General features: G+C 38.3%; 3 protein-coding genes across 3 annotated transcripts; 1 reads left to right on the top strand and 2 right to left on the bottom strand.

The window, feature by feature from the left end:
* Positions 1-9,255: 9,255 nt before the first annotated feature.
* LOC123815091 (germ cell-less protein-like 1) lies at positions 9,256-10,752 on the bottom strand. The gene has a single exon (XM_045833281.1). It carries the CDS (start codon positions 10,750-10,752, stop codon positions 9,256-9,258), a length of 1,497 nt encoding a protein of 498 aa, XP_045689237.1.
* A 10,743-nt stretch (positions 10,753-21,495) lies between these two features.
* FAAH2 (fatty acid amide hydrolase 2) lies at positions 21,496-89,879 on the bottom strand. The gene is made up of 11 exons (XM_045832873.1): positions 89,571-89,879; positions 79,702-79,784; positions 72,290-72,426; positions 64,185-64,394; positions 60,056-60,175; positions 51,006-51,141; positions 48,165-48,282; positions 36,642-36,761; positions 34,449-34,560; positions 32,059-32,253; positions 21,496-22,750 (listed from the first exon to the last, which is right to left on the bottom strand). Exons 1-11 carry the CDS (start codon positions 89,760-89,762, stop codon positions 22,575-22,577), a joined length of 1,599 nt encoding a protein of 532 aa, XP_045688829.1. The 5' UTR covers positions 89,763-89,879; the 3' UTR covers positions 21,496-22,574.
* Positions 89,880-137,707: 47,828 nt separating this feature from the next.
* On the top strand, positions 137,708-139,397 carry LOC123814964 (spindlin-2). The gene is made up of 2 exons (XM_045833118.1): positions 137,708-137,910; positions 138,540-139,397. The coding sequence occupies exon 2, from the start codon at positions 138,542-138,544 to the stop codon at positions 139,316-139,318; it is 777 nt and encodes a 258-aa protein (XP_045689074.1). The 5' UTR covers positions 137,708-137,910; positions 138,540-138,541; the 3' UTR covers positions 139,319-139,397.
* Positions 139,398-144,179: the final 4,782 nt, after the last annotated feature.

Here is a 144,179-nt window from a genome sequence, read left to right on the forward strand (position 1 = left end):
ACTCTTACGTTTTGCATCGTGACAATCTTAGTTTCTATTTCAAAAGAATCATTGTTTTTTCTCCTGGTGAAAGTATTTCTCCATTGGAAACAAAGACTTCTAGGCCATCAGTAAGGTCATGAGGACAGGAAGCCAAAACTGTCTTGATTAGCCCCTAGGGCTAACAATGAGAGCTACTACTCCCATTTCCACTCCGTAATGCCTGGACTGTTGACTCCTGGCTTTGCTAGAAATAGCACCATATATTAAGCTCTCATTCAGAACTTCCTGGAGAACCCTGTAAGGTATCGGCACTAGTTCCTACTGGAAAAGACTCTTCAAAATGAAATTCAAACTCCTGGTTTCTGGTTCTGCTAGTAAAGATATTGGAAGAAGCCACTCCATCCTAATAAGTCACAAAACTGAACAGACTGAAATATTAACTACTCTTAATGGTTTTATAAGAGCAGGGAGAACACAGGGCAAACCACTGCCCCCAGGTGTGAAAAGAGAGGCAGATATTGGGAGTCACAGCTTACCAGAGCAGATACTCAATAGCAACCCCCAAGGGAAGCAGAATTGCTGGAGATTCAGGGTAGACAACTTTGAGAGTTAAAAACTTCAGGGGGGTCCCAGTCATAGGGGCCCCCGTACTTTTGTGAGTTTTATGCTCAGGAGCCCAACTAGATTTTTATAGCACACATCATTTAAAAAATCCCTCATACATCCAGCAGGAGGGAAGAGAATCTATTGTGAAATATGCCAGAGTATTTAAATCTTAATAAGACCTGTCTGAGGAGATGTTAGTTAATCAGGGCCTAACCTGCTGGGGTTTCATCATACCTTAACTAATCTGAGGGAAAGAAAATACGCAACTCCAGTCAGCTTTAACTTTCCACACGGGAGGAGGGAAACACCTACCTTAGCCCACTTCCAACCCACTCTAGCCATCCTGTTCCAGCTAAGGAGGTACCGGGGGTGGGGGTAGGGGAGAAAAATACTGAGAAACACCTGTGAGGTTCACTGTCCATAGGTATTAGATTGCTAAAAGACTTAGACCTAATCATGGGATATAGAATGCTTCCCCTACCCTCACGCCTCACCACTACATTAGTCAAGATCTATGTACCTGACTGGAGTGGCTCAGTGGATTGAGTGCCAGACTACAAAGCAGAGGATCACTGGTTCCATTCCCAGTCAGGGTACATGCTTCGGTTGCAGGCCAGGTTCCCCGGTGCAGGGACTGTAAGAGGCAGCCACACATTGATGTTTCTCTCTCTCTCTTTCTCCCTCCCTTCCCCTCTGTCTAAAAATAAGTAAATAAAATCTTTTAAAAATGTTAAAAAAAGAAGGTCTATGTATAGCAGTTCCTTTTACTTTGTATGGCATGCCTTGGCATCAAGAAAAACTGCTAGCCAAGCTAAAAGGCAAAAAACACAATTTAGATGGCACGAGCAAGCATCAGAACCAGACGTGGTAGGATGTTGGAATTATTAGACTGGGAATTTAAGACAACTATGGTTAGTAACTAAGGGCTGTATTTGATAAAGTTGACAGCATGCAAGAACAGATGGGCAATGCAAGCAGATATGGAAATTCTAGGAAAGAATGAAAAAAATGCTACAGATGAAAAACATTGTAACACAAATAAAGAATGCCTTTGACTTGCTTATTAGTAGACTGAACATGGTAGAGGAGAACGTATCTGAGCATGCGAGTATCTCCATAAACCTGAAAACCAAACAAATTGGAGAGAACAAACACTGAAAAAGAAGCACAAACTGTTCAAAGACTATGGGTCTACCTCAAAAGGTGCAACATAAGTGGACATGGGATACCAAAAGCAGAAGAAAGCAAGTAACAAGAGAAACATTTGAAAAAACTCGTGACTGAAAATTTCTCGAAATTAATGTCAAATCCCAAACCACAGATTCAGAATCTAGAGAATGTCAAGCAGGATAATTGGCCAACATTTCTCTGAAGGAAATAATTTTGAACTACAGAAATCAAAGATAAATGAAATATTCTGAAAGAAGCCAGAGGAAAATACAAATACCTTGCATATGGAGAAACAAAGATAAAAATGGCATCTGACTTCTTATCAGAAAAAAAGTGTCTTTTAAAAAAAAAGATTTTCTTTATTCATTTTTAGAGAGGGAAGGGAGGGAGATAGAGAGAGAGAGAGAGAGAAACATCAATGTGTGGTTGCTGGGGGTCATGGCCTGCAACCCAGGCATGTACTCTGACTGGGAATCGAACCTGCGACACTTTGGTTCGCAGCCCGCGCTCAATCCACTGAGCTATGCCAGCCAGGGCTTAAGAAAAAAAAAGTGTCTTAGTCTATTTGTTTTGCTATAACAACGTACCACAGACTGGGTGGTTCAAAAGCAACAACCATTTATTTATCACAGCTCTGAAAGCTGGAAGTCTGAGATCAGGGTTCCAGCATGGTGGGGTGAGATCCCTCTTCTGGGTGGCAGACTTCTCATTCTATCTGCAGTCACATACTAGAATGGGTTAAGAAACTCTCTGGAGAGCCTTTTCTTAAAAAACAAACAAACAAACAAACAAACAAACAAAAAAACCCTAATGCAATTCATGTGGGCTCCATCCTCATGACCTAATCATCTTCCAAGGACTCACCTCCTACTATGATTACCTTGGGGTTCAGAATTTTACCATAGAATTTTAGGGGTGGGGAGCCCAAACAATCAGATCATAGTACTACACAAGCAAGAAGAGAGTAGAATGAAATATTCAACATGTATAGAGAAGCAAAAGTACCAATCAAGAATTCTGTACTTCATGACATTGTGTTTCAAGAGTGAAAGGGAAATAAATACATTCTCAAACAAAGGAAACAATGAGGGAATTTGTCACCATTAGATCTTTCTTGCAAGTAATGTTATTTATTTCTTAATTTTATTTATTTTTAAATTAAATTTATTGGAGTGTCATTGGTTAATAAGATTATATAGGTTTCCACCCTGGCTGGTGTGGCTCAATGGATTGAGTGCCATCCTGTGAACTAAAGGGTCATGGGTTCCACTGCCAGTCAGGGCACATACCTGAGCTGGGGGCCAGGTCCCCAGTAGGGGGTGCACGAGCGGCAACTATACACTGATGTTCCTCTCCCTCTCTTTCTCCCTCCCTTCCCCTCTCTCGAGTAATAAATAAATAAATGAACTCATTAAAAAAAAAACACAAAGAAATTAAGGAAAACACAAATAAATGGAATCATATACCGTGTTCATGGACTGGAAGAATTAACATCATCAAAATGTCCATAGTACCCAAAGCAATTTATAGATTCAATGCAGTCCTTGTTGAAATACCAATATCATATTTCACAGACACAGAACAAACACTTCAAAAATTGATATGGAACCATAAACAACCCTGAATACCCAATGTGGCAGATCCTGGCCGGCTGGATCTGTGTATTGTGGCCGCTAGAGAACAAATACAGACGGACTACAGAAGTCCTGTGGAGAAAAAGGGACGGCATAGCCACTCTCTGAGAGAGAGAGGGCGAGAGGGCCAGAGCCCTCAGTCCCTGCCTGGGCAAGCTTTTATTGCTTCTCTGGGTACACTACATGGAGGGTAGTCCTCATTGACTATGCACAGGTTCACTGCAGGGGACTACCTTTTACAGATAACAAAGGGAAGAGTGTTGCTAATTACTTCAAAGAGAAGGATGTTGCAGATCAGGGGGAAAAGTGGTTGAACCGGACACACTCCATACTTGGGAGGTTTAGCTCAGACTTGAGGAAGTTGCAGTAAGCCCTTGCTGCCTCAATTCAGGGTGAGGGAGTGTTAGCAAAACCAAGTCTCATAGCAGTCTAGGTACAATTCAGGCCTGATTCCCCACAGGAAAACCTATCTGCGGGCGTGGTCCTGTGTGCCGACTTGCACCCCGTTGGTTTTCCACGTGAGGGCTGAGCTACATTCCCTCGACACACGAAACGGTTCCCTACAACCCACAGCGGTTTTGAGAAAGAAGAACAAAGTATGAGGGATCACAATATCTGATATCAAACTATATTACAAGGCCACTGTACTCAAAACACTTTGGTACTGTCATAAGAACAGACACACATATCCATGGAACAAAATAGAGAGTCCAGAAATATACCCATGTCTCTATGGTCAATTAATATTTGACAAAGGGGGCAGGAGCATAAAATAGAGTAAAAATAGCCTCTACAATGAATCATGTTGGGAGATCTGGACAGCTATAAGCAAAAAAAAAGAAAAAAGAAAAAAGAAAAAAAAAGGAAATTCAATCACCATAAAAGTCCTAGAGGAGAACATAGGCAGGAAAAATCTCAGATATTCCATGCAGCAATATTTTCACCAATATGTCCCCTAGAGCAAGGGACAAAAAGGAAAGAATAAACAAATGGGACTTCTTCAAAATAAAAAGTTTCTGCATGGCTAAAGAAAACATCAGCAAAATGAAAAGGAGCCCATTGTATGGGAAGATGTATTTGCAAATGATACCTCAGAGTTTGATCGCCAAAATATATAAAGAACTCACAGGCCTCCACTCCAGGAAGACCCCCAATCCAATTAAAAAATGGGCAAATGACCTGAACAGAACTTCTCCAAGGAGGACATACAGAAGACCCAGAGTCATATGAAAGGATGCTCAGCCTCACTAGCCATCAGAGAGATGTGAATTAAAACCACAATGAGATACCACTTCACACTGGTAAGAATGGCCATCATAAACCAATGAACAAACAACAAGTAGTGGGGAGGTTTGGAGCAAAAGGAGCCCTGGTACATTCTTGGTCAGAATGCAGACTGGTGCAGCCACTGTGGAAAACAGTGTGGAAATTCCTTAAAAAGTCAAAATGGGACTGCTTCTTGACCTGGCAATTGCACTGCTGGGAGTATACCCTAAGAATCCCAAAACAGCAGTTCAAAAGAACCTATGTGTCCCAATGTTCATAGCAGCACAATTGACAATAGCCAAGTGCTGGAAGCGACCTAAGTGCCCATCAGTGAATGAGTGGATCAAAATACTGTGGTACATTTACACGATGGAGTACTACGCAGCAGAAAGAAAGAAGGAGCTCCTACCCTTCAGGACAGCATGGATGGAACTGGAGAGCATTATGCTACGTGAAATAAGCCAGGTGGTGAAAGACAAATACCCTGTGATCTCACCTATAAGTGGAACCTAATCAACAAAACAAACAAGCGAGCAAAATACAACCAGAAACATTGAAATAAAGAACAAACTGACAGTAACCAGAACGGAAGGGCGAGGGAGATGACGGGGGAAAGAAGGGAAAGGTTCATCAAGGAACATGTATAAAGGACCCATGGACAACGCCAAAGGGGGGTGGGATTGAGTGTGGGAGGTGGGGGTGGGTGGGGCGTGGGAAAGTGGTGGGGCGAAAATGGAGACAACTGTACTTGAAGAACAGTAAAAAAAGAAAAAGAAAAAGAAAAAAATCGCAGCCCTGGCTGGTGTGGTTCAGTGGATTGAGCACCTGCTCGTAAACTGAAGGGTCACTAGTTTGATTCCCATTCAGGGCACATGCTTGGGTTGCGGACCAGGTCCCCAGTTGGGGGCACACAAGAGGCAACCACACATTGATGTTTCTTTCCCTGTCTTTCTCCCTTACCCTCTCTCTAAAAATAAATAAATAAAATCTGTGTTTATTTTTAGAGAAGGGAAGGGAGGGAGAAAGAGAAGGAGAGAAACACCAGTGTACGGTTGCTCTCACACGCCCCCTACTGGGGGCCGGGCCTGCAACCCAGGCATGTGTCCCTGATGGGGAATGGAACTGATGACTCTTCGGTCCACAGGTCTGGTGCTCAATCCACGGAGCCCCACCAGCCAGGGTGAAATCTGTGTAACTTTTAAATAAACAATGCATTTCCTTTTCACCTAACTCAGGCATTGGGAGTTACATTTTCAGCGATGCGCAAAAGAGCCCCAAATCTGTTTCAGAACAGCATAGCCTGACGTTTTGTTACACTTTGACATTCCAAAGCGTATGTTATCACAGATGCAAAAAGACAATAGACAGACTCAAAATTAAGGTAAAGATTGACTTTTGTCGAGGAAGGTTCTGGCCTAGGACATGACTACCCACCATGAACTGCTTTTAGTTAAAAACTTCCATTTCAGATGATGCTATGTGGTTACTTTGTTCTCTGAGCTTGTAAGGTGGCCATGCAGGCCTCCCTGAGCTTGTCAGGTTTAGTATGTGGCCCCTTTTTGTTCACAATTCTGAACCTGGCAACACTGAAGCTAGGTTTCTTCAGTGCCTCAGTGCCTGGAGGTGACTGTGGGAGGTGACTGTGGAGATTGCTCTCCATTGCCAAGGACTACTGTCACCCTAAATACTTCTTATACCTGCCTTAGGGTACTTATTTTAAGCATGTCCACTGATTTAATCTTTTGACACGTGGATCAGTGGTTTTCTTGGAAGAGAAAGAGAAGCATCCGTGTGTGAGAGAAACATTGATCAGCTGCACGCCCCCAACTGAGGACCGGGCCCACAACCCAGCCCTGTGCCCTGACTAGGAATGGAACTGATGGGACACACAAAAGTTGAAAAATACTAGTTTGAGGTAATAGTCCATACACTTAGTAGTTATTGTATATAAAACACTAGTGTTCCAGGAACTGAAGGGTATGACCCATCCTGACTCCAGGAGACCACAAGCAGTTCTACTTTGTGCCCCAGGAGGACTGCAAGCAGTCAAGATGGTATCTGAGTCATTGTATGAGACATCCACCACCTAGGACACATAGAAGACCACCTCCCAGGACACAGAGAAATACCACAGCCCAGTACACAGATAAGGAATCACATGTCAACAGATGAAAGAATTCTGCAGCTTTTTATGTGATTAACCTTCTCCCTGAATTCCAAACTCCTTACCTACACTTTTCTACTCCCTATAAGAAAGGTCCATTTGAAATGGAATGTAAGACAGTCTGTTAGGGAACATAACCCGACATCTTCTCAGATTGATGGCCATCTGAATAAAGTGCCCATAAGATTAAAAAAATAAATAAAAAAATAAAAAATAAATAAATAAAATCTTTAAAAAAAAAAGAAGTGGAATTGCCCATGGTTTCCCAATAATCTGTGGCACCCTCCCATCAACTGCCTGTTTGTTTAATAGATACTACTGCCACTCATTCCTAAAGTTTCTACTTACTTTTACACATGAACAAAGGAGTTAACAATAGCATTAGAAATACATCATTGGCATGCCTCTTATTTTTTCCAGAATAACTCAGGATCATTGCTTTATGAACTCTGCTGAAACCAAAACATCAGTAAGCCTGTAAATAATTTAGGTCATATCTCAGCCCTCTTGGTTTCCATCTGAGCCTTCAATGGACTCTTGTTCAGTTCCCTATAAGTGAACTCGTAATTAGTGTTCCACTTCTCATGATTGGTTTTCTGGACAGATTGAACTCTGTGCATGCCAAAAGTTAATCCTCAACCTCAGGAGATATCGACTGACAGATGCACTCATTTGCCTAGAGAGACTGTAAAATACGTATATCTCAAAATTTTGCAGATTCCACACCATCTCCTTAATCTCCGGAGTAGAGAAACAATTGAAAAAGAAATGGAAAAAGAAGACAAGTTAGGTAAAATTTACCTTTTCAATCCAAACACATTTCAAATATATGTCATTAATATTCCTGACGCAGCCCTGGCTGGTGTGGCTCAGTGGACTGAGTGCTGGCCTGCGAACCAAAGGGTCCCTGGTTCGATTCCCAGTCAGGGCACCCGCCTGGGTTGCTGACCAGGTCCTCAGTGTGGGACGCACGAGAGGCAACCGCACGTTGATGTTTCTTTCCCTCTGTTTCTCCCTCCTTTCCCTTCTCTCTAAAAATAAATAAATAAAATCTTTAAAAAATAATCATGATGTAAGTTATTGTGAAATCCTTACAGTTTTTGAGAACACGAGGGCCTTGAAAATAAAGATGGAAAAATGGCTGTGGTAAGCACATTGAAATAAATTGCTCTTGACTGCATGCTTGGTGCTCAGTTAGTACGCGTGATATAATTGAAATCCATGTCCCTAGAAAGAGACAGTCATCGAAACCAACATAAGCAGCATTGGAGATGCTCTAAAATCTTTGAAAGTTTTACCAGTTACTGGATAGATCGACCCTCTCTTCCTACATCGGGGACTGTTTGGAAGACATAATTTTAAAAGGGTAATGTTGTTTATCCTATTGGTTTCTATTTTGAAATAAATGCCACCTTAAATCCTCTGCGGTCAAGCACAACGAACTCTGGCAAAATGAAAAGTAAACCAAATATAAGCACAAATAAAACAGAAAGATACTTTGAAATTATTCATATCTGGGTATCCGTAGGAATAACTCATTTTTATGGAACTAGATTTTAGTTTGCAGTACCTATTCAGCCATTTAAAAATTTATTTTCCTTTGGTCTTTGCAAGTAATACAAACATTTATTTACATGTATTCATATATCATCTATAAAACTGCATCTAACCCTATGATGTATTTATATGTGTTGTGATATAATTATATATATTTTATAATACACATTTTCTGATATACATGTTGATATACCATATAATAATACATAATATCGATACTATATAATGATATAATGTGTATATATATATTCTTTAATCCATTTTTGCACTCTTTAAGTGTGGAAGATACACACAGTTTTTTTCCAGATCAATAGTCAACAATACAAGGTCTCCAAACCCTAGGGTAAATGGGCCATGTGGCAAATTAGTTGTAAAACAGCACTACATTATATAGCAAGTACGTAATGTTATAAAACCTGAGATGGTCTGGCTATTTAAAACTGTGCATGATTGACTCTTCTCGTGTAATATTGCCGCAGTCAAAGCCACATTTGCACAACAATTTTGGCAAGGAAGAGAATTCTTTATTTTGTCTCAGTGTTAGTGTAAAATTTATCTAACTAGTTAACTTATTTTGATTCCTTTGACATGTAGTCTCATTTCTGTTTGGAGCTGCCTGTTTATGACAAATGAAAACCAAGAAATGCCAACAGCAATCGCTATTTGGTTTTACAGGTATTTTCTTGAAGTGAAATGTTTTATTCTTAAGTCCATAGAAACAAAACGAAGATAGTCATTTATGATAGTTTTTCCATTTTGAAAGATTTCATTTCTGTTACTCGTCATCTTTATTGTGTTTAAGAGGAGGGCCACTAAATGACGTGAATCGTCAGAAGTTTTCAAAATGCTAATATATCCTAATTGGCAAGACCAGTTTCATGGGTTTTCTAAGGATATAAACAGGAAGTTACAGAATATGTATAAAGGGAATCTCAGAGCTCTGCTATCCAGCTTCATTACCACTTGTTCTTCGTCCTTTTGAAAGGTAAGGATTTTATATCCAGTTGTTTTGTGGAAACTTATCTTTCCACTAGAATTGAAATGTACCAAAGTTAGTCGGAATGCAACATTTCTTAGAGATCGTGAACAATCTGGGGCATCACATGGCTGAGGGAGAGTATTTTGCTTGAAAATGACGTAATGGCTGGTGAAGATGACATGTAAAGGAAAGCCAAAATTGAAGCCTGACCACTTCCAGGAGTACTTTCCATCCCTGACAATCATTTTACCGCATCGCATGCTATATTCTTCAAGTTCTTGTCCATTGATGTATCGGGGCCCAATTTCCCTGCACTGTTGTGCTCTAAGCAAGGCAAACCATTGCTGTTTATACACGTGTGATAACCATTCTGAAGGTATCACAGCATCTCGCTCAATAACTCTTGTGGAGGCCAGGTCACAGATGATATGCTGGAACCTCAAGTTTTTAAAAACCGACTGAAATGCTCTGCCTCGTTTGGTTTCAAGGAAGGCGATGCAGCCGGAACATTCTCTGTGCCTGGAAAACCAGTTGTTCGCATGAACTACGAGCTCTCTTATGGATCCTTTCCAAGCTGGGTTAAGACGAAGGAACATCCACTCTTTAAGTGTGGTGTACACATCTATTTCCTTTTGCATTACTAATAAATTAGAAGAAGCAATGAGCAGATTCATGAGATCTATTCTGAGTCCTTTGTAAAGCTCAACACTTGGATGTGTCATCAAATTGTGGAGAAGCCATTCAAAGCACCGTGTCTTCACAGAATCCGAACTATAGGTTTCTGCTGCTGCGTAATAGCCACAAACAGTTTTCGCGTCAATTGTGTCCTCCATGGTCTGCTCACATTGCCGAATTAAGTCCTCTACTTGAAGCAGGTGTGCTGTTGCCAAAACTCCTAGAACTTGCAGGGGCTCCCTTATGACATATTGGTCCCTGTACAACGAGCCTAGCACAAAGTGTAGGGATTCCGCATCTATATTCTGGTCATTAATCTGCAGCTCAATAATATCGTCGTGAGAGCCTTCCCAAGAACCTCCAAACCTCATAGCAAAGTAGCCCGACTGACATAAAAACTTTTTGTGTAAGCGCCATACTTTCCCCAGAGCACGGACTTTAATGTCACTGGTTTCCCCACTCAAAAATAAAGTTTGGTAAGCACACTCAGATGCGATCTTAACTTTCTTACCATGGTTTGGTGTGACGGCGTGCTGTAGCTCCTGGTCCAGATCTAGAGACCTGGGGCTGTCCTCAGACTCTGGGCCCATGGACGGCCTGCTCCGCTTGCGTTTACGGTGGCCCGTGACATAGCTGGGGCCTGCTTGGGCTTCTGACTGATGCGGATCAGCTAGGGCTGATTCTCTGCATGTCAGGATCCGACTGCCCACGGACCCCATAGATGAAGACTCTTAGAGCCCCCAAGGAGACTGTTGAAGAGACTTAGTTGCCATGGCGTTGCTGGGTCCTGACACCTCCGCCTAGGCCCTATTCTCACTGGGACCCTATGACACAGTCCCACACGTCACAGAGGAGGCCCGGCATTCTTCATCGTTCGCCCCGCCCCTCAATCCCTTTGGCCCCGCCCCCTGCCTTCAGTCCCCCTTGGAGCCTGGCCTCTTGCCTGAGCGCCAGCTGCAGGTTTTCCCTGAGAATGTTTCTCTACGAGGGAAATGACAGAACCAAAGTCTTTTGGATCCGAGGGTTAAGTACTGCAACACATTCACACACTCCCAGTACCAGCGTATGAGGGAATGCGGTGTCCGCAGTACTGGATACAATCATTTACCCACAACTCGTAGCAATTTAAAAGGTGCACAGTGGTATCTCATTTTATCTGTCTTTGATTACTACAAGTGCGGGGAGGGATTTAAAAAACATTCCAGTAAGCTACATCTTTATAGTCTTTGCAGACTTCTGAAAGGTTTACATATGTTTTCTCCTCGTGGATTGCTACAAGCATCTTTTAACAACTTTCAATTGCCATTTACTTTTTATGGAGCTCTTGTCTGTAAACATGTTCATTTTTTGAAAGATTTCATGTATTTAGTTTTAGAGAGAGGGGAAGGGAAGGAGAAAGAGAAGGAGAGAAACACATCAATGTGTGGTTGCCTCTTGAGCTCCCCCCCCTACTGGAGACCTGGCCTGCAACCAAGGCCTGTGCCCTGAATGGGAATGGAACCAGCGACCCCTTGGTTCACAGCCCATGCTCAATCCACTGAGCCACGCCGCCAGCCAGGGCCAATATGTTCATTTTTAAGAAGCCGGATCAGATTTTCCAAATATCGGTTTTTGCATCTGTGCTTAGAAAGCCTTTCCTTATCTGCAGTTAGATAAATATTGTTCTGTATTTCCTTGCTGAAATTCCAGGGTATTATTTAATCCTTTTTAACTTGTAAATATTAAAGTTTAAAGCATTTGGGAACTCTCATCATTTCAAGTGACAGAATCAATATACAAACGAGAATGTACTTTATAGGACAAATTTTGACAAGTAGAAAAGCACGCATACATGTGTAGGTATGCACAGGGAAGCTACTGAAAGTAGTAGACAAGATTCCACCATACATGACCTTTGGATATTGTTATTACGGGTAGTATCAGAATGAAGCCCACACACCAAGTACAGTGGGGCCTGTGTGCAGTGAGTGACAGGCTACGTGACATTCTCCATCCTTCTCAGCTGCAGATTGTGTGGGTCTTGCTTCCTCTTCATGCAGTGCCAGCTCCCTTACTTCAGCCCAAAGCAAGACAATTCCTTTCCCTTCCAAAGAGTAGGAGTGATAGGTTTGGACAAAGACAATGAATTGTCCCAGAGTATTTTTCCAGAATGACTTTTGTCTGTCTCAGTCACTATCAGAACCCCAGCTTTGGAGAAGACCTCAGAAGAGATGTGCTGAAACCATCGGGCCTGAGGTCTACTGTCAGGACTTATCCTCTGAATCAAGAAGTTGTCAGGATCAACTTTGGAGGCCCTTTCCAGAGAAGACAAATGCATAAATTAGTTTTCAACGCAAGGAAGGTGAAGTTCCCCTGTCTTTGATACAGGGGCAAACCCTTAGAGTGACCGCTTCCCCCAGACAGCTGATGCCTGGGAACTGGGGCGTGACAGTCTTGCTTCTGAGCCTCGCACCACTTACAGCCAGGAAAAGCTTTCATTTTTAGGGTCCAGCTGCTGGAAGGAACCAAGAAAATACAAAGAGGCTTCCAGCAATATCCCTTTGGAAATTGTCTCTTGGTCAAGTGTCTTAACTTCCTGAGCATAGCAGTGATCATTTAGTAGATCTGAAGAATCTAGAAGCCAGCAAGGAAAAGGCAAGTGTTTTTTCCAGTTATGTTAAGATGTAGTTGACATAAACACGGTATAAGTGTAGGGTGTACAGAATAATGACTTCACAGACACATATTGCAAAATGATTACTACGGGTAAGTTGAGTTAGCATCCATCACCTCTTACAGTCACTGCTTTTTTCCTTGTGATGAGAACTTTTAAGAGTTACATTCTTAGCCACTTTCAAATGTACCATGCAGCAGTGTTAACTACAGTCATCATGTTGTGCGTTACATTCCCAGCACTTATTTATCTTAGAACTGGAAGTCAAAAGGTACCAACTCCCATTACAAGGCAAGTAGTTTTGATGGGTTTCAATAAAACACATCATGGCATAAAGCCCAACAGACTCAGAACTGAAAACTAATTCCAAATGCCATATGATCCTGTTACAGGGTGCAGCCAAGAGGGGGGATCCCAAATAAGCATTTGAAATGGGGTCCAGAACTCAAGGTGTCCAGGAGATTTTAAGGTGTCTTCACCCCTTCCCCCACAGGTGTGAGTTGGGGGGAAGGGGCACCCAGAGCAAGAACATGCAGGGCAGCTTTGCAGCTAATCCATGGCGTGGTCATTTAACATACCTATAGCCTTTGGCTGGTTGCTTAAATATGCTAAATAGCTATGGCCAGGCTCAAGGCCAGGGGGATGGAAAGGGATCTCCCCCCAAGATGTGACTGGGGGGCAGCTTCCCTGAGTTACAGCGCCTGCGTGGGAGCTGGGAGAAGATTGGCTCCATGACATGGGGTGACACCTGCCCAGACCCATGATGGCGACCAGAAAAGCTGGAGAAGACAGCAGATGGAGGGCAAGTGTGCCCAAGTGTAGGAGGAGTCAGAAATGGGGCTGCAGAAGAAGATTGGCATGGGGATTTAAACCCAGACACGGCAGCCATTGAGGGAGAACCATGCGGCCTTGATAGAGTGGGGACTCTCCCTTCCCGCAGTCCTGAGAGAGAGAACCACGCGGCCTGGACAGAGTGGGGACTCTCCCTTCCCGCAGCCCTGAGAGAGGACCACGTGCCTTTGCCAGAGTGGGGACCCCCCCCACCCCCGCAGCTTTAGAAGGAGGAACCACCACCTGGTTTTAGCAGAGATCCCGGCGACTCAGCTGAGGGTGCCAGGAACCCAGGGAGGTCTCCCAGTCGAGATGGAGTATTAACTGGGAATAACCAGAGGACTGCCTGAGCCATGGACTTCTATTTCCTTTCCTGAGATACGGTACTCTGGACTGGGCAAAGGGGGAATGAAGGAAGGACTGTGTCTGTTTGTGGGTATTTTAAGGGACTTTGGGATTTTTGATGAAGACATTAGGTCACTACTTTAAGTTTGTATAGCATTAAATAAACATTTCCTTTCCTGTTCACAAATCTCTGGCATTGAGAGACGTCTTTCCTCTGGCGGCGGACATAACGGACCTGGGGGCTTCTTTCAATAATAGTATATCGTCCCAGGCCCCCCTTGTTTGTTCTGTAACAATCCCACTCATATGTGGAATCCACTGAAGAAAATTAGCTGACGGACAAAATAAGTAGAGGCACGGGTGCATGAAACAGACTGACAGATGTCAGAGGGAGGGCGGGTAGGGGGGACTGGAAGGGATTAGCTAAAGAACACATGTGCATATATGAGCATCCCAGGGATACAGACAACAATGTGGGGAAGGCCAAGGGGGCTGTGGGCTGTGTAGAGGGGCACAAAGGGGGGAAGATGTGGACATCTGTAATAGTGTTAACAATAAAAACAAGAAAGAAAATGAATTCCATCACTACCCAGCAGTGAAGTTTCAGCAAGTGTGTTAAGCCCTCGGTTTACTCGCCTTGTGAAGATCAGCTATCTTTAAACTACTAATTGGTAGGTGGAAAAATTTCCCTTTTTTTAACAATACCTTACAAGGTTACAATATTCCCACAATCTGTGCAATGTTACAATGTCATCCAGCCCCGATATTTCAGATCTAGAGTAGTGTGGTTAAGGGAAAAGATTCCTATTACTGGCATTTTATAAATGTGGAAGCCAGGGAGTAATGGCCAAGAGGCAGATGTGCTGTTGACAAAGGGGGACAAGGGGGGATGTCATAACCCAGAATTCAGAAACAAGGGGAGTTAGGTTGCTCTCTAAGGTTATGCTACAATATCAGAGCAGAGATATCTAAAGTTATTTTCAGGAATAAGACTGCTTCCCCCATCTGTAAAACATCTAGTTTTGACTAAAGGTATTATAAAAGCTACAGACAGCCCTGGCTGGTGTGGCTCAGTGGATTGAGCACCGGCCTGCGAACCAAAGGGTCTCAGGTTCAATTTCCAGTGAGAGCACATGCCTGGGTCGTGGGCCAGGTCCCCAGTAGGGTTGTGCGAGAGGCAACCACACAATGGTGTTTCTCTCCCTCTCTTTCTCCCTCCCTTCCCCTCTCTAAAAGCATAAATAAATAAAATCTTTAACAAAAAAGCTACAGATAGAATTAGTCTGATAGAGGACGGTTGGTCACTCCTGGAATACAACCTGGCTAATACTCGACCAAGCACTTTCAAGGGACGAGTAAACATAGGCCTAGGGGTGTTGAATTTTTGTACTTTCAGTGGTTAAGCTTTTTGGCCTGCTGCCATCAGACACGTTAAACGACATGTGAACCAGATGTTAGCTCTCCCCACCCTCATCCGTTTCTGTGTTACCACATGCGACCGAATGTTTTTACTGTTGTCAGCCTGACTGTAGAAATGAACTCTCCTTCATATATGCACACATAGCCACAACACATTTTCTCACATTAGCGCCCTGTTTTGTGCAGTGGACAATGGGGTTGATGCCCCCATGTCCATGTCACTGCAGAGTCATTCATTGAAGCAAGTCAAGGTAATGCCATTCTTATTGTCAGTGACTAGTGCATGTTCGAATAACATTTAAAACGTTTTGTGGACGTTACCATGTTTCCACATCTTAAAAAGCCATTTGGCTGCCTCTCACATGCAAACTGATCAATCCAGGGCCTATGCCTGACCCTCGTTCCCCAGGACAATATCCCTCTGCCTTAATCAATCCCAGAGCCAGGTGTCAGGCAAGTAAGGACCACCCCTATAACACAAAGCCCACTGAAACTATTCAAACTAGCCAGTCCCAAGCTGTGTACTTTCCTATAGGGAGCCGGTCCATGTGGCAGTGGCGAACGGAGCTCAGCCCTGGTTTGGAAAACCAACAGGCACACCGCAGCTCACGGGACCCACGCCCATGGATAGGTTCTCCCATGGGGAACCAGGCCTGCATTGTACCTAGGCTGCTTTGAGGCTTGCTTTGGCTAAAACTCTCTCACCCCGAAGGGAGGCGGCAAATGTTTACTGCATATCTTTAAAGTAACTTCCTAAAGTCTGTGCTAATCCTCCCAAGGATGGAGTGTAACCAGTTTGACCGCCCTTCCCCCTGCATTTGTAACATCCTTTTCTTTGTTATCTGTAAGAAGCAAACAGCAGCATCCTTTTCTGTGCATAATGAATGGGGACCTTCCTTGATGTGATGCTCTCAGAAAAACAAGAAAAGCCTGTCCATGCAGGGGTCGGGGCACTCCCTCACTCAGAGAGTGACCATGCCGTCCCCGTTCTCCACAGGACTTCTGCAGTCCCTGTGAATTTGTTGGTTGCATCCACAACACCGCGGACACCCCTGGTCGGAGTCCACATCACTTCACCCTGCCTTACCTTTTCCCCGAGAAACCCCCATAAAGGCTTTTGGCCTAGCCTCTCTCCTTGTTCCTTCTGCTTCCTGACCAAAACTTGGAGTTCCTTGCGTGGTCCTGCATGGTGAGCCGTGTCTCTTGTTTCTAGGGGAACTCTGAGTAACATTAAAGTTTTCTCCCAACGACATTGACCCTTCCATGTTGTCACTCAGTCACTTTAACTTAAGTGTAACTTAAGACCTGGCACAGAACAGTTCAGGAATGAGTGTGTGACCCATCACTGCCCAATGTGCTGATGGGTGGTATCTCCTTGAGGGGTTACTGCTGGAAAAGTTTCCTTCCCCACGAAAAAGAGAACCAGGAAGACATGGTTCTTTCTGTGCCTGAACATTACCTTACCTGGCTTGGATATGAAGGCTGGATCTGGGGCAGCCACTTGGGGACCAGCCTGAAGAGGAGGCTACCACTGTGGATGGCAGAGCATGGAGACAGAGGAGACATGGGCCCTTGATACCATTCCTGATGCACTTTATAACCAACTTGCCTGGACCTCACCCTACCACTGGAATGCCTGGTATACAAGATTATGTTAGTTTGAATCAAAGTGTTGTGTTGTGTAAGGCCAAAAGCATCTTAGCAAACGCAATAAATGACGTAGATTTTTCTGAGGGAGGTAGCTGGTCTCTGGATCATAGGACAGACACTTTGCCACTTATAAGCTGTGTCATCTTGGGGAAAGGATTAATTCTCTCTACGTCTCAGTTTCCTCATCTGTGAAGTGAGGTCAATACCTGTACTTCCCATCATTGCTCTTGAAAGCTTTAAAGAAGGTAATGCATGTCCAGCTCTTGATGACTATTATAAAGGTATCCTGGACACAAAAAAAACAGCATCAGGTCGGCTGTATATTTGTGTCCTCTGTTATTTCCAAGTTTTTACCCTTCTACAATGTCTCACACATGCAGCAGCCCCCTCACCTGGCTCCCAACCCCTCCCTTCATAAGAATAAGGGTACTCTTTTCCATAACTACAGTGTAATTATAAAATTCAGAAATTTCCACAATGACACACTACCAGATATAAATCCCATACTCATATTTTGCCAATTGTCTTCCTGTTGTCCTTTGTATCACCTTTATTGTCCCATCCAAGATCACATATGGCATTGCGATATCACGTGCTTTTAGTCACCTTTAATCTGGAACAGTTTCTCAGCCTTTCCTAGCCTCCGATTCATTGAATTGTTTTAAAGAATATGGGCCCTTTATTTTGTAATGTGTCCATAAATTGGGATTTGTCTGATTCTTTTCCTCCCTCCCTCCCCCCTCCCATTGTATTGACAAAATACAATGTTTTTGTCAATTATGTCTTAATAAAACTGAAAACTTTCTGTCTTTTGTTTGTTTCTTTCTTTCTTTACAAAACCACAGAATTGTAGGCAAAGTTGGACAACAGCACAACAGCCAGGGCAGTGGCTGTGATCTGGTGGCGGAAGTGAGTAGGCGGCCTCCTGGAGCTCTGCTGAGGACATGACTCAGCTTCTCTATTTTTCACCCTGTGACTTTCAGGAACCCAGTGGGCAATGGGGCTGGCTTCATGGGCATGCAACTATGCACTGAAGAGCCCCCGACTTGTTTTAATGCACTACTCTTGCCATCCCTAAATTATTTTTTAAGAGTTTCATTGTATTGTCTATTGGAAAGTTGCTAAGGGCATAGATCTTACAAGTTCTCATCACCAGAAAAACAATGGTAACTATAGAAGGTGATGGGTGTTAACTTGTAGTACTTATGCTCATATACCTATATCAATCATTATGTTGTATACCTTAAACTAATACAATGTTTTTGTCAATTATGTCTTAATAAAACTAAAAACTTTTTCTTAATTTTCAAATTAAAAAACTGACTGCCACAAATGTACATTAAAAGGTGCTTAGTAAATGTTATCACTCTTTCAAATTAAGAAAACTGAAGGTAAAGTTACTTAAAAAGTAAATCAAGATTTTCATTCATTTATTTTTAGACAGGGGGAAGGGAGGGACAAAGAGAGGGAGAGAAACATCACTGTGTGGTTGCCTCTCGCACGCCCCCTACTGTGCACCGGGGGCACAACCCAGGCATGTGCCCTGACTGGGAATCGAGCTGGTGGCCCTTTGGTTCACAGGCCAGCCCTCAATCCACTGAGCCACACCAGCCAGGGCTCAAAATTACTAATGATCTTCAACCTTGCATTTTCATTTTACTAAGACTTTAGTTTGTTTTAGAGCTGTTTTAGGTTCACTGCAAAATGGAGGACAAAGTGCAGAGATTTCCCATATACCCCCTGTCCCCACACATACATAGCCTACCTCTAAGTGGCACATTTTTGGAAGGGACACCAGGGAACTAATGATGTATCTCTCTTGGTGCATTTCACCAAAAGACATGTGATATTAATTTGTCTTGTTATTGTGCATGTGAATGTTGATCATTTGATTAAGCCCATATGTTTTCCCTTGAAAGTCAACCTTCCCACTCTTGTAATTAGTAAGATTCTACAAGCGATATTTTGAGACTGAAACGGTTTCTCTAGAACTGTTCCCCAAGTTTTATCCAATGGTTTTAGCATCCATTCATGAGTCATGTCTGAATTAAATATTTTTTGATAGTTGTACGATGATGACTTTCAAAATCTATTGTCACGTAGTTTTGCCTTTTTTCTTTTTTAAAAAGATATTCTATTGATTATGCTATTATAGTTAACCTAATTTCTACTCCTTTCCCCCCCTCCATCCAATACCCCCATTCCCTCCAGCAAACCCCCTCTTAGTTCATGTCCATGGGTCATGCATATAAGTTCTTTGACTACTCCATTTTTACACAGTTCTTAACACCCCCCCCCCTCATCTATTTTGTACCTATGAATTTGGGCTTCTGAATTCCTGCACTTTCCCCCCATTTTCCTCCTTCCCCCTCCCAAGTGATAGCCCTCCAAATGATCTCCATATCTATGATTCTGTCTCTGTTCTGCTTGTTTGCTTGTGTGTTATTTAGATTCAATTATTGATAGTTGTGAATTTATTGCCATTTTAATGTTTATCCTGTTGATCTTCTTTTTCTTACGTAAGTCTCTTTAACGCTTCATATAATAAGGGCTTCATGATGATGAACTCCTTGAACTTAACCTTGTCTGGGAAGCACTTTATTTGCCCTTCCATTCTAAATGATAGCGTTGCTAGCTAGAGTAATCTTGGGCGTAGGTCCTTGCCTTTCATCACTTTGAATACTTCTTGCCAGTCCCTTCTAGCCTGCAAGGTTTCTTTTGAGAAAGCACCTGAGTCTTATGGGAACTCCTTTGTAGGTCACTGTCTGCTTTTCTCTTGCTGCTTTTAAGATTCTTTCTTTTTAACCTTTGGCATTTTTAATTATGATGTGTCTTGGTGTGGTCCTCTTTGGGTCCATGTTGTTTGGGACGCTCTGTGCTTCCTGGACTTGCATGTCAATTTCACTCACCAAATTAGGGCAGTTTCTTTCATTATTTTCTCAAATAAGTTTTCTTTTTTTAAAAAAAATATTGTATTCATTTACTTTTAGGGAGAGGAAGGGAGGGAAACAGAGAGGGAGAGAAACATCAATGTGTGGTTGCTTCTTGTGCACCCCCCCCAACTGGGTTCCTAGTCTACAACCCAGGCATGTGCCATTACTGGGAATTGAACTGGTGACCCTCTGGTTCGCAGGCCGGCACTCAATCCACTGAGCCACACCAGCCAGGGCTCAAATAAGCTTTCAGTTTCTTGCTGTTCCTTTTCTCCTTCTGGCACCCCTATGATTTGGATGTTGGTTGTTTAAAGATATCCCAGAGGTTCCTGAGGCTCTCCTTGTTTTTTTGTGTGTGTGTTTTTTTTTTGTTTGTTTGTTTTAATTCTTTTTTCTCCTTGCTATTCTGATTGAATGCTTTTTCCCCCTTTGTGTTCCAAATCGTTGATTTGATTCTTGGCTTTATCCTGTCCACTATTGGTTCCCTGTAGATTTTTCTTTATTTCACTTAATGCAACCTTCATTTCTGCTTGGATCTTTTTATGGCACTGAAGTACCCAATGAGTTTCTGATGCCTGTTGTTTTGAACTGTACATATGACTGGTTGCTTATCTCCATTTCATTTAGTTCGTTTTCTGCAGTTTTCTTTCTGTTCTTTCATTTGGGCCATATTTCTTTGTCTGCACATTTTGGCAGGCTCCCTGTTTGTTTCTGTCAATGAGGTGGAGCTGCTTTGACTCCCTGTCCTAGTGCACCTGTCAAGTTGTATGGGGCAGAGCCTTAGGATATTGCCAGGATGGGACAATCCATGTCACCTCTCTGTGGCTCCGTGTGGAGGAGGGCTTACAGAGGGGACAATGCCACCGCCTGGCCTCTGGAGTTTTCCTCGGGAGGAAGCTGTCTCCCCACTTGCACTTCACTTTCTCCCCAGATGCCACTGGTGCCCTCCCCACTGTTGCCCTGGTGCTGCATCCCAGAGTGTGGGGCAGGGGGAATCTTAAGTGTGTCTATAGGAATCTTAAGTGTGTTGGAGGCCCTTTAAGAGGACACGGTTTCTTCCACTGCCCCAACCCTCACTGGTTTTTACAGCCAGAAGTTACAGGGACTTATCTTCCTGGTGCTGGGACCCCTCACTCCGGCGGTGTTCCTCCCATTTTTATCCACCCATGTGGATGTGGGACCCCCGTTCCCATCTCTGCACCTCCCTGCACCACTCCACGTCTCCACGCCTCTGCGCATCTCCGCCCCTCCTATGCTTCTGGATGAATGAGGCTTCTTTAACTCCTTGGCTGTTGGACTTCCATACTGCTTGATTTTCTGACAATTCTGGCTGATATTTGTTTTGTAGTGTAGCTTTATTTTTTGCTATAGTTGTGCACAGAGGCGAGGCGTGTTCACCTCCACCTGCATCTATTGTTATGTATTTCCTTTTTTAAGTATATCTTATTGATTTTTCTATTCCAATTTTCCCAACTTTCCCCCCTTTATCCCCTATTATCATGTATTTCTAACCCTCCGCTATTTTATTGTTATATTACACATAAACATACAATAATTTTATGTATTACATGCATTCATTTTATTTACATTCATTTATGTCTATACTGTTATATTTAGAACATATATAAACATATACAACTTTATGTATTTATAAAATATAAACATATATAACTTTATATATAACTCTATTGTGTGATATATTGTTTATTGTTATACATAACAAGCATTAGAAAGTCATTTTGCAACTATCAAACTATATATTACATATATCTACTTCTACCTCAATATCTAGATCCATATCTACTTTTCCGCACCTCCACTCCCATTTGAGTTACAGTCCATCACTGTTATTCATGTTGATTTTCAAATTGCCCCACGTTTGGCCAGTGAGAGCCTCTTTAAACTGTTCCTGTGCCATTTTGATATATTCTCCTTCAGCTTTCTGTACATCATAACTTTCTAGCACAGCAATCTCTTCCAGGCTCATCTTACAGTTTCCCTCTCTCAGTCCTGGAATCAGCTTTTCTCCAAGAAGTTCTGGTTCTTTTTATTGGGAAGACGTATTTGGAAATGACAATCTGGGTGCTCTATTTGATTATTTGTGCCAAGATGGCAGTGATTTCTAGACCCTCTTAGTGGACAGACCTACGACACAGACTTTTGCTGATAATACTGGAAGAGGGTTTCTTGTTGCGTCTCACCTGCTTCCATACTCCTCTCCAGCACCTCAATGTTCACACTAAGTTACACTGACATGAATTCACTGTGTAGCTGTCATGCCTTGTCTTTGTCACCAATGCTCCTACGTGGAATTCCCTTACTTCACGGCCTACCCGGCAAACACATAACTGGGTTTCAAATCTCAGTTTCAGCATCACCTGCTCTGTGAAGTTGGTTGCAATTCTCTAATTCAAATTGAGTATGTCCTTCTGCGATCTCCTTATTGTATCTAAAAAAGACACCATCACAGCATATAGAAAACTTTATTGCACTCATTCATTTACATGCCTATCTCCTCCAGTAAACTGAGGGCAGGAATCAAATATTACCATTTTATGAAAGCCAACAGTTAGTGAAGGAAAGAAGAGTGGAAAGAATAACTAAACAAGTGATAATTTTACAATTGTGTTTTCTTTACCTGCTTGCTGGTGCTTGATGTCACCCAGCTTATAGAAACACACACACACTCACAACCCACGAGAAGGCCATACTACAACTTTCCAGGACACACCCAGCCCCCAAAACTTTTCTCCAAGTACTGGGCCACAGCCAGGGTCAGGTGGTCATTAAAGGGTCCAGCCACGACCTGGATCCCTAGAGGAAGTCCTTTGGCATTCAGACCCAAGGGGCACTGGGTCACAGGCAAACCCAGGGCATTGAAGACACCTGAATGAAACAAACGAGAATAATGTGAGAAGCCAAGACATGTTCTTTAAAACTTATTTTCTCCCCTCAATTATACCATGGTGATGATAATACTTGCACACCTGTAGAGTTTCCTATCTGCTAAAGACTCCTCTAGGGACTTGATGTGTTTCATAAACATTTGAATTATCACAACAAAACCCATGAGACAGAAACTGCTAATTATTCCTACTGTACAGATCAAGTAACTGAAGAACAGAGGAGTTAGACAACATACCTACAGTTACTGGGCGAGTAAAGTTCAAATTAGGATCTAAATGCAGAAAATGTGAGCGAGAGCTAGCACTGTTTTCTGATATGGTACTCCTAATTTGCCCTGTGTAATACTTTCAGAAAAAAAAATAGAGTAAATGCTTAGTGGGGGCAATATCTTCTTGCATTATGAATTTTCTTTTCACGTATGAGCCTTTGTAATAGAACTGTGTGGTAGTCTAGATTTGTAAATTTTAATTCTTTGCCATATTCATAGAGTATGTTTATAGCTCATGTGTGAAAAGAGTGTGATTTAATTCTTTTGCATGCAGGCATCCAGTTATCACAGCCCTATCCATGGCAGAGCCTGTTATTTCCCCATCGAATTGTCTTTGAAGCTTGGTAAAAAGTCAATTGAACATAAGTATAAATATAGGGACTTGTATTTGCACTCTGAATTCTCTTCCACTGATTATATATATATATATATATATATATATATATATATATATATATACATATATACATACATATATCCTTATACCAGTACCACAGTTTATTGATTACTGTAGCTTTGTTAACTGAGAAGTGAGTGTACTCCAACTTTTTCCCTGTTTAAAAAGGCCTTGTACTCTCTGATCTTGTTGAATTATTTACTGGTTTCAGGTTTTTGAAAAATTTCTTAAGATTTTTAATACTAATTATGTATTTAGTGAATAAAGATAATTTTACTTGCTCTTTTAAAACCTGGATGCCTTTTATTTCTTTTTCCTTGGTTACATGCACTCACAGTGTTGAACACATGTGGTAAAAGTGAAAATCCTTGTCTTGTTCCAGATCTTAGGGAGGAAACCTGTCTTTCACTAATATGTATGAAGTTATCTGTGGGTTTTTTGCATATTGCATATCTTGAGGAAGTCCCATCTATTCTTAATTTGTTGAAAGCTTTTTAAAGATTTTATTTCTTTATCTTCAAAGAGAGGGGAAGGGAGGGAGAAAGATGGAGAGAAACATCAATGTGTGGTTGCCTCTCACGTGTCCCCCTACTGGGGACCTGGCCTGCAACCCAGACATATGCCCTGACTGGGAATCGAACCAGCGACCCTTTGGGTCTCAGGCCAGTGCTCAATCTGTTGAGCCACACCAGCCAGGGTTGTTGAAAGTTTTGGGTTCTGGTTTTGTTTACTGTGAATGGGTTTTCAATATTCTCCAAAGCTTTTTTTTTGCATCTGTTGTGATTTTAATGTATTTTTCCAATTCCCAGAATAAATCCCACTTGTTGGTGGTACATAATAGTTACTTTCATGCTGAATTTGATTCACTAATTTTTTTTAGGATTTTTACATCTATATCAATGATGGATATTGATTTATAGTTTTCTTTTCTTGTGATGTCTTCATGAGTTTTGGTATAACAGGTACTGGCCTCACAAAATGAATTAATGAATGAATAGACAAACAAAGGCCCTACCAATCAAAACAATGTGGTACTGACATAAAAGCAGACACATAGATCAATGGAACAGATAGACAACCCAGAAATAAGCTCATGGCTTTGTAGTAAATTAACATGTGACAAATGAGGCAAGAATATACAATGGGGTAAACATAGTTCATCCAGTAAATGGTGTCAGGAAAATAGAACAGATATTGTGCAAAAAGTGAAAGTAGACCACCTTCTTACATCATACACAAGAATAAACTCAAAAAAAGAGTAGAGACTTAAATGTTACACTTGATCCCACAAAATTACTAGAAGAAAATATAGGCGGTAAAACCTCGAACATTCCTGGTAGCAGTATTTTTGCCGATCCATCTATGGCAAGGGAAACAAAGGAAAAACAAATGGGACTGCCTCAAACTAAAAAGTTTTTTGCACAGCAAGGGAAACCATCAGCAAAATGAAAAGACAACCCACCGAATGCACTGAATGGGAGGACATATTGGCAAATGATATATCTGAGAAGCGGTTAATACCCAAAATATATAAAGAACGTATACAACTCAACACCAGAAAGAAAGAAAAAAAGAACCCCACCAACAGTGCAATTAAAAAATGGACAAAGAACCTGAACACACACTTCTCCAAGGAGGACATACAGATGCCAATAGGCATATGAAAAGATGCTCAAGAACACTAATCATCAAAGAATTGCGCATTAAACAACATGAAACCTCACGGCTGTGAGAATGACAATTAAACCTCATGTCTGTGAGCATAGGTATCATCGATATTCGACAAACAAGTGCTGGTGAGGATGTGGGGACAGGAGAACCATAGTGCACTGTTGGTGGGAATGCAGACTGGTACAGCCACTGTGGAAAGCAGTGTGGAAAGTCCTCAAAAAATTAAAAATGGAACTGCCTTCTCACCCAGTGATTGCACTTCTGGGAATTTATCAGAAGAAACCCAAAATACTAATTGAAAAGAATAGATGCACCCTTTTGTTCATAGCAGTATGATTTACAATACCTGAGATTTAGAAGCTGCCCAAGTGCCCATCAGTAGATGACTGGATAAAAATGCTGTGGTATATTTACACAACAGAATACCACTATGCCATATAAAGAAGGGGCGAATGGTACCCTTTGCAACGATGGCATGGTTGGATCTGGAGAGCACTGTGCTAAGTGAAATAAGCCAGCCAGAGAAAAACAAGCATCATATGGCTTCACTCATACGTGGAGTCTAATGAAGAAAATGGGCTAACAAGCAAAACAGAGACAGACTCATAGACAGAGAGCAGGTTGACAGCTCTTGGGGGGTGCTGGGTGGAGATATTGAACTGAAAATAAAAAAGAGAAAGAACTCATGGACATGGCCACCAGTGTGGTGCTTGCTGGAGAAAGGGGGTTGTGGGGGACATGGGGGGATAAATGGTGATGAACAGAGACTTGGCTTCAGGTGGTGAGCACACAACACAACCTACAGAAGTTTGTAGAATTGTGCACCTAGAGCCTGCACAATTTTGTTAGGCAGTGTCACCCCAATAAATTTAATAAAAAGGAAATAAAGATGCTGGATCTCATAGTCTTTCCTGTCTGCTCACAATAGAACTTTTGCAAGACGGGGCTGGGATGGATGGGAGCTGTCCATCTTTAGGTTCTGTCCTGCCTACGCAGAGTGGAATCTTGGTGACTCAGAGCTGGAGCTTAAGAGGAAAGGATGGGAACAGCCTCCAGCTTAAATGCCACAGACAGCAACCATTCCAATCAAGAATCAGGAGATTTTTTTCCATATATGCTTCTCAAATGGCACTATGCCCTTTGATCAAATTTCAAACTTGCAACAATTTTATTGGGTTATTTTGTCCAGTTTCATTGCTGCGTTTTTTGGAGAGAGGTTTTTGCCAAGCTTTTCACACCGTCCTTTTGGAAAGCCCATTGTTACTAATTTATATTTGTTTATATGTTCAGAACTGCAATGTGCTAGTCAGTAGGGATTGCATAGGTGGACAGGACGGTTGCACAAACTGCAGCCTTCATAGAGCTTGTAATACAGCAGGGTTATATAGAATCTATGTTCAGAGTGCACGAAAGTTTCATCTCTGTGCTTAGCTTACCGATGAGTAAAATGACCAAGCTCACTGTATAGAAACGTCCTGAGACCAAATTTGTTCTGAGGGGGAAGAATGTCATGATCGATTATTATGGCTGCTGTGAGTACATGAGGGACCCCTGATGATGGTGCACTACGCTTTTGCCAAAACTGATACATGAAATCTTGAGGTTTAGCCTGATGCCAGATGCTGTGGAAGTCAGAGAATCTCTGGGAAGAATCAAAAAGCAAAAGCAGTGGTTTTCCCACAGGAGGTCTGTAAAATGCTGACTGCCCAATGCTGCTCATCTGGAGATGTAAATGGCCCTAGAGGTACATGAGGACAGACACCTAAAGTCAACTGGGGTGCAGGGGGAAAGCCAGTAGAAGGCCACTTCTGTAAGCTGTTTCCTCCCCTCTCTCCTGGTCATCGCCTCTCCCGCTTAATATGGCATGTGGGTGTTGCGGTAAGTGTGGTGAAGCTTAAGTGGGAGATGTGTAAATGAATCTATTGAGATAAGACTTAAACTGTAACATCATCAATCCTTATTGTCACCAGAGAATACAATAAGGATAACAAAACATCCCAAGATTCTGCAGACTACATTATCTTTAAGACTGTTACTGCACTGGCACCATAGAAAGAATGAGGGATATGGGTATGGTTCCAGGACAGGTAGCATGATCTATGTTTGATGCAGTTTTTGGCATGACTCTCGAGGTTCTCCATGACAGGCTTACGTCTCCAAACTCTTGTCCACTCTCCACCCTCATTACCAATTCACGCGCTGCAGACAGTATACTGTTTCACTTTCCCATTCTCATGGTCCCCGATGTACCTTTTCTGTACCATTTCTCATGGGGTTTCTACTGCCTGGATTATTTTCTTCCTTTCCCTACCCCGCTACCTGGATAATTACTAATCCTCTCTCAGGACCCAGGTCCCATTTCAATTTCCCCTGAAATTCTTCCTTTGCCATTGTATTTGGTGCCTTCTTTTGAAACCCTCTGGTCTTATTCGTATCTCCTACTAGGCCAGGCATGGAATGTATCGGAATCATCTCTCTAACCCCGGTGCACGCAGTCTGGTCTCGGCAAATGGTTAATAAAGATCTGGTTATTCTGGAGTGTCAATGAAACATAGTAGTAAAGGTGCTACCATTTCCTGAACAGCAAGTGGGGCCGGAGAACAGGGAAGGAAGGCAGCTGCAGTCAAGCAGACCTGTGTTTGAACCATTACCCTCTTTCTTGCACAGCTGAGGAGCCCTGGCAAGCCTCTTTTTCCTCCTCTGTGTAGCGAACTAACGTACAAACTCTGAGATGTGGGGGCCTGGGTTCCATTTCCATTTCCAATACCACCTTAGCTATGTGCCTGTAGAAGTGTGTTTGAAGTTCTTTGTGCTTGAATTCTTTCATCTCTGAAATGAGGGTGATGATAGTTTCTTGTTTTCAGAACTGCTGTATGATATTGGACGAGGCCTATACAGCTATTGGTACAATGCATGGAACAGATAAATCAAGGGGAAAATATATAGCGATTGTTATGAAGTAAAACAGAAATATTAATATTGCCTAAAGTCAACATATGCGTATGCATGGGTTCAATAGATTGTAATATTACCATTATTTTAAAAACTTGTAAAGCACTTGATACACATGCTCACATTTAATCATTCTTCCAATGGTGCTGCAAAATACATGGGGCGTCTTCATCGTCACCATAAAAAAAATCACAGTGCAGAAATTAAATATCTGACTGAATTTACCCATCCTGGAAGTATCAGGCAAGTATAAAAATCCTCTACTTGCTTGTCTAGAAACTAACAAGAGTATTGCCTCATAGAAAAAAATAAAAACACAGCTAAACACTCAAGCTATTTGGCGTCGGACAATTCTATGTCATTGACAGAAGGCCTCCCAAACTGGTCAGTTTTCAGCTTCAGTGGTGGAAATAAAAGCAAAACAATACTAAGTATCATCGACCCATGTGTGGGGTGGAAATCACACTGGCTTTGAAGTCAGACAATTCACAGTTGGATTCCAGTCCTCACTCTGACCCTGAAGTCACTGTTTCTTCGTCTCTTTCACAGGCCTACCTGTACCTGCTGTGGAGGGTTTCTGGGAGCCTTAAATGACAAAATGGATAGCATTCCTAGCTCCTACTACCTGGCACATAATAGATACTTAATCAATACTGCTCTTATCTATCATGGATCTCGTATCCATATTACCTGGTTCACAAGACTTAATTAACTACAGGGAAAAGTTCCCAGCGGTGGCTAACTTCAATCAGAGGAAGATCCCTCCAAAAAGCTGTAAGTTTGTTGTTCCACATAAAAAATTAAATGCAGTGGCCTACGTGGTAGTTAATTTCACATTCTTGGGGTGTCCAAGCAGAGATGAATGAACACTCCATCAGCAACTTATAGAAAGCAATTTAAACAACATATGAATAGATGACTTCTAATGTATAAACTTGGCATTCAGTATACAATGGATAGGATATGAAAACGCAGAAGAAATCTTTAGACGGAATAGTTTGAGGCTAATTTTGTACAAAATCATCCTTCACGTGGTTTCAGCTTACTGAGTAACCCCTGAATGGTCCAATATTGGCTGCTCCATGAACTGAGACTGACAAAGCCATTAGGAGGTAGGGTAAGTTTTTTAGGTAACTCTAGTTAGGACACAGGAGGAGTTCTGGAATAAAAACTGGGAAGTGGGGCTGTGATTTTTGGTGTGAGAATTGACCTTACAGTGTCCTTAACTATGGAACAGGAGTCAACTTCTTGTATTCATTCTTGGAAGCTTTGTGTTACACATTGTGCTTCAAACAGCCCCCGGGCACAGATAAAGTAAATTATAGAAACACTTTGTGGAACTGTGATGTGTATTATCAAGGAGGAGTTCCTTCTGAGCTTGAGTTCCTTAGTTGAACAGATTTCTGGATGAATACAAATAATTGTTATTAGATAGGAGGCTGCCAGTCACCATGCCTCACCAAGAAAACACACTCCTCCCACATCCCCTTATTTTCTTCCTGGGAATTTTGCCAGAAGGGCCGGGAGCAAGTGTTCGGGTTAGCAAGTAGATAGCAAGTGTTATCTACTTCAGTAAGGCCCTGCAGCATGTTTCGGTTCTCTGACATCTGTAACATCAAACGAACGTGAGTCGAACAGACCGAACAGACCGAGATAAATAAACTATGCAGTGCCACGTCTGCTGAGCTGTCTCTGTGGTTGGGGAGGCCAATGAGATTAAATAGGCAAGAGCATTCGCACCGTCAAGAGTGGGAGGTTTCTGGGACTCCTGCCTGTGGAGGCTGTCAGGAGGGGCAAACAGCAGAGTGAGGAACACATGGGAGACCACAGTCTGTCCTTTTCTGTTCTTATGCTATTAGACACGTACCCAGGGATCTCTGCCACTGCCATGATTTCAGCCATCGCCTAGGAGCAAAGGACCTTCCCATCTACATTCCCTGACCCACGTTTCGGACCTACGTAACCAAATTCCTATTTGACATCTCCATATGGATATCACAGGGAAACCTCAAGGTACAAAAAAAAAAAAAAAAAAAAAGAAAGAAAGAAAGAAAGAAAGAAAGAAAGAAAGGGAAACCTCAAGGTACAAGAAAGAAGAAAAAAAAGTAAGAAATAAAATGGCCTGGCAAAATGACCTCTTTCCTCATGGAATGCGGTCTAGACAGAGTTAAGTAAGACACACACATGAAAAGATTGCTAATAAAACAAGAAGAAGTGTTCTCAGGAACAACAAAATAGTGATTTAGATAAAAAGTGGTAGAGAAGCTCAAAAGATGGATCTTTCACTGTGGGCTGAATAGGGGAGTGGTCAGAGTTGAGATATGAACCAGGTTTCCAAAGGTGAGCTGGTCTTGGTCTAAAAATTCAGGCTGAGTCACCCTTGTTAATCTCAGGGAACATCGGACTAGACTCATCTCTGCTGTTAATAATTAAAAATTAGTGAGCAAGCTAATAAATGAGATATAAATCTTTATAAAGGCATATTACATAAAAATGAAAAGAAAAGCAGAACAAAACAAAATCAAAAAGCTTTATCTAGTCACTTTCTCTTTCGGTTCTTTCCTGTAGACAACTACGTTTCCTTGCCTTCACAACTTGAGTAGCTAGGTGAGAGAAACTTAGGCAGGAACGTGTTTCAAAGATTCAAGGAATTGGGAGTAACTGACCAAAGCCAAGAATTAGAGTAAAGATGAGAAAATGATGGATAAAAACCATTATTTGTACCCTCTCCCCCTCATCCTCCACAACCCTAATGCCAAGGACTTTACATGCATTATTCAATTTAACCTTTTCTTGATTGTTGAAAACAATTATTATTTTTTGGTTAAAAACATTCAAAGGTAATATATGCTCCCAATATTCTGAAAAGAAAAAATAAATCAATATGAAATTACAGAAAATAAAAAAAACAAAATCCCTTACCCTCCCTCCCAATCCTATTCTCAGGCAGTAACCAGATTTAACAATTTGCTGTGTTGTGAACATGACTTTCTTTAAAAAGTTTTTTTAAAGATTTTATTTATTTATTTTTAGAGAAAGGGGAAAGGAGGGATAAAGAGAGGGAGAGAAACATCAATGTGTGGTTTCCCGCCACGTGCCTCCCACGATCCCCCCACGTGGACCTGGCCCACAACCCAGGCATGTGCCCTGACTAGAATCGATCCTTTGTTTCACAGGCCGGCACTCAATCCACTGAGCCACACCAGCCAGGGCTGAACATGCCTTTTGACAGCAAAAGACCAAGGTACAGGTTACCCTTTATTCCTAGAGGAGGAACAAGATTCAGAAACATTCAATATCTTGCTCCAGGAAACACAGGTAGAAAATAATAGAGCCAAGTATTTGAACTCAAATAAACCAAGCTCCAAATTCTAAGTTAAAGTGGACCACGGGATTATAGAGCAAGAAAATATGCAGTAACCCTGGAGAAACTATAGAAACTGACCTAGTTATTAATACATTTCCAGGGGCCTTTGACCTCACATGACCATGGCCCAGACACAGCTCCCAAACCCGCTGAAACTGAAACAAATTAATTGGGTGAATACTAGGCTGAATGGAACGCAGAAAAGATGACAGCTAAGGCAAAGAAATGGGTATCCTGGAGAATTATATTTTGTACTAGCATTTTGGGGGAAGCCATACACCCTGGGGAAAAAGCTGACTTGGCTTTAGCGTGATCAGAATAGCCAAGGCAGCCTTTGGATTCAGTTAGTTCACACTGTGTTACTGAAGACGTCACCGAACCTCCCTGAAGCTCAGTGCTCTAAAATGTGATAGTCATACTCACCTGCAGGGTTCTAGGGCAGGATGCAGATACTAGCAAATTATCATCCACATGTGACAATAGAAACTGCTTTCTGGAATTTTCTTAAATTTCACATCATTTTTGGACATGCATGTATCAAACTTGTCCAACAGCAAAAGGAAATTACACTTTTCTTGGAAAATACCTCTATTTCTTTAAGATTAAAGACTAAAAGAAGTACAGTTAGTTACCTGTGTAAGCAAAGTTGAAAGGCCTTGTCAGAGGAACATGATGCTTGGGAGCCACTGTGGGATGGGAGGGGTATAAGAAGACACCATCATCACCGAGCATCTCCACCAATTCTTTATGCAGGCTTTCTTTCACTGCTGTAAACTTTCTGTATTTCTCGCTGCTGTATTTGAGTTTTTCTTCCAATAAGGCCAGTCCTACAGAATGATAACAGGAAACAAGTTAAGGTATGACATTTCATTTCCAATTTTAGTGTTCTAAAAAAGTAAATAAATTCTAGTGTTCTTTAATTTATCTTTTCTTACTGTAGAACATCAAGGAAGTAAGAAAGTGGTGAGGAAGAAACCTTATGACCTTGCCACCCATACATGAATAGTGTTGACCATTCAGTGCCGAGTCTTAGTCTTTTTCGACAATGCTGTCCATGGAGTTCTTGCTTCTCCCACAGAGCGTTACCTCATAAGGGTTTACGACTGTGAAATGTATCATAGCTTTTTCTTGAACTAGCCCATGACTGTCGGGCATATGAACTTTTAAAAAAAAATTTTTTTTTAAGATTTTATTTATTTATTTTTAGAGAGGGAAGGGAGGGAGAAAGAGAGAGAGAGAGAGAAACATCAATGTGCGGTTGCTGGGGGTCATGGCCTGCAACCTAGGCATGTACCCTGACTGGGAATCGAACCTGCGACACTTTGGTTCGCAGCCCGCGTTCAATCCACTGAGCTACGCCAGCCAGGGCCCTTTTCCAAAATTTTAATGTCGTCATAAACACCTTCGTGCATGGAATTCTTAGAAAAACTTTGTAATAGAGTTATAGTTTTAGAGGATTCTATCCAATGTATCTTCCAGTTTTAAATTGTTTTAGGAAAAGATCATTAACACATGCACATGTACACATATTTTGCACATCAGTCAACTATGCATCATATGTGCTTACCAGATCATATTCAGTATTTAATACTAATATTTATTTTAGTAGAGTTTACTGACTTATTTAAAAATAAGTTTATTGCTCCTATTATGAAAGGAGCACATAAGTCTAATAGAAAATTTAAAAAATTCAAAAGATTACAGTGGAATAAACAACTCACCCCAAAATATCGTGCCCGGGGGAAATAGTTGCAAATGTGTTAGCACACTTAGTTCATGTACTTTTCTGTGCCAATATTATGTCTTTGCTCACCCTGTATGTAAAACTTTCCACATTTTCCACTCACCATTTTAACTACATTGATACACACGTTATAAATATATCTTTGTTAACTTGGCCTTAAGTGCCAGCATAAAATTTACCCTATATATGAATGATAATTCACTACCTTTCCCTCTGTTGTTAAACCTTTAGGATGCTGATAATTTTTTGTAAAACATACCGCAATGTACATCTCTATAATTTTTTGTACCATGGTTTCATATATTTTTTATCTGAAGAGTCTAGCTTCTGGCCAAAATCCACTTGAAGTTCCCAGTATGTGCATGGTTAGGTTCTATCTCACATGCTTTAGATGCATAATTCATTTGACTAGTCGAACAATGCAAGGCAGCACATAATCCACTCAATCACATAGTCAATACATACTTTCATTAATTCCTTTTTATAGAGGAGAAAAATGAATCACTGACAGGATAAACAACTGAATGAAGGTTAAGCAAGTAGTATCTATAAAAGTGAAGACTGGACTTCAGTTTGCAACAAATAACCAATCTCTATTTGCCTCAGTTTCTCACTATAAAGAGGTAACAGTACTTTATATAAGTACTTATATATACTATCAGACTGTCTTAAATGCTTAAAGGGACAACACATACAAAATACCAAAAACCTAATATTTGGCACATAGGTACTCAATGAGCATCTGTTTGTAGTAACGGCAATGTCCAACTCTGCAACAAGGGTGCACAGCTGCATTAACTTCTTTGGAGAGGTGCTTCAACTAAACTTACTCTACAGGACCAATAATTAACATTTTACCAGGTTAATTCACCAGAATAGTCCTGTACGGGCCAACACCTAAAGTCAAATATTTTGTCCAAATGTTCCATTTTGTATTTAAATACAATACATGGCACGAGAAAGCATCCTAGGTATTTGAGTTTGTGAGATAAACATTTCAAGAGCACCCTTTAACTTGGTACCCATCCAACCTTTATGAATTGAGGTTTCTAAGCCTATAAAATGGGCATTGTAATAGACACACTGCAAATCAATGAGATAAAATGCACAGGACTCACTAAGCGCTTGGCGCATAGTGAGGTGTCAGCAAATGATGAACGCTAATTCATTATTAATATTTCCGCTTTCCCAAAGTGCTGCGAGTGGTTCTTATATTCTTGGTAAGATGTTCTTCCCTCCCCTAAAGACATCAAAACAGAGAAAAGATGATTTCTATACCAATGGCAGGGATGGTGTGCACTGATAGGCCCAGGCACCATTTGACCAATTCCCACAGAGGGTTGATAGGCTTCCCACGGTCACTAAGCAGATCCACAAATTTCAGAGGTTCCTGAGATGAAACAAAACTTTATTAACCGATGTCACATCAATAAATCTGATTTTTAAAAAGAGCTGGGAAAGGAAGAGATTAAATGTAAATGTGAAAATAAACATCTCAAACTGCTAACACAAGAAATACAAGTATTCTCTCAAAAAGGTATGTTTAGGACAATATGAATGAGAATGTTCACAGCAGCACAGTAAATAATAGCCACATAACAATCAGCTGATGAACAGATAAACAAATTATATCAATTCAATAGAATATTGTTCAGCCATAAAAAGAAATAAGGTACTGACATAAGGTACAACATGGATGAAATGCAAGAAATATTAAGGTAAGGGAAGGAAGACCATAACAAAACACCACACAATGTACAATTTCACCTATTTGAAATGTCCAGAATCAGCAAATCAAGAGATACAGAAAGCAGGTTAGTTTTTGCTAAGGCTGTGGATCGGGGCAGTGAGGATATTGAACGTGACTGATCATGAGTATGGGTCTCTTTTTGTGGTGATCTCAGGAAAATGTTCCAAAATTGATTGCCATGAGGACTGCACAATTCTGTGTTTTAAAAACCATTTAATTGTGTGCTTTAGATGAGTGATCTGCATGATGTATAAATTATAATTCAACAAATCTCTTATAATAAAGCAACAAAATGGCCATAAACAAGTATGGCTGAGGAAATGGCCACATCCTTTTTCCATAGTAAAAGCCTCAAGTACCAACCATATAATGTACTTGTTCTGAAGAGATGAACCATTACTGAGCTACATGGTAGAGCCTATGAATACTGTATCTGAGTCAGGCTTCACAATTCAAGCTGAGAGGACACCAGTTCTTTTCACCCTCTTGTCTTCTTTCCGGTTTTTAAATTTAGGACCAACTTTCAAAATCAGCACTTATGTTAGGAGTTTCTCCAAGTTACTCAGTACAAGAGACTATCTCCTGCAAGTGCTAAGAATAAAAGGTTTGTTACTGATCTTTGATTTAGCATTGTTCTCACACTCTGATTAGAAACCTATATCTCAGAGTCTAAACATCTAAGCTTGTGGATTTACATGGACTTCGTATTCTGAGATATTTCCAAGGTGCTTATATAAAAGAAAAAGTGTATGTGTTTCTTAAACATGAGTATAGTGGCTGGTAATTTATTTTCCTGGAGGTAGAAAGGGATTGTGAAAGTGCTCCTTTATTGAAGGGCTACTAAATGTCACATACTTTACTACATATATTCTGAATCCAGAAAATAATCTTGTAACGCAGGTATCAATAGCTTCATTTCACAGATGAGTAGAGTGATGAATAAACAAGAACTCTCTCACCGAAAAGAAAAAAGAGCTGAAAGTGGCTTGCAATTTGTATTTGGGTCTGTCATACTCCAACATATACATTCTTAATGGCCACCATATCTACAAAAGTTAAAAGACTTGAAAAGGGCTCTCTATTTCTTCATAATGTCAAATGCAACTTATTATTCTTAAATAATTCATATTTAAAATTTTCAGTGAGCCTGAAGAAATCATAAGTAAAGCATCTTTCACAAGTACCCACATCAACTTCTAAACTTAGCCAATAACACCAGGGTGAAATACATTGCAGAAAAGTGGATAATTGTGTGTGTATCTGTAAACACCTCTGATGGGGGAGGCAAGCTGTGATCTTGACCACTGGAATTACCTGACCACTTCATGCTTTACTGAAGCCTAAATGCTCTGATACCCAGCACACGCTTTACCGGGATAAACCTCATGCCACTGTACCCGCGTTCTGCTTGGAACACCCTGTATAACTTCTTTACTTAGTGAAGGCCTCCAAATTATTCAAGCATTGGTAAATAGCAATCTTACACCAGGAAGCTTTTCCTGACTTCCACCTAGAGATGGGTCCTCCCTCTGTGATCACACAATCATATATGCTTATACCAGTAGAGCACTCACCAAACTGTATAATCCCAAAGTATTTAACTATGTCAACTATTTGCTTATGAACTTCATTCCTACATATCTAGAACATATGGCCCACAATAGAGGGCCAATAAATCTTTGCAAAAGGAAAGAAGAAAGGAGGAAAAGTACTGAACATACCTTCCCATCATATGCTCTTGCTGACATCATTGTGACCCATAACTGAAAAGAATACTTCATTTGCTTCAGTTTAACGTGTTGAACGGAGGCTCCTAGCGTATTTCCCAGGTGAGTCACAACCTTAGGTAATGAAGATAGAATGGCAGATAAACATGTGTAGGACAAAGAGAAATCATTGGAGAGTGCTGTCAGCAAGATGGCTTACAAGGAAGCTCCAGGCCCTCATTGCTTCATGGAAATACCAACATACAGACCAAATAGCTCAGTGGGACCTCTGAAAACCAGTCAAGAAACTGCAGCAATAAAACAAATGACCAGAAAAGAAAAGCTGCCCTCAAAATGCTAAGAAATCTCACGGGACCTTTGCTCATTCTTGTCCCACCCCCTTCCTGGCACAGCGCAGAAAGATTGGGAGGAAGCCGCCTACCTAACTACTAACTTCTACCTTAGGGTGGAAAGAAAGGAGTGGAATTTGCTTGCAGAGTTCTGGCTAATACGGGGCAGCCTGGAGCACTGGTTTATCTCTTGCTTGTCAGGGAACACTGATGGGCGGAATTGAGTTATAGTTTGTCTATCAGGTCGGAAACCATCAAAAGCAGTGGTTGGAGCTGTGGCATGAGAGAGTTGCATGGTTACTGCAGACCTACGAGTATTTGGGTATAAGATATTACAGACAGAGCTACCATATAAAACAACTAAGGGTTTGAGAAGGAACAGGATGAGACACTTAGGGAAATGAAGACATTAAGGAGTGGTTATATGTACAGAGGAAATGGAATTTTAAAAAGTGCAGGCTCAAAAAAGACCCAACTCCAAAGGTTTTGACAGAACACTAAATCTTTAGGCCAGGTTAATTAGTAAAGGACTTCCTCTGCACAAAGGCAGTCCACAAAGATGAGGAGAGGTTGATATGACTTTAAATACCTAATTTTTTAAAAGATAACAAGGCATACAAAGAAACAGGGAAACATAGCCATTCAAAGGAACAAAATAAGTCTCTAGATACCAATCCCCTTGGCTTACTTTACAAAGCTTTGAAAATAACAGTCTTAAAAATGTTAGTGGGTTAAAAGACATCCTGGACAAACAAAAATAAAAAATACCCGATATGAACGAAATTACAATATAAACACAAAGATGTAAATTGTAATAAAGACACGACCAGAAAATCCTGGAATGAAAAATATAATGAGTGAACTGAAATGTTCACTGAAAGGGTTCTGCAGAAGGCTGAGACCTGCAGAATAATAAATCAACGAAACAAGCCTAAAAACAGATCATTGGAAAATATTGGGTCTCGGGGCAAAAAGAAATAATGAAAACATGTGAAAAGAGAGCAAGGTATTCATAGGATGCCATCAAGTGGAATAATACATACATTATAAGAATCCCAGGAAAAGAGAAAAGGAGACATAGATGTTATTTGAAGAAATAGTGGCTGAAAAACCCCCCAACTTGAAAAAAGAAATGGATACACAAATGCAAAAGGGTGAACAAATTGCAAATAAGCTAAACCCAAAGAACCCCATAGTGAGAACTATTTTTACCACAATCTTGAAAATCAAACACAGCCCTGGCTGGTGTGCCTCAGTGGATTAAGCACCGTTCTGTGAACCAAAGGGTCACAGCTTCGATTCCCAGCCAGGGCACATGCCCGGGTTGTGGGCCAGATCCCCAGCAGGGGGCGGGTGAGAGGCAACCACACATTGATGTTCCTCTCCTCTTTCTCCCTCTCTTTCACTCTGTTAATAGATAAATAAATAATTTTTAAAAAATCAAACACAAAAGAAGAGTTTTCAAAGCAAGGGAAAAATGACATATCATATACACGAGAGCTTCTACAAGGATGAATGGTTTTCTTAGCTGAAATCTTACAGAACCAAAGGAAAAAAATAACTGTGAACCAAGAATAAATGTGTGGCAAAACTGTACTTCAAAAATGAAGGCCATGAGTGACATCAGCATTATGCAATATAAGTAATTGCTCTTTTTCTGAATTTATAAAACAAATTTGACATCCATAGCTGAACAAATGTGGCTCTGCCCATTACACCAAGGGATCCAAGAGGTTGCCAATATGTTGGTGCATTCAAAACCAACAAATGGAACTTAGGTAGGGCCTTCAGATCCAAGGGAGTCCACCAAGTTGCCACATATCCACTCTCAAGTATTGGGAAGAAGAAACCCGGAAAGTGCAAAACTGGGTAGATATATGTGAGTGAGATTATTCACTCACCTGGAGATTATTCACTCCAGCCTGCCTGAAGGGAGATTCAAGCATGGCATTGGAGAGACAGACAAATTAGAAAGCAGAGGAGAAGGAGGAATTTACCAAGGCAGTCCTGCTCCCCAGGGGCACACTGCAAGTGCTGAGGCTTTTGACAGCAGCAACAGCAACCTCCTGGTATGTTGGAATTGAGCCATAGTCTTTATCAAATGCACTTAACAGACACACATAGAACATTCCATCCATCAACAGCAGAGTACACATTTTTCTAGTGCACATGCAGCATTCTCTGGCAGAGATCGTATGATAAGATACAAAACAAGTCTGAGCAAACTTAAGAAGACTGAAATGTTAGCTGTCTTTTCTGAACACAGTGGTATGAAGCTAGAAAACAAGAACATAAAGAAAGCTGGGGAAATTTACAAATATGTATAAACAACACATATGTGAAGAACAAATGTATCAAAGAGAAATTAAAAGGAAAATAAAAATTGTCTCAAAACAAATAAAGAATCCCACAACATATAAAATTCCATGGGATGCTGCTAAAGCTTACTTAAACAACATTATAGACCACAAGAACCCGAGCCAAATTCAGAACATTCTAACAGCAGTATATGCATCTTCTCGGTGCACATGGAACATTTTCCAGTATAGATTATTTGTTAGACCACAGAATAAAGCTTGAGAACTTCAACGGGGTAAAAAGCATGCCAAATATCTTCTCTGACCACAATGCTATAAAACTGGAAATCAACAACAGAAGAAAAACTAAAATACAAATACATGGAATTAATAGCCAGTAGATTAAAGAAAAATTTAAAGAGCAAATAAAAAAACCATGTGATAAACAAAAGGGAAACATATTACACCGAAAGTAATGGGAAGCAGCAAAAAAGAGTTCTAAAAGGTAAGTTCATAGCATTGAAAACATATACTAATAAATAAAAAGATCTAAAATAAACAACCAAATTATAACCCTAAAATAACCAGAAAAAGAAAACAAACTGACCTCAAAGTTAGGAGAAAAAGGAAATACAGATTGGAAACATACAATTCACCAAGACTGAACCAGGAAAAAAGAAAATCTGAACAGATGAATGAATGCTCCTAAGAAGACTTAACCGGTAGTCAAAAATCTCCCAGCAACACCAAGAAATACAAAAGATTGTAAACAAATATAATTAGCAAGTTTATACCAACAAATTGGACAACCTGGGTGAAATGGATACATTTTTAGACACATACAATCTTCCAAAACAGAATCAGGAAAAATAAAATCTGAAAACACCAACTACGTGACAGAAAAGCAATAACTAAAGAAGTCCCAGAAAACAAAAGTCCTGGACTGGAAGGCTTCACAGGCAAATTTTACCAAACATTGAAAGTAGAACTAACACATATTCTTCTCAAACTATTCCCCAAAATGCAAGAGAATGGAATACTTCCAAGCTATTTTTATGAAGCCAGAATTATTCTAATTCCAAAACCAAGTAAAGACACTATAAAGAGAAAATTATAGGTCAATGTCCTTGATGAACATAGATGTTAAAAATCTCCACAAAATATCAGCAAAACAGATCCAGCAATACATTAAAAAGATCCTATGCCATGATCAAGTGGGATTTCTTCTGGGGATGCAGGGTTGGTACAATATATGCAAATCAATAAGCATGGTATATCACATAAGCATGGTATATCACATAACAAAATGAAGGATAAAAATCACATGATCATGTCAATACATGCAGAAAAAGCATTTGATAAAACTAGCATTTACGATAAAAAAACTTTAAACAAAGTAGGAATAGGGGGATTATACCTCAACATAATAAAGGCCATATATGACAAATCCACAGCCAGTATCATACTGAATGGGCAAAAACTGAAAGCGTTTCCCTTAAGACCAAGAACAAGACAGAGATGCCTGCATCCACCACTCTTATTCAATGTAGTCTTGGAAGTTCTAGCCACAGCGATCAGACAAAAAGAATATAAAGCATCCAAATTGGAAAGGAGGAAGTAAAGCTGTCATTGTTTGCAGACAACATGATACTGTCTATATAAACCCCCCCAAAGACTACTAGAACTGATAAACAAATTCAGTAATGTAGCAGGATACAAAATAAATATTCAGGAATTGGTGGCATTTTTATACACCAATAATGAACTATCAGAAAAAGAAAGTAAGAAAATTATCCCATTTACTATTGCAACAAAAAGTAAAATATCTAGAAATAAATTTAATCAAGGAGGTAAAAGACCTGTACTCAGAAAATTATAGGATACGCAAGAAAGAAACTGAGGGAGATTCAAATAAGTGGGGGCATATATCATGTTCATAAATAGCAAGAATTGGCATCATTAAAACATATATACTACCCAAAGCAACCTACAACTTCAACACAATTTCTATTAAAATATAAATGGCATATCTCACAGTTCTAGACAAAAATATTCCAACAATTTATATGAAACCACAAAAGACCCCCCAATAGCTAGAGCAATGTTGTGAAAGAAGAACAAAGTTGGGGGGTATCACCCTACCTGATAGCAAAGTAAACAACAAGTCTAGAGTAAACAAAACACAACCGTACTGACGTAAGAACCTGCATACCGATCAAAGGAATAGAATAGAGAGCCCCAAAATAGACCCATGCCTTTATATTAAATTAATACTTGACAAAGGAGGAAAGAACATATAAGAGGGTAAAGACAGTCTCTTCAAAAAATGGTGTTGGGAAAATTGGGACACATACATGCAAGAGAAAAAAAAAACTAGACCACCAACTTATACCATTCACAAGGATAAACTAAAAATTGATTAAAGACTTAAAAATATAAGTCATGAGCCCTGGATAGTGTGGCTCAGTCGATTGAGTGTCGGCCTGTGAACTGAAAGGTCATTGGTTCAATTCCCAGTCAGGGCACATGCCTGGGTTGTGGGCCAGGTTCCCCACTGGTGGCATGCAAGAGGCAACTGATCAATGTGCAAGATGTTTCTCTCCTTCTGTTTCTCCCTCATTCCCCGTCTCTCTCAAAAAATAAATAAAATATTTTTAAAAATATAAGTTGTGAAACCATAAAAGTCATAGAAGAAAACATAGGCAGTAAAATCCAAGACATTACCCATAGCAATATCTGCTGATATATGTCCTAAAACAAGGGAAACAAAGGAAAAAATAAACAAATGGGGCTACAAGAAACTAAAAAGCTTTTTGCACAGCAAAAGAAACCATCAACAGAATGAAAAGGAAACCCACTGAATGGGAGAACATGTTCATTAATGATATATTTGATAAAAGGTTAATATTCAAAATACATAAAGAACGTATAGAACTCAACACCAAGAAAACAATCCAATTAAAAAATGGGCAAAAGACTGGAATAGACATTTCTCCAAAGAGGACATATAGATGTCCAATAGACTTACAAGAAGATGCTTCATGTCATTAATGATTATTAATGATAACCATTCTCAGAGGCATGAGGAAATACCTAATTGTGTGTTTTTCTTTTTTTAAAAATTTAATCTTCATTGTATTTTTCTGGGAATATATCTGAAGGTACCCAAAACACTAATTTGAAAGGACATAAGCACCCCTATGTTCATTGCAGCATTATTTACAATTGCTAAGATATGGAAGCAGCCCAAGTGTCCATCAATAGATGAGTGTATAAAAAGACAATGGAATTTTTTTACACAATGGAATACTATTCAACCTCAAAAAATAAAAAAATTTACCCTTTGCAACAGAATGGATGAACCTGGACAACATTATGGTTAAGAGAAATAAGCCAGTCAGAGAAAGACAATTACCATATGACTTCACTTACATGTGGGATCTAATGAACAAACTGAAATATGAAGCAAAACAGAGACAGAGTAAATGAAAAAGGACTCATGAACATGAACAACAGTGTAGCGATTGCTGGGGGAAAGGGGTATAAGGGGGTTAAATGGTAATGGGAAAATACAATAAAGATTATATTTTTAAAAAGGGGGAAATCCACAAATAGATATCTCCTCACACCTGTGAGAATGTCTATCATCAATAAATCAACAAACACAAGTGCTGGTGAGGATGTGGAGAAAAGGGAAGCCTAGTGCATTGTTGGTGGGAATGCAGACTTGTGCAGCCACTGTGGAAAACAGTATGGAGTCACCTCAAAAAAACTAAAAATGGAACTGCCTTTTGACCCAGTAAGTCCAATTTTGGGAATTTATCCAAAGAAACCCAAAACACTAGTTCCAGAGAATATATGCACCTCCATTTCATAGCAGTGTTGTTTACAATGGTCAAGATCTGGAAATAGCCCATCAGTAGATGAGTGGATAAAAAAGCTGTGGTACAGTCACACAATGGAATAGTACTTGGCTATAAAAAAAGAAGGAAATCTTACCTTCTTCATCAGGACCTGGGGATTATTATGCTTAATGAAATAAGCCAGTCAGAGACAGATAAATACCATATTATCTCAGTTATATGTGGAATCCAATAAGTAAAATAATTTAATAAAAAATAAAAACAAGCATATATACATAGAACAGACTGACAGCTGTCATGGAAAGGAGGTTGGGGCACTGGGTGAATAAAAGGTGAAGGGATTAAGCAAAAATATATAAGTAATACACAGGCACAAACAACAGTATTGGTGATAGGCACAGAGAAAGGCAGTTGGAGGGAGGTGGAAGAGTGTGAAGTGGGGACAAATGGGGATGGAAAACACTTTTCTTTGGATGATGGGTACATGATGCAGTATATAGAGTATGTTTTTTTGAGTTGTACATGTGAAGCCTGCATGGTTTTGTCATCCAGTGTCACCCTAATACCTCAATAAAAGAACTACAGTGAAGAAAATCCTAGGACTGGATGACTTCACATGTGAGTTTTACCAAACAGTTAAAGAAGAATTGATGCTATCTTTCTTAATGTCTCCCCAAAAAAACATCAACAGAGGGAACACTCCTGAACTCATTTTAGTAGGCCAAAATTACCAATACCAAAGGTGGGAAAAGACCCTACCAGAAAAGAAAACTACATGCCAATATCCCTAATAAACCTAAGTGCAAATATCTTTCAGAAAATAATAGAAAACAATTCAACAGCACATTAAAAAAGATCATTCACCATAATTTATTGGGATTTATGCCTGGATGCAAGGATGATTCAACATACACAAATCAATCAATGTGATAGGTTTCATTAATAAAATGAAAGAAATAATGACGTTACCTTGAATGATGCAGAAAACCACTTGACAAAACAACATTTATCTGTGATAAAAATTCTTTTAAAAATTATGTATAGGCCTAGCTGGTGTAGCTCAGTGGATTGAACATGGGATGCTGGTTCAATTCCCAGTGAGGGCACATGCCTGGGTTGCAGGCCAGATCCCCAGTAGGGGGCGGGTGAGAGGCAACCACACATTGATATGTCTCTCCTTCTCTTTCTCCTTCCTTTCCCCTCTCTCTAAAAATAAATAAAAATAAGATAAATTTAAAAATTATTTAAAAAAATAAAAAATAAAAATTATGTATAGAAGGCAGACTGGATTAGCTCAGAAGTAATGTCACCAAGATGGCAAAATAGGACATTCCTGACTTCACTCTTCCTCACAAGAAAAACTAACATACTCAATGACAAGATTCCACTGAGACAACCCTAAAACATGGAAGTGAGGCTGAAGCAACCCTCTATACCACAGAAGTGAGACAGACTATGTAAGAAAGGTAAGAGAAGGGGCTACATGTTGACTGTATTGTTCCTTCCCCATATCTTAGCTGCACCATATACCAAGGCCACTCCTGAGCCTCAAGCTCCTCCTGTTTAAAAAGAGAACCTAGTGGAGACAATTAGCACCCTTCTAGTACTGAATTCACTTTGTCAAGCCACTACTCTGATCTTACATAACCTATGGGTATTGCAAGCTAATCTGGGAAGCTCAATCACTTCAAATATGTGATGGAGAAAGGGGAGGGGCTTGAAACAACTAGCACATGGATCTTGGCAGACCAAGATCATACCTTCAGTGCCAAGTAGTTATGACAACCAATAGCTTTGCTCCTCTGGAGAACAAAGTTATAGGCATATTCTGCCCAGGGAACTCAGCTGGGTAAAGGTATGCCTGATTTCAGTCCTCAAAGGAGGATAATTTTGCTAGCCCTAAAGCCCAATTTGCTAATGTCCAGACAAGGAGTAGATTCATAGCCCCAACCCCTCTGGAGAATAACTTAAGGCCCCATTGAACCAGAGTGCTAGGGACAACTCCTAGAAGCTGTGTGGTGTGGGGTGTTCTACACAGAGTGCAGCACTCCAGCCCAGAGTCAATAGGGCAGAACTGACCATCTCTGGAGGAAAGCTAGTACCAGTCATGGATGGCTCCCTCACTATGCATAGGTAGGTATATTAAATGATATCCAAGGCTGATGGTAACTTCTGGCCCCTCCCAAGAGAGCCCTCACAGAGAGCCTGTTTGGAAAATTGAGAGTAACCTGGAGTGGCCTGTCACTCTCCCATCTATGCAAGGAGCTAAGACTTAGTATCCCCTGTAGTTTAGAGTGTCTTCTGGTCTCATCTGACTAAAAGGGCTGTTGACAATTTCTGGAAGTTATGCAGGCTACTGGTGCTGCAGACAAGAGGAGGTAAGCAGAGCCAAAAGTTTGTAAACCAAATCCAGGGGCCCTATTTAGCCAAGGAACTTGCGATGCTGTTTGGCTTTATTAAGACAAGAAAGAACTATACCAGCTTTACAGATACTTCTCCCACTGTGCCAGGCAGGGAATCTTATGTGTAGCCTCACATATTGCTGAATACAGACTTCAGCCTGTCCAATCAATGAACCTAACCATAGCACACAGGAAGCTGTGTAGCCTATTCATCAGTCCTATGTACAGTGTCACTTGAAGAGACAATACAGCCTGTGGCTTCCCCCACCTGAAAACCAAAGCCTCACCTGACCAAGGAATTTGGCATACACTCTGGCCTGATTCAGTTACCCAAACAATGAGCTGTACAGGTCCTGAGTTCTATTCTGCTGCCCTGTCAGTGCAGAGAAGCTAATTCAGGGCCCCATCTACAACTGATTATGTCCTGACATCTACTAAGACTAACCACAGAATCCAGGCAACCACAGAGCCAATCCTACATCCTTACTTGTATGAGAAAACAAGTCAGCAGCCCAGCCAACTGTTCTCAGCCAGAGGCAGAACCCCTATGCCTATCCCCAGAGCTTGAACAGTATCCCCACCTAAAAAACAGACCATAATAGCAGCCACACCTGCTGAAGTATATACACAGAATGCCAAACTGAAGTGGCTGGGAAAGATTTGTCTCTCTAATTACTGAAATGCACAGATACCAATGTAAGAAAGCAAGGATCACAAAAAATCAGGTAAATATGATACCACCAATGGAAACAAAGAAAGCTCTAATAACTGTCCTAAAAAATAGAGATCAATAAACTGTTGGACAAAGAATTCGGAAAAATCCTCTTAAGAAAGTTTTGTGAACTACAAGAAAACACAGACAAGTAAACAAAATCAGGAAAACAATACATGAACAAAACAAATAGTATAACAAAGAAACAGCTACCATCAAAAACCCTAAAAATCCTAATAAATAAAATATAATAATCAAACTAAAGAATTCAATAGAGAGTTTCAAAAGTAGACTTGACCATGCAGAAGAATCAGTAACCTGAACATTAGAAATTATCCAGTCAGAGGGGCATTAAAAAAGCAATGAAAAAAGCCTATGAGAATAATGAAACACAATGAAAATAAACAAATTTCACATTATGGAATTTCTAGAAGGAAAGGAGAATCATAAGGGGACAAAAAGTATATTTAAAACAATAATTGCAGAAAAATTCCTGAACCAGGGGAAGAAATGAACATCCATAGTCATGAAGCCCAAAATATCACAAATAGGGCTATTCCAAGACGCATTATAATTAAATTGTCAAAAATCAAAGAGAAAGAAATAATTTTAAGATCAGCAAAAGCAAAGAGAGAAGTTACATAAAGGGAATTCTCATAAGGTAAGTGCAGGATTTCTCACCAGAAACTTTTCAGGCCAGAAAAGAATGGGTTTCCATGTCTGTCTTCATATATTGAAGTGATCTTTTATGGCACTCAAGTTTATAATTGTCTTCATTTAGGTTTCACACCTATGTTTCAACTAATTCATAGGTACTATAAAATCATCTTCTATTGTGTCTAGTATATGGGGATGATTCTGATATAGGGATGCTGTGGCTTTAATTAAGATACTTGTTAACCTTACTGGAAAAGTTTTTACATGAATTTTCTTGATGTTACAGGTATACAGGGTCTAGCACAAACAATGCCAGTTTTTTAAATGATTTTATTTATTTATTTATTTTTAGAGAGGGAAGGGAGGGAGAAAGAGAGGGAAAGAAACATCAATGTGTGGTTGCCTCTTGCACGTCCCCCACCTGGGACCTGGCCCACAACCCAGGCTTGTGTCCTAACTGGGAATTGAACTGGCAACCCTTTGGTTTGCAGGCTAGTGCTCAGTCCACTGAGCCACACCAGCCAGGGCCCTTTTTTCTTGCAAAATCATAAGTATGTACTTGTGTAACATATCACACCCAAGCACACCATGTGACATTTTAGGTGAAATAATCAAATTAAAACCATAAATTATTATACCCATATTATTACCCTACCAACCACATTCAAGCATGCATTATTTCTGCAGGACCCTGTAAAATTACTTGTTTTCCAAATAATGATCTGTATTATTTTTAATGGTGTCACATGTAGATTTACTACTGTTTTTAAGGAAGTATTTTAAAAAATTGACAGGGCTCTTTCTTCCTCTTATCACTCTTCTTCTTCAAATGAGCTTTTGCTTTTAAAAAGACAAATTTGTTTCATTATTTCATTTTATTATAAAAATATTAAAAAATAAGGAGCAGATTAGAATAATTACATATGTAATGTGATCTCAATTATATAAAATTTATATCTACATGTAAGTATAGAGGAATAACTGGACAGAAATAAAAAATAATAGCAGTTACCTCTGAGCAATTTATTTGCTTTATTATATTTCATTTTTAAAATCTTCCTTTTTCTTATAAAAAGACAAATAAAATGTCAAAAAACTATAAAAGTTGCAACAAAAATTACTTAGTACAACTATTGTGATCATTTTAATTCTGTATGTTGACACAGAAATATCTGGCAGACAGTAAAGGAAAAGGGTGAGAATGGCATCTATTGGCCTAAATATGAATTCCATTAAAGTGATTCTATTTATAATTACCTTTTTCTGAGCCAGAATGAGATCTTGGTCTACTTTGGACATTAAAAATGAGCCACCATCATGTTCCATCCAGTAAAATTTCAAGTCCTTTAAATGTACCTTTTCATCTAGTTTTAATCTGTGAAAGAATAAAAAAAGACTGGTATGAAAAAACTACTTATATATACTCACTAGTTCAATCCTAACAATTGAGTTTCTGCTTTAGATGAGTTTTTATTTCATAATTTTGTGCCAGAAATAGTGATAAGCCTTTAGAATTCAGATTTTCATTCAAGAACATTGCTCTGCCTACAAGAAAGAACAGTTTGGAATGGTCAAGACTGAAGATGGAGAAGGCTCTGGTAGTAATCCAAGTGAGAAATTATTGTAGCCTATACCAGAATTGTAACCATCGTGGTAGAAATGTAATGATGTAGGAAATAATTATGAGGTAATCTTCACTGGAGATTGCTTAGACATAAGCAGTGATAGAGATGGGGAATCAAGCTTTAGTTACTGGGTTGATCATTGTATACTCACTGAAGCTGGGAAAGAATAGAAATAGCAAATAAGTGTTGTGGGGCTTGAAAAAAGAATGAAATCAGTTTTAGATCAGGTCCTTAGGATGCCCAGTATGCCAGTTAATACACACTCTTGTAGCTAAGATAAAAAAGAAACTGGAGATGCATATTTGTGAATCTTTTATGTATGGGAGATAAATTGAAGTAGCAGGTGTAAATGGAGTCATCCTGGGAAGTTGGGGAAAGAGAGAAGAATGAATTGAGCCAAGACCCTCTAGAGTGCCAATATTTAAGGATGAACCACCAAGGTAGATAAAAAAGGGAAAGGCATAGATACATAGATATGGGAGCTACATCAGAAGAGTATGAATCACAAAATCCAAAGGTAGAGATTGTTTCAAGAAGGAAGGAAGGGGCAATATGGCCGTCATCTCCAAGATCAGAGAACTTGACAAAAACTCCAAGATCAGAGAACTTGACAAAAACTGTTTGGTTGTGGAAAGGTGTAAATCAGTATATACTTTAGGCATGTTTAATGATAACAAATAAGGGCTATATATATCTATATACCTATATACCTATATATCTATGTATCTATCTATCTATCTATCTATCTATATATATATATAGTCTATCCAGAAAACGTCCAGCCATTGTTAGTATAATGAGAATGATTTGCGTGACATCGATGTAACCTGGCAGCCAAGGAGAGTGGACTGGAATGCACATGCATGAACAATGATGACTTCACTGTACTAGTCAGTGGGGGTGGTAGATGCTTTTCAATAAGCATGTGTACTGTGTGGCTTTCACCTTCAAAATGACTGAGGAAGAAGAGCACAGGTGGCAAACAAGGCCTGCAGGCTGAATCCGGCCCTCCACCTTGTTTTATCTGGCCCACCACCTTTTTTCTACCCGGCGGCAGTGTGGAGCTCCTTGCCCCTAGATAAGCAGTTGTTATACTTATACAGTCCTAAAATTACATTCAGCCCTTTGAAGGCAACAGCGAGGCTGATGTAGCCCCCAGTGAAAAAGAGTTGGACACCCCTGGAGTAAAGCAACAAATCTGCATCAAATTTTGCATTAAGCTTGAACATTCCTCTGTGGAAGATATTTGGATGATTCAGAGGGCCACAGCTATGGGCAACTAGTGATTGGCAACTTCATCACAGCAATATGTCCATTCATGTATCACGTCTTGTGCAGAGACTTTTGGCAAAACATCAAATCACCCAGGTGACTCAGCCCCACTACAGCCCAGATTTGGCACCCTGTGACTTCTGGCATTTCCCAAAACTAAAGTCACCTTTGAAAGTCAAGAGATTGTTGATGAGATTCAGAAAAATATGACAGGGCAACTGATGGCAATTGGGAGAACTGTGTGATGTCCCAAGGTGCCTACTTTGAAGGGGACTGAGGCATCATTGTCCTATGTACGATGTTTCTTGTATCCTCTTCAATAAATATTTCTATTTTTCATATTATATGTCTGGATATGTTCTGGACAGACCATATATATGTATGTGTAGTATATATACACATATATTATGTGTATTATAGATATATAAAGTTGAAATCATAGAAGGTGAGACAAGTAATGGAATAGAGACTTGAGAGAGTACCAGAACAAGAGATCTGGAGCATAGGTTAAAGTATTTTTATATCAAAGCAAAAAGAAAGACATATTCTCCGATCTAAAAGGACAAATGAGAAATTAATGGCTGGGGAACTAGAAAAAGAAACTAGAAAGCTAGATGTAAGGGACTGAAGAAAGTTCCACAGATCGCATTTTCTTGGTGAGGTAGAACGTGGGATAATTATTGAATGCAAAAGCTAGATGAGGAACTCATAGTTTCTCTGAAAATAAAAACACTTTGAAGTTGCTGCTGTGGAAAATGTGATAAATAGCTATAAAGGGAAATGTGGAGATTTCTAGGCTTTATCAATGTTCCAGTAAGTTTGGAAAACATGTGTGGTGATAGATGACGGAAGTATCAGAAAAGGTTACTTAAAATGAAATAAGTCTATATATTCAAATTGCCAAATGAACAACAATAATCCACTGCTTTCATTGCCAAAATAGGCTTCTCTTTGTGTCATATTTTTCCACAGTAAGATATTTCTACAAACTATTTTCCAAGTTTGGGAAGCATGATATCCACATATACAGATCTCTCTCATAAAAACAAAACAAAACAAAACAAAACAAAAAACACCAAACAAAATGTCCCTCTAATTGTTTGAAGACTGGAAGTTTACCTCTGTGTCTCTAATAAAAAAAAAAGGAAGAATTAATGTCTGGACAGGAAGGAGAGGAAATAAAGAAAAGAAGCAAACATACTTTTTGATTCCAGGTCCTGCCATGACCCTCAGCATGGGGGCCAGGTCTTCAGCATAGCGGCACATCGGGCCAGTGCACTGAAATAGCTCCTGGGCTCCCCTGGCCATAGGAAACTGACCCTTGTTGGAGACCACACCTGAAAGGTTAGACACTTGGGTTAGGTGTCCAAAATAAGACATGATCCCTCATATGACTGAAATTATATGGTTCTTAGCGTTTTCTGTCTGACTTATTTTGCTTAGCATGATATTCTCAAGGTCTATCCATGTTGTCACAAAACTGAAACTCAGACACAGCAACAATATGATGGTTACCAGAGGAATGATGGGTGAAGGGGTAGGTAGTTAAAGATAAAGGGTAAAGGGTGCTAAATATATGGTGAAAGAAGATGATTTGACTTTAGGTGGTGGGCACACAATGTAATATAGAGATGATGTATTATAGAAATGTACACTTGAAACCTATATAAACTTAAAAATCAATGTCATCTCAATAAATTTAATTTAAAAAGACATGATCCTGAATGTTGTATTTCACCATCATGTTTAATCTATTATAAAACTGGAGGGTAGAACTTCCAGTACACTCATATCAATAGAAGCTGCAAGAGCAGACATATTTTTCTTTTGTTCCTGATCTTTGGAGGAAAGTTTTTAGCTTTCACAAATAAGTATGATGGGTGTTTTCATATATGCTCTCTTTTTTAATATAAAAAATTATACAGTTTACTATGTGGCAGATACTCTTCTAGGAGCTTTACAACATTGACTCATTTAACTCTCCTAACAACCTTATGAAATAGGTATTTTGGCTATACCCATTTTACAGATATGGCACCTAAGGCAGACATTAAGTATCTTGCCTAAGATTACATAGTTACTAAGTGACAGAATATCTGAAGTCTAGCTTCCCAGACTGTTATCAATCACTAAACCAGTGATTCTAAAACTTCTGGCTTCAGGATCCTTTTATACTCTTCAGAATTATAGAAGACCCCAAAGAATTTTTGTTTATACAAGTTAAACATATCAATATTTAACATATTAGAAATTAAAACTAAAAAGATACTAAAATATTTATGTGTTAATTTGTTTAAAAGTAATGGTAAACCCATTACACGTTAGCACAAAAACATTTTATAAAAACAACTATATTTTCTGACACAAAAATATACTTAGCAAAAAGGGCATTCTTTTACATTTTTGCAAATCTATTACATGCTTGGTTTAAAAGAAAATACCTGGACTCAGATATCTGCTTCTGTATTCTACATTTTTTAATATGTAATTTTGTTTGAAATATATATATAAACTCAATCTCATACAAACATTTATCTGAAAAGTCAGAAGTATTTAAAATCTTAACAGATAATTTTTCATTATCTCTGTTCATATTATATCAAATCAGGACAAGTCCTGTTTCTGATAGTATATTTATACTAAGAAATCTGGAATTTTATCAATGAATTTCATATTCTGTTACACTAAAATCTATCAGCATATCTCTTACTCTGAGTCAATCATGTTCCAATTCGTAATTTTGTAACACCAATCATTAGAACAACATTCTGATGTTCACAAATATATATATTACATATTATATTCATTTTACAGTATAAAAAATTCATTCACATCACCACTGATCTCTAACAAAAGTCCTTAGTTATTGCAAGGTTATTAAGCTCATGTTAGTGGACATAGGTTTTCAAAATTTCTAATTTTTGTTTTTATAAGGTTCTTAAAATACACATGTAAAAGCCCAATCCAAAGTAAGAGATAGAAAGATGAATCTGTTATATGTATGAATATTTTTTAATTAGTAACAAAAAATGACTGATGGTTACCAGAGGGGAACTGGATATAAATGGTGAATGGATTAAGAAGAACAAACTGGTAGCTACAGAATAGTAAAAAGTATGCAATTACAGCATAAGGAATATAGTCAATAATATTGCAATAACTATGTATCAGTCTAGGTGGATACTTGAAATATTGGGTGGATTACCTTAGAAAGTATATGATTGTCTTACCACTATGCTGTACACCTGAAACTAATACAGAATAATATTGAATGTAAACTCTAATTGAAAAATAAAAAATGAAAAATAATGAAAAGGGTCATGAATATATTAAATATATTAATGTAGATTGAACTGTTGAAGATGCAAATGCACTACTGCATGCACTTTTTTTCCTTGCTTTTTGTTACTTATCCCTGTGCTGACATGAATTTTTGGTGTTCAAAGGGTGGTTGTTAAAACCAGAAAAGATTAAGAAATATCAAATAGGACAAGAGCATCATGGTGGCATAAGCTGTTTTCATTTTCTCTCAATTTTTAATACAACTAATTAGATATTGTTTAACTGAACAAAATTGCCTCTGCACATTACACCAGGGTACATGAAAGGTTTCTAGCCTACCAATGCATCCAAAAATAGACAAAAAAAGAACTTGGCAAGGGCTGTAGATCCAAGAGAGTCAATGTAGATCCCCATTCCAACTCAATGTGATGGGGATAAAACCTGGAGAGTGAACCTGGGCATATGTCCATGGACATAGAAAGACAGAGAATTTGTAGAAGTCCAGCCTGGTTGAGGGGAGAATCCAGTATGCAATTGGTGCAGGGCAGAGACAAGGTTGTATGTATAGAAAAGGGAGAAACTCATTACACAATCCTGCTTCCCAGGGCACTACTGCAAGAGGTTGCACTTTTTATTGCAACAGAAGCAATCACTCCAGTAGAGGAAGTGGAATGCTGTGACCTCTCCCACAAAGAAGATGGGAAATGAAAGTGGTGAGTGAATGTCTTGTCACCCCAACTGTGAGGATGTGGCTGTCCAGCAGGACCCATATTTCTGAGGAGAGACCTCCATTACAGGGGAGATGGAAGAGAAAAGGAAGGAATCAGATAAGAATAGCAAAGAGAATTAAAGGAGTACAGTTCCTACTGTCTGCTTCAAGAATTCAGCAGGAAGTATAACCACAGGTGTCTGGGAGGACCCACAGGGAAAACTCCTAAACTCTTTTTATGAGGCCAGTATTATCCTAATTCCAAAACCAGGTAAAGACACAACAAAGAGAGAAAATTACAGGCCAATATCGCTGATGAATACAGATGCTAAGATCCCCAACAAAATATTGGCAAAACCGATCCAGCAATACATTAAAAAGAGTATACACCACAATCAAGTAGGTTTCATCCCAGGGATGCAAGGATAATAAAATATTTGCAAATCAGTAAACATAATACACCACATAAACAAACAAAAGACAAAAATTTCATGATCATATCAATAAATGCTGAAAAAGCATTTGATGAGCTACATCATCCATTTATGATAAAAAACACTCAGCAAAGTGGGAATAGAGGGATCATACCTCAACATAATAAAGGTCATATACAAGAAACCTACAGCCAACATTATACTCAACAGGCAAAAACTAAAAGCTTTACCCCTAAGATAAGGAACAAGACAAGGATGCCCTCTTTCACCACTCCTATTCAACACAGTACTGGAAGTCTGAGCCACAGCAATCAGACAAGAAAAAGAAATAAAAAGCATCCAAATTAGAAAGGAAGAAGTAAAACCACCACTGTTTGCAGATGACATGATAGTGTACCTAAAAAAACCCTATAGATTCCACCAAAAAACTACACAACCTAATAAATGAACTTGACAAAACAACAGTATACAAAGTCAGTATTCAGAAATCAAAGGCATTTTTATACAGTAATAATAAACTATCAAAAAGAGAAATTAAGAAAACAATATCATTTACTATAGCAATGAAAAAATAAGTATCTAGGAATAAATTTAACCAAGGCGGTAAAAGATCTGTACTCAGAAAACTATAGGACACTGAAGAAAGAAATTGAGAAAGATACAAATAAGTGGAGGCATACAGTGTGCTCATGGATTGGAAAAATCAACATTATGAAAATGTCCATACTCCTCAAATCAATCTATAGATTCCACATGATTCCTATTAAAATACCAAGGACCTATTACACAGATCTAGAACAAATATTCCACAAATTTATATGAAACCAAAAAAGACCCCAGATAGCCTCAGCACACTTGAGAAAGAAGAAAAAAATTGGAGGGATCACAATACCTGATATCACACTATACTTCAAGGCCACTGTATTTAAAAGAATCTGGTACTGGATAAAAACAACACATAGATTAATGGCACAAAACAGGGAGCCCAGAAATAAACCCACATCTTTATAGTCAATTAATATTTGACAAAGAAGGGAAGAGCAAACAACAGAGTAAAGACAGCCTACTCAATAAATGGTATTGGGAGAACTGGAGTGGTACATGAAAAAATATGAAACTAGATCATTATCTTATTCTACACCAGAATAAACCCAAATGTATAAAAGACTTAAATTTAAGTCACAATATCATAAAAATCCTAGAGAAAAACATAAGCAGTATAATTTCAGACATCTTGTGTAGCAATATTTTTGCCAGTATAACTCCTAGAGCAAGAGAAATAAAGGAAAGAATAAACATATGAGACTACATTAAATTAAAAAGTTCTGTACATCTAAGGAAACCATTATCAAAATGAAAAGGGAACTGACTGTATGGGAAAACATATTTGCCAATGATACATTGGACAAGGGTTTGTTCTCCAAAATATCTTATATTGAACTTATATGACTCCACACCAGGAAGACAAACAATCCAATCAAAAAATAGGCCAAGGACCTGAATAGATACTTCTCCAAAGAGGACATACAGAGGGCTCAGAGACATATGAAAATATCCTCAACATCATCAGCCATTAGATAGATGCTGATTAAAATAAGATACCTCACACCTCTCAGAATGACTATCATAAATAAGTCAACAAACAATATGTGCTGTTGTGGATGTGGAGAAAAGAGAACCCTAGTGCACTGTTGCTGGGAATGTAGACTGATGCAGCCACTGTGGAAAACAGTATGGAATTTGCTAAAAAACCTAAGTTGGATCTGCCTTTTGATCCAGATCCTGCTGCTGAGAATATACCCTAAGAATCCTGAATCACCAATTCAAAAGAGCCTAGGCACCTCAATGGTCATAGCAGCACAATTCACAATAGCCAAGTGCTAGAAGCAACCTAAGTGCCCAACAGTAAATGAGTGGATCGAAATACTGTGGTACATTTACACAATGGAATACTACACAGCAGAAAGAAAGAAGGAGCTCTTGCCTTTCGAGACAGCATGGATGGAACTGGAGAGCATTATGTTAAGTGAAATAAGCCAGGAGATGAGGGATAAATACCATATGATCTCACCTTTAACTGGAACATAATCAACAAAAGAAAAAAGCAAACAAAATATAGCCAGAGTCATTGAAATTAAGAACAATCTAACAATATCCAGAGGGGAGGGGGAGGGGACAATGGGGAGAAGGGTTTTCAGGAACTACTATAAAGGACACATGAACAAAACCAAGGGGGAGGGTGGAAGCAAGGGAGGGAGGTGGGTTTGGAGGGAGTGTGGGGGAGGGGTGGGGAGAAAATGCAGACAACTGTAATTGAACAACAATAAAGTAATTAAAATATTTGCTTCAAAACTTAAAAAAATAAAATAAAATAAAGTCTGAAAAGACAGAATGTCTCTTAATCTGTAGGTTTGGTTTAAATGCAATTATATCATGAATATTGTGGTAAAATGCATGCATGAGTCAAGTAAAGTTTATATTTTAAAATCAAAAAAGAAAAAATAATAAATAATAAAAGAAATGATAAAAATAAAAAGTAAAATGCAAATTCTGTAGGATAGCAAAGTGAAATTTGTCTCAGTGTCTTAGTTGTTGGCATTAGCCTTCTGAACTCTCTCTGGATCAGTCTTTGGTCCTTTCACAGCTCCAGGTCTTATTGTCTCACACTTGGTGGGCTGTGGGGGGAAGCCTCCTGCTCACTTTAAGCATGACAAGTGAATTCTGCTGGTCTTCCTGGATGCTACAGGCAGAGGGGGGCTGGGCTTTGCTTTTCTCCTTTCCTGTGGTTTTGCGAGGATGGGGGCTAGGGCTGGGCTGCAATATTCTGAGGTGCCCAGCCTCCAGCCCAAGCCCTCAGAGCACTGCGCTGCCCTCACTGTCCATCTGAGCCAGGCCGGAGCCTTTCATCTACCACACTGTGTCACCCATGAGGTGCACTGATTAGGAGCAAGTCACACCCCTCCTCCTCCCTCTTTGCTCTCCTGGGTGCTGTGCACTCTCAAAGTCCCTTCTGGGCAGTTTAGTTCCCCTATTAAATTAAGTCTCTCAGGGGACTGCTAAGTCTCTGAGCCCTTGCTGCCTTCTGATCAGTCCCTGCAGTGTCCTTCCTCCTCCCTCTTCAATGGCCTAGCTACTGCGTAAGAGAGGTCCTTATAGAATGGATGCACACCGGCTTTTTTTGAGTGAATTTCCCTCTGTTGCAGGCTGCCGTTCTTAACAACCACCTGGCTTTTCACAAAGCCCAGCTCTCTGACCAGTCCAGAGATTCTCTGGGTCACGGTCAGTAGGGGCCTAACTCTTCTCCCATCTCCAGGTATCTCCCTGCTCCCTGATTTCTCTGGTACTGTCCAGCCAGTGACCTCAGACTAAGCTGGGGGACGCCCCCTGCTGTGTGTCTCCCACTACATCTTTATCCCCCTCAGCAACTTCAAGCATCCAGGTCTCTCCTAGGCAGGGCAGGCTTCCCTGTTCTGGGAGGGAAGGGAGCTGCAAAGTTGGGATCCCTGACCAGGCTCTCCACCAAAGCTCCTATGGCAGCAGGGCCCCGAACCTCAGCCACTGCAGTCCCAGGGGCAGGGCCCAGTGACCACCTACAAAATTTCCTTACTGCCCGTTTTTTAATGTTCCTTGCAGTCTTTGACTTCCAAACTTCATATAAGTTGGGATTCCATTTGCTGTTCACTCTGTTCTTCAGAAAATTGGCTAGGTGTACCGGTTGGGTGCACGAACAAGTAAATTTAAGGTCCCATCTACCTCGCTACCATCTTCTAACTCAATCTGTACCACAGGTTTTTGATACACTCATTTACTGGTAAGTTTTATCAGATACTTAAAAAAAATCACTGGCAATATTTTTCAAACTCATCCAAAAAATTAAAGAGGAGGAAACACATTCAAACGCATTCTATGAAGTCAGCATTACCATAATTCCAAAACCAGATTAGGACAAAAGAAAACTAAAGAATAAAGTCCCTGGTGATTATAGATGTAAAAATTCTCAACAAAATATTAGAAACCAAATTCAACCATGCAGTAAGTGGATCATACACCGGAATCAAGTGGGATTTAATCCAGGGACGCAAGAATGGTTGAATATTCACAAATCATTCACCATGTTACACCACATCAACAAAACATAGACTTAAATGATATAATGATCTCAGTAGATGTGGGAAAGTAATTTAACATCCATTTATGATAAAAGCTCCCAACTCAGTGTGCATAAGAGGAACATACCTCTACACAATAAAGGCCATATATGGCAAAACACAGTTAACTTCATACTCAATGGTTAAACACTGATTTTGTTCTCAGATCAGGAATAAGATATGACCAAAAATATTAGAACTAATAAGTAAATTCAGTAACATTGCAGAATATAAAATTAATATACAAAAATTGGTTGTTTTTAAAACAATTTTATTTATTTATTTTTAGAGAGAGGAAAAGGGAGGGAGAAAGAGCGGGAGAGAAACATTAATGTGTGGACACACCCCCTACTAGGGACCTGGCCTGCAACCCAGGCATGTGCCCTGACTGGGAATTGAACCAGTGACCCTTTGGTTTGCAGACAAGCGTTCAACCCACTGAGCCACACCAGCCAGGGCTGGTTGTGTTTTTGTACAAGGGTAGGCAAGAGTAGGTTTATAGTTGTTTGTATGGAAAAAGACATGCAAGTTATGATTATTATAATAGCTTCTGTTTCCTCACTTAAAATTATACTATAAAACTATTGCAAACAAAACAATGTGGTACTGGCACAAAACAGACACATAGATCACTGGAATAAATCTATATATAGGTGACAGAAATAAATCCAGGCTTATATGGTCAATTAATGTATGACAAAAGAGGCAAAAATATACAGTAGGAAAATGCTCCTCAATATAGTGTTGAGAAAATGGGACAGCTACTTGCAAAAAAAACTGAAACTAGAACATTTTCTTACAGTATGTACAAAAATAAATTTAAAATGTATTAATATTAGTCCACAAACTATAAAATTTCAAGAAGAAAACAAAGGCAATAAACTCTTTGACACTGGCCTATGTAATATTTTCTTGGATATGTCTCCTCAGGCAAGAACAACAAAAGCAAAGATTATATAAGATTCCATAGAACTAAGAAGCTTTTGCACAGTGAAGGAAAACATCAACAGAACAAAAAGTTAACCCACTTGGCAGAAAATTTTTAAATAATTCATAAAATTCAACATCAAAACAACCACCAATTCAGTAAAAAAATGAACAGAGGATCTGAATAAACATTCTTACAAAGAAGATATAAAGATGGCCATCATATATGTACAAACATGCTCAACATCACTAATTATCAGGGAAATGCAAATCAAAACTACAGCGAAATATTACTTCACACTTGTGAGATCAGTTATTATAAAAAATAAAACAAATAACAAGAGTTAGCAAGAAGGAAAGGGAACCCCATACACTCCTGGCTGGATTGCAAACTGGTGCAACCACTGTGGAAAAGAGCACAATGGCTCCTCAAAATACAAAAATGGAACTTATACAGGACCCAGCAATTTCACTACTGGGTATCTATCAGAAGAAAAAAACCCAATAATTTGAAAAGATACATGTATCCCTTATGTGCAGTTTTACTTCTTCCTTAGTTTTGATTTTTTCATCTGCCATTCTTCCTGAAAGGGTTACTTTGGAAATTAAGTAAAATTAGTTATGGGAGACAACATTTAGAGTGCCTGATACAGAGCTGGTAGTCAATAAATTTGGTCCTGGTAAGGACCAAATTTCTATATTGCTATAAATCATAAAAGTGTAACCACCCTTATCACCATATTAATATTACCTGGTGAAGGTTTGTGTCCAAATATGCCATTGAAGAATGCAGGCATTCGAATGCTGCCACCAATGTCAGAGCCCACACCAATCACTGAGCAGGCAGCTGCCAGGGTACAGCCCTCACCACCTACGGGAAATGCAAAATATTCCTTTATAATAAATCAATTAAGTTACTATTGGCATGGAATATATTTTATCATCTTTCATTTTTAACCTTTCTGAGTCTTTAGATTAAAATCAAGTCTTAGTAGATACCATATATTTGGAACATAATTTTAATCCATTATGCCAATCTATATCTTTTGATTTAGGAGATTAATCTTTTCACATTAAGCACTGTGTAAAATCAGGAAGATCTTACTTTTGACTTTTTGCTTTTTACTTTCTGTATGTCTTAGTTTTGGTCCTTTGTTGCTTTCATTACTGCCTTCATTTGTGTGAAGTTCACTTTTTTAGTGACCCTTTATGTTTCTCTTCCAAGTCCCTTTTTTTGTATATTCTACAGATGTTTTCTTTTTAGGTACCATGGAATTATACATACTATGTTATATCATTTATCTATCTAGATCATTTTATAAAAGAATATAAAATATCTTAAATTTATAAAAATCTGCTATAAATATAAGCTAATTTAACTTCAGTTGCACACTAAAATTATATATAACCAGAGACATTGATTAAGAACAAACTGACAGTAATCAGAGGGGAGGAGGGAGAGGATAATAGGGGGGAGGGGAAGGGTCAGCAAGGAACATGTATAAAGGGCACATGGACAAAGCCAAAGGCGGGTAGGATTGAGGGTGGGAGGTAGGGATGGGTGGGGTGGGGAGAATGGAGACAACTATACTTGAACAACAATTAAAAAAAGAACAGTTCAAAAATTATACTATAAAATTGTATTATAAAAAGTAAATAAAATTAAAAAAATAAAACTACACTTTTATGCAGTTCCCTCTCCTCCACTTTATGTAACTGATTCCACCTCTATTGTTTACCTACTAACAATTTATAATTATTTTTATGCATGTGCCCTTTAAATACTGTATAAAATAAAAAGTTGATTTTCAAACCAAAATTATACTAATACTGGTCATTATATTTGCTCATGTATTTACCTTTACTAGAGATCTTTATATTCATATGCCTTTAAGTTACTCTCTAGTTTTCTTTCATTATAACCTGAAGGACTCTCATTTCTTTTAGGGCATATATGGTGACAAAGAACTGCCTCTCAGTTTTTGTTTGTCTTCTCATCTCTTAATTTCTCCCTCATTTCTGAAGGACAGTATCTCTCTTTTTGGGATATAAAATAGTTGACAGTTATTTTCATTCAACAATTTTAATGTATCATCCCAGAGCCTTCTTGCCTCCAAGGTTTCTGCTGAGAAATCTAATGCCACTTTAAGATTTTCTCATTGTCTTTGTCTTTCAAAGTTTTAATTCTATGTCTCAGTGTGATTCCACATAGACATATCCTATTTGGACCTCATCTTTTGTTTCTTTTATAGCAGCTTTATTTTGAATGTGTAGATTTGTGTCTTTCCTCAAATGTTGAATGTTTGAGGCCAGTATTTCTTCAAATAAAATTTCCCCTTTAAGGAACCCCATAATTCATGAGTTGATTACTGATATCTCATTCATTTCTTAGGCTCTCTTCACTTTCCTTTATTCTTTACTTTTTGCTCTTCAGACTAGGTAATTTCAAATAACCAGTCTTCAAATTCACTGATTCTGTCATCTGACTTTTCAAGATGTAACTGAACCCCTCTGATAATTTTTTTAGGTTAAGTATATTTTTCAGCTCCAGAATTACTTTTTGAAAAGATTTTACTTATTTATTTTTAGAGAGATGGGAAGGGATAGAGAAAGAGAAGGTGAGAAAAATCAATAGGCAAGAGACATAATTGACCCCAACCAGGGACCTGGCCAGCAAGCCAGGCATGTTTGCATTCCAAACTGGGAATTGAACCAGTGACCTTTCAGTTTGCAGGCCAGTGCTCAATCCACTGAGCCACACTAGCCAGGGCCAGAATTACTTTTGTTTTTTTTTAAGAATCTCTCTCTTTTTTATTATTTTCATTTTGTTCATATATTATTTTCCTGGTTTCATTTAGTTCTTTGTCCATGTTTTGCTTTAGCATTATAACACATTTGATAGTTCCTTTAAAGTTTTGTATAGTAATTTCAATGCCTGTGTTTCTTCACTGACAGCTTATATCACCTCATTTTGTTCCTTTGAATAAGCCCATGCTTTCCTGTTACTTTGTATTCCTCATGATTTTTGTTGAAATTTGGGCATTTGAGAAAGCATCCACTTCTAGTTTTAGTAGGCTGTCTCCATTCTGGGGAAATCCTTCTTTAATAAGTAAGACATGTTCCGAGCCTTGTATCAGCCTGGGGTGAAGGTATAATGTCTTTTCAGGTCTTTTCTGAGAATGAGTCTTGCCTCTGTGTGTATGTACATGTGACCTTTTTTCCAATTCCCCAAAATATAGAAGTCCCTTCAAATATTATAATTTCCCCAATGGTCTCATGCTAGCTTATTCTTGAATTTTAGATGTTGTATTGTATATCTGTACCCATAATCTCTTGGCTTAGGGATTGGTAGGTCTGTAGTAATCCTACAGCTTTCATGAGCAGTGCCTGCTTTTTCCTGTAATTTTTCCCATTCTGAGTTCCAAGCTATGCTTCAGTTTCCCACCTGAGCTCAGAGTTAGGGAAAAAGGAGGGTAGTTATTCAGGAATCCTCCACATAGGTTAGAACATTTCCAATCAGTTCTGCTGTGTTCCCTATATTTATAGAGAGGAAATGTGGAATTGAGTGGTTGCTTCCTCTTGACTACAATGCCAGTGAGTGAGTGGGCCAGGGGTAAGTAAAATTACTGTGAAATATCTGATTATTTTGAATATGGATTTTTCTTTACTGTGCATTTACTTTGTAGCTATAGACCTTTGACTGTTTTCCAGAGCTCCGATAAAATTATATTAGCCAGTCTGTAGTTGTTTTTTAATGTTTTTATTAAGAAGTGAAGTCTTGGAAATAACCAATCTACCCTCTTGCTGGCATCACTCCCCCACAAATTTTGATTGAGTTGCATTTTCATTTTCATTTATCTCTTATTTAATCCATTTATTTTTAGAATTATATTATTTAATCTCCAAGTATTTGCAGTTTTTCCAGATATCTTTCTCTAATTGATTTCTAGTTTAATTTTGTTGTTGCCTGAGAGCATACTTTATGTGATTTCCATTCTTTTAAAATGGTTCGGGTGTGCTCTATGACCTAGAATGTAGTTCATTTGGTAAATGTTTCATGTGAGCTTGAGAATAATGTATATTCTGCTGTTCTTAGGAAACAATTTGTATAGATATAAAATAGATCCAGGTGATTGATGGTGCTATTCAGTCAAAAACCCCCATAATTTTTCTCCTAGACAACTAAAATAGATGTAATTTTTTCTATTTGCTTCAGCTCTTGCTCCTCTACATTATCTGTCTAGACAGAACTTTTAAATTTCTTCTCTAACTCCTTTCTGTCTTACTCACTACGCTGGGTTTCTTTTAGTTCACTGAACACACTAAGCATGTTCCCACCTCAGGCTTTTGCATTTTCTGTATTCTCTAATCAGAATGTTCTGTGCTTGACCCACTACCCCTACAACAACTGATCCTTTGGGTTTCATCATAAATACCATCTCCTTAGAGGAGATTTCCATAACTATATCTGTTATATTCCTGCATTAGCACAGTTTCTGGTACACAGCATAGTTATCAGAACTCAGTGTCCTTAAATTATTTTATTACCTTTGTTTCAAGAAGATACAGATTTGAAGCTAAACCAGCTTCACTAACTCACATTCCCTCTCTCCCTCCCTCTCCTTATCCTCTCTGTCTTTGCATGTACACAAACACACAGGGACCAAGAGTATGAATATTCATTGTCTACAGTGCTCTTCACCATTGCTCCTTGGAGTTTTAGCTAAGATCAAGTGTAGTATGGTGCTCTTCACCAATCTATGACAAATTTTGCAATTGCCTTTACCATAAACACCTAATTATGACTTTCCCAGAGGTTTGTGCAATAGTATCTCTACACCCTCCTCACAGTGACTCACTAACTGAAATGTTAAACTTACCAGAGCTTCCACCTACAATATGCCGTAAATCATATGGGTTATTGGACCGGCCATAGATCTTGTTACTGGATTCATACCACATGCACAGCTCACTACAGTTGGTTATGCCAAGAGGAATGGCACCAGCTTTCTTCAGTAATGCCACTACAGTGGCATCTGTTTTGGAAATGGCATTACGACGGCTCACAAGGCCAGAAGAATTAGGCATTCCTGTAAAGTCCACAAGAAAAGGAAGTTAAAATGCTATTAAATTAAAATAAGAACAATTTTTTTTTTACTTTGTACCTTCAATGAACCAACCCAACTATTTTGGGTGATTTGCTTGGTACTCATAGGTAGTATGACTTATTGGGAAGTGCACAGGCTTTAGAATCAGAACTAAGTTCAAATCACATACCTGTAGCTTACAAAGTCTACAAACTTTGGGAAATTCACTTAACTTTTCTGATTCTGTTTTTTAGGAATAAGTGAGATATAGAATGTAAAGTATGTGAACCATGCAACAACCCTAACTGTTAAGTACATTCACTAACACATCTTAGAGAAGAAAAAAGAGAATCAAGGTCATAGAGAAAACAAGAGAGCAGCTAGAAAAGGATAGAGACACATATATGATAACTTGGTATAAAACTACCATTTAGACTAGAAAGGAAAGAATGACCTTGTAAATGTACTAGAAAACTGGTTTTCATATGAAAAAATACATACCATAAACAAAAGTAAAATATACTAAATAAACACTTGAAGGTGGAAAATAAAGCAATAAAATTTAGCAAAAAATATGTAAATATTTTTGTTACCTCAAATTTGAGAAATATTTTGTAAACAGGACATAAAAGCAGATATTATAAAATACAAGATTTATGCTCTCAAAATATTACATTGTTTTGTTCAACAAAAGAAGTCATAAACAAAATAAAATACAAGCAACAAAATAAGAGAAGTTATTTATACCATAAATATCAAAAAATGAATATGTAAAATATATATAAAGAATTCTATAGTGCTACAATAGAAAGCCAAAAACACCAATATAAAACAGTCAGAAGTGATCAAAGATGGCAGCAGAGTAAGTGCAAGTTACACTCACCTCTTCCTCCCAGGACCAAACTGGAATTTCTACTAAAATATAGATCAAGTTGAATAACCAAATGAAGACTAGTTGAGCAGAAGTTTTATAAATAAGGATTTACAGAAGAAGCCACATTGAGACTGGCAGGAAGGGCAGAGATGCTAAAAGGTCTGGTCCCACTTCCATGGGCAGCGGCTGCAATTCTGGAGGGATATCTAAGCTGCAGAGGTTCCCCTTAAGGACAGCTAGCCAATCCAGAGCTACCCAGCCCAGAGAACCACCATTGGGAGGAGGCACCCACATAATATATGGCTGCGAAAGTCAATGGAGATTAGGTCCACCAGGAAGAGAGGGAAGTCTGGTAGAGTTGCAGGCACCCTCTTGAAATCTCAGTGTGTAGGATCTTGTTTGTAGCCATTCACCCTGGGATCTGACAGAGTGAGGGCATAGAGGACTGGAGCTGTGTGAAGAGAGAGGTGGTTTATGGCTCTGGGGAGAGAGCTGAAGTGATAGACACCTGGATCCCTGTGCTGAGTCCCCCTCCCACACTGTAGACACCGTCTTTCTTAAGTGGAGCTATCCCCTCCTTATGCCATCACCCTGGGGTAATGTAATAGCCCCACCCACCAGACTTCCTGGCACCCAACCCTGTGGAGCTCATGCCCTTTGGATGAGTGTTCCAGGGTGTACAGGGTGTATACAGGGTGTATACAGGGTGTACAGGGTGTCTACAGGGTGTATAGGTCTGGGCCAACTCAGTGGATACCAGCAACTGAGTTGTGGGCCCTGGAGCAGGGACCATTTCTCCACCTTTCCATGAGCCTGACTAGTACCTCTCTACCATGATGATTTGTTTTCCCTACACTCTGGGCTCCCAGTAGCCCCACGCTCCCGATTGCTGGTTGCCCCTCTGAGCCAAGTGTGGTCTCTCCAGGAGTTCTGGGAAAAATCCAGGACAGACTGAGTTGTGTGGTCCTGGGATGGGGTACAGTCCCCCAACCTTCTCACAAGCCTGATGTTGCCTCTCCCTCATGGAAGATCCACTAGCCCCATCCTCCACTACTCTGCAGCCCTGCTATGCTGAGCTCAGGCTCTCAAGGAAGTCCTGGTATAATCTGAGACTGAATTGTGTTGCTCTAAGACAGAATCCTTTTTCATTATGCCTGCTCAACTGGTATAGAACACTCCCTACATTCAGCCAAATCTTGGTTTTGATTGGGCCTAATTCTGTTGGTCTCACCCTGATGACACCAAGACCTCACCATGCCACAAAGTTCTTCAGGCACCTGGAGGGTGGCAGGTAGGCTTGGTGTACTCTGGGACTTTTGCTGAGTGGCCTCAGATCCAGCACTGGCATCGAATTTGAACTTGCATCAGTCTGGTGAACACCACTAACTCCTACCTAGTGACTTCCTGGCAACCTACCTCATACAACTCAAGTACCTCCAGAAGGTCCTTCAGTGACTGAGATGAATAGGCTGCTAGTGGAGAGAGGCAGGGAGAGTTGTATCTTGGGGTGTCTTGGGCATTTTGCTAACCTGCCTTTGAGCTCAGTGCCACTGGAAGCTGGCTTTGGTGCACAGCATGGTCCTCCCAATGCATACACAGGCCCAGCACAGGCAGCAAAATGGTGGAATCCTTTTAAGAACTGAACAGGTTACCCAGGGCCAGTCACAGACTGAATCTGATATTGAGCTGCACCAGAGTTCCCCACCAAGAGGCCCCAGAACCAGCACATCCAGTTACCAGCTTTAGACAACAACAGAGCAGGATCCAATCAGCTTTACAAGTAATATCTAAAAGATCTCAACAGGCACCAGAACTTTTGAGGCAAATTCTACTTCATGTGGTCAGCACCTGAACAGCCACCTATATGCTGTGGTTGGGGTTGATCCCCACAGTCAGCCAGCTTGAGGGTTGACTCCATGCACTAATAGGCCAATAGCAATCAAGACTCAATTAAAATAGAAGAGTTTGCATAACCCACACTAGGGACATTCTTGGAGCACCCAAATCAGGTGATCAGGAGACTATATCACAGGGTCCCACAGAAAACCAATGACATAAGACTATCCAACCAAGACTGAGGGACAAATGTACCTAATATATAGAAAGAAACACAAAGAGGCAGCCAAAATGGGGAGACAAACATGCTCCAAATTAAAGAAAAGGAGTATCTCAAGATAAAGAGCTAAATGAAATATAGACAAGCAATTTATCAGACATAGAATTTGAAAAAATGGTTATAAGGATATTCAATGAACTTAGTGAAAACTTCAAAAGCATGAAAAGGGATATAGAAACCATAATAAAGTCAGAAATGAATAATACAATAGCTAAAATGAAGAACATACTAGAAGGAATAAACAGTAAGATAAAGCAGGGGATAAAAATAGTGATTTTGGAGACAAGGTAGCAGAAACATACAATTAGAGCAGCAAAAAGAAAAAAGGAAAATTAGGCTAGTTTAAGGGATATCTAGAACAATGTGAAGCATAACAACACACACATCACAGGGGTACCACAAGAAGAGACACAGCAAGGGATAAAAAACCTATTTGAAGAAATAATTACTTAAAACTTCCCTAACCTAGTGAAAGAAAAAGACACACAAATCCAGGAAGTTCAGAGTAATAAAAAAGATGAACCCAAAGAGGCCCACACCAAGACACATCATACTTATAATGGCAAAGGCTAAAGACAGAATTTTAAAAGCACTAAGAGAAAGACAGTTACCTACAAGAGAGGTCTTATAAGACTTCCAGCTGATCCTCAACAGAAACATTTGAGGACAAAATGGGTTGGCACGAAATACTCAAAGTGATGTAAAGCAACACTACTTTAACCATCAAGGCAATGATTTAATATTGAAGGATAAATAAAGAGCTTCTGAGACCTCAAACAACTAACGGAGTCAATTACCACCAAACCTGTATTATAAGAAATATTAAAGGATCTTCTTGAAGGAGCAGCAGGAAGAAGAGAAGAAGGAAGAGGACCGCCAAAGGGAAATAGTTAAGAGAATAAAATGGCAATAAATACCTACTTATCAATAACCACTTTAAATGTAAATAAATAGCTTAAATGCTTCAATCAAAAGACATCAGGTAGTAGAGTAGATAAGAAAACAAGACCCATATACATGCTGTCTATAAGGGACCCACCTCAGAACAAAATATACACACAGAATAAAATGAAGGGATGGAAAAAGATATTTCTTTAAATTGAAATAAAAAAAAAGCCAAGGTAACAATACTTATATCAGACAAAATGGACTTTAAAACAAAGGCTATAATAAGGAACAAAGAAGGACACTACATAATGATAAAGAGAACACTCTGACAAGAGGATCCATTACAACATTAACAAGAGTTAATGTTGTAAACATTAAATGCACCCAACATAGGAGCATTTAAATATATACAGCAAATCTTGAAGGACATAAAGGGAGAGAACAACAGTAAAACAGTCATAGAGGATTTTAACACCCCATTGACATCAATGGATACATCTTTCAGATGAAAATCAACAAGGAAACAGATGCTTTATACAATAGATTAGATGGTTTTAATTGATATATCCACAGTATTTCATCCCAAAGCAGCATAATGTACATTCTTTTGAAGTGCACTTGGAACAATTTCTGGGACAGACCACATATTAAGACACAAAACAAGTCTTAATAAATTTAAGATGACTGAAATTATACCAAGCTTCTTCTCTGACCATAATGGTATGAAACTAGAAAAAAATCACAAGAAAAAGACTGAAAAACACACAAAGACATGGAGGCAAAACAACACATTACTAAACAGTAAGTGGGTTTAACAATGATATCAAAGAAGAAATCAAGATACCTTGAACCAAATGAAAATGAGAACACAACCCCAAATCTATGCATCACAGCAAATGCAGTCCTAAAAGAGAAATTCATAGCATTATAGGCTTACATCAGGAAGAAAGAAAAATCTTAAATAAACAATATAACCTTACAGGTGAAGGAATGAGAAAAGGAACAAGAAACAAAGCCCAAAATGAATAGAAGAAAGGAAATAATGAAGATTTGAGCGAAATAAGTGATATAGACACTTAAAAATACAAAAGATCAATTAAACCAAGAGCTGGTTCTTTGAAAAGATAAACAAGATTGATGGCCCTGGCTGGTGTAGCTCAGTGGATTGAGTGCGGGCTGTGAACCAAAGTGTCGCAGGTTCGATTCCCAGCCAGGGCACTTGCCTGGGTTGCAGGCCATAACCCCCAGCAACCGCACATTGATGTTTCCCTCTCTCTCTCTATCTCCCTCCCTTCCCTCTCTAAAAATAAATAAATAAAATCTAAAAAAAAACCAAGATTGATGAACATTTACCCAGACTCATCAAGAAAAAGAGCGAGGACCCCAATAAATAAAATCAGAAAGAAAAGAAAAGAAGTAACAATGTAAATAACAGAAATAAAAAGGATCGTAAGAAAATACTATGAACAACTAATTGCAAACCAATTGGACAATATAGGCAAAATGGACAATTTATAGAAACATGCAATCTTCCAAAACTCAATCAGGAAAAATCAGAAAACCTGAATAGACCAGTAACAGCTAATGAAATTGTAGCAATAAAAAAAAAAGACCCAGAAAGGATGGCTTCATGGGTGAATTTTACAAAACATTCAAAGAAGAACTAACACCTATACTCTTCAAACTAGTCCAAAAAATTCAAGAAGATGGAAGACTTCCAAGCTATTTTTATAAGGCTAGCATTACCTTAATTTCAAAACCAGATAAAGACACTACATAGAAGGAATATTATAGGCCAATATCTGTGTTAAACATAGATGCTAAGATCCTAAACAAAATATTAGCAAATTGGATCCAGGAATACATTAAAAACATACATTAATACATTATGGTGTCTTTTACAATTCCATACAAATCTAGTAATTTTTGGTTCTATTTCTTTAAAATCTCCCATTGGAGTTTTGATGGGAATTGCATTAAATCTATCTATAGCTTTGGGTTACATGGCCATTTTAAATATGTGATTCTTCCAATCCATGCACATAGATTATCTTCCCATTTCTTTGTGTCTTCAATTTCTTTTAATAATATTTTGTACTTTTCAGTGTATAGGTCCTTTACATCCTTTGTTAAGTTTATTCCTAAGTATTTTATTCTTTTTGTTACAGTTGCATAACAAATTATTTTTTCTATTTCTTTTTATGAAATTTCATTGTTAGTATATAAGAATGCAGCGGGTTTTTGTACACTGATTTTGTATCCTGTAAATTTACTGTATTTGTTTGTTGTCTCTAATAGTTTTTTGGTGGAATCTTTAAGATTTTCTATATAAAGAATCATGTTGTCTACAAGTGACAATTTTACTTCTTCATCTCAATTTCAATGCCTTTTATTTATTTCTCTTGCCTGATTGTTCTTGTTAAGACCACAGTTATTCGCACTGGCTGGTGTAGCTCAGTGGATTGAGTACAGGCTGCGAACCAGTGTCGCAGGTTCGATTCCCAGTCAGGGCACATGCCTAGGTTGCAGGCCACAGCCCCCAGCAACCACACATTGATGTCTGTCTGTCTGTCTGTCTGTCTGTCTCTCCCTCCTTCCCTTCCCTCTCTAAAAATAACTAAATAATAAATAAATAAATAAATAAATACCACAGTTATTCAACATGGTACTGGAAGTATTCCTTTAATTTCTAAAAGAGTGTTTTAGTATTTGCTTATTTCTTCATTAAATATTCAATAGAATTTTCTAGTTGAATGATCTGGGCCTGGGCTTTTCTTTGTATAGATTTTAAAGTCTTTTTACTTGCCATATGTCTATTCATATTTTCCTTTCTTCTTGAATCAATTTTACTTTCTCTCTTCAGGAATCTTTCCATTTCATGTATGTTGTTTAATATGTTTATAAAGTTATTGCTATTAATTTATAATTCTCTTAATATGATTAAAAATGGTACTCATTCCACCTCTTTCATGATTTTTTTTCCTTTTCATTAACTGTTTAGGGTAACACTGGTTAACCAAATTATATAGGTTTCAGGTGCACAATTCTACAACACATCATCTGTACGCTGTGTTGTATGTTTACCACCCCGAGTCAAGACTCCATTCATTACCATTTATCCCTCCTATACCCTTATATTCTCTCTCTCTCTCTCTCTCCCTCTCTCTCTCACTCTCTCTCATACACACACCCCCCTCAGTTTCTGTAGCTAAAAATCTTGCCAATTTTTTTATCATTTCAAACCAATTTTTGGTTTCATGGAAAGCAATTTTACTTATTGCTTTCATAGTTCCTAGCTCAGTGTTTTCCACTGTAATATTTATTGTTTGCTTCCCTTCAGCTTGGTTTAGGTTTGTTTTTTTCTCCTTTTTCTAGTCAGATAAATTGAAAACTTAGGTCATTGATTTTAAATCTTTCTTTTCTTCAGATATACTCATCTAAAAATATAAATTTCCTTTTAATCACTTTTTCAGCTGTATCCCATAAGTTTTTAGTATATTGTTCCTTTCATTTATTTTTTTTCAATTCAAAAGCTCCATGTTGATTTTTCTTTTACTTATGAATGATTTAAAAGAATGTTGTTCAATTGTCAAACATTTGGGGTTTTTACTTACTTTTAAGGGCTGTCAGAAGTTAAAAGAATTGCATTATAGAAAAAGCACAGGCTTTTTTTATCAGAGCCTCAGATTAGTTTTAGTCAAGCTACTTTAGTCTCATGAATTTCAAATTTTTAACTGAAAAATTAGATAATAATACTATTCATATAGGCTGCTTTGAGGATTAATGGGCACTGAGCATAGGCCCTCATACACCATACAGTTCTAAGAGATGACAGCCATTATTGTCTCTCTTCCCAATGAAACTTGCAGAATATTTCCCATCAATTCAAAACTGAAGAAGAACCTTAATATTATTGTTCCACTTTAGTAATATATTTTTCAGTTTTTAACTTCAGAAAATATAGGCGATTTTTAAGTTCAACCCATGTTATCTAAAGAAAGATAATACAAAGAACAGTACCTTCAAGCTGGAAAGCTTCTTTGACTGTCAAAGGAACCCCAAGGAAAGGCCATTTCTTTTCCAAGGTGGCATCATCTTCCTGCTTCTCCGCAAGTTTTTTATCTACAGCATGAGCCTCCTTCTTAGCTTCCTCAAACCTAGAAAAAAATGAAACAGATACAGAAAGCTGTGGACCCTAATAATAAAGATACCTTCTAAGAAAAACTACTACAGGTGGCTAACTGGGCTCAGATTTTAAAAACAGAGCCTAGTAGCCATTTCTAGATGGGGCTCTCACGCAAATTGGCAGAGAAACCTGTACTGAACCACCTGCCTCTGCACTGAACTGCTTTAGTGCACTGAGTTCTTCCATCTGAGCCAGCCCTTACAGAGAAGTTTCTGAATTCTATTTCAACCAAGAGGACAGAGGCTTTCCCCGTGCAATCAGAGCTGTGCATCTACATCCCTATCGGCATCTTTACTAACTAATCAGAGAGGTTTTATTCTGACCAGTCAGGATAGTGCCTTTTGGATCAATCAAACCATGAGGATTTGGCCCTCATCTGCATGAGGATGGACTAATCAGAGTCCAGGGGTAGGGACTTTTGATTATATAAGTCACCTCTCCACTGGCTCTTGAAGCACACTTTTCCTTTCCACTCAAGACTGAAGACTGTGTTTCATTTGCTACAGTTGAAACACCAAAGATAAAACACTGAATATGTCTCACCAGAGTAGAACACAATAGCACAGAGCAGAAGAGCACAGTGTAGCAAATCAGACTGGACTGGACTGGACCAGAGCACACCAGAGTAGACTAGAGCAGAGCACAGCTGTGTAGCTAGAGAGGTGCCTAACCCCAGGGCCAACTAGCCCCAGGGCTGCCTCATAACCATGCTTTCCTGCTTCACGGTTGCACTGTAATACTATCAAGCTATTCTACAGCTGTGATGTTCTCACAGCCAAACTGTATCACAACTGTGCTGTTAGCAATGAATAATGTTTTCTTGTTCACTGTACCCCAAACTGGGGATTCCTGTTGGTGTTTAATTAGTGTCACCAAACACCAGTTGATAAAGCACACAAAGTAGCCATCTATCCAAATTACTAAAAGAACAAGGATTGACATGTTAAAATAAATATACTTGTCAAGATACTTAAAAAGATAACCCTTTGAGCCAGTAATTCTGCCTTTAGAAATTCATCTAAAGTACAATGATCTAACATACTGACAAAATACAAACAGAAAGATGGTCAGTGAATCATTACTATTGGAAAAAATGTGAACCTAATCCATCACCAAATAAATTATTATAGATATCTATTATAAAAAACTGTACAGTTAATAATAATGATGTGTTCTAAAAGTTTTTGTTTTTTTGAAATTCTTATGATGTAAACTCTTGAATTTAAAAGAAGTTATAATATATGCTTATTAGCATATATTATATGAATTCCATAAACACACAGTTGCATTAATATGCCTAAAATTACACAGTTTAAGTGTATGTGGTAATACAATCACTAAATTACATGATCCCAGTAGAATTTCTCAGTATCTGAAACAGTAATTCTTCAAAATAAGAATTTTAAATCCTCTAAATAAACTGTCATGAATATTAAAAATTTAACTTTAATAAAGATTATTTGGCTTCACTTGAGGTAGTAATGATGTTTATTAATTGCTTCAATAAATATTCAAAGTATTCAAACAGAAATATATGATAAAGTCTACGCTTTTATTTTTTAAGTTTTTAAAAAAGATATGTATTTATTTATTTTAGACAGAGGGTAAGGGAGGGAGAAAGAGAGGGAGAGAAACATCAATGTGTTGCTGCCTCTTGTGCACCCCCTACTGGGGACCTGGCCTGCAACCCAGGCATGTGCCCTGAGTGGGAATTGAACCAGTGACCCTTTGGTTTGCAGACAAGCATTCAACCCACTGAGCCATACCAGCCAGGTCTAAAGTCTATGCCTTTAAAATGAACAGTACTTCTGGAGCTATCCTTCCCTACTTATGTGATCTATACCAGTTATTTTATCTTGCTAGATTTCAGTTGCCTCAATTGTAAACTTGGGACATCTACCTAGCAGGGTGGTTGTAAAGATGTAGTAAGAAAACAGATGCAAATACACTTGGAGTCTGTATAGAAAGAAGAATTTATCACTGCCAGGTATATTAGACAATATTTTTTAAAAAAGGAAGAAACATGAGTTCCACAGTGTGCCGCAATAATAAATGATGATGACGATGGATGGTGATGATGATTGATATGTGATAGGCACTGCTCTAAACATTGTCCAATTGCTCGATCTTAACAATCATGTGAGGTAGGTACAATTATTATGCACAATTCACACATGAGGAAAGTTGGGATCTGGGATATTAAGAATTGTGCCCAGGATTACACATCTAATAAATGATAAAACCATGATTTTATATCAAGGTTTAGTTGGTTCTGCAGCCTAAGAACACAGACTCTAGACCTGAGCTGTCCAATACAGTAGCCATAAGCTATTTGTTTCTACTATTTGAAAATTGACTAGTGCACTGTCAAAATTATAATATTTTTGACATAGTTAAAGAACATTATTAAAACTAAGTGAACTTGATTCTTTTTATTTTTCAAAATTTAACTAATAGAATATTCAAAATTATATGTGTAACTCATTTTATTTTTATTGCACAGTACTGGTTTACAGCAAGAATACATAAATTTATATAGCAGCCCTACTATTTACTGTGTGTTCTTAGGAGTGTTATTTAACCTTTTTATATTTCAGTTTCCACATATAATTAATGAAACTAATAGGCCCTGGCTGGTGTGGCTCAGTGGATTGAGCACTGGCTTGTGAACCAAAGGTTGCTTGTGTGATTCCTGGTCAGGACACATGCCTGGGTTGCAGACCAGGTCCCTGGTTGGGGGCTCTCAAGAGGCAACCACACACTGATGTTTCTTTCCCTCTCTTTCTCCTTCCCTTCCCCTCTCTCTAAAAAATAAATAAATAAAATCTTTTTAAAAAAGTCCTATAGGAAAACATAGGCTGGAAAATTTCAGATATTCCATGCAGCAATATCACTGAATGTATCTTAGTGAAAGGAATATAAAGGAAAGAAGAAACAAATGGAACTACATCAAACTAAAATGCTTCTGCACTGCTAAAGAAAACATCAGCAAAATGAAAAAGGAACCAACCCTGTGGGAAAACATATTCACCAGTGATATCTCAGACAGGAGTTTGATCTCCAAAATATATAAAGAACTCACATGACTCCACTCCAAGAAGACAAATGATCCAATTAAAAAATGGGCAAAGGAGCTGAACAGATACTTCTCCAAGGAGGACATACAGAGGGCTCAGAGACATATGAAAGGATGCTCAGCATCACTAGCCATCAGCGATGCAAATTAAAACCACAGTGAGATACCACCTCACACCAGTCAGAATGGCCATCATAAAAAAATCAACAAACAACAAGTGTTGGAAAGGTTGTGGAGAAAAAGGAACCCTGGTGCACTGTTGGCAGGAATGCAGACTGGTGTAGCCACTGTGGAAAACAGTATGGAATTTCCCCAAAAAACTAAAGATGGAACTGCCTTTCACTCCAGCGATCCTGTTGCTGGAGCTACATCCAAAGAATCCTGAATCACCAATTCAAAAGAACTATGCACCCCAATGTTCATAGCGGTGTTATTTATAATAGGCAAGTGCTGGAAGCAGCCTAAGTGCCCACCAGTATATGAGTGGATAAAAATACTATGGTACATTTACACAATGGAATACTATGCAGCAGAAAGAAAGGAGCTCCTACCCCTTGTGACAGTATGGATGGAACTGGAGAGTATTACGCTATGTGAAATAAGCCAGGTGGTGAAAGACAAATGCCATATGATCTCACCTATAAGTGGAACCTAATCAACAAAACAAACATGTGATCAAAATAGAACCAGAGACACAGAAATAAAGAACAAACTGACAGTAACCAGAGGGGAGTGAGGAAGGATACAACAGGGCAAGAAAAGGGAAGGATCAAGTCAAGGAACATGTATAAAGGACCCACAGGCAAAGACAACAGCGGGGAGGAGGAATGAATGTGGAAGGTGGTGGTGGGTAGGGCAGGGGAGAGTATATAACTCACTGGTAAAGATTATAATACTCTAGTAATATAATGTTGGTGTGTAAACCACTTAACTCTAGTATAAAGTTTAAAAGGCAGGTGTGTTAAAAGTAACTATAGCTATAATAATTTCTATTGCATATATTATAAAAGGATATATATTGAGACATGAAAAACATAAAATGTGGCCCTGGCTGGTGTGGCTCAGTGGATTGAGTGCTGGCCTGAGAACCAGAGTGTCGTTGGTTCGATTCCCAGTCAGGGGACATGCCTGGGTTGTGGGCCAGGTCACCGGTAGGGTACGTGTGAGAGTCAACCACACATTGATGCTTCTCTCTTCTCTATCTCTCTCCCTTCCTCTGTTTCTAAAAATAAATAAATAAAATCTTTAAAAAAACAAAATGTAGAAGGGGTAAGGAGAGGAGAAGTTTTGTATGTGATCAAAAATATTATCAACTTAAGCCCTGGCTGGTGTAGCTCAGTGGATTGAGCGCAGGCTGCGAACCAAAGTGTCGCAGGTTCATTTCCCAGTCAGGGTACATGCCTAGGTTGGAGGCCATGACCCCCAGCAACCACACATTGATGTTTCTCTCTCTCTCTCTCTCTCTCTCTCTAAAAATAAATAAATAAAATCTTTAAATATATATTATCAACTTAAAATAGACTGTTACAACTACAGCATATTTTATATAAGCCTCATGGTAACTATGAAACAAAAACCTATATAGTACATAAACAAAAGATACATGGAAAGGAAAGCAAACATACCACTAAAGAATATTATCCTATAATAAAGGAAGAGGGCAAGAGAAGAAACAAAGGAAATATAAAACAGTTATAAAAAATTAACAAGATGGAAATAATAAATCCTTCACTATCAACAATTACTAATATCATCAAGTTCTCCTGACAGTCAACAAAATCTGTTTAGAAAATCAAAGGATTAGGGTTTTAGCAGACTAAGTCAAAGCCAAATTTCCCAAATCAGAAAGCTCACAGAGAATCAGCAACATAAAATTTAGGAAATAAGCCATATGCTTCTGTATCAGGAAAAAAAATGAGAAGAATTGCAGCAGGTATTTCCTCAAATTGAAGTTGGGAGATAGTCTTTGGAAAGGAGTGGAGAAGGTGGAACCCAGGGTTACACCCAGGTGTCTTTCTTGTGTAACTGGGCAGAAGAACAGGTTTGGGAAAGAAGTTGATCAAGTAGTAAACATTTTCTGATTAGTCAATCAAGAATAGAAAGAGAAAGCTAGGAACCAGCAGATTTAGAGACCATAACTATATTTATTTCATAGCTGTATGACTTTAATCATTGAACTGCCTGAGAGTCAATTTAGTGGCAAGCAAGCAGGGGGATAGCAGTACAGTAGAACTGTGTATAATCATGAGGCTAATTCCATTTATTGCACTCCTGTTGTAACAACAACCATAACGATAACAATAGCTAACACTGAGTGACTAATGTAAGGGTATGTGCTGTGTGCTTTACATATATTTTTTATTTTTATGTCAATATTGTAATTCTAAAGACAATATAAACATAATTTGGGCACAATAAAGCCCTTTTGGTGCACTTTAAGGGAGGCAAGAAAAAACGCTGATGCTAAACATAGCACAAACTTCATAAAATTATTTCTGAATATCCACCTTAGAAGCATCTTTGTCTTCTCTCTCCAAATCTTCAATCCCTTGACAGCTACTACCGTGCCCCACTTCCCCCAGCTACCAACCAGGAGCCTCTTCAGTCTCCTGTTTATATGCCCACCCATCATTTTCAAACAGAACAGCAATTTAATTATGTCTCTGATTTTTATTATAGTATCTTTACACAAGGAAGCAAGTTCTACAACATAAGACCTTCCTTGTTAAGACTTATACTCTCTAAACTACAATAGAAAAATAAAAGTAATACCTTTTTCTTGTATTTCCTTTTCTCTCTGAAATGTTTAAAGGTATACTCTGTCAATAAATTAACCACCCACTACATTTCAAATAAAAAACCCAGGACAGGATCTGTAGAAATATCTCCAGGATGAGGAGCTGCTAAGTGCTGGAGGATGGGACCAGTGCTAGGTCTAGTTCACAGACCTAGGGCTAGTTCACAGAAAGAGAAAAGGAGCAAGAGAGAACTCCTGGAACATAAAGACTCTCTGTACTTCTGTTCTGTGAACTTTAGCACTATATGTCTGTATATTTGGATCATGGCTCTGTCACATATGGTCTATGTCACAATTTTCACATCTGTAACATAGGAAGTATAATATCTTTTCAAAAAGAGTTTGAAATGATTAAATAAGAAAATATGTAAAAAGTACCTATAAAGTACAATCTATTTTATGTAGTGTTTGTATTTCATAAAATATTTTATCTGTTTATAATTTCATAATACTGGTTATTTTTTATTTTATTTACATATACAGTAACTATCTATGTGAAGTGATAATATTTTTTAATTTTTGCAGTGATATAAACTTTCATTTAAAAATAATTGACTTAAGTTAAAATAAGTGATTCAATCATAAGTATATTAATTTAACAATAGAGTTGTGCAAACAAGAAAAGAATCGTAAAGATGCCATATGAATGATTGAGATTTGAAGAAATGTCACTCTATATCATAGTATGATAAGAACTGTGCTATGTACGATGCCACAGAAAAACAAATCCAAGTTTTGCCCCTTTAATTCCTCACAACTATCTGGAAGAGCTTACTTGGTAACTGAGACATAGAAATCATATATATAATGTATTTTTATTTTTAAAAATATCTATTTACTTATTTATTCGAGAGAGGGAGAAAGAGAGAGAGAGGAACATCAATGTGAGAGAGAAACACCCATCTGCTAGGCACATGCCCTGACTGAGAATTGAGCCAGCAACCTTTTACTTTGCAGGACGAAACCCAACCAACTGATCCACACCAGTCAGGGCTGCAATAGCTTTTTAAAATAACATCTACCCTACTAAATTGACATTGGAAAGTGTAGTAATGGAGGGTTGTCTTGTTAGAATTGCTACCCAAAACCCACTATTTCAATAAGCATTATGAGGTTCAGGCCTTGTTCTGGATGTTCAATATGTAAAAACCAATGAAGTATTCCTTGCCATCAAAGATCTTAAAGTGAATGGTGGGTGGGAGGATGCAGACACAGAAACATAAAAGCTCAACAAAGGGCAGGAAGTGCTGAATTATAAACTAGGGCAGGTCCCAGTGTGAAACCAAAAGAAGGACAAAGAAGAGTCCGAGATATATGGCAAGATGGCATGGCCACAGAAACAGAACAAAAATCATGACAGTAAAAATGCTCACCTGTACTTGACAATTCCATTTATCAGTGGGTTGACATCCACGATTCTGTTGATATAAGCCTGAATAACATCTATGCATTTTACCTGCAAAATATAATAATTTAAACAGGTATTTATTTAAGGAACAATTTATCCATTCAACAAGTATGGAACAAAAGCATCCTGTGTGCATTAATCACTTTTATTTAGGACATCTTCAATGAATTATCTAGTGCAGTCCACTGTGAGGAGGCCAAAAATGTCTACTCTGAAGCTAAAAAACATCAGAAATATACCAGTATCAGTAGGCTCTGAACAATGAATATGGATAAAAGACATACACTCTCCTCTAAGTAAATAGAGGAGGATATTAAATTGGAGTCCTGAGATATTATGTATATATACTCAACTAGTAAATATTGTTCTAAAAAAGAACTAGTATGATGATGGATATCATTTTATAGTAATACCCTGAAACTTAACATCATACATCATCTTTGAAAAATCCAGGAGTTGAGAAGTACATTAAGGCACAGTTTCCAGATTGAAAAAAAAATAAAGGACACCAAGTTAAATTTTAATTTCAGATGAATAGCAAATAATTTTTAGTATAAGTAGGCCCTAAATATTGCATGGGGATAATTGTACTAAAAATCATGTATTGTTTATCTGAAATTAAAATTAACCTGTGTGTTCTATATTCTTTTCTGCTAAATCTGGAAACCATAGGCCAAGGGTCTTAGGTTAGGAATGTGAGGAGGGGTAACACAAGTAAAACACCTGGGGGGCAGATTAGTGTTTACTTATCATGTACAATCATAGTTTTAATGATGATTCTTATACGTGAGACAATAAGCATTAGGAAATTAAAAAGCAAAGTAGAACTTCCAAATGAAGAGGGAAAAAAAAAAGAAAATGAAAAGAAACTAAGATCAAGCCAGAAGAAGGAAAGGGAAAAGAGAAAGTAAGCATAATAAATTGTAAACATTATATCAAATGGAAGGAATTAAACAAATTATATAATAGTAAGTGAAGACTGAGTTCCACTATCAGAGGGCAGAGACATCAAATTTGGTTTAAAAACAAAGTCACCCCTGACTAACCAGTGTGGGTCAGTGTGTTGGCAGTTATTCCGCCAAGTGAAAACTACCCAGTTTGATTCCTGGTCAAGGCACATGCCTGGGTTGCGGGTTCAGACTCTGGTCGGTGTGTGTACAAGAAGCAACTGGTCAATGTTTCTCTCTCACATTAATGTTTCTCTCCCTCTCTTTCTCCCTTCCTTCCCCTCTCTCTAAAAATAAGTAAATAAAATCTTAAAAAGCAAACAAAGCTCAGTTCAGCTATACATCATTTATAAGAAATTCACCCAGTACAAAGAGGCAATGAAAGGTTAAAAGTAAAAGAATGAGCAAAGATATATTAGGTAAATATAAACAACAAGAAAGTACAGGTGGTACCATTAATATCAGATAAAGCAAATTTCAAGACTGAAATATGAAATGATACAATCCATTAAGATGATATAACAGTCATATACGTTTTTTGTATGAAAAAGGCAGGCAAATATATAGAGCATACATTCCTAAGATTGTAAAGAGAATATGACCAGAAATATAAATATAGTAACACATAATACAGCTCTTTCAGAAATTGACAAATTAAGTAGTCAAAAAGATGGTTATATCCAGGAAATTAACAATACAGCCAATATGTTCAAGTACACATAAAGAACTTTCATTCCATCAAGAAGAAATACTCTTTTTGTTCTTGAATGATGAACAGAATATCATAATGTATTTAGTCACAAAGAAAATCTTAAATCACAAAAGGCAGTAACAGTTTACATCAATTAGGTCAATCATCATAATCCAGGAATACTAGAAAACCAAAGTAAGAAAAAGATAATTTTAAGAAGGCTTAACTATTTCAGAAATACAGTCTTCCATATAACCAATGAGTCTAAGAGGTGAACAAAATTAAAATTGAAAATTATCCAGACATTCACAAAAAGGGGAACATTTCTTTTATTGTTGACACTAATACATATGTCCCCATTTTTCCCCTTTGCTCATCTCCACCAATCTCCCACCCTTCCTTCCATGTGATCATCACCACACTGTTGTCTGTGTCTATGGGTTATGCATATAGGTTATTTGGCTGATCCTTTCACCTTTTTTATCCACTCCCCACTCCCACCTCCCCTCTGACAGCTGTCAGTCTGTTCCATGTGTCCATGCCTCTGTTTCTATTTTGTCAGTTTATTTTGTTCATTATTATTCCATATAAGTGACAGTATATGGTATTTGTCTTTCTGACTGGCTTATTTCACTTAACATAATAATCTCCAGGTCCATCCATGTTGTTGCAAAAGGTAAGATTTCTTCCTCTTTATGGCTGTGTAGTATCCCATTGTGTAAATGTACCATCACCTTTTTATTCACTCATCTACTAATAGCACTTGGCCTGTTTCCAGATCTTGGGTATTGTAAATAACATTGCTATGAACATTGGGGTTCATAGATTCTTTCAAATTGGTGTTTCTGGATTCTTAGGCTATATTCCCAGAAGTGGGAATGTTGGATCAAAAGGCACTTCCACTTTTTGCCTTTATGGTCAATTAATATTTGACAAAGCTAGAAGACCATACAATGGAGTAAAGACAGTCTCTTCAATAAATGATGTTGGAAAAATTGGACAGGTACATGCAAAAAATGGAACTACACCATGAACTTATACCATATACATGAATAAACTCAAAATGGATAAAAGACTTAAATGTAAGCCATGAAACCATAAAAATCCTAGAAGAAAATCTAGGCAATAAAATCTCAGACATCTCTCATAGCAAAATTTTTGCTTATATGTTTCCTAGGGCAAGGGAAATAAAGAAAAAATAAACAAATGGACTACCTCAAACTAAAAAGCTTCTGCACAGGAAAAGAAACCATCAACAGCCCTGGCTGGTGTGGCTCAGTGGATTGAGTGCCAGCCTGTGAACCAAAGGGTCTCCAGTTCAATTCCCAGTCAGGGCACATGCCTGGGTTGCAGGCCAGGTCACCAGTTGGAGGCATGTGAGAGGCAAACACACACTGATATTTCTCTCCCTCTCTTTCTCCCTCCCTTCCCCTCTCTCTGAAAGTAAATAAATAAAATCTTTAAAAAAAAGAAACCATCAACAACAACAAAAAAGGAAACCTGTTGTAAAGGGTTAATTTCCAAAAAATAAAGAACTATATAACTCAACACCAGGAAAGACAAACAAGCCAGTTAAGAAATGGACAGACAACCTGAATAAATACTTCATACAGATGGCCAATAGACAAATGAAATAATTCTCAACATCACTAATCATCAAAGAGATGCAAACTAAAACCACAATGAGATATCACCCCACACCTGCCAAAATGGCTACTATCAATAAATCAACCAAAAACAAGTGCTAGTGAGGGTGTGGAGAAGAGGGAACCCTCGAATACTTTTTGTGGGAATGCAGATTGGTGCAGGTGTTATGGAAAACAGTACAGAGTTTTCTGGGGAAAAAAAGAGGAACATTTCTTTTTTAAAGTATATTTTATTGATTATGCTATTAATTACAGTTGCCCCAATTTTTCCCCTTTGTCCCCCTCTGCCTGGTATCCCCCTTCCCTCCAGCTTTCCCCCCATTAATTCCTGTCTGTGAGTCATACATACACGTTCTTTGGCTTCTCCATTTCCTATACTATTAACCGCCCCCTGTCTATTTTGTACCTACCATTTATGCTTCTTATTCCCTGTACCTTTTCCCCCATTCTCCCCTACCCCACTGATAACTCTCCATGTGATCTCCATTTCTATGATTCTGTTCCTATCTAATTGTTTGCTTAGTTTGTTTTTGTTCTTATCAAAACCTGTAGAATACAGCTAAAGCTGTTCTAAATGTTTTTTTTTCCATAAAAATGAAAAGATGACATAAGCTATCCAATTTAAAATAATAGGAAAATAAAGTAAATGAGAAAGAGAATTACAAATGAAATTAAAAATTAAAAAATAAAAATGTATGAGGAAATAAAGGTGAAATTTAATGACAAAAATGGCAAAAGTAACAACAAATCCAGTTTAAAAGGATCATTAAAAAGTAAATTTTAAAACATATAAAAGTGAAAAATCCTGACAAGAATAACTGAGAAAGAGGAAAGGGACACAGAGAAAAAATGAACTAATATTAAGAATGACAAAGAAGATATAACTATACTCACAGGGGAGACTGAAAAAATAAGAGAATGTTACATGTATCTTTTCTATGGGCTAATTCTTACCTGTTCTTTAGAATTGTATTCTACCTAGTAGTTTCTTAGTAAATATTTTCTAAAAGTGTGCATGAATAGTGACTTCAATCTTCATAAATCAATTCTCTTGTCCAGTGACTTTCAACCAGTGTGCTGCAAGAATTTTTAAAACATGGAATACCTGACTATTTAGTCATGGGCACTGACCTCTCTTCCCTTACGCTGTAAAATAAAAAAAAATTACAACAGTCAACACAACAGTAGTTATCTGGTGTGAATAAATCTAAGTTATACCTAAATCTTTTTTTCTCAGATCAGCAAAAAATACATTTTTTGGTGTGTCACAGAATTTCAGCAATTAGTTTATGTGTGCCTTTAGATGAAAATGGTTGAAAATTGCTGCTCTAGTCTAATGTACAAACACTTCCAGAGTTAAGGGCTTAAGCATCAAGCCAAGGCTTTAAGCCTGGCCACTCCACTAAAGTATACCACTTGACAGATCTTCAAAAGCTCCAACTGCTACTCTAATTGAACTTGTAGCATGGAGAATATGACCCAGCCAAGCAACAAGAACAAAAACAAATGGGCATTAGAGGTAGAATGTAATACAATAACTGCTGTTTGCTGAACACTTATTATGTGCCATATATTTTATAGTTATTAATGTCATGAAATCCCCTTATCAACACATGTAACATCCCCATTTTACAGATGAAGGCTTTGAGGCTAACTGAGGTTAAATTAACCCTTTTGGCCTAAGAAAAAATGAAGAATATGTACATGGTTAGAAAATTTAATCACTACAGAAAGGTACAAATGAAAATTGAAAGCCATTCTCTTTTTTTCCCTCTCTCCCTCTCTCTCAACCTCCCTTATACAGAGAAATCATATTGTATTCATTGTGCTCCAAAAATGGTAAAAATGCATTTTTACCATTTAACATAATTTAATACTATTTCTATATCAATTTCTTTAGATCTACTTTACTCTTGTTAATGGCAGTACCATATTGTTTTTAAATTAAATTTATTAGGGTGACATTGGTTAATAACATTATAAAAGTTTCAAGTGTACAATTCTATAATATATCATCTGTATATTGCATTGTTTGCTCACCACAAAGTCTACTCTCCTTGTTATTTTTAATTAATTAATTAATTAGATTAATTAGACTATTTATGCTATTATAATTGTTCCTGTTTTTGCTCCCTTTCCTCACCTCCATCCAGGCCTACCCTCTCCCCTCCCTCAGTCAATGTGCATATTGTTGACTGTGTCCATGAGTTGTGCATAAATGTTCTTTGGTTAATCCCTTCACCATCTTTCATCCTGTCTCCTCCACCCCAGCAGCTGTCGGTCTGTATCTAAGTTTCTGTAACTATTTTGTTCATAAGTTTACTATGTTCATTAGATTCTACATATAAATAAGATGATGTGATATTTTTCTTTCACCACCTGGCTTACTTCACTTCGCATAATTTTCTCCAGGTAGATCCATGCTATCGAGAAGGGTAAGAACTAGTCTCCTACTGTCACCATATATTTGACCCCATTTTCCCTCTTCATCCTCCCCCTATCTCCCTTCTCCTCTGGTAACCACCCTCCTTTTGTCAGCATGTATGAGTTTTTTTTGTTCTTTGCATTCTGTTTTATATCCCACATACAAGTGAAATCACAAGGCTCTTGTCCTATTTTGTCTGACTTATTCTGCTTAGCATGATATTCTCAAGATCCTTCCATGTTATCACAAATGGCAGTATTTCATCCTTTCTTATGTCTGATACTTAAGTAAACAGTAAAAAAATTCTAATTTCTTTATTAAGTATGGATTATATTAATATAAATAGATAATATGAGCACATATGGTTCAAAAATCTAAAGGTAAAAAAGAGTATACAACGAAGTCCCTTCCTACCTGTCTCCTAACATTCCCCCACAGTTCCCTTCTCCAGTTTTTGTGCATTTTTCTAGAGAGAGAGAGAAAAGGTATTTTTTATACAAATGATAGCATATTATATTAATGGTTCCACACTTTGTATTTTTAAATTCAACATTGTATCTTGGAACTCATTCCATACCTGTACATTAAAAGCCACTTTATTCTGTTTTATTTGCTATATAATTTTAAAGTGTGTATGTATACTATTATCAAATTTAACCAAATCCTGATTTACATTTATAAGCATTTGCTACTAAAAACAACACATGAGGATAACCTCATTTGCATGTCATTAGGTCACTTGAGAATAGGACTTATGTCTATAACCTCATCACTTTTGGGATCATCACCAAAATCAAACTTCCAAGTGTACAAAAACTATGGTCCATTAATGGATGGTGGTGATAATGATAAGTTGATGTCTTTTTGTAAAGTCCAGCCTTGGAGGCCAACTGAGGCTGTGGGAGTTCAGATGAAATAGTGATAGCTTGAATTCTGAATAATGAAACAGAGACTACCTAGGAATCTAAGGCTGAAATATATAGAGAGTTGACATTGACTCAGAGGGAACTGATTGTTCAGAGAGCGGGTTATCAAGAAGTATAACTCTTTCATGAAATAATACAAAACAGAATCAAACTGACCTGGCTCTATCACTTTCTAGCTGTATAGCATTGGACAAGAGACCTAAACTTTGCTTTCCTCATCTGTAAGATGGCGATAATTATGCATATCTCAAAAGGTTGCTATGAAAATATAATGTTTAAACATCTAAGCAAAATATTTACCTTAGCAGTGTGGCTGTAGATCATGAGAATGGGTTTGATAAAACCAAAATAAAGTGGCAGGGACAAAAAGAAAACCACAATAAAACAAAACAATCTCCCAATAAAGACTAGCATCCACAATTGTATTTTCCTATTTCCTACTGAAAGATAAGGCTAAAGCCTATAATGTTAGTTAATTTTTATTTAATATGTGTTAAGTATTTCATAGCCATTATTCCATAGAAATATCCAGAGTACTTTATGAAGTTAAGTACTATTTTATGACCATTTTACAAGTAAGGAATCTGAAGCTCATAGAGGTTAAATCACAAACCCAAGTCCTGATCCATAGGGGAGAAATAAAAGGCAAACCTTTGGCCTTCAGAAACATTAGGAAAACAGCTATTAACTTAATGATATTTTTAGTACATTTTATCGACTGTGCTATTACAGTTATCCCGTTTTTTCCTCCTCTTTCTCCCCCTCCATCTTATACCCCCTCCCACCAGCATTCACCCCATCTTAGTTTATGTCCATGGGTCATACATGTAAGTTCTTTCGCTTCTTTAAGCCTGCAATATTAGTATAAAGACTAATGGAAACAATGGCCATCCTGACAGCAAAGTCAGGGTAAGTAAGAAGACAGGAAAATACTTGAATTTTCTGAAGTAGGTCTCCAGGCAAACTGAAGATACCAGAACTTTAGAACTTTCCTTCACCCATTGTAAGAATTTACCCTTTCATGTATTCAGGCACCAAAAGGTAACATTTGAATCCATGTGGGTAACATCTTGAGTGAATGTATACAATCTGTAGGAGTAAATACTTTTTAAGTAGGTAACAGTGTCAACTCCCTCATATTTACACTTCCATCTAGATCTTAGAGTAGTTTCTTGCTGTTTAATATGAGAAGTAGACATAAAATATACAAAATTCCTAGTACACAGTAGGCATTCTATAAATGATAGCTATTGTTATTTCATCTGGAACTCTAGACTTGACCAAAAATGCAACTGAAAGTGACCCAGTCTCACAGAAAAAAATACGTCAAACCATCATTAATTTTTTAATGGCTTCCTCCTAGTCCCTAGCAGTAAGACTGAAAGGAAGCCAGCTTTCTCAAACATTAAATAGTGCAGGGCAGTGTTTCTCATTTTTAGTATTATTGACATTTTGAGCCAGTTAATTGTTTGTCACTTAGTGGACTATCTTATACATTTTATGTTTAGCAGCATCCATGGTATCTACCCACTCAATGCAAAAGCAACTTCACCCCGTTGTGACAGCCAAAAATGTCAACAGACATTGTTACATGTCCCCTAGAGGACAAACTGACTCCAGTTGAGAACCACTGCTCTAGAGAAAGGAAGTATCAAAGAAAGAATGGGAAGAAGTTGTTAATGTCTGCATTGATGGAGGTAGAAGCTTGGGGGGACTGAGGGAGAACTAGGACAAATAAGATTGTATCTTACCTTCAGGACACTTACGTAAAGTATATGTAAATGATCTCTTTTCATGGGTAAGTATAACATATTAATAATGGCTATCATTTCTAAAAACCTGATGACAGTAATAATAGTAAGACATATTGGACTATGATGGCAGGTGGTGTTTTTAAGAGTTTTACATATATGAACTTAACCCTCACAACATCTCTTTAAAGTAGATTCTATTATCATGTCTATTTTTATTGCAGGATACCAGAGGCACAAAAAGGGTTATGGGATGTTTCCAAGATTGCATAGTTAATTAGGAAATCCAGGATTTATCAATCCAGGCAGTCTAGCTCCAGAGTCCATCCTTCTAATCACTATGACACCCTGTACTTATGTGCCAGGTGCTTGACATGCATTATGTGCAATTATCAAGGCAGCCTTTGCCCAGGGTCCTAGAACTATGAAGAGGGAGACCAAAATTTTAAACCTATTGTCTTTCCACTACATCTCACTCCCCAGTTGTTAGTAAAAACATGCATGGGGGACAAAAGGTTGAGACAAGATACAAGCAAAATGCAGGAAATGTCATTGAAAGGTTATACCAGGAGTGTGAAAAAGGCATTCTAGATCATGGTAATAAAACAATGAGGAAAAACAAATGAGACAACAGAGGGATAAAGACAAGAGTGAAATAAAGAAAGAATACTAGACTATAACCCAAGATCTCTAGGGAACTAACTAACTATTCATATGATAGAGAAATAAATGGCCCTGTTTGCACAACTCTAGAGAGAATGATTGTTGGAATTGTTTAAATCTTTGGATTAATAATTTCCACTAATTTTTGTGTATTTGTGCAAATCATTTTAAGTCAAGTTCCTCATGTGTAAAATTGGGGATATTACCTAGAGAATTACATCAGTAAGACATAATATGTTTAAGTACCCTGCACAGCATTTGACATGTACTATGCACTAAATATAGAGTAGCAACAACTATTATTATCCTAGGGCAGGCATACCTATAGCAGGTACTTATTTTTTTAATATAAAAATCACTACTTATTTTTTTAATATAAAAATCACTTGAATGAGAAGCAGCAGATAGGGTGGGGGCAGGGAGCTCAAGAAGTAATGAATTTCCCTCAGAATCAGTTTGTAAACCACACCTGATTTATTCCCACACAATTATTACAAACAGGACAAATGGACAATAAGGAATATGAATGGTGCCAAAATAGTCCAGCTGATACCTACAGCAAATGCTCTGAATATAAACATACTACAACTCCCAGAAGTCTCCTTTTACCCCCAATGAATGCCCCTCCTCTGTCGCTCTAGTGGGAGGGTGGGAATGAAATTGATTTCCACCAAATCCAAACTCGTTAGCATCACAACCACCACCATAAAACTTCCTGGAGTTTAGTTCCACTGAAAGACCCGTTTCTCTACCACCTTTTGAATCAGCCCGCGGTGTACTCTCACCTTCCTCAATCGGATCAGCTTGGCCAGCTGCACCCCCGAAAGCAGTAGTAATGGTTCAACCACAGGCGGTGTGGTCATGGAGCCAAACTTGGGGCCGCCAAAGGCTCGAGCTGCTTTACCTATTAGGCCAATGAGAAAGCCCATCGTCTGCAGAAGCAGCAACTGGATTCTGGCGGTGAGCAGAGGTGCCATAGCAGCCTGGATTCCGCACGGTCCTAGTGCCTGAGAGTCGAGTTCACCCTGGGCAAAATGAGGACAAAAGACTAAGCAAGGAGCTGTTTAAGAATCCTTTCATTTACATGTCCGATAACTACCCACAATTCCACAGGAGCTCGTTAGTCATTACCTGCTGGGTTCTGGGCCAGAAATGGGGGCGGAGTAAAGCCTTCCCAGCAGCTGCCTGTGTGTAATGCAACCCATTGTTAGTACTATTGCAACCCAACCCAGAAAGTGAGAGATAAGAAAGAACACTGGCTTCCGAGTTGCTACTTCTGGCGCTAGCTGGCCTTGGCCTATTTACACTGTTTCCTGTACTCAACTAAAACGAAAAATAAGAATAATTATTCTTACATAAAAGATTTATGCTGAACACTAAATAATTAAACAGCACAATTCATGGCAAATAGTATAAGTGGTAGTTATCATTTACTTTGGTTTTACCTGTGAAAAAAGTGTAAGTATATAATATTCAGTATGTAAATATTCAGTATGTTCAACAACTAAATAACAAGCATATACATATTATCGATATCCATATTATTTAATCCTTGTAAAATCACAGATAGTGCTTTTTAAATTTTTTTCTCAAGATTTATTTATTTTTAGAGAGCAGGGAAATGGGGAGAAAGAAAGGGAGAGAAACATCAATGTGTGGTTACATCTCAAGCGCCCCCTACTGGGGACTGCTCTGCTATCCAGGCATGTGCCCTGACTGGGAATTGAACCAGCGACTCTTTGATTCTCAGGCTGGAACACAATCTACTGAGCCACACCAGCCAGGGCTAAAATCACTGATAGTGATAGTACTGATGAATAAAAAATATATAGCCCATGTCCCTCTCTTAAACTTCAGATACTTGAATTGAATGCCTGACATCTCCACATGAATGTCTCATAGATCCTTCAAATTTAACATGTCTAAAACTCATCATCTTTGCAAACCTGTTGCTCTTGCAGGTTCATAAGTGGCATTTCATCCACCCAGTCAGCCATGCCAAAAATCTGGGAATCATCTCAGATCCTTCCTTTTCTCTCATTCTCATGCACAGTCACCCAGTCCAGTAAATAACTTTCTTTCCTGACTCAGCCTTAGCTCAGATCTCACTGTTTCATGAACTTCTACAAATAACCAACTGATTACCCTGTCTTCATTTACAGTGTTTTTCCTAATATGCAAATTTGACCCAGTTACTTCCCTGCCAATGATTATGCAATAATCACCCACTTTCTTCAGGTTCAAGCCCCATTTACTTTGTCCGGTATGCAAATATCTAATTATTGATGTCTGAAAACCTCTATACCTCATCTCAAGCCCATTCTGTTCCTCATGTGCTATGCTCCTCCATATCTTCTCATATGCTTTCCTCACTCCCTCTCCATCTGGCTCAGGACAAGTACCACCTCCACCAAGAAGTCTTCCCTAAGCACTAGGTTTCGTACCACAGCACACTCCACAGATTAACAATATCACAGCACATATAACCCTCTATTTCAATGTTAGGATTTTCTCTCTACTCTCTATCTAGATGTGAATAGAGTCACTCTAATTATTTGAATGGTCAGAGCCCAATATAGGGCTTGTCATACAGTCACTACAAGTTTGTAGGCTAAAGATATGAATTTATGAAAGAATGATTGTAGGCTAAAGATATGCATTTATGAAAGAATGAATGCTGAAGATAGGCCTCAGGCTTGGCATTTAAGGCCTTGAGTAAATGAAATGTAAAGGTCATCCCAGGAACAGTTTTTTCATTTGTATAACTCAGTTGGATACTGAAAGGTATCAATCACAGAACGTCTAGCCTAGTTGGAAGCGCCCAGTGGAACTAAACACAGCTGACAGAATAGACTGTCAGAATCTAGGCTCCATGACAGTTTTGAGCAGAAGCTGTAGCTGAGTGAATCTTCTTTACCAGGGAGAGTCTTTGCCAAGGTGAAAGGCTTTCATTTGCCTAACTTTTCATACTTTATCTACATTGTAAATGACTGTTGTCTAAGTCTATGGTGCAAAGAATGCCCATTCAGAAAGCACTGACCAATAAATCTGGATTCAAATTCTATAATCCAAATCTTAAACTTCCCTCACACACACATTCTTGTACAAATCACTGTCTTTGAGTGTGTTTGCTCATCTGTAAAATAAGAATAACAGCTACCTCACGGTGTTATAAAAAGTAAATTGAACATGTAGGTAAAGATCCTACAGTGACTTTCTAATGCATTATAGCTCTTTATATTTGTTTGTACTGAACAAAGAAACACAGTCTAATTTTAAGAAAAAGAGATGGAGAAAATTACATTTTGTCCCAAAGAGAAAAAGGAATGAGAAATACTTTGTGTGTGGGGAGGTGTAATCTCCCTATTAAAGTCAGGTAGGATTTATATTATTCCACAATCCATTTAGCAGTCAATGGTGGAGGCTCAGGAGTCATCCTTGACTCCTTCTTAAATTTCAATTTCCATTCTAAGTCTTATATCTTAGTGTGTCTGTAACCTGTTCTCTACTTTCCATTTATACTGCTACTACCTGAGTTATGTAATAGTTTCTTAATTGGTACTATGCTGCCTTCAATCTGTCCCTTTTCAAAACTATTTACCACACTTACATTTTATTTTTTTTCTGATAAAGTAATTTATGTTCCTATTTATACTGTATATATTTGGCTTGTCTTTTATATCCTCATGAAAGTGGGTATTATTATTTTTACAATTTTATAGGTGAAGAATTGATTTTTAGTTGTTGATCAGACTTATATTTATTTGATTTAGAGTAATGGGGAACAACTTTTTTTTTATGTGATCATGGGTCATTTGCATCTCTTCTATTGTTATTCCCTGTTCATGTCCCCTGCCAATTTTTCTATTGAGTTATCTTTTTAAAACCTTATCTGTAAGTGTTCTTAATTTAGTGAGGGTATTAACCTTGTATATACTTTATATGTTTATAATATTTTCCCCAGTGAGTTGCTTTTCATTTGATATTATTCAAAGTTGTGTTAAAACATAAAAATAGTTTAAATACTTGTGTAAGCAAGCCTGTCGAAGTTTTCTGTTGTGATTACACTAACCAATATTATCCTTAATACCCTTTCTCAACAGTTTATCAATTACAGTTCACCTATATTATCCCTTTTTTTAAATTATTTTTTTTGGAGGAAGTTTTTTCTATTTTGCAGATAAATACTAGTATGGAGTTCAGACCATTAAGGGTAGGGTGAATGCTAACTCTCCAATTTTTACTTCCTGCCAATTCCTCACATACATTCTTTTCTCCAGCTATACCAAACTACTTGCAATTTCCTAAAACAGTGGTCTACAAACTGCAAGTGCTATTTAAAATATTGACAATTAGCATGTTCCCTAATATAGATGTACATATTTATGTATAGACAACACTGAACTGTGCTAATACAAATATTAATATTATATCCTATGGACAAATATGAAATGTACATTATGGAATACAAAGAAATAAATAAATGCAAGTATAGGATTTTTTTAAGTCCTAGTATTTTTGCACACTCCAATATATTATCTTGTGCCTTCTCACACACACACAAAATACTAAACAAACTACCACCCACATAAACACAACCATAAATGCATATGAAAATATACACTCATTTCAATAAACATATGAAACTTTACACAGGAATGCACTTGTACAGAATCACAGCTATGAAAAAAACAAAATTCTTCCAGGTATCCTTTCACACATCGTAATATAAAGCAAACATTATGCTTCAGTGACCACAAACATCAGATTGGGGCAGGCAAAATGTGTGTGGCTTGATAAATGGTAACAAAATAGGTAAATGAATATAAAATGATAGGATTTTGAATGCATACATACCCTCCACCCATAATATTTGCTTTTTGAATATTTTTATACATTTTAAATTTATTTAAATGCATTTTATATTTTTTATATTTTAAAATGGAACTTTATTTTGAGATAATTTTTATGTAATAGAATGCCAATTAAAAAACCCCTCATACACACAGACAACAGTATGATGATTACAAGAGGGAAAGGGGGTGGAAGAGGTAGAAGAGGGTAAAGGGGGAAACTTGACTTGGGGTGGTGAATATACAATATATCATATGCTTATATAATACATAGATGATATAAAATTATACACTTGAAACATGTAATTTATTAACAATGCCATTCCAATAATTTCAATAAAAATTTAAAAATACATATATTTTATATAGTTTTAATTTATTTAAATACTTTTTATATATTTTTTATTTTTAAATTATATTTTTTAAACTGCCTTTTTAAATTTGTTTCTTTAAGATCCAATTTATTTTTGTTTTAATTTTCTATTATTGTCAACTACACTTGTTTCCATTTTCACCCACCATGTCCCACCGCTCCATCCATCCCCACCTCCCACCCTCAAAACTAACCCCTTTGGCTTTGTCCATGTGTCCTTTTACATGTTCCTTGATGGTGCTTCCCTTATTATCCCTCTCCCTCCCCCTCTCTGGTTATTGTCAGTTTGTTCTTTATTTCAATGTCTCTGTATTTTGCTTGCTTGTTTGTTTTGAGACCATATGGTATTTTTCTTTCACTACCTGGCTTATTTCACTTAGCATAATGCTTTCCAGTTCCATCCATGCTGTCTCAAAGGGTAGGATCTCCTTCTTTCTTTCTGCTGCATAGTATTCCATTCTGTAAACATACCACAGTTTTTTCATCCACTCATTTACTGATGGACACTTGAGTTGCTTCCAGCACTTGGCTATTATAAATTGTGCTGCTATGAACTTAGGGGTGCACAGGTTCTTTTGAATTGGTGATTCAGGATCCTTAGGATATAATCCCAAAAGTGGTATTGCTGGGTCAAAAGGCAGTTCCATTTTTAGTTTTCTGAGGAAATTCCATGCTGTTTTCCACAGTGCTGCACCAGTCTGCATTCCCACCAACAATGCACTAGGGTTCCCTTTTCTCCACAACCTTGCCAGCACTTGCTTGTTGATTTGTTCATGACATCCATTCTGACTGGTGTGAAATGGTATCTCATTGTGCTTTTAATTTGCATCTCTCTGATGGCTTGTGATGCTGAGCATCTTTTCATACGTCTCTGGGCCCTTAGTATGTCCTCTTTGGAGAAGTGTCTGTTCAAGTCCTTTGCGCATTTTTAATTGGGTTGTTTGTCTTCCTGGAGTGGATAACTTAACCTTCTTTGAGATAATTTTTTATGAAACAGAATGCCGATTTCTGTTTTATAAAAATATAGGCACACAAAACAACAGACCACATTTTACCAGTATAAAAATTAAAAGATAGATGTTAAAATGTTAGAATAGTTGCCTGTGGCAGAAAGAGGACTGGGAGTAGGGTATGCAGATAAAATAGAATATATAAATACTTAAAACAAGAGAGAGGTCTGGTAAAGGCCAATGATGATAGTGTTCCATGAACAAATGAGTTTGATTAACTCAAAACTTTGCATTCAAGTTTGAAATCAAGAAGAAAAATTTCAATGAGCCCAAGAATTCTGAGGCTGGTCTAAGGCTACTTTCTTGCACATCAGCAGTCTCCACTAACTTGAGGAACTGCTGAGCACAGGGAACCACCCTGAGTCACCAGGGAACCCAAAGACAAAACCTATCTACTCTAGGGTGTCTTTCTGCATGTCCTTTACATTGTGGGATGCCTGGGATGGAGACTGTTCAAGATGAATGCCAGGGGTAGGAGAACTGATTCCTGGAGTGGGTTGGTCCTAAGGCCATGGTATCATTAATGCTCCTGCTGCTGCCTGACTTGCACCCTTTTCCCCATCACACACTGATATTCACACAGTTCCTAGAATAAAACAAGTTCTTCCATGCTGAGGGGACTCTATCACTGATGTTCTTCCACTAGTTATTTGGTTGTTGGTTCCTACTCATTTTAATATCTCAGCTGGAATGTCATTCTGTCCTAGAAGATTTCCTTGACCACTCTGACAAAAAATCCATCGCTGTGTCTACTTCAATATCAGTGGTTACCACCATCTATATTTATCTTGCTTATTTACTGCCATCACCCACATGGGCAGAGACTGCAACTGTGTAATTCACCACTGTTTCCTTCCTACCTGTCACATAGCAGGTGCTCAATAAATAACTAAATGGATATTCCCTCAGCTACAAGAAGTAGAGTACGGCCTCCTGGGATAAAACATGTGGAGACCAACTTATATGATGTGAAGCAGCTGTTATATGTGGAGAGACACTGAAATATGTCCTGCCCACTGTCTGCCCTAGGACCGGGGCCTCTCTGTCTAGTACCTAAGAATTCCTCTTGAACAATGTCTACTGTTCATCTGCAGGTAGAAATGAGCTGCACCAGTTTTAACCAAGGTGATGTCTTCTTGCTGGACCCTGGCAAGATTGTCATCCAATGGAATGGTTCAGAGAACAATAGTGGAGAGCACCTAAAAGTAATGCTCTTTTCTTTTCAGTTTTTTTTTTCAATCTTCCCACTGTCTCCTCTTCCTGCAGGCCTGGTCATGGGACTTGGCTCATTTAGGTGCCTTATCCTTCTTCCCTCCTCACTGTCTCTTCCCCAAGATTCCAGTCATACACTTGTCAATTTCTACGGCCAGCTGATCCTTGAGAGAGGTTCTCTCTCAGGCCCACAGGAAGTTCAGAGAGCTCAAAGAAATTCAAGAAGCCTTAACTGCATGTGGAGAGTTGATCCTTTAGTCTCTGACAATGCAACATGGTTCCAAGGGCTCATTGCTAGACTAACTGTTGAAATTTTAGGTATCTTGAAACAAAATCTTTCTCACAGTTTACCTCAGCTAGCACCATCAGGTTTCTTTCCTTCACACAGCAGCCCAATCAAGCCTTCTTTAGTCTACCTCCCATGAAGCCTGGAAACTTTGCTCCAGCCCCGCTTTTAGGCTTGATCATGCAGCCAACTCTGCCCTGCATTGCTGCCAAGATCCACATGATGCCCAGCCTTGTGCCCAGTTAAACCACCTTCTTGTTTTGGAAATCCACATTGCACAGCTGGCGGGTGCCTTCAATGAGAATGGCCCACACAGGCTAAGGAAAGAGGTTAGATGCTGGCTCTGGCCTCACCAGACCAGTTACAGACTTAAGGTTTGAAGGTGGCCTCCTTATTTTGAGATAATTTTAGATTCACATGCTGTTGTAAGAAATAATACAGAGAAATTCCAAATATCATTTGCCTACTTTTTCCCTATGATAACACCTTCCATATTGTAGTTAGATGTCATAATGAGGATATTGACACAGAACATTTCCATCACCATAAGGATCTCTAATATTGTCCTTTTATAGCCATATCTACTTTCATGTTGCCTGATCCCCTTCTTAACCTATGGTAACCATTAATCTGTTCTCCATTTCTATAATTTTTTTTATTTCATAAATATTATATAAAATAACTCAAAGAGTATTACAACTCATTGAGATCAACTATTTTCCTTCAGCATAATTCATTGTAGATTCATACAGGTGTTCCTTTTATTCAATGATTTATTCCTTTTCATTGTTGAGTAGCAATCCATGATATGGGTGTGTCACAGTTTGTTTTAAATATTTTCCTATTGAAGGATATCTGCCTTGTATACAGTTTGGGGCTATAATGAATGTAAACATACATGTGAAGGTTTTTGTATAAACATAAGTCTTAATTTCTCTCTGATAAATGCCCACAAATGCAATTGCTAGGTCATATGGTAGATAACTTTTTAAAAAATTTTAATGAAACTTACAAACTGTTTTTTAGAGTGGATGTACAATTTCATATTCCTATTGTCAATGTATAAGCAATCCAGTTTCTTAACATCCTCAACAGCGATTATTGCCACAATTTTTTTTTTGCTTTAACCATTTAAAAGATATATAGTGATAGCTAATTGTGGTTTAAATTTGCTTTTCCCTAATGGCTAATGATGTTTTATGTGCTCACATGTCATCTGTATATTATTTTAGGTGAATATTCTCTTCATTTCTTCGCTCTATTTTCTAATTACATTTTCTTAACTGTTGAATTTTAAGATTTCTTTATATAATCCACACACTAGTCCTTTGTCAGACAAGTTATATCTGTGGCTGGTCTTTTCATCTTCTTTACCAATTCTTTCACAGAACAAAAGTTTTTAATGTTGATTTGACTCAATTTATTAATTTTCCCTTTAAGAAGCATGCATTTTTGTCAATTCCAAGAATTATTTACCAAGCTTTAGACCTTTAAGATTTTCATCAATTTTTTTCCTAAGATTTTATAATTTTACACTTAACTTCATTATCAGTTTGAGTTAATTTTTAAGAGTTAGATTCAGGTATAGGTTCATTTTTTGACCTATAAACCCAACTGTTCCAGCACCATTGGTTGAAAAGCTTGTCTTCTCCATTGAATTGTTTTTATATCTTATTTTTAAAAATCAACTTGGCATATATGAATATGTCTACTTCTGGGTCTTCTGTTCTGTTCCACTACGCAATTTGTCTATCTTCCCACCAATACCACAGTCTTGATTCTAAGAGCTACATAATGTCTTGAAATTGGGTAGACAAATTCATCATGTTTTACTTTTCCTTCTCAAAAACTTTTAAGCTATTCTTATTTGTCTTTTCATGTAAATTTGAGAATAATATTATCTATGTCTGTACAAATTCTTGCTGGAATTTTGATAAAAATTTTGTTAAATCTGTATACTCATTTGGAAAGAATCCACATCTTTATTATTTTTACTTTTCCAATTAGTGAATATGGTTTATCTCTCCATTTATTTAGGTGATCTTTAATTTTTTTCATCAGCATTGTATAGTTTTCAGAAACAAGTCTAGTACACTTCTTATATTTACAACTAAGTATTTTATTTTTTGAGTGATTGTAAATGGCATTGTATATTTAATTTTGGTTGCCATGTGTCCATTGCTAGCATATACAAATCCAACCAACCTTGATACAAATCACATATTAGTAATAGGCTTTTTTATAGATTCTATATATATTTTCTATGTAAACAATCATGTCAACAGCAACTTCTTTTCTGATCTGTGTGAATTTTCCTTAACCTTGCCTTATTCAGTAGCTAGAACTTCTGGAACTATATTTGAATATTAGTGGTGATGACAGAAATTTTTATCTTGTTCCTAATCTTAGGGGAAAAGTACTCAGATTTTCACCATTGTGCATAATGTTACCTAAAGGTTTTTAAACTTGTTTTTGTCAAGTAAAATTTCCCCTCTATTCTGATTTTTTTCTGAGCATTTTTATAATGAATGGGCATCAAATTTTATAGACTGGTTTTTCTACATTGATTGATATGGCCATATGAGTTTTATTCCTTAGGCCATCAACATGATAGATTTATTGATTTCATATAATTAACTAGCCCTGTATTTCCAGAATAAACCCTACAAAATCATGGTATATAATTGTTTTCATATATTGCTGAATACTATTTGCTAATTTTTAATCATTTTTCTTGTCATTTTATTACAGTTGTCTCAATTTTCCCCCTTTGTCCTCCTCTGCCCATCCCATTGCCTGCTCCCATTGTCAATTCCCATACTGTTGTCCATGTCTGTGAGTCATTCATACATTTTCTTTATCTAGTCTCTTCCCCTTCCTTCCATTATCATCCCCCTCTACCTTCCCTTCTGGTCACTTTCAGTCCACTCCAAGTTTCCATGCCTGTGGTTTTATTTCGTTTGTTAGTTTAGATTGTTCATTAGATTCTTATTATAGGTGAGATCATATCATATTTATCTTTCATCAACTGGCTCCTTTCACTTAGCATAATGTTCTCCATTTCCATCCATGCTGTCACAAAAGGTAGGAGTTCCTTCTTTCTTTCTGCTGCATAGTTTCCATTGTGTGAATGTACCAATGGAAATTTATTGATCCACTCTTTACTGACAGGCACTTAGGCTGTTTCCAGCATTGGCTATTATAAATAGCGCTGCTATGAACATAGGGGTGCATAAACATTTTTGAATTGGTGATTTTGGATTCTTAGGGTATTTTCCCAGCAGTGGAATCACTGGGTCAAAAAGGAGTTCCATTTTTAATTTTTTGAGGAAATTCCATACTATTTTCCACAGTGGCTGCACCAGTCTGCATTCCCACCAATAGTGCACTAAAGTTCTCTTTTCTCTGCATTCTCCCCAGCACTTCTTGTTTGTTAATTTATTAATGATGGCCATTCTGACAGGTGTGAGGTAATATCTCATTGTGGTTTTAATTTGCATCTTTCTGATGGCTAGTGATGCTGAGAATCCTTTCATATGACTCTGGGTCCTCTGTATTTCCTCCTTGAAGAAATGTCTGTTCAGCTCCTTTGCTCCTTGAATTTTTTAATTCAATTGTTTGTCTTCCTCATGTTGAGTCAAATGAGTTTTTAAAATATTTTGGAGATCAAATCCTTGTCCAATGTATTGTTGGCCAATATATTCTCCCACACAGTCAGTTTCCTTTTCAATTTGATGTTCATTTCCTTAGCCATGCAATGGAAGCTTCTCAGTCTGATGTAGTCCCATTTGTTTATTGTTTCCTTTATTTCCCTTGCCCTGGGAGATATATCAGCAAAAATATTGCTACATGTGGTATCTGAAATTTTCCTGCCTATGCTTTCTTCCAGGACTTTTATCTTGTCATGACTTATATTTTAGTCTTTTCTCCATTTTGAGTTTAATCTGGTGTATGGTGTAAGTTGGTGATCTAGTTTCATTCTATGCTTATAGCAGTCCAGTTCTTCCAACACTATTTATTGAAGAGGCAATCTTTACTCTGTTGTATGTTTATGCCCCCATTGTCAAATATTAATTGACAGTAGAGACTTTGGTTTATTTCTGGGTTCTCTATTCTATTCCTTTGGTTTGTTTGTCTGTTCTTATGCCAGTACCAGACTATTCTGATTACAGTGGTTTTGTAGTATAGTTTAATATTGGGTATTGTGATCTTTCCTACTTTGTTACTCATTCTTAAGATTTCTGAGGATACTCAGGGTCTTTTTTGGTTCCATATAAATTTTTCAAATATTTTTTCTCAACCTGTGAAATATGCCATTGGTATTTTAACATTTCATTGAATCTATAGATTGCTTCGGGAATTATGGTCATTTTAAAGATGTCAATTCTTCCAATCCATGAACATGGTATATGCTTCCACTTATTTATATCTTCCTTAATTTCTTTCTTCAATGATGTATAGTTTTCTGAGTACAGGTCTTTTACCTCCTTGGTTAAGTTTATATCTAGGTACTTTATTTTTCTTATTGCTATAGTAAATGGTATTTTTTTCCTAGTTTCTGTGTCTGATATTTCATTGTTGGTTTTAAAAAATGCCATTGATTTCTGAATATTGAGTTTGTATCCTGCTATTTTGCCAGATTTACTTATTATGTCAAGTAGTTTGTTGTTTTTTGTTTTTTTTTTTTGGACACCATAGTGTTTTCTAGGTATACTATCATATTGTCTGCAAATAATGACAGTTTTTACTTTCTGCTTTCCAATTTGGTTGCATTTTATTTCTTTTTCTTGTCTGATCACTATGGCTAGAAATTCCAATATTATGTGGAAGAAGAGTGATGAGAATGGAAATCCTTGTGTTTTTCCTAATCTTAAGGGGAAAGCTTTTTTTTGCCCATTGAGTAGGATGTTAGCTGTAGGTTTTTCATATATGGTTTTTATTATGTTGAGGTATGCTCCCTCTATTCCAAATTTGCTGAGTGTTTTTATCATAAATGGATGCTGGATTTTATCAAGTTCTTTTTCAGCACCTACCAATATATTCATGTGATTTTTGTACCTCATTGTTTTATGGGATGTATTACATTTATTGATTTTCAAATATTGTACCATCCTTGAATCTTTTTAATATATTTCTGAATCCAGATCGCCAGTATTTTGTTCAGGATTTTAGCATCTATGTTCATCAGAGATATTGGCCTGTATGTTTCTCTTTGTTGTGTCTTTACCTGGCTTTGGAATTAGAATGATACTGGTCTTATAAAAAGAGTTTTGGAGTCTTCCTTCTTGTTGAATTTTTGGGAATAGTTTCAGAAGGAGTTAGCCCTTTCCTAAATGTTCGGTAAAATTCACCTGTGAAGCCATTTGGTCCAGAGCACTTGTATGCTGGTTTTTTTGTTTTTGTTTTTATTATTACTGCTTCAATTTCACTAGTTGTTATCAGTCTGTTCAGGCTTTCTGGTTCTTCTTGGTTCCATTTTGGCAGATTGTATGTTCCTAGAAATTTGTCCATTTCCCTCAGGTTATCAAATTTCTTGGCATATAGTTGTTTATAGTAATTTCTAACAATCCTTTGTATTTCTGTGGTATCAGTTGTAACTTCTCTTTCATTTCTGATTTTATTTATTTCGGTCCTCTCTCTTTTTTTCTTGATCAGTCTGATTAAAGGTCTGTTGATTTTGTTTATCTTTTCAAAGAACCAACTCCTGGATTTATTGATCCTTCTAATTGTTCTTTTCCTTTCTATGTCATTTAATTCTTCTCTGATCTTGATTATTGTTTTCCTTCTACTCACTCTGGGCTTTATTTGTTGTTGTTACACCAGTTTTTGTAGATGTAGGTTTAGGATGTTTATTTGGGATTTTTCTATCTTCTTTAGGTAGACCTGTATTGCTGTAAACTTTCCTCTTAGGACTGCCTCGCTGTGTCCCATGAGTTTAGGGCTGTTGTATATTCATTTTCATTTGTTTCCAGAAACTTTTTGACTTATTCCTTGATCTCATTGTTTTCCCATTCATTGTTTAATAACATATTCAGTCCCCATGGATTTGATTGCTTTTAAGTTTTTTTCCTTGAAGTTGGTTTCTCATTTGAAGCCATTGTGATCTGAGAAAATGCTTGATATGATTTCAATTTTCTTAAATTTTTTGAGGCTTGTTTTGTGTGCTATTATGTGGTCTATATCTGAAAATCTTTCATGTGCATTTGAAAAGAATATGTATTTTGCTTCTTTCAGGTGAAAGGTTCTGTATATATCAGTTAAGTCCATTTGATGTAGAGTATCATTCAGTTCCACAATATCCTTGTTGATTCTTTGTTTGGAAGATCTATCCATTTTTGACAGTGGGATGTTAAAATCCCCTATTATACTATGTTGTTGTCAATATCTTTTTGAAGTCCTCCAAAATTTTCTTTATATATTTAGGTGCTCCTATGTTTGCTGCATATATATTTACAAGGGGTGTATCTTGCTGTTGGACTGATTCTTTAAGTATTATATAGTGACCTGCTTTGTCCTTTATTATGGCTTTTGTTCTGAAGTCTATTTTGCCTGATCTAAGTATTGCTACCCCAGCTTTCTTTTCATATCTGTTTGCTTGAAATATTTTTTTCCATCCCTTCACTTTCAACCTGTGTAGGTCTTTTGTTCTGAGTTGGGTCTCTTATAGATAGCATATATGCTGGTCATGTTTTCTTATCCATTCAGCTACCCTATGTCTTTTGACTGGAACATTTAATCCATTTATATTTAAGGTTATTATTGATAGGTACTTATTCATTCCTATTTTTCCATACCCATGTTTCTCTCTCCCTTTATGTCTCTCTATCTCTCTATCTCTCTGTTTCTCTGTCTCTCCTTCTCTCTCCCTCCCTCCCTCTCTGGCTCTCTTTCTTTCTTATTCTTTTTATAGCAGTCCCTTTAGCATTTATTACAGTGCTGGCTTAGTGGAGATGTACTCTTTTAGCTTTCTTTTGTCTGGGAAGCTCTTTGTTTCACCAACCATTTTACATGAGAACTTTGCTGGATAGAGTAGTCTTTGCTGTAGATCCTTGCTTTTCATTACCTGGACTATTTCATGCCAATTCCTTCTGGCTTGTAGTGTTTCAGTTGAGAAACCTGCTGATAGCCTAACTGGAGCTCCCCTTTTATGTTACATGTAGTTTATCCTTTGCTACCTTTGAGATTCTTTCCTTGTCTTTAACACTTGACATTTTAATTATGATGCATCTTGGAGTAGGCCTTTTGGGTTCCTCTTAATTGGAACTCTCAGTGCTTCCTGAAGTTGCATGACTTTTTCCCTCACCAAGTTAAGGAAATTTTCTGTTATTATTTTTTCAAACAGGTTTTCTATCCCTTGCTCTATTTCTTCATCTTCTGATATTACTACTACATGAATGTTGTTACGTTTCATGTTGTCCTGAAGTTCACTTAAAGTGTCCTTTGTTCTTTTTGAGTCTTTTTTTGTTTTGTTCTCTGCCTGAGTATTTCTTTCTACCATGTCTTCTAGCTTACTGATTTGGTGCTCTGAATCATCTAGCCTGATTTTAATTCCTTCTAGTGTTTTTTTCATTTCAGACATTATATTCTTCATTTATTCCTGGTTTATGATCATCATTTCTATTTTCTTTTCCATGCTGCTATAGTTCCCACTCAGGTCTTTGTAGTTGTCACTGAGTTCCTTAAGCACCCTTATAACCATTATTTTGAATTTTTGTCTGATAGATTGCTTGCCTCAATTTCATTTAGCTCTTTAACTAGAGATTCCTCCATTCTTTTTGATGGGAGGTTCTTTCTTTGTCTCTCCATTTTAGATGACTATTTTTGTTTGTTTCTATGTCTCAGGTTGCTTTGCTTTGCCTGCCTGTCTTTGTGGGGTGGACTCCTGTGGTTGGAGTTCTGTGGACTCAGTGGTGTGGTCTCTTTGATCTCCTCATCTGGATGCTCTAAGTTGCCATTTATTCAGTTTGTGTGAGTTCTCTTGTTGTATTTGGGCTTTGCTTACTGGTGGCTCATTCATCAGTGTGTTCCCTGCTCCAGCTGGCTGACTGGGAGTCATCACTCCCACCATGTCTTGTATGTTATTATATGGGTGTTGTTTAACAAAGCAATATTACCAGGAAACCAAGCCCACACCAGCAAAAATACCCTTCTACTACTTCAGCAATATCAACAGCAATTGAGCAAAGTTTAATACAGGTAGAGAGAGATAAAGAATATTATAAGACAAAGGGAGTATGAGATGACTAAAGGAGAGATAAATGATTTTGAGTGGGAAATAGGAGGAGAAATAATAAGAGTAGGGAATAGAAATGAGGTGAAGAAAGGGAGAGAATAAAATTTAAAATGTAAGTAAAACAGGAAAGGGCAATGACAAAATGGAGTAAGAAAAGGGGAGAGTATATTGTGAGGTTTGAAATAAAATTAAAAAGGAATTGAACCAAAGGGAACAAAAATTACAGAAAAACCACAGCAGGATCAATAACAACAATAGCTAAGCAAAGATTAATAAAGGTGGAAAAGGAATAAGAATATTATACAAAAGAGAAAGGAGAATATGAGATGTCTCCAGAAAAGAAACATGATTTTGAGATGTAGGGTAAGGAAAACTAACAAGAATAAGATATAGAATCCAGGTTAAGAAAGGGGAAAATATTAAAATAAAATTCCTAACTCAAATGAGCAAGGGCAGAGGGGAGGCAAAATGAAGTTAGACGGGGGAGAGCTACCTATGAATTTGAAGTACAAAAAAGTGAAAAAATAGGAATACCATGATAGAACTATAATAACTGTAATATCCATGCCCAACAAGCCACAATTTATAAAGATGGAATGGAAGTAATAATATTATAAGGAGAAAAAGAATGTGAGCTAATTAAAGGAAGGAAAAATGCTTTTTAGAAGGTGGAGGAGACATACTAAGAGTAAGGAATAGGAAGAAGGCATAGCATGGGAGAAAATAAAACTTACAAGAAAAATAAGAAAGGTCAGGAGGAAGGCAAAATGGAGTAAGACAAGGGAAGGGTGCAATGTGAGATTTGAAATAACAATAAAATGAAAAATATTGTATAATCTGAATAAAAAGAATAAAATATAAAATACTGAGAGTTGTGAATTACTTAGAATACAATTGAAGTGAAAGAAGAAACATTAATTTCTTCTTTCTATGTGAAAGGAAGAAAAGGAAAGAATGCAAATTCTGAAAAAGAGTGAGGTGCAAATTTGTCTCAGCTATTTGGTGTTCCCCTTCTGACTTCTCTTTCTGGATCCATCTCTATCAGCTCAAGGTCCCAGGGTGGGTTGCTGAACTTCTGGTATTGCCTTCACCTGCCTCTAGAGGAAGCTTCTGTTGCGATTGGGTAGTGTGGCCTCTAGGTCTCCCCTGAGAGGCACTGTTCAGTCTTCTGGGTAAATTGTGGGTGTATTCTCCATACACCTGCACCACTTGTCTTGGTCTGTCCCAGCTTATTTCCAATAATCTAGTTTCAGGTTAAATAGCTGTCTGTTTCACAGGGTGGGAGCAATCTGTGTAAGAGGGTCAGCTCTCTCCTGCTTGGTGTAGATGGCAGTGTTGTCTGTGAGCTGAGGCTGAATGGGGCCCTAATTCCCTCTTGCTGTACCACTTTCTGATCTCCCTGCTTTGCTGGCCTCAGTGAAATAGGGCCCTAAGAACCAGTGTATTTTTTTCTCCTTGTGAGTTCAAAATGGGCTCTATAGGCATTCCTCTTGCTGTCTATTGCAGAAATGCACCCTACTGGGTTTTTGAGCCTGCCCAACCAGTTTTGCAAATCTTCCCTGCTCTTGTATGAGGTGGGGGCTTGTTACAGAACAAACAAGGGGGGGCCTGGGACGATATACTATTATTGAAAGAAGCCCCCAGGTCCGTTATGTCCACCGCCAGAGAAAAGACGTCTCTCAATGCCAGAGATTCATGAAAAGGAAAGGAAATGTTGATTTAATGCTATACAAACTTAAAGTAGTGACCTAATGTCTTCATCAAAAATCCTAAAGTCCCTTAAAACACCCACAAACACACACAGTCCTTCATTCCTTTCCCCTTTGCCCAGTCCAGAGTACCATATATCAGGAAAGGAAATAGAAGTCCATGGCTCAGGCAGTCCTCTGGTTATTCCCAGTTAGTACTCCATCTCAACTGGGAGACCTCCCTGGGTTCCTGGCACCCTCAGTTGTGTCGCTGGGATCTCTGCTAAAACCAGGTGGTGGTTCCCCCTTCTAAAGCTGCAGGGGGCAAAGGCACGTGGTCCTCTCTCCCAGGGCCACTGGGAGTCCCCACTCAGCCAAAACCGCGTGCTTCTCCCCCTGCACAATGGCTGCAAGGGGGGAGGTCGCTACTCGCCAAAGCCGAGTGGCAGTTCTCTGCTAAAGCCGCATGGTGATTCTCTCTTGCAGGGCTGCGGGAGTCTTCACTCTGCTAAAGCTGCGTGGTTCTCTCCTCAATGGCTGCTGTGTCTGGGTTTAAATCCCCATGCCAATCTTCCTCTGCAGCCCTATTTCTGACTCCTCCTATACTTGGGCACACCTGCCCTCAATCTGCTGTCTTGTCCAGCTTTTCTGGTTGCCATTGTGGATCTGAGCAGGTGTGACCCCAATGTCATGGAGCCAATCTTCTCTGAGCTCCCACGCAGGCGCTTAACTCAGGGGACCTGCCCTCCAGTTACGTCTTGGTGGGGTAGTTACTTCCATTCCCCTGGCTCAGAGCATGGCCACAGCTATTTAACATATCTAAGCGACCAGCCAAAGGCTATAGATATGTTAAATGACCACACCAGAGGTTAGCCACAAGGCTGTTGCAATGTGAAACAGCTCTCAAAGGCCCTGATCCACTTGTCCCTTCCCCCAACCCACACCTGGGGACGGGGTGGTGAAGACATCTTAAAATCTCCTGGACACCTTAAGTTCTGGACCCCATTTCAAATGCCCATTTGGGGTCCCCCCTCTTGGCTGCACCCTGTAACAGGCTGGGTGCAACCATCCCTTCCGGGAGGTTCCACTAGGGAATGGGGGCTCTGTCTGGCTTTAAATAATTGCAGGTGCACTGTTCCCAGCCCATTGCTCTCACAGCATACAGAGGCCTGGACTCTCCACACTGTGCAGCAGAAATCCCCTCATTTTGCACCTTTTTGATCAATCTTCCCAACTTCACTGAGTGGGAGCAAACCGAGCCCTCAGCCCTTGCCCTTTACTGGTATGCTTCAGATCCCCCTTTTTAAAAAGCCTCTCTGGGCACTCCCACTGCAGCACTGTGTCACTGACTGGCTTTCCATATAACCACCTTTCCAAAAAGTAAGAGTCTATCATAGTCACAGCAGGCCATGTGGCCCACCTCCTCCAACAGACCCAGGTGCAGATAGCATCTCTTTCACTCTCCCCTTTGGTGTTTGCTGCTGCCAGTATGGGTGTGCTGTTCTGTGTGTGTGTGTGTGTGTGTGTGTGTGTGTGTGTGTGTAGCCTGGACGTCCATATCTAAGTCCCTTCTGGCCTGGGTCTGGGGATTCCCTGCCCTTCCAGGGCAGGGAGCCATTATGCTGTGATATCTGACCAGGCTCTCTGCTAGTCAGGCTCTGTGGCTGCAGGCATTGTGGCTACAAGTGCCATACCTGGGGCATTTCCCCTTCTACCTGTAAAATCTCTTTACCACCTGTTGTGAAGTCTTTTGTACTCTTGTCTTTCAAACTTTGTATCAGCTAAGATTCTGTTGTATGTTCAGTTTATTTTTTGGAAGATCAGACAAATGCCTGAGTTGGGTACAAGAGCAAGTGGACTCGGCATCCACCTACTTGGCTGCCATCCTCTCTCCCTCTATTTGCTAATATTTTATTAAGGACTTTTGCATCTAATATATATACAAGAGATATTTCTCTTTATTTGAATTTGGTATCAGAGTAATAATACCTTTATAAAATTAATTTGGAAGTGCTGCCTCTTCCCCTATTTTCTAGAAGAGATTGTATGGAATTGTTGTTAATTCCTCTTTAAACATTTGCTATAATTCTCCATTGAAACCAAGTGGGTCTGGATATTTCTTTAAGGGGGAATTTTTAAATAATGAATTCAATTAACTATTAAATTATAGTGTTATTCAAATTATTTATTTTATTTGGGTGAGCTGAGTTAGAGTGTGTTTTTTGTGTTCTGCTTCATGTATTTGTCAAAATTATGCATTTAGACCTGTTCATATCACTCCCTTTTTACCCTTTCAAGGTCTGTAGGTTTTGTAGCCATATCCCTCATTTCACTTCTGTTATTAGCAATTTATGTTCTCTCTTCTTTATAAGCCTTCCTGGAGTTTTTAAATTTTATTGATTTTTTTAAAAACTCTTTGGTTCATTGATTTTCTCTATTCTCTGTTTTCAATTTAAATGATTTCTGCATTTATCTTTATTCTCTTCCATATGTTTCTTACACTGGCTTTCTTTCTTTTTTTTTTTCTTTTCTTTTTCTAAGTAGTTGAGGACCAATATTATATTATGGATTTGATATTGTTCCTCTTTTCTAATGTATGCATTTAGTGCTATAAAATTCTCTCTTGCGCTGCCTTTACCTGTGTCCTGCAAATCTTGGTATGTTGTAATTTTATTTCCATTAATTTCAATGTATTTGTTTATTTACTTTGTGACTTCCTCTTTGATACATAGATTATTCAGAAATGTGCTGTTTATTTTCTAAGTGTTTGGAGAACTTCTGGTTTTCTCTTTGTTATTTATTTCTATTTTGGTTCCATTATAGTTAAAGAATACACTCCACATGATTCAACTTTTTAAATATGTTCAGGTTTTGTGACCCAGGGTGTTCTATATTTTTTGGTGGAGTGTTCTATAAATTTTGAGTATGTATCTTTGTCTAGTTTTTAATTTTAATGTTTGCTTTAGGTATTACTTTACATGTACATAACATCTCAAGTCTACTGGTATCATAAAAAACAGTACAAGTTAAATATAAAACCTTATCATGAATTTCAATTCAAGAGAACAATGTAGGAGAATGTTGACATCACCTCTTCCCATGGACATACCAAAGCTACACCTACGTAAGTAACAATTTCCTCTGAAAAACAAAACAAAACAAAAAAACTAGGTGAGCTACTTTACGCTTTGTATAAACAGGAAAAAAACCCACATCAATGAGGGTAGGAGATGCTGAAATAAAATACCACTCTAAATGCCATCCACAGCACAGCAACCCACAATAAGGGGGAAACTAACAACTCCAAACTCTCCCTGAGGAGCCAAGGCATTGAATCCCACATCTGACACCCCAACTTTTAAGACTTTCACCCAGGATAGATACTCCCAAAACATCTAGTTTTGAAAGCCAAAGGCTCTTGTGTCCACAAGATTCAAAAGCCTATGGCAAAGTGAGAAACAGCTGTTGAAGGGCTCACATGAAAACTAACACACCCCAGGGCCGGGAACTCAGCACAAAAGCTGCCAACTGAAAAGCAGCCAGACTTTTCGTGAAAGAGGCTTACTGTATATGCTTACCTTAAAGTATTGGTATGAGTGGCAAGCATCTAACTCAACACACATCCAGTTATCTACTAAAATACTCTTCAAAGACAGAGGTCAGTAGTTTCCATATTTGCACTCCCCTTTTGCCTCATTCCAGTTCACTGATATATCTTGTAAAGGAACTTGCATACTTATCAGGTACCCTAATTACCATCTGCTGCTGAGGATACCTCTAAAATATTAGACTGTGAAAGTGACTAGAGTAGCTTATGCTCACAGTTACCACAGGACTCTAACAGAGAAAGAGTTATTCACTGGTCTCCAAGCCCAAAGCACAGCTAGAGGCAACAGACTAAGGTACCTAGTCTGTCTGTAAAAGATACTTTTTAGCTTATCTTCATAGCTGCAGCCTGGGAGGTAGGCTCCTAAATAAACACACATTTAAATGTGTTTATTTGACTATAGTCCTCTGTGGAGACCTTGGAGGGCAGGTGCTATATTCATGTTCTACATCTGAGGTGTCCACAGTGCTGGTATGTCCCAGAAGATAGCTTGTACATGTACCTGGTAACCTCAGTTTGTACAAGCATCTGATGCCCTGGTTTTGTGCTTGTTGACCAAGATGTGCCCCTTGATTGACTAATTTGGATGGGGAGGTCTTTCTGTTCATGGGTCCCAATGGACTATAACAAACAAGGATACAGTTTGCGGCCAGCTATCATCCCCAAGGCACAGAGATTTAAAGCACCCCTAGTGTCTCTGAAAAGGAGGCTTACCTTGTAGATTTTGGCTGGTAAGGCTTCTGGATTGGCATACTTCTGGTAGTCCACTGAGGTGCTCTTTGGATGGAAGCCAGTGGGAAATTGTTTTGCATTCTTTTCCTGTCTTGCTTCACATTACTGGTATTTGTAAATGAGGTCTAACACCTTGTCTTCATAGCTGTAGCCAGGAGAGCAAGATTCTAATTAAACACATATCTATGGGCTAACTACAATCCTCTGATGAGACCAGGAAGTCTGGTGCGTACCATCTTTGTGCTCTCCTTCTGCCTCAGTCAAAGTCATTAGTGTCTCCTAGAAAAGAGCTTGTGTGCATGTTCGGTACTTCAGCTTTTGTGTTTGCCACCCTATATAGTTTGTATCTAATGGCCAACAGGGTTTGTTTTTATAGGTTTAATAGTAACAGAATTTAACTGACTATTACCATAGGGCTCAAGCGAGACAGAGTAGACAGAAAAAAAGAAAACAATCTATCAGTCTTCCCCTCAAATAAATATATTTGAATAGTGTAAAATATGTTGTCTGAATGTCTTATTTTCTATCAACCTGAATCTGAGTGCTGACTGAGATCCTTCTCTTTGAGACACTGACAAGTCTTGGCACAGTCTGAATTATGGGGAGCCATTAAAATAAAGTAGGCTGATGAGGCAATCACAAACATTTGAGACACAACCACGAGTTTAGGACAAAGTTGAACAATTAGGTTTATCTCTACATGAGGCCACTTCTTTAAAACTAGGAAAGAGGGCTGTTTTATTTCATGCACAGAAACCAAAGACAAGTTAAATGAAGACACAAAGGAATATATTCCAAACAATATAACAAAATAAATCCTCATAAAAAAAAGACTTTTTGGAAAGGAGATAAGTGAGTTGGCTGACAAAATAATGGCCCAAAGAATACACACTGAGCTCAGAAAAAGAGTGGAAGAATAAAGTGAAAATTTCAACAAAGAGATAAAATATAAGAAAGTGTCAACTAGAAGTCACAAAGACAAATAATTCAATAATTGAACTGAAAAATAAAATGGAAGCAAACATTAACAACCAGATGAAGGAGAAGAAAGAATCAGTAAATTCAAATACAGGACAGTGGAACCCATCCAATCAGAGCAGCTAAAAAAAAAAAAAGGAATGAATAAGAGTAAGGATAGCTGAAGGGATTCATGGAACACTATAAAGTATACCATTGTTCACCTTATAGGGACACCAGAAAGAGAAAATTCAGAGAAAGGGATGTAAACATATTTGAAAAAATAATGGCTGAAAAGTTTTTTTAACCTGGGGAAGAAAAGATACATCCAGATCACAGAAGGCCAGACAGTACCAAATGCAGTGAATCAATAATAACCTACACTAAGACACATTATAATTAAAGTGTTTAAGTTAAAGACAAGAAGAGAATCTTAAAATCAACAAGAGAAAAACAATTTTTTACGTAGAAGGGAACCTTTATAACACTATCAGAAGACTTTTTCATCAGAAATTTTACAGGCCAGAAAGGAGTGGCACAATATATAGGAAGTGGTGGGGAAAATTCCAACCAAGAAAACCTACCCATAAAACTTATTTTTCAGAAATGAAGGAGAGATAAAGAATTTTCCAAACATGCTGACACCAAAGGAATGCATCACCACTAGTGTGAGCTTACAAGAAATAATAAAGTACGAGAGAGGACCTCTGAAAAAAAACCCAGATTTTATTTATAAAAACTTGTGTATTTATTCTTACATATTTTAACCCCAGTCACCTTAAAAGCACTCTCCATTTGATGCTGTACACCTATTGAAACATTTCTTCCACTGCTCATAACAGTTTTTGAACTTTTTGATTTTGATGCCTTTTAGTGTTTCTGTCATTTGTTTCACCTCTTCTACATCAGCAAAACTCCTCCTTTTGAGGACATTTTTCATTTGGGGAAACAAAAAAAGGGGTTGCTCTGAATGAGATTGGGCACATAGGGAGGGTGGGGCATCGGTGTCATGCCATTTTTGGTCAAAAACTGCTGAACACTCAGTGTAGCATGGGCAGGTGCACTCATAAATTACCCATCTTGAAGAGGGCAAAAGAACTGAAAGCATCTTCAAAAAATTCACTAAAGATGAACACAGCCTCTCACAATGATGCCAGCTGGTACATTGATACAGAAGGGTTCTTAAGACATTCACCTAGCAGGAGAAGCCTATACTACTAGGGGCCCACCCTTCAGAAGATAATTCCCATTATTTCAGGGCCTCCCCTCATATATTTTCTCAGCTGAAATAAAAGAGTGCTAATTTATAAAGGAAAACATTTGGAAGTATAAATCTAATTGGTAAAGGTAAATACATAGTAAAATTCAAAATTACTAGTATATAGGTGATGAGATAAACATTTATAAAGCTAGTGTGAAAGTTAGACAAAAATAGTAAAAATGACTGTAAATATAACATTTTGTTCATGGAGAAACAACAAAGTTAAATTATAACATCAAAAATGTAATTCATGAAGAGGGAATAAAAATTTAGAGCTTTAAAATGTATTCAAAATTAAGTTTTTATCAACATAAGCTGTTATAAGTATAAATTGTTTATGTAAGCCTCATTGTAACCACAAAGACAAAAATACAGAAGATACAAAATATAAAGGGAAAGTAATATAAGCATATCACTACCAAAATCATCAAATTACTAATGAAAAGAGAAACAGATAAAAGGAGAAGAGAAAGTATAAAAATGCCAATAGCAATTAATACAATGGCAATAAGTTCATTACTACCAATAATTACTTTAACTAAGTGAACTGAATTCTCCAATCAAAAGACATAAAGTGGCTGAATGGATTAAAAAAAAAGACCCAAATATATGCTACCTAAAAGAGACTTCCTTCAGATGTAAGGATACACAAAGGTTTAAAATGAAATGATGGAAAGAGAAAAGCAAAATAAAACTGAGGTAGCTATACATATATAAGAAAAATAAACATTCATACAAAGTCTATAGCAAGAGGCATAAAAATCATTACATAATGATAAAGAGAACAATCCAACAAGAAGATATAACATTTCTAAATATTTATGCACTTAATATAGGAGCACCTAAATATATAAAGCAAATATTAAGAGACAGAGAAATAGCAATACAATAGTATGGGACATTAATACACCACTTACGTCAATGGATAGATCATGCAGACAGAAGATCAATAAGGAAATATTGCACTTGAAGGACCATGTGAATTCACAGATATATACAGAACACTCAATGCAAAAGTAACAGAATACACATTCTTTTCAAGTACACCTGGAACAATCTCCAGGATAAATCATTTTTAGGCCACAAAACAAGCCTTAACAAGGCTTTCTTTACTTTTCCAATTTAAGATTGAAATAGTATCAGTCATCTTTCAAACCACAATGGTATGGCACTAGAAATCAATGACAGGAAAAAACCTGGAAAATTAGCATATGTAGATATTAAACAAAGTGCTACTGAATAGCCAATGAGTCAAATGAGAAATCCAAAGAGAAATTTAAAAGACTGTTGAGATATGAGAATGGAACTACAACATATCAAAATTGATGATATGCAGCAAAGCAGTTGTAAGAGGGCATTTCATAACCATAAATGCCAACATCATCAAGAAACAAGGAAGTTTCTGGTTCAAGATAATGATGTAGGAAGATTCTAAATTCACCTCCTCCCACAGACAAAATTAACCTACAACTTTATATGGGACAATTTTCTCTTGGAAAAAACCTAATAACTGGAGAAGCAGCCCCTCACATTGGGAAAATGAGGGAAATCACGTTGAAGTGGGTAGGAAAGGCTGAGACACAATCCCACCCTCAGCATGGTATCCCTCAAAACCTGCAGCTTCTCTGTGAAAAGGAAATAAATAGTACCTCATAGCACGTATACCTAATTTTAAGGCTGGTACCTGAGAGATGAGCCTTTATAATATCCAGTTTTGAAGAGCAACAGGACTTGTACCTATGAGACCCTCAGTGTTGTGGCAAAGTGAGAAATGGTTCTTAAGAGGCTCACATGCAGATTCACTCACTCCAGAGCTTAACACAAAGGCAGCTTTTTATATAGTACCCAGAATATATGTCAAAATACTAATTTTTTCACATTAAAGCATTGGGCTGGAAGGTAGGGGACTCCAAGACAGAGGGTGGTAGGTGCCATTTTTCTGCACTCTCTCTGTCTTGCTACAACCAACAGGCATCATCTTTTTTTCTCTTTATCATTTTGGGTGGGTTCCATCTTTATAGTCCATCTAGTAGATGCCATCCATCTTCTGATCTCTCCCTCTACCTTGTTAAAGCTAGCAGACACTATCTTTTAAAAATTTCTATTCTTGTTTTATACTTTTCTTTCCTTTTTCTGAAAGTTTTTCTTTCTTTCTTTTTTAATCTTCACCTAAAGATACATTTATCAATTTTAGAGAAAGGGGAAGGGAGAGAGAGACAGAGAGAAACGGAGATATGAGAAACATGGATATCAGAAACGTTGATGAGTTGCTTCACATATGGGCTCAGACCAGGGATTGAACCTGCGACCTAGGTATGTGTCCTGACCGGAATCAAACCCACAACATTGTGGTGTACAGGACAACACCCCAACCAGCTGAGCAACCCAGCCAGGGCACTTTTGTTTTCCGTTGTTTCTTTTTTTCTTTTTATAGCAAGTGCCATTTTGCATTCCCCTGCTGCCTTATTCCAGCCAGTGGGTACCATCTTTGTGGTCTCCTTCTGCTACCAATATCTTCCAGAGGGGAACATCTACACACCTTTAGTGTCTTGGTTTTTATGTCTGGTGACCACGTTTTTACAGCTGGCACTCAGGGACTGCCCATTGATAGCTGGACTCTGCTGGCCAAGGTGATTTGCATATTTGGTCCATAGGACTGTAATAATCATAAAGTCACTTTTTGCTTGGAATACTACTACTATGAGCACTGCACAGACAACTGACTTACACATACCCCAGACATTCTCAGAAAGGCATATTTTCTTCTTTAGGGGATTTGATTTTAGGAGAAGGTTTCTGATCTGGCACAACTATAAGGGACTATAGAGGTGCTGTCACAAAACAGAAGTCAGTGGATAAAATCTTTGTGCTGTCTCTCTGCTTCGTTATAGCTAGCTCATTGGTATCTTCCAGAAAGGAGTTTATGCTCTTGACTAGTGCCTTGATTTTTTCAGCTGCCAGGGAACACCTCCATATCACCTCTTGCTCTGGTAACCAGCTGTGCTTGTACTCGCAAGTCCCATATGATTGTAACCACATGTGAAAGTGTATGAACAGCTACCATTTGCAAGGCACAACAAGAGGCACCAGACCAAGAAGCTCAGTCTTTCTGTGAAAGGGATCTATTAGCTTATCATCATAGCTGCAGCCAAAAGGGCAGTACTTTAAATAAGTGCACAACTAGGGGCTGACTGTGAACCTTTCCTCAGACCTCAGAGGATGAACACTATCTTTGAGCTCTCCCTCTGTCATGCTCCAGACTGCAAGCATCTCTTGAGGCAAGCAATTGTGTTTGGTGTCTCAGTTTTTTTTTTTTTTTTATGTACAGTGCCCTGGTTTTTGCAGCTGCCACCAGTGGGATACCCCTTGATTAACTGTCTCTGCTGGTCAGAGGACCTTGTGTTCTTAATCTCACAGGACTGTAACAAACTGAGAGACAGTTCTTGACAGGCTACCACACCAAGGGCTCTTCACAGATAGTAGATTGAAATATATCCCCAGCCTTTCTGTGAAAGAAGCATAATTTTTTGTCCTGGTGCTTTGGTCTAGGGGCAGACTTCAGGTTTGGCACACATCTAGAGGCTATGGAAGTGCCCTGAAGAAACACAAGCCAAGGTTCCCATCTTTATTTTCTCCTTTGCTTCATGACAAGTCATTGGTATCTCCCACAAAGGCAGTTACACACTCATCTGGAGACCTGGATTTACAACTATTGTCCAGAGGAAAACTCTAGATTACCTGGCTCTGGTGGCCAGCAAAGCTTATCCTTGTAGTCTCAGAGAGCTGTTTATACTTTCAATCTGTAAAAACTGCTGTCCAAGGGTCTGGTTTCCACTTAAACTGAATGAAGGAACTGAGATCCTCCCCTTTGGGACACAGATTTGTACTTGCACACCCTCAACTACTGGAAACTATTAAAAATAAAATATGCTTCTTGAATAATCACAAAGGTTTGAGCAATAATGAAGAACTAGATTATTTTAAATTATATATGGTTCATTGTCTGCAGAAGGCCAACCTATCAACACTGGGAGAAGTGGCTGTTTTATCTAACAATTACAAATGTACATGGATAGTGAAGCAAAAGGAAGAGAGGAATGTGTTCCAAACAAAAGAATAAGATAAAACCATAAAAATTTAATGAAATGGAGATAAGTAGTTTACCTGAGAGCATTCAAAATAATGTTCATAAATATATTCAGAAGAAGGAAGAACACAGTGAGAACTTCAACCAAGAAAAAATATATGAAAGGAAGAAACAGAAGGCACAGGGGCAAAGAATACAGAAAATTAACTGGAAAGTACACTAGAGCGGTTCAACATTAGACTAGCTAAAACATAATAATGGATCAATGAACAGACATGTGAAAAAATGCTCAATGTCACTAATCATCAGAGAGATTCAAATTAAAACCACAGTGAAATATTACCTCTCACCTGTCACAATGGTGGAATGGCTATCATCAGTAACTCAGCCAGCAAGATCTGTGAGGACATGGAGAAAAGGGAATACTTGTGCACTGTTGGTGGGAATGCAGATTGGTGCAGCCACTGTAAAGCACAGTATGGAATTTCCTCAAAAAATTAAAAACTGAACTGCCTTTTGACCTGGTAATTCCACTGCTGGGATTATACCCTAAGAATCCTGAAACACCAGTTCAAAGAACCTATTAACCTTAATGTTCATAGCAGCACAATTTACAATAGTCAAGTTCTGGAAACAGCCTAAGTGCCCAGGGGTAGATGAGTGGATCAAAAAACTGTGGTATATTTACACAATGGAATACTGTGTGGCTATAAAAAGAAGAAAATTTTACATTTTGTGACAGTGTGAATGGACCTGGAGATTATTTATATATATTTATATATATTACATATTATATATAATCTGATTATAATATATAATCAGATATCTATAATCAGACTACATATAATATATAGCATATAATAGATAATATATTATATATCACATTATATTATATGTTATATATTAATATATTATATATAATATGTATTTTATATATAATTAGTCCTTCTTAAAAGAAACTTCCTCTTTTTCTCTATAAAATAATTTCCTCTAAGTTTTAATAAATTTGTGTGTGACTCATCATGACTGCATGTTCTCAATTGCAATTCTCTCTCTTTTCCTGAATAAACTTTCTGTATTGGAGGAATATCTGGCTGACCTTTTCATTCAGATAAATATATTTAGTGGCTCATAAGGGGATCTGGATTGTCCATCCCAATAACTCTAGGGCTGGAGAAAAAACAGGTGAGGTGCCCATGGGGTCCCTCTAGCTTGCCCTTTTTCTTGCCCACCCAACAGTTTAAGGGAAAAGTTTTTTTCTGGATCAAAGATCCTTCTCTTTTTGTATTCTGAAGCTCTCCAGGATTTATTAAGGGTCTTTTCAGAGTCATCCTGCTTTTCTTTTATAGGCTCTGTTTGTCTGTGAGTACTTAATATGACACTTTATTCTGACTCCTTCAGGATGAGACTGTTTTCTTGAGAACAGTCCTTCAAGGCTGATTCCCTTGGAACAAAATTGTCTCTACTAAGCCCTGGCTGGCGTAGCTCAGTGGATTGAGCACGGGCTGTGAACCAAAGTGTCGCAGGTTCGATTCCCAGTCAGGGTACATGCCTGGGTTGCCAGCCATGTCCCCAGTGGGGGCCACGTGAGAGGCAACCATACATTGATGTTTCTCTCTCTCTCTCTCTCTCTCTCTCTCTCTCTCCCTCCCTTCCCTCTCTAAAAGTAAATAAATAAAATCTTTAAAAAAATTGTTTCTACTGAATGTGGCTAGCTTTTAGTTTAGTACTAGACCAGACTGTCTCATTTCAAACATTGTTCTAACTGGGACTGACTGGTATTTAGCTTCCAAGATGCTTGGGCTATTTAAACTGTTTAAGCTATTTATGCTGCCTGACTTGTTTAGGCTCTTTTGGAAGTTTGCTTTGGAGAAAAGCCTCTGAAAATGGGGTGTCAGTTATCTAAATACTTTCAGGGTGCCTCCCCTGCAAAGACACTGGCCAATTTTATGTTAGGAGCTACGATCAATCTCCATGCCTCTATCTAACTAAATGTATTTATTTGACCAAAAGTAATTCAGAATACCAATGCCATATAGGGAACCTATATGATCACCATACTTAGCTTTTTAAAAATTGAATGGGAATGGCTTCAGAACTGGCAAAACTAAATGAAACACATATTTTGACTGGTATTTTGAGGCTTCCAAACATTGCCAGGACTCTGTTGTCTCTTTGCAAAGTAAAGTTTTAAGATTAACTGAGGCAAATAAACATTTAAAGAAAGAGAAGATGTCTTCCAAAGCCTTGTGCTTTTTGCCTCTGGAACCATCTTACCCCTTTTTCCTGGCTGCTTTGTCTTTAGATCCACATCCAGTGACATCTTCTGTGTCTCTATCAGCTTCTTTTACTCTGGCCCTACCTCTTCTGTCATCCTTCCCCTCCCCTGAATCTTTTTCAACTCCCTCCTTCTCTGAACTTATCAGTACCTGCATTTTTACACTTCAGCCTTCTGAGTATCCTAATAAACCTTAGATTTCTTATGTTTCCTGGACAAGGGCCAAATTGTGAGGCACATTAAGAGTTTCCTAAAGTAAGTTAGGATCCTCACAGATTTTCTGAGGCGTTAATATAGTTATCCAAATCTATAAACCTGGTTTATCAGCTTTATGTCAGTCTACAGTCTTGTTAGTGAGGTTCAGGCTGGACATTGGATGAAAACTGACAATCAGGGAAATCCCAAAGAGTCTCTAACATTATGACCGGGAGACTACCCTACTGACTTATTATATAATCAGGCTCATGAAATTGCTAAATACCTTCATTGGGCAATATCTATGGTTTCCCCAAAGCCTGTTAATGACAATAAAATTTAGGCTTCTACACACAAGCCTGATGAACCTGTTCATAATTAGCATAATTGACTTTAGATTGTTTTCAAAGAAAATTCAGATGCTGATTCCACTCAGGTAGCCTTCAACTCTATGTTTATTAACAGGCTGAAGTGATATTTTTTCTTTCACTTAAAAGAACCAAAATTGAATGGGAAACTATGTCTACTCCAGATTTAGTTAATATGTCATATCATCTTGCCCCCACACTAGAGGAGTCACCTAGAAGTAAGATTGTTAAAATTTTTAATTTTTGACTCCTATACAAAACCAAATGAAGGACCCTATGTAAAACAAAAAACCAACTTTCTGCTATTATTGCAAAGAGCCAGAACGTTGGAAAAGAAATTGTCACAAATTTAACCATTTCAGGTACCCTTGGAATTCTAATCAGTCTTTCAGATGAGATCAGGCATGTTGAGGGTGATATGGCTGCAGACCTAACCAGCCTTTCAAATGATGAGGCTCTGAGGAACTACAGGGACTTGTTCAAATCCTCCCTCTTAATAGGCTTTAAGCATCTCTCTCCTAATTGGGCATAAATCTATGGTAAGTCCTTATTGAAACCAGAGCTACACTCTTGATGCTCAAACCCATTTCTATAAAGCACCCCCTGGCTCAGAGTAATAAAACAGTTCAAATAGTGGGAATTGCCAATAAACCTTAAAAAGTCCTTGTATTTAAACCTACTCTTTTTTGTGTAGGCACTTTAAGATATACTAACCCTTTCCTCTTTAGTTGGTTTTCCCCTATTCATTTATTAGGCTAAGACTTCTTAGAAAAGCATCTTGCCAGAATTCCTTTGTCCTAAAAGAGGGAAATAAATTTAGAACTTGAGAGTAGCTTTGAAAGTACCCACTCAAGTGAATTAAATTAACTTTAGCCAATTTTTCTTCCACTTAAGATGAAACTAATGAATCTAGGAGCACTATTCATTTGTGCTTATTGGATCAGCTGCCATACTCTTTTTTATAATATATAAACGCTGTAATTTATTTAATTATTTTTATAATTTTTTTCTTGTTGTTCAAGTACAGTTGTCTCCATTTTCCCCCACCACTCCCCTCACCTCACCCATCCCCACCTCCCACCCTCGAACCTACCCCCTTTTGGCTTTGTTCATGTGTCCTTTATACATGTTTCTTGATGGCCCTTCCCCTGTTTTGCCCCATTATCCCTCTCCCCCATCCTCTCTGGTTATTGTCAGTTTGTTATTTATTTCAATGTCTCTGGTTATATTTTGCTTGCTAATCAACAAAACAAACAAGCAAGCAAAATATGCCTTACTCTTTATGAGCAAAATTTTCAACTGATATTGTGAGAATCCATAATGCACTTCCGATCAAGATTCAAATCCTCAAAATTCTTTCCTAAAATCAATCAATAGCTCACAAGTAAAGAGGTCTTTCAATGTATGAAGTCCATAATATAAGACTGCAAAACTCAGGGCCTTGTATCTCCTGCATTAGCTTTTGTAAAACTCCCATTTTGCCTGTGAGATAAACCATAGGACAAAGATAGAGGTTTGTCCAAGACCTTGGGCAATAAACAACATTGTTAGCCCTTGACACCCTGTTGCTCCTAACCCTCATATGTTGCTAGCACCCATCCCAATTGCAAGTAAATTCTTCAGTGTAATTGACTTATGCAGCACATTATTCAGTATTACATTTGAAGTTAGCCAATGCCTTTTGACCTTCATTTGTACAGAAAAACAATTAACCTGGACAGTAGTGCCTCGGGGATTTACTAAGAGCCTTTTTATTTTCCACAAATCTTTCTTTTTGAAAGCTGATCTGGATGATATAAATTGCGCTAGGCATTCTACTTTGTTGCAACATGTGGATGACTGGCTTCTTTGTTCTTCCTCTCATGCCTTCTCACAAGAAAACAGTGTCTACCCATTAAGACTTTTGGCCTTAAAGAAACATGAAGTCTCCAAAGGAAAGTTGCAGTTTTCCTTAACCCAGTTTCAATATTTAGAACATCTTATATCAGAATAAAGCCTATTCCTAGGTATAGATAGGCTTCATGATGTTCTAACCCAAAATTCATTGTTAAATGAAAGGTTTTTGTTTTTGTTTTTGTTTTTTGTTAGTGGTTCTCTTTTGATTTTAATGCTGTTTTCTTTAGTCCTGCAGAAGCTTTTTAATTTGATGAGTTCCCATAAATACAAATTATTTTTAAGCAAACAGAACATTGATCAGAATAGATTGCACATTAGGTTATAAGACAAGTCTGTACAATTTTAAGAAAATTAAAATCACATCATGTTTTTTTAATTAAAATTGAATAAAACTAAAAATCAGAGCTAGAGGAAAAAGTGGAAAATTCACAAAATGTGGAAATTACACATACACTCTTCAACAATATTGGGTTAAAGAAGAAATAAAAGTGAAATTAGAAAATATCTTGAAACAAATGAAAATGAAAACACAACATACAAAACTTATGGGATGTAGCAAAAGCAAGACTAAGTGGCAAGATTATAGTGATATATATTTATATTAAAAATAAGATAGAATCTTAATTACAATTTAAGGAACAAAAAAGAAGCCCAAAATTAACAGAAATAAATAAATAAATATTAGAGCAGAAATAAATAAGACAAGGAAAATAATAGAAAAGAACAAAACTAATAATTGTCTTTTTAAATAATAAAGAAAATGACAAACTATTAGCTACACCAAGGAAAAAAGGGAGAAGACTCAAATAAATCAGAAATGAAAGAGGAGACGTTACAATTGATACCACAGTATAAAAAGGGATCACAAGAGTGCACTATGAACAATTATACACAAACAAATTGGATAACATAGAAGTGAATAAATTCATGTAAGCATATAAACTGCCAACATGGAATCATAAAGGGATAGAAAATGTGAACAGACCTGTAATTAGTGAGGAGATTGAATCAGTAATTAAAAAATCTCTCAACAGAGCATTATGTTAAGTGAAATAAGCCAGGCGGTGAAAGACAAATACCATATGATCTCACCTATAAGTGGAACCTAATCAACAAAACAAACAAGCAAGCAAATTATAACCAGAGGCATTGAAATTAAGAACAATCTGACAGTAACCAGAGGGGAGCAGGGAGGGGATAATGGGGAGGAAAAGGGAAAGGGTTTTCAGGAACAGCTATAAAGGACACATGGACAAAACCAAGTGGGGGGTGGCATCAGGAGAGTAAGGTGGGGATGGCTGGGATTGGCGGGAGTGGTGGGGGAAAGATGCAGACAACTGTACTTAAACAACAATAAAATAATTTTAAAAATCAACAAAGTCAAGCCCAAGACCAGATGCTTTCACTGTTGAATTCTTCCAGACATTTAAAGAAGGAAAAATGAAAATTCCTCTAAAAATCTTCCCCCCAAAATGAAGTAGAAATGAGGCAGACTATTAAGAAGCTAGTAAAATTCCTGGGCAAGTTAAATGGGGAAACTGAAATAAGAAAATTAAACAAGGCCAAACAATTTGAACAACTTACAGGTAGCTGGCAAATTGCAAGACCTAATCTTCTTTAATCAAGGACACTTGAAAACAAGTGATTTGTACTTTTCCTCCCTAACCAGAGAACACATAGTTTAAATCACCCTGATTGGGGTTGGGGGCAGATAGAGAACAAAGACCCAATTAATATCATTTGTGCTGGCTAAACCCAAGGACAGATGAAATCAAGGGAACAAATAACAAAAACTCCATTAAAGCCAGACAGACCCAAGATTAAAATAACACAATAAAGCAGACCAAAGAACAATCCCAAACTCCCCTATATGCTCATTTTGATACACCGGTATATTGAAAACGGACATGGAAAGCTGATGAATATTCTACTGAAACCCTGCCCTAAGATTCTCACTCAAAGGAGATAAAACCCCCAAAACAAAGGATATTAGTACAGCTTGCTCTAGAGCTCACCTATGTACTTTCCAGGGCATGAACTTTTTACTTTCTAGACTGTAAGGGTCCCAACAAGACTTGTAGCCTGGGTAGCCATGGGCAGTGGCAGCTCGATCCAGGTTTACCCCCTGATCGTGTCTCTAAGCCCCCCCTTTTCTCTGACTTCCCAGTGAGCAGCCCTGACTTGTCTCACCCCTTTCCTATAATGTTTCTAGGGAGCCAAAGCAGAGTACTGCCTAGGCTCTCTCCTGTTGCTCTCCTGTTGCTTCTACCAAAAGCCCTTTCTTTTGTTTCACTGTCTCCAGTTTTAATAAGTGTACTTTCAAAATCACATGGACTTGTGAAATCTTTCCTACATGATGTCAAAGGCCCACACACTACAGGCTGGCCTGAGGCAGACCTGCTTCAGGCCAGTCCTTGTCTGGAAACAGGAATATTTCCAGACTCATTCTTTGAGGCCAGTAATGCCATAATACCGAAGTCAGACAAAACAATAGACCAATATCCCTTACAAATATTAATGCAAATTATCATCAAAATACTAACAAATCTCATTGAATAGCACATTAAAATGATAGTATACTATGACCTTGGGACAAAAATGGTGCAACATACTAAAATCAATCAATGTCATACCACAGTAAAGGAACAAAAATAAAAGTCACACGATCATCTCAATAGATACAGAAAAGCATTTAAAAATTGAACACACTCTATTTAAGAAGTCAGCAAACTAGTTATTTCAACATAATAAAAGCCATATTAAAAAGCCTAATTATACTTAATGGTGAAACACTGAAAGCTTTTCCTTTATGTCTAGAAACAAGACAAGGATGCCCATTCTTGACACTTGCATTCAATATAATACTGAGATTCATAGCCAGAGAAATAAGGCAAGAAGAAAAAAATCAAGACATCCACATATGAAAGAAGTAAAATGATAACTAATTCCACATGATGAGATCTCATATGTAGAAAACCCAAAAGACTTCGCAAAAAAATGGTCAGAAATAATAAATAGAACTAATAAATGAATAAAGAAAAATTAACACACAAAAACCCATGGTGTTTCTATACACTACACCAAACAATATAAAAAGAAAATAAAAACAGAAGACACTGTCGGTGGCATAACCAAGCTGGGGAAGTGGTTGCCCGCCGGGGCAGTGCCAGATAATTTGGGGGATCCTGGTGGCACCTAGAACTGGCAGAAGAGGTGGGCCAACTGGCCATGACCCAGATAGATACTGGGCTTGCCAGAGAGTTGGAATTGAACAATTCAAAAATTATTAGGTGTATGTTGGGAGTCAGGTTTCTCACTGTTGTAGTGAGAAGTTACAGACAAGCAAGAACTGAATAATATACATGGTAATTATTTTCATTTGAATACATTAGTATAACTTCGTTTTAGCTTGATTTAGGTGCAGATGGTGACATATTTTATAAATAGACACACGCATATATTTCCTTTCTCTATCAGCTGAAGATCCTAGAAGAAATGACGTTCCCTCAGCAATAAGCACACCAACTACTGAAATCTTCCTTCTAACACAATTTTTAAATTAAATTTATTGAGGTAATATTGGCTAAATTATATTAATTTCGGATGTACAACTTTATAATACACCTGTATACTATTGTGTGCTCACTACCCAAAGTCTAGCCTCCTTGCATTACCATATATTTGACCACCTTATTCTCTTCAGCCTTTCACCACCCTTCCCCTCTGGTAACCACCATTCTGTTGTCTGGATCTGAATTTGTATATTTTGTTTATTCATTATTTTTTTGTTTTATATCCCATATATGAGTGAAATTGTACTGTTCTTGTCCTTTTCCATCTGATTTATTTCATTAGCAGAATATCCTCAAGACGCATCATGTTGTCCCAAATGGAAATATTTCATCGTTTATGACTGAGTAGTACTCCATTGTATATATACACATCACATCTTCTTTATTCAATCATCCATCAACAGACACTTAGGTTGTTTCCATGCCTTGGCTATTGTGAATAATGCTATAATGAATATAGAGATACATTTACCATTACAAATAATTGTTTTCAAAAATTTAAAAAAAGTTTTTGGGTAGATACCCAAAAGAGGGATTGCTGGATCATATAGTTGTTTTATTCTTAATTTTTTGAGGAATCTCCATACTGTTTTCCATAGTGGCTGCACTAACTTACATTCCCACCAGCATTGTGTGAAGGTTCTCTTTTCTTCACATCCTATCCAGCACTTGTTTTTCTTGTCTTTTTGATAATAATCTAATACCATTTTAAAATAAAAGGAGTCTAAGCTTTCTTGAGAAATTGCTGATTCCAGGGTTAGGACCTATAATATACAAGTTAAGCCTGGAGCTTATTATACTGTCTGAAAGAAATTGCTCAAAAACAAAAGCCAAAATGATGGAAGTGTGTTAACAGGACACAGGAGTGAACTGAAGAACTCTTGGTAGACAAAGCTAGACTATTAGATCAGCGAAATAAAGTAGTATTTGGTTATAACCCAAAGTATAAAATAAACATCCATGAATCTATACTGAGACAGAAAGTGATAAATGAAGAAAGAAAGAAAGAAAGAAAGAAAGAAAGAAAGAAAGAAAAATATACCGTTCAGAAAAATTTAAAGTAATGTTGTAGATTAAAGGGGTGGAGCATAACTCCCACTCCTTAAAAGTGGTCTATAAGTAGTGATATTCTTCTAAGGAATAATGGGAGAAAAAGATTAAAATTCACAATGGAGAAACTGGGTAAACACTACTTCAGTCAGGTAATCAAAGTTAACATCAACAATCAACAGTGATAAGTCTTGATATTATGTACCCTTGATATAATGTGATGAGAATGGAAATTTACCTTTATGTTCTTGCTACCAAAACCCATAACTCCAGATCTAATTACAAAAAAAATCACAAACTATAACTGTGCCGGATATTCCACAACATACATAAATATTCCTCAAAACTTTCAAGGTCAACAAAAGAAGGAAAGTCTAAGAAATTGTTACAGGCAAGAGGATCCTAAGGCAATTAAATGTGATGTGGCATCTTAGATAGAATCCAGAAACAGAGAAAGAACATTAGGTAAAAACTGAGAAAATTTGAATAAAGTATGGATTTGGACAATAATGATTATCAATATTTGTTTATTAATTGTGACAAATGTACAATACTGATGTTAAAAATGTTACTTATAGGGGAACTGGGTGTAGATTGCATGGGAACTTATACAGTCTTTACAACTTTCTGTAAATGTAAAACTATTTTTAAAATATTAATTTTGAGAAAAACTGACTCTAAGTGAGTAACAGATAATTTTTCAAGCCAGATGGTTTACAATTAATTGCTTTCAACAAAATCAAAGGAAGCCTTTAAGTTGCCTCACTAGTAGATTGTTTAAAATAAATGTTTTATGAAAGATCACTAAGTATTTTTGTCATATCTCTTGAAATTTAGATAACTGACTAATATTGTTATATCAAATTTCCTTCTAGTACCATTTTTATATATGTGAAGAAGTATTAAATTTATACAATGAGAGATAGAGCTAGTATTAATTCCAAATTCTGTCTCATTCTAGCAATAAATTATAATCATTAATGGGCATATGAATTAATTTATTAAGAAAAAAGAAAAATATAAGCCACATCAAAATGCATTTTCACTTAATGTTTATGATATTTTAAAAATATATATTTATAATACTGTTATGCCATTGTAAATATTTGTATACAATAATTGCAATAATTCATCAAAAAGAAATATTTTAACTCAGTACTTTATGATCACTTTAAATTTTAATATGCTTATTTGTTTTTGTTGCAAAGCAGTATGAAACAGTGAAAATATTTAGGCATAAAAATATATCACATTAGGATAAAATTTTGTGATAAGTGTAGAATAGAAATTCAAGTTCAAAACCAGAATTATTTTAAATTCCTTTTTTACATACATTTTATTGATGATGCTAGTACAGTTGTCCCATTTTTTCTCACCTTTATGCCCCTCTGCCCTGCCCCTCCATCTTCCAGCATTCCCCCCACCCTGCCTTAGTTCATGCCCATGGATTGAACATATATAAGTTCTTTGGCTTCTCCATTTCCTATACTATTCTTAACCTCCTCCTATCTGTTTTGTAACTACCATTTATGCTTCTTATTCCCTGTACCTTCCCCCCCATTCTCCCTTTCCCCTCCCCACTGATGACGTTCCATGTGATCCCCATTTCTGTGATTCCGTTTCTCTTTTAATTGTCTGCTTAGTTTTTGTTTTTTTTAGATTCAGTTGTTGATAGTTGTGAGTTTGTTGTCATTTTACTGTTAATAGTGTTGATATTCCTCTTTTTCTAACATTTCACATAATAAGAGCTTGGTGATGATGAATTCCCTTAACTCTACCTTGCCTGGAAAGCACCTGGAAAGCACCTTATCTGCCCTTCCATTCTAAAGAATATTTTTAAATATTTTATTTATTTATTTTTAGACATAGGGGAAGGGAGGGAGAAGAAAGGGAGAGAAACATCAATGTGTGGCTGCCTCTCACACATCCCCAACTGGGGATCCTGCCTGCAACCCAGGCATGTGACCTGAATGGGAATCAAACCAGCAACCCTTTGGTTCTCAGGCTGGCACTCAATCTACTGAGCCACACCAGCCAGGGCCAGTCATGGTTTTTTTATTTCACTGGATCAATTTAAAAGATTGATGTAACCATTTATTTAAAAATACCAGTAATAACAGTACAGAAACACATTCATTGCAAGTACATGAACTTGTAATGAAAACATTTTGAGGCCACCCTAAAATGTGTGTGTGGGTGCATTAGTATTTCATATTACTTTTAGTGGGAGCATGAAGCAAATTTTTTTAAAAAATTTATTGAATTTATTGGGGTGACATTGGTTAATAAAATTATATAGATTTCAAGTGTAAATTCTATAACACATGATCTGTATATTGTGTGTTTACCAAATCACAAAGAATCAAGTCTCCTTCCATCTCCATTTATCCCCCCTTTACCCTCTTCTAGTTTCCCCCACCTTCTTTCCTTCTAGTAATCACCACACTGTTGTTTGTGTCTTTTGTCTTTTTTTTTTTTTTGCTTAATCCCTTCACCTATTTCACCCAGCCCCCAAATCCTCCTCCTCTCTGACAACTGTCAGTCTGCTCTCTGTATTTATGAGTCTGTTCCTGTTTTGGTCATCAGTTTGTTTTGTTCATGAGATTCCACATGTAAGTGAAATCACATGGCATTTGTCTTTCTCTGAATGGCTTACTTCACTTAGCATAGTACCCTCCTGGTTCATCCATGCTGTTGGAAGAGACACAATTTTAAAGCCCAATTCTTTAAGATATTGGATTAAACAAGACCAATACATTTAAGCTTAATGACTTTCATTTGTAGATACCCATCACTCCTGTGTCTCATGTACTCAAATAATATGCACATATTTATAAAATAAGGCATATCATAACACATCTCAGATGTTGGTGCAATAGCTAGAGAAACCCAGGTAATAACCTCTTCTAGCTTCTTATAGTTTCCAGAACTAGGTTTTTTTTCAGATTGAGAAAATACTAATGAAATGAAATTCTTTAGGAGACATCTACTCCAGTTATGTTTGGTCAAGAAGCTATTTAATGTAAACTACCCATTGCTACTCAAAGTGAGGTCCATAAACCAGCAGCATGGGCATCATCTGGAAGCTTGTTGGAAATGCAGAATCTCAGGCCCTACTCTAGACCTACTTAATCAGAATCTGAATTTTAATAAGACCTCTAGATGATTCATAGGAACATTAAAGTTTGAATTCTAGGAGAGCTTAGGCTGTACAGTCTAGAATCTAGACCTAGGATATTAACTATTATCATTTAGGGAAAAAGAGTGAAGTCATTTCCAAGGGGAGCCAATTACTTTTAAATATTGGATATATTTCAACAAATAATTTAAATCACTTTAAACAATTATTTATTAGTTTATTATTTTTAAAGTTATTTTAACCAGAGTTGTAATGCAGGCAAACTGTTGTATAAAAATATATTTTAATCAGAAGTCTCAATACAAGCAGTTACAGTATCAGTTCAGTGGAACTTTTTCTAGTAATCACTTAAAATCACTACACTTGCATACCTGTCAATTCACAATTTCACATATTATTTTTAAAAATTTGCTTTACAATCAAGCCAAATACAATGATCTCCTGAAATATAATCACTGGAGGAAATTACAAAGATCTTATCTAGATGAAAAGTGATTCTTAAAGGGATTTTCCATCAGCTTAAGAATACCAAGAAAGGTTAAGAAACCTTTCTAGTTCTTTGAAATTCTGTCTGTATAGACCTCAATCCCCTCTCTGTACTTGTCTCTGACCAACAATACCTTCAGGAAGTCTAGAGTCAGTGGCACCCCAAAGAGTTGATTGGGTATGTTCCCATCATTTTTTTTGCAGATTTTCTGAGGCCACAGCCAAGCTCTATTGACATGAATTAATGAGTCCAAGGTTTGGTAGTACCCTTCTCTAGCTGAAACCATTGATCTTGGACCACCCTTCAGGAGCTCCTTCAGAGTCTACAGATATAAATACAGGTGGCACTTTCTTGCCTGTTACCAAATACTTCTGAGTCTGCTTCTTTGAGAAATTGCTTTCACTGAGCCAGAGACCATCTCCCAAAGTAAGTGAATGCCCTACCTCTACCTCAGTAGAAATGATTTTTTTCTGCTGGAGAATCCAAAAGCCCTGAGTTCAACTCTGAAGTATCTCAAGTATTGAGGTGTGTACACACAAAGCTCACTATCCCAAACTCTTGGGCATGGTAGAACAAATAATTTAGATTCCTGATGATGAACTCCAATTCTTAGACAGCTTAGTTCTCTCTATAGAAATCAAGGGATAACCTACAACTGAAGGGAAAGAAGGTTTTAACATGCTGAGAATCCAACCACCCAGTACTTCCAACAATGGGAAACGGGTACATTTATGAATTTGGCAAGGAGTTACAATTAGTGTGATATTTAAATAAATTGGCTGTTTGAAAGAGGTTAAGATCCAGCACAGACATACATGCCTGGAAAGGGGTTTGCTGATCTAGAAGGATAATTAATTGTTCAAGACCCATCACTAAGATCACAATCTGTATGAGCCTGCTAGGGCTGCCATAACAAAAATACCATATACTGGGTGGTTTAAACAATGTGAACTTATTTCTCACAATTCCGGGAGCTAGAAGCTCAAGATCAAGGTGTCAGGCAATTTGGTTCATAGTGAGAGCTCTCTTTATGGCTTTCAGATGGCTGCCTACTTGCTGAGTCCTTGCATAGTAGACACAGAGCTTTGGTGTCTCTCCATCCTCTTATAAGGACACTAATGTTATCATAAAGGCCCTACCCTCATGACCTCATCTAACCCATATTATCTACTACTATAGGCTCCATCTCCAAATGTCACACTGGGAGTTAAGACCTCAACATTTTTTTAATTTTTTAATTTTCATTTGTTTATTTTATTGTTGTTCACGTACAGTTGTCTCCATTTTCCCCCATCCACTCTCCCCCACCCCATCCATCCTCACTTCTCACCTTAGATCTTACCCCTCTTTGGCTTTGTCCATGTGTCTTTTATACATGTTCCTTGTTCTTTTATGACCCTTCCCCCAATTTCCCCCATTATCCCTCTTTCTACCCTCAACATATTAATTTGAAGAAACATGATTCAGTCTATAGCACAACCCATTTGCCAAGCCATACTAGCATGGCTCAATATAAGATAGGGTGGGAAAGAAGTAATATATAGTTGGAATAAAAGGACCCATTAGCAGTGTTTTTTTTTTAGATTTTATTTATTTATTTTTAGACAGATGGGAAAGGAAGGAGAGAGGGAGAGAAACATCAATGAATGGTTGCCTTTCATGCACCCACCACTGGGGACCTGGCCCACAACCCAGGCATGTGTCCTGACTGGGAATCAAACCAGCAACCCTTTGGTTCGCAGGCCAGTGCTCAATCCACTGAGCCACACCATCTAGGGCAGCACTGTTTTTTTTTTAAAGCATTACAGTTAACAAACTGTGGTGAAAAACACCCAACATACAGAATGCCCCCCTACACATGGCTTTGTTATTATAAACATTGAGTCAATCTCTCCAACAAAAAGCTAAGGTATTATAGACCTATGTTGCATCTGCACATGTATAATAAATTAAAAAGACTTCGATTGGATATACCTCTCCAAAAAAAGACTTATATTGGATATACTTTTCTATCACTTGGTGAGAAGTAGTCATTTAAGGAACTAAACATATGACTAGGAAGCCCACAAACATACATTGACTGGCTACACATTCTTCCAATAGGAGTACTGAACAGAGTGCACAATTATCACATCCAGACCAGTAATCCCAGCTCAAGTCAGTCTTTCAATGGACAATTCTGCCATGATGAGAAGTTTCCCTTATTTCCAGGTGCAGCAAACCAAGGTGAGTTCACCTTGAAAAGGCAATGACAGAGATAGTTTTGGACATTAATAACCTTTCCCCTTTGTTAAAGATCATTGTAATTGGCCCCTAAAAACTTTTGCTTTAGAAGTATATTGCCAGTCCAGTGACCAAAAACCATGGATATGGTATATAGTTCTTGTTTTTTTTTCCAGATTGAGTTTGTACCACAGCAACATGTAATGTCATTATATACACTCAGCTTGATGAACTTAACTGAAATTTATGGATATATGTATAGTTCAGTTAACATGTGGGAAATGAAGACATTGCTGTGACATTATAAAGATTTCTGGGTGAATCTTAGGTATAATAACTATTTTAAAGAAAGACAGGAATCTGAAACTTGTAGGCAATGGGCTCTCAAAGGTAAATGGCAGGACATGGAGGTTAGTTTGAGAAAATAATAGATAAGGACAAGGAATAAAAGATATTGTATGACAAATATACCTTACCTTAAAAACTTTGGGGTTTGCAGACCCTAAGGTGGAGGCTGAGTAGGTGGAAACTGAGTCCACTTGCTCTTGCCCCAAACTTAGATTTTCAGCTGATCTTCAGACAATTAACCCAATCAATAAACAGAATCTTAGTTGATATGAAGTTTTGAAGCCAAGGAGTACAGAAGACAATTTGTACCATCCAGTAAAGAAATGTTATATGTTGAAGGGGAAACACCCTGTGTGTGATACCTGCAGCAATGAAGGGACAAGACAGAAATCACAGCTTTGGAGCTCTCTCCAATCTTGGAGCAGGGGGCACTAGTCCTGCACAGGGATCTACAACTCTAACTGGGAGAAACTTGGAAGGATATATGAAGTCTGTGAGACCCAAGCTACACACATAGTGAACAGCACGTCCATAATGGGAGCACCAACCTGCAGAGTTTTACGTAGGGACTCAATCTCCTAAAAACAATCAGGTTGCCGCACCTCAGTCTGTCAGAGGCACTGGCAGGCTGCAGCCAGCTGTGACTGTGAAAGCCATTTTGCTTTTAGGGGATGGGGTATGCACAGAGAATCAGACAGCGACTCAGTACTGCAGTATGGGTACCACATACTTTTAAAAAGGAGCTGAAATGTGGCTGGGCAAAGACCCCACATGCAGCTGCACTTCTAGCAAAGAGACCAGAGTGAAAATGCAGTTCCTACTGAATCCAGTTGGGCAGGGAGTTCAGACAGCTATGCAACAAGGGGTTTGCTGGGCTATGCCCATCTTAGCTAGCAGGCTGGGAGACACACAGCACATGGAGTTCTGGATTTTGTGTCCTGCAAAGGTAATGGGCAGAGAGATAGATGGGTAAGAGTTGAGTGCCAGAGATTCTTTACAGCAAGGCAGACCTTCCACACCCCCACCCCGACCCTTGCATATTAAAAACACCTGAGAAGAGAAAGGCATACCCATCCCCCTCCTGCTGAACAGTCCTGCCAGGCTTAGGAGCCCCCTGCTGGGTGCATATGCACAGGGTAAAGAAAGGGAGATACCAAGGGGGACCTTTATGAACTTTTCTCAGCTGTGACAAGATATGCTGGTTCCTCAGGCCCTATTCCACTGAAACTAGCTTGGCAGAGAGTGCTAAAATTGCTGCAGCAAGGGGAACTCAGGACCCCACCCAGCCTCAAGCCTTATACAAAGCTGCCATCAGCACCAGGAAAGAAAGAGCTGCCCATTTTACACAGATATGCCCCTAATATGAAACAAACAACTAACTCATTTTTGAGTTAGTTGTTTGTTTCATTAGTTGAGAAATTATTCATCATAGGAAATAATCTGCGACAGGCCAAGACGTGTGGTGCAGGGCCAGGGAACATATACACCATCTTCCCTGAAGTCTGAACAGTGCCTCCAAGGGGAGATCCAGGGGTTCCATCCTTCAGATAGCACCTGAAGCCCTCTCAGAAACAGATGAGTCAGCAGCGAGGCTAAGACTAATGGCAGGACCTCAGATAGAGGCAGGTGGAAGTGGTAGCTGTGGTGCTTTCTGATGTTGGGTGACCCACCCCTGGGCCTTATACTGATGAAAAGCCAGCAGGGCAGAGCAGCAAGGACCATCCTAGATGTAAATAAGTTTAAAGGAGACATCCACAGACTGTGGATAATTTGTAGCCTGGACAGGCTGTGAAGGGCTACACTAGGACACCATCTGACATTACCAGGGGTATATCCCAAAGGAGACCCCTGCAGCCAAGCACTGGACTGTACTGAGATGAATTCCATCTCATTATTTTTCATTATTTGCATGTTTTTCTTTTTTATAACATTTTTTAAAGTATTAGTAGATTTGCTTTCCTGGGGAAAATGTTATATATTTTACTTTAGTATTTTATTTTATTTTTATTGTTTTTGTACTACAGTTGTCCCAAATTTCCCCCCTCACCCTCCTCTACCCAGCCCACTCTCCAATCCCACAGTTAATCCTCACACTGTTGTCCATGTCCATGGGTCCTTCATACACATTCTTTGACTAGTCCTTACCCTTACTTTCCACCATTCTCCCCCTCCCCCCTCCCATTTGGCTACTGTCAGTCTGTTCCATATTTATATGCCTCTGGTTCTGTTTTGCTCATTAATTTTGTTCATTAGATTTCCCTTGTAAGTGAAATCATATGGTATTTGTTTTTTACTGACTTGTTAGTTCACTTACCATAATAGCCTCCATTTGCAACCACCCCATTGCAAAAGGCAGGAATTCCTTCTTTTTTGCTTCTGTATAGTACTCCATTGTGTAAATGTACCACAGTCTTTCTTATCCACTCATTTACTGATGGGCACTTAGGTTTCTTCCAGCACTTGGCTATTATAAATTTTGCTGCTATGAACATTGGGGTACATATGTTCTTTTGAATTGGTGTTTCAGGATTCTTGGGGTATAATCCCAATGGTGGAATCACTGGGGCAAAAATCAGTTCCATTTTTAGTTTTCTGAGGAAATTCCATACTGTTTTCCACAGTGGCTGCACCAATATGCACTGCCATCAACAGTTCACTAGAGTTCCCTTTTCTCCACAACCTCTCCAGCACTTGTTTGTAGATTTGTTAATGATGGCCATTCTGACTCATGTGAAGTGGTATCTCACTGTGGTTTTAAATTGCATCTCTCTGATGGCTAGTGATGCTGAATATGCTTTCAAATGTTTCTGGGCCCTCTGAATGTCCTCCTTGGAGAGGTTTCTGTTCAAGTCTTTTGCCTATTTTATAATTGGGTTTTTTGTCTTCCTAGACTAGAGTTGTGTGTGAATTGGGCAAAACAGCAGGATACAAAGTTGATATTCAGAAATCGAAGGCATTTTTATATACCAACAGTGAAATATCAGAATCAGAAATCAGGGAAAAAATACCATTTGCTATAGCAACAAAGAAAATAAAGTGCCTAGGAATAAGCCTAACCAAGGGGGTAAAAGACCTATATTCAGAAAACTATGCAACACTGAAGAAGGAAATTAAAGAAGATACAAATAAATGGAAGTATAAACTGTGTTCATGGATTCCAAGAATTAACATCCTCAAAATGTCCATACTACCCAAAGTAATTTGTACATTCAGTTCAATCCCAATTAAAATGTCAATGAAACATTTCACAGATATAGAACAAACATTTCAAAAATCTATATGGAACCATAAATTACCCTGAATAGCTGCAGCAATTTTGAGAAAGAAGAACAAAGTGGGAGGGATCACAATATCTGATATCAAACTATATTACAAGGCTACTCTAATCAAAACAATATGGTACTGGCATAAGAACAGACACATAGACCAAAGGAACAGAATAGAGAGCCCAGAAATAAACCCATGTCTGTATGATCAATTAATATTTGACAAAGGGAACAGAAGCATAAAATAGAGTAAAGATAGCCTTTTCTACAAATGGTGTTGGGAGATCTGAACTGCTACATGCAAAAATAAAAAATAAAAAATAAACTCGACCACCAACTTACACCGTACACAAAAATAAATTCAAGGTGGATAAAAGACTCAAATATAAGTCATGACACCATAAAAGTCCTAGAGGAGAACATAGGCAAGAAAGTCTCAGATATTCTACTAAGCAATATTTTCACTGGCATGTCCCCTAGAGCAAGGGACATAAAGGAAAGAACAAACAAATAGGACCTCATCAAAATAAAAAGCTTCTTCGTGGCTAAAGAAAACAGCAGTAAAATGTAAAGGGAATCAACTATATGGGAAAACATATTTGCAAATGATACCTCAGACAAGGATTTGATCTCCGAAAATATATAAAGAACTCAAATCTCTTCTTCTTAAAAGAACATCACTGGTTTTAGATTAAGGCCAACCTATGTGACCACATTTTACCCTAATTACCTTTTTAAAATCCTCCAAATATTTTCACATTGTGAGGTGTTGAGGGCTAGAACTTCAAAATGAACTTAGAAGAAACAGAATTCATCCCATAACACTGAGCACATTGATTCAGTCTAACACTCACTAGATTTTTCAAATAAGTAGCCAATAAATTCATTTGATTTTAAATCAGTTTGAGATAGCTCTCGATTTGCATGTAACTGATAATGTTCTGCTTGATACAGCACCATAATAATATTGATATTTTACAGGATTATGGCGTACTATGGACAAAAAACTATAAGTAACAAAAAAAATGCAAAAATATTCAAAATGAATGCCACTGTATGCAAAACTAGATATGGTTTGCTATAAATTACAATTATATTTGAGAATAATTCTCTAAAGTTAAGCCTTATTTCTCCAAAATTAGGTCTCCAAGTTTAAGAGGGGACTACCCTTGCTCTCAAGAAACTCTTATTTTGTATATGTGTGCGTCTGAATTATATACAGAGAATTATGTCTCTATGTTGTGACTGGGTAGAAGTGTATACTTGGAATTATCTGTTTCTGAATATGAATATCTGCCAATATATGTAGAAAATGTACTTATGATGCACATACATTGTTTGTGAATAAACATAAAGGATTACTTTATCCATATATGTTTTGAGTAAGGTAAGGTATTTCTGTGAAAATATGTGTGTATGCAAATATGTGAGGAATGTGTTGAAAATGGAAAACTACTCTACTAGGGAAATGAGGGGTGGAGCTAGAGAGCCTGAGAGGATGGAAGTGTGGAGGGAGGAACAGAAGGAAAAAGGACCACCAACAGGTCAGACAGGTGTGAATTTTGGATCAGGGAGGAGAAGCCTAGCCTTTTTTCCTAGGTAAGGAAGATTGCTTGTGCAGTATATAGCACAGAAAGGAGGCCTCTTTACTGACAAAAAGTAACAGCTTAGTCTAATGCGGAAGGAGGGAGGAGACTGCTGCAGCAGTAGCGGCTGGTGGGATCCCGATGTGGCAGAGGGGTGTCTGCCGCGGACAAGGAGGCAGAGGGCCCGTAAGCACAGTGCTGGAGACACAGCCACCATCCTCTTGGCGTGCCCAGCAGCCTCCTAGACACGCTCCTCGTCTACGGAGTCTCTCCAAGCAGCTTCAGCAAGCTCCCGGCTCGGCGCCTGCTGATCCTCTTTCCTCACAGGCTCACAGCGCAGGCAGGAGCGAAGTGTCTGATTTGGGCACGTGAGGCCCGCGATCCCGAGCGGTGGACGCCAGGCAAGCCAAGGCCATTGGTGGGTACCAGGATGGAGAAGGGAGATGGGGTGGACTCTTGCAGGAGATAGGGGTGGACACCGAGTCCGAGTGAGGCTGGGGGTGGGAAAGTGCGATGGGCTATAGGAAAAGGGGTGGCTTTAAGGAGACAGGCAAGAAATTGAAGAGAGGGCGCTGGGTGCCAAGAAAGCAAGTGGCGGTTGTCAGGGGGTGTATGGGCGGCAGGCTGGGGCATTCAGGGCTGGGGGATAGTGACTGTCTGCGGGTCAAAGCTGGGGAGGGATAGGCGCTTTGCAGGCAATTTAGAGAGTGGGCACCAGTGGCAGGCAGTGGAGGGAGCGGGGTCTGAACAAGGAGGTAGCCTATCCCCCCCACCCCCGCCCCTTTGGAGTTCCTAACCCCAGCCAGCACCGCTGCCTGCTGCTGCCCTTCCCTGCAGCCTAAAAGAACCTGAGGGGGCGGGGGTTGGGGGGCAGGGGGAGAGCACTTGCTGGCACACCACCGGGTTCTCCAGCATCAGTTCCAGGCTCATAGGGAAGATTTAGTTGCCAGCACAGGGTGCAGAGAGACATCGCTGTGGGGAAAACTTCGCCTTACAGCATAACGAATGCCTTCTTACCTTCTCTCCTCTTCTCTCCTCCCGCTGTAGGCATGAAGACCTCCAATGCACAGGAAGCCCAAGGGCAACAAACCAGGGCACCAGCGGGACGGGCCACTGGGTCTGCAATCATGACGAAGAAGAAAACCTTCCAAAAGAAGCAGAGGGGCAGACCTTCATCCCAGCCCCGCAGGAACCTCGTGGGCTGTAGAATTTCACATGGATGGAAGGAAGGCGATGAGCCCATCACCCAGTGGAAAGGAACCGTTCTGGATCAGGTGCCTATAAATCCTTCTCTTTATCTGGTGAAATATGACGGAATTGACTGTGTCTATGGACTGGAACTTCACAGAGATGAAAGAGTTTTGTCTCTTAAAATTCTTTCTGACAGGGTGGCATCGTCTCAAGTCAGTGATGCAAACCTTGCAAATACCATAATTGGTAAAGCTGTGGAACATATGTTTGAGGGCGAGCATGGTTCTAAGGATGAATGGAGAGGCATGGTCCTAGCCCAAGCACCAATCATGAAAGCCTGGTTTTATATCACCTATGAGAAAGACCCTGTCTTGTACATGTACCAGCTTCTAGATGATTACAAAGAAGGAGACCTCCGTATCATGCCAGAGTCCAGTGAGTCTCCTCCAGCAGAGAGGGAACCAGGAGGAGTTGTAGATGGCCTGATAGGTAAACATGTGGAATATACCAAAGAAGATGGCTCCAAACGGATCGGCATGGTCATTCACCAAGTGGAAGCCAAACCCTCTGTGTATTTCATCAAGTTTGATGATGACTTCCATATCTATGTCTATGATTTGGTGAAAAAGTCCTAACTGTTAGGGTACAATTGATCACATTTGTGAGGACAAATGTATACTTTGTAGACATGCAAAATGATGTCGCTTTTCAGTGTATTGGGAGTTTAAGAGTCCCCATTAATTCAGCATCTTTGCCAGCATAACTGTTGTTTTGTTCTGAAAAAATACAAATGTATGTGGACATGACATGCTGTGTGTAAGCACTTTATCATGTTGAACAGAGTGGGTGTGTTTGGTGGATGGGGTATGAAAGGAAGGGACAGCTGTAAATTCAGGCTGTGAACAAAGTGCAGCTAGTATCATAATCAGTCATCTAAAAATGGAATAGAGCTTAGCTGGCCTGGTCTTGGGAGGAGGGAGGAGAAGGAACTAGAGATGGGCCGTGGGGGGAGGGGAAAGAGGAGGTGACTGCTCTGGAAGAGGTGGGGAGGGGCCAGAAGTGGGAGTCTCCTTGGGTGAGGAATGTCTTAGGAGGGGGAGGCACCCAACTGGAAGGAGGTAAAGAACAAAGGAGGGAGAGGGAGATCTTGGGGTTTAGAGGACAACACAGAATAAATTGAGTGGGGGGGGTGCACAGAGAAGCTCAGGAGTCCAGAGCAAGGGGGGAGAAAGACAATGCTGTCAGGGATTTGGGGAGAGGCTAAAGGATACTCAAAGAGAGGGTCTATGCATGTGTGAGGGGCCAAAGCAGCAGGGACACTGAGGAGGGAGGAATTCTAAGAAGAAGGACTGACCCAGGGAGTGAGAATGCAGAAAAAGAGGTGTGGGCAGGGGGGCCCATGAGAGATGGGAATGTGCAGGGAAAAGTTGGACTTCTGACAGTATCCACAATGCTGTCCCTGCCTCTGTGCACAAAAGATGTGGCAACTGTCAAAGAAACCAGATGGATTGACAGGGATGACTCAAGAGTTAAGCAGCAGCCAAGTTTATACCTAAAACTTTTATTTCAGGGAACTCATGCCACAGTGCAAAGCAGAACCCCCAACCCTCAGCCTAAACACATGTTATGACAGTGTATACTTAAGCATGTGGCTGTGGGTGGCCTCACAGTTCCCAGAGGACCCAGGTGCAGTAAATCTTGGACCTGAAGGTCTCGGTTCCTTTCCCTACACTGTATAAACAATTCCTGCGAACCTTGTTGAAGTCAGGTATAGCAGTCCCTTCACTGTTCTTCCTCCCGCTGGACTGTAGCCTGCCTTCCTATGGAGGAGGGGCATCAGAGGATGGAGGCTGCTGCTTCTCTCCAGGGAATGGGCCATGAAAGTCCATGCTGGTTTTAGTAGTTGCCTGAAACCACAGGTGGCTCCACCCAGTGCTTCACCTAATCGAGGTCTGCTGCCCCCAGAAGCATCTTTTGTTGGCTATAGTCAACAAATCAGGTAGCTACTAACCCTTCACAGGGACCTCCTGGCCAGTTTTGCCCCTCCCCCAAGCACCTGGGGGAGCATCGATGGGAGTGTGTGCAGCTCTGATTGCAGGTGAAATAGAGCGCATGGGGCAGTCATGGGATTTGTGGCTTGGTGTAAGGAATTCCTTCGACTCTGTATTGCCACACAGAGGTGTGGTGGTTGGTGGCAGGAGGGCACATTAACCCTAATACAGTCCCTCAGAGATATGGTGTCCTGGTACATGGGTCTATGTTCCCCTCTTCCTGTCCTCTTGGCCTTTCCTTAGTCATGCCACATACGTTTTCCTCAAAACCCTCTCTGTAGTTCACCCACCCCACACTTCACCAAAATATATCCTTGCCCTCAAAGGAAGAGTTCTCGTGACTACCCTTTGCCCAAGGTCCCCCACACTTCATGAATAGCAGGGGAAGGTGCAAGCAAGGAGCTCCATGAGTTGAAAGGAGCAGTAATACCTGTTCATTCTCCACCCAACATGACCCGAAGGTGTTTGCTTCAAGAATGGCACAAGACAAGCCCACCTCACCATAGCAGGGATTAATTTTCTTCCAAACTTCACACAATTGAGTCTGACAAACACCTGTAGGCCACCCATGAGCGAACTTCAGTCAGCTGCCATGTTTTGTTTGATCTTGGTGTTTTGTTTTCTACTAACATAGTTTTCTATGTTTATATAGCTACTTACATATTTGGGAGATTTCTTCTTTCTGGCTCACCTATTTAAAAAACTATAAACTGAGGATTAGGGCCCACATTCCAACAAGGATACAAGCAGCTGGGTCTGAGGAAGGGCTCAGTCCATTATACACTCAGCATGCTCTCTCAAGTTGGCCAAGCCCTCAGCTGGCCTGTCTCACTCAAATAAAATTTCCACTTGTCCCCTGGAGGCAATTGTGTTTCTAGCTTTGGGGCAAGACACAGAGAAAACTGTCTAGCTCCCCCTTTTGGCTCACTTTGCCCCCAATTTTTTATTTGTTTGATTTATCTGCATCCCACCATTAGTCACTACATGCAGGCTCTCTGCCAGGCAGTCTTCTAGGCACGGGTACTTATGATATGGCAATGAAGAAAAGAGACAAATAAAACAATCCTACCCTCATGGAACTTTCATTTTAGTGTGTCAGACAGTAGCCAAAACGCACTAACTAAACATAAAGTATTTTCACAGTGATCGGTATTAAGAAGGAAAGAAAAAAGAAAGCAAGGAATGCGGGATGTAAATGCGAGGCAGGAGACTGAAATTGGATAGACAGGAAGGCCAGGGGAGAGCCTTACTGAGAACAAGGCTTTTGAGTAAAGACCTAAATGCACTGAGAGAACTGGCCCTGTGCCTGTCCGGGGAAGGAGCATTCCAGGTAGAGCGACAGCAAGTGCTGAGCCCCCCAAGGCACTTGTGTCCTGGCATGTTCAAGGAGGACTGAGGATACTAGCATGGCTGAAGCTGAGTACAAGGTAGAGAAGATCAGGAAGTGAGTTTAGGCAGAAACCTATAGCTTCTAAGCCTGGGAGGTACTAGAGTTTTGCTTTTACACTGAGTGTATTTGGGAGCCACTTGATTCTTTTTAGTGAGGTGTGATGTGATTTGTCTCATATTTTGACAGGATCACTCTGGAAATTGTATTTTGTGTAGAGTACAAGGATTAAAAAAGGAGGTCTAATATAACAGTGAAGCAGAGAAGAGGTATAGAAGTTGATGTGCATGTAGGAAACTGAATCATAATGGAGGTGAAATTTCACAAAATGGAAATGTCTTTTGATTCAATAAGGGGTGCTGTATTATTCTGTTTTCCATAAGCAGAATAATAAACATATTTCTTCCTCACACCTTATACACAAAATAAATTCTAAGTGGATAAAGATTAATACTTAAATTTAGAAAGTGTCATTTATAAGATTCAAATGGGAGAGAATGTTTACAGTTTTTTATTATGGGAATAGGGAAAATATTTTTTAAAGAGACAGCATAGATATTGATGGAAATTTTGACAAATTTGATTACATTAATACATAAATTCATCTCATTTTTGGTTTATTTTTTATTTTGGTTATATTTTATTGATTATGCTATTATAGTTGTCCCAATTTTTTCTCCTCTTTATCACCTTCCACCCTGTATTCACCCTCCCACCAGCATTCCCCGAGCTTGTTCTTGCCCATGGGTTGTACATGTACATTCTTTGGCTTCTCCATTTCCTATACTACTCTTAACCTCCCCTTGCTAATTTTATGCCTACCAATTATGCTTCTTATTCCCTGTACCTTTCCCCCCATTCCCCACCTCCCCTTCCCTGCTGATAATCCTCCATGTGATCTCCATTTCTGTGGTTCTGTTCCTGTTCTAGTTGTTTGATTGGTTTTTTTTTTTCAGTTCAGTTTTGATACTTGTGAGTTTGTTGCCATGTTACTGTTTGTATTTTTGACCTTCTGTTTCTTAGATAAGTCTCTTTAACATTTCATATAATAAGGGCTTGGTGATGATGAAATCCTTTAACTTGACCTTATCTGGGAAGCACTTTATCTTCCCTTCCACTCTAAATGATAGCTTTGCTGGATAGAGTCATGTTGGATGGGGGGTCCTTGCCTCTCATGACTTTGAATACTTTTTTTCCAGGCCCTTCTTGTTTGCAAGGTTTTTTTAGAGAAATCAGCTGATAGTCTTATGAGAACTCCTTTGTAGGTAACTCTCCCCTTTCATCTTCCTGCTTTTAAGATTCTCTCTTTGACCTTAATAATTGGGTAATGTAATTATGATGTGCCTTGGTGTGTTTCTTCTTGGATTTAATTTCTTTGGGACTCTCTGAGCTTCCTGAACTCTCTCGAAGTCTATATGCTTTGCCAGATTGGGGAAGTTTTCCTTCATTATTTGCAAATATAAGTATTCGATTTTTTGCCCTTCCTCTTCTCCTCTGGCACCCATATGATTCAGGTGTTGAAGCATTTAAAGTTGTCCCAGAGGTTCCGCAGCTTCTAATTTTTTTGAAATCTTGTTTCTTCATTCTGTTCCAGTTGGATGTTATTTCTTCCTTTCCTTTCACATCATTGATTTGAGTCCCAGTTTCCTTCCCTTCACTATTGCATCCTTGTATATTTTCCTTTATTTCACTTTGTGTAGCCTTCATTTTGTGACCAAACTCAGTCATTTCTGTGAGCATCCTGATTACCAGTGTTTTGAACTCTGCATCTTATAGGTTGTCTCTCTCCTTGTCACTTAGTTCTTTCTCTGGAGTTTTGATCTGTTCTTTCATTTGTGCCATATTTCTTTTTCTTGATGCAACTGTTATGTCATAAGGCGTGGAGCCTTAGGTATCCCCCTGGGTGGGAGATCCCTCTTTGCTGCACGTGGCACTGTCTGTGGGGGAGGGGTCAGAGAGGGAACAATGCTGCTTGCCCGGCTTTTGACTCACTTTCTGTCACTCCCCCACACTTCCCACAAGCAGATTGTGCCCTTTCAGGTGCTGATTCCTTGGGTG

This window comes from Phyllostomus hastatus, unplaced genomic scaffold, assembly GCF_019186645.2.
Source record: "Phyllostomus hastatus isolate PE091 unplaced genomic scaffold, TTU_PhHast_1.1 phas_contig_10, whole genome shotgun sequence".
NCBI classification, from domain to species: Eukaryota; Metazoa; Chordata; class Mammalia; order Chiroptera; family Phyllostomidae; genus Phyllostomus; species Phyllostomus hastatus.

Coding starts and splice junctions, on each gene's coding strand:
- FAAH2 (XM_045832873.1), bottom strand. CDS start 89,762: ATGGCACCTCTGCTCACCGCCAGAATCCAGTTGCTGCTTCTGCAGACG. Junction 72,427..79,701: donor AATGGAATTGTCAAGTACAG/GTGAGCATTTTT, acceptor ATTTTTTTCTAG/GTTTGAGGAAGCTAAGAAGG. Junction 22,751..32,058: donor TTTCAACTTTGCTTACACAG/GTAACTAACTGT, acceptor TGTTTCATTCAG/GTGTCTTCAATGCCCTGGGT.
- LOC123815091 (XM_045833281.1), bottom strand. CDS start 10,752: ATGGGGTCCGTGGGCAGTCGGATCCTGACATGCAGAGAATCAGCCCTA.
- LOC123814964 (XM_045833118.1), top strand. CDS start 138,542: ATGAAGACCTCCAATGCACAGGAAGCCCAAGGGCAACAAACCAGGGCA.